This window comes from Python bivittatus, unplaced genomic scaffold (assembly GCF_059951505.1).
Source record: "Python bivittatus isolate LINGU-HERP-01145 unplaced genomic scaffold, Pbiv_v1 ctg000220_np1212, whole genome shotgun sequence".
NCBI lineage: Eukaryota > Metazoa > Chordata > Lepidosauria > Squamata > Pythonidae > Python > Python bivittatus.
In genome coordinates, this window is record NW_028277048.1 from 26,882,389 (window position 1) to 27,026,567 (window position 144,179).

General features: G+C 39.3%; 1 pseudogene; it reads right to left on the bottom strand.

Annotated features, from left to right (window-relative positions):
- Window positions 1-133,759: 133,759 nt before the first annotated feature.
- On the bottom strand, window positions 133,760-136,260 carry LOC148216312 (uncharacterized; annotated as a pseudogene).
- Window positions 136,261-144,179: the final 7,919 nt, after the last annotated feature.

A 144,179-nucleotide genomic window follows, 5' to 3' on the forward strand; every position in this document is an offset into this window, starting at 1 on the left:
CCTTCCGCCTTCATGAAGTCCTCAGATTCTTTCTTGTAGGCTTCTGCAGCTGCCTTGTCAGAACTGGAAGCCTCACCATGTCTTGCCACACTGTGGATGCCACTTCTCTTTCGGAATTTCTCAAGCCAGCTTCTGCTGGCTTTAAATTCCTCACTTGCTGCGCTGGTAGAGGGGTTTGTCTGCAGCAAATCACTATGCAATTTCCTGGCTTTCTCGCAGATCATAGCCTCACTCACGCTATCACCTGCCAGCTATTTCTCATTCAGCCACACCAACAAGAGCTTTTCCACCCCTTCCAGCACTGATGTCCTCTGCCTCGTTAAGATCGACACTCCTTTTGCCACATCAGCTCCTCTGATGGCATCTTTATTCTTGAGAATAGTCGAGATGGTTGACTTCGCCATCTTGTACTCCGAGGCCAGATCAGTCACACGAATGCCACGATTGTGCTTTTCTATAATTTCCTTCTTCAGCTCGATCGTTACTTTTCTCTTCAGAGCCTTACTCCCGCCAAGCCTGCTCTGCATTTTCTTTGGAGTCATGCTAACACGCACATCAAAAACCTTTGCAAAACACCGCAAAACACACCACAAGCCTCACCGAACGTCTCCTTGCTACCGCGACCTTGCCCACAGGAAGCCGCGACCGCGTGGCAGCAGGGAAAATGGCCGCGTATCTGGTTCGTAACCTGAGGTAAATTTTTCCTGCTGAAGCTGGTCATAACCCAAAATGTTCATTAGTAGAGGCGTTTGTATCCCGAGGTACCACTGTACTCAAATGGGGTCATTTTATGTCATTTGAGTAATGACATCATAATCCAAATAACATAAATAGGTGCATAATTTGCATGCTGATATCACCGCTCAAATGATGTATATCATCACAATGATGAACGTTCATGTGTGTAAATAATGCATTCCTCTTCCCCCAATTATTACTCTGAAGTGAGCTCTTACTGTAGAGTAAAACTTCAGTACTGTTTTTATTAAAACTGGGGCATAGTGAGCTAGACTTGTACAAATCATGTGAAAAGTTATTAGAATAACTTTTGGCCTCTGGGTTAAACTGCATCTCTCTGGTTACCATTTATATTCACCTGTACATGACTCAGGACAGACCTTTTTGGACTTGGCTGATTTTCTCCATCGGGGAGGGGGAGGAGGAGGAGGAAAAGGAGAAGAAGAAGAAGAAGAACAACCACCACCACCACCACCACCACCACCAAGCCCACTATTAGTTGTCCCTGAAATTCTAGCTAACAGAAAAAGAAGAAATTTGGAGATGAACTATTTGACAAACATCAGAGGAAGCCACAAGAGTTAACAATTGTGTCAAGGGTGGGATGGGAGATATCTTGGCAAGCCTCAGGGATTTTGAAATTACTTCTAGCATCATATAACTGTGATGCCTGAGAGAGATTTTGAAAGTCTTCAGCAAATACTTTGGTTTCTTGCTCAGTCCATTTACTCTATTACTAAACAGGGGCTTCCTGCATTTGGACTGATCTGCAGCTTTGCTTCCTGAATCCAGATAACATTTTATGTGAACCTGGTTAATAAGATTAATGAAGGGGGGGGGGGGGGGCAGGGAAAGAGAAAAGACAAGTCTTTTCTTAATGATAATTTTATAGTTAACAGTCATTCAGTCCCCCTGAAAAAGAATATTCTGTGGAGAGTATGCATAATGATAATAAATGTAATAAAATATATTATTTAAAATTGTTTAATATTATTTTTAATAATTTTAAAATTTTAATAATTTTAAACAAATACATAAAATTATTTAATTATTTAATATTATTTAAAATATTAAAAAATAATAATAGCAATCTGAAAAAATTATGAAATACCGTGACTTGAAGATCAAGTTGAATGCTTGTGGAAAAAGAAATCTGCTGTTATACCGATCGTGATTGGAGCCATTGGAGCAATACCTAAAGGATTCCCTCAACACTTGGAAATTTTGAATTTCTAGGACCTGAACACCCTAATTTTACAAAAAATACCCTGCTTGGAACTGCCTGTGTATATCCTCAGATATTACCTTAATCATTCTTAGGTCCTTGGTTAGAACTTGAATTATTAAATTTTCACCAGTCTTTGACTGTGAATCTAATTGTAGGTTACTACTGCTACTACTAACAACAACCATAATAATAATAAAAATGACAATACCTTTAACACCATCAAACAACATCTGCCTATCCCAGGTCCTTGGGAAGGACTCAATAGGTGGATAAAAATGCCAAATCCAGTCTAAACATTTGGCTGACTGTGTGGCCAACAATAATTTTCAAAAGAAAAAAAAAGGCTATATTTTCACTTATTTTTAAAAAATGACAGTGAGATGGATGCATTAAGCCTAGTGGAAGGTTAACGTCCCTATTTTACTTCTTACTTTGCAGGAAAAAACAAAAAGCAGAACAGCTGATTACCGTGGTTTTCCATAGGTTGGTGGTGTAATCTTGAAGGGCCGTGGCATGTTCGAGCAGGTCCAAAGTCTAGTACAAACTCTTGTACTAGAAAGAAGGAAAACGAGAAACAAAGAATCCCAGGATATGAAAAGAAATGGCAGGGAATCATAATTTTAAAATGTGCTGTTTATTTTTAAAAAGCCCTGTTTTATTACTCACACTGGGTAATCCTCAAGGTCATTCTGATAATATTCCAGGAAGGCAGACATATGTAAGCCTATGTGCCATTCTTCTCCTATGTGTCATTCCTCGGTTGCAGCAAAAGAGATTGAGGCAGGCAAGTTGTTTAAATGAAAGAACTGTGTCTGGAATCCCCACCACTGGCTCTCTTTCTACCCACTCTGGCATTTTCCTAACTTTCTGGAGCAATCCCTCTTCAGACCTACTGTCTGCTCATTGTTATCAGTTTCTGGGGTAAATGCAGAACACCTATATCAGCTTGTTATCAAAGCGAGAGTAACTAAAACTTCTGCTCCTTTCAATTGCTGTGAATCCCACCTTCTGATCTGTTTCCTATCAAACTCTCTATCTCTGAGGCTCTAAGCCACATTCTCTCTTCACTTTCTAATTTGTCCAGTATGAGCTTTCCTTTCTCCTGCAAGTTCTCCTTGTGTGTCTGCATAGCAGTGATCAGTTCTTGTTGATGCTTCTTTGGGCTGCTTCATAATGATCCACCACAATACAATTTAAGAGGCAACTGAAATTCATGACTGGCCCAGCTGTGCATGACTGTTTCTAAGGGAATTGGCACCGAGGCTTAATCTTTCTGTCCTTATGCCTCTGAATGAAAACGCACGACCAGTAGGTTGACCATAGTATTTACACTGATAGTCTTAGTTTTATGACTCTGACTAAAGCTCACATCTCATTAAAACAAGTTTTCCTGTAAGGCAGGGAGGGAGATGGGCAATCTGTGACCCTTTGCTGTTGCTGAACTATAATTCTCATAACTGAGCACACTAGTTGGGGTTGCTATAAATTGTAGTTCAGCAACAGCCAAAGAGTCACAGGTTGCCCATTTCTGAATATGGTTGATGTAGACAAGAGATGCTGTTCAGAATCCAAGACTGATGAAGGTTGGCTTAAGCAGTCAAGTCTGCTGGATTGATCATGCTTATGCTAGATGGTGCCCAGTGTCTTCACGCATAATAAACCTGGCTTTGATGAGACTCCTTCCTGTCAACTTTTTGCCATCTCCCAAGCCTTTCCAAGGCCTAGGATGACTTTGCCCTGTCTATCCAGAATACCTCTATACAGTATTCATTCAATAGATCCTTTGGAAAACCCGATTTCTTTTTCAGAGCTGCATACATTGTAATATCAGATAAAGTTATTAGTACAGAGAATAGCCCTTTAGAAGGGCTTCACAGAAATTAACCATGAATATGAATATGAAAAAAAAACTTACAGTATTAAGCTGAAGTGTATCTCCTTAAGATTTCTGCCTGAATTTTCTAAATGTTTGCTGCATATATTTTCAGTTTCCTGAATGAGTCTTGATTTATTTCTCAAGAATTCTGTGAAAGACAGCCATACTCCAGGAAAGGCTAAAGATGGAAGAACAGGAGCATGTAGAGCAGAGCTCTGAAATTCCAACCTTAAATACAGTGTATGAACAGAAATATGCCATTCAACTATGTTTATGTGCATTATGCTTTAGTTATCTCAACCGTTGTGGAAAACCAAGGAGATTATTTTAACATGTGAACTGCTACCAGGCAACGACTTGAATTAATATCATGATACATTTCCACAATGAAGTCATTCAACGACCAGGGTGAGTAGCAGTGAGGATTGTGCTCTGTTTTGGTAGTGGATAGGTGAAATAGTATGAGCATTATAATTTTATCATAGCTGTCGTTTTGCTCTGGCATTTCTCATCAGGCATCAGAATTAACTAGCATCTTGAAAACTCAACTTTTTCTTCTTCCTTTGTCAGTGGGGAGTAATGGTTTGAGCATCAGACAAGACAAAGCAGCCAAAGCTTGACATTTCCATTCATCCACGAAACTCACTGAGTGTCTTTAGAGTACTTACTTGCTGAATTCATCCAATGCACTAAGCCGTGTTTTTCAAACCATGGTTTGTTCAACAAGTCATCTTGTCTAAGTTTGTGCAAATTTCTGGACTGTAGCCATCCAACATATTACTCTTTTAAGGGTGCCTGTAGGAATCATGTGGGGATTTAAAGAACCATGGGTGTCCACAGGAGTGGCAAAGGAGGAGTGGTGTCATCATATGCCTCGTTACATTATTAGGCAGATTATGCATATGATGAACTGATGGACTGTACGTCATTTGCTCCATGCATAGCTGATGCAAACAGCAAATGTTCTTGTCGTTTGTGCAACTACATCATGACGTGTGATGTGATCATGGCTTCTGTTAGATGCCTATGTGAGGAATTCTTGCAACAGTGATGTTGCAAGAGGCTGCAGCATGCTAGGTTCCATTTAATTGTTTTTAGTTAAATAAAAAGGAACATCTGGTGAACTGGGAAGGGAAATACCCCACGAGCAGGAGTACAGACCCCTGTCTTCTCAGCCACATAACACAGAGGGAATGGGAGGGGAATGTGTTGTGCTCATACGCTGCTTCTTTTTAATTATTATTCATCTTGATATTTTGCACAATCATATTTTGCATATTCATGTCATGCGTGCACTCAATTATCACAAATGTAATCACATTTCTGTTAAATAGTTCTGGCCAGCTGAACTGCTTCAATGATTTATTAATAGGATAAAATGTCACACAGCTTCAGTGCAGAGGCTTGCTTCTCTTTTTCACATTTACCTCAAAAAAGAGGCTGCCTTTCTCACTGCTATGTCAGGAGACAAGGGTATTGTGCGGGATTTTATCTCATGAACAGTGAAGAGAGAAGTTCACCCAGAACTTTTCCCTTAAAGTCTCCTGCACCCCAGGCTGGCTTTTGTAAAATAAACCAAAAAGGGTAGCAAATGCAGGGAAGATGCTTTTCAAGAGGTTCGGATCCGACAACAGAATTCAAGGAAAGTTCACTGATCTGTCCATCAGGGCAGAAAAAAAGAGAAGTCTGAGAAAGCAAATGCTGAAGAGCTAATCAGGAAGGAGGGTTTCCCCTCTCAAGTGGGCTTTTATGAGAAGAGGGGGCAGTCTCCATTTTTGTCGTTGTCTTCTGCCATTTGTATTCCACCCCCCACCCCCCAAAGCTGAATGAAAGCCAGGTGGGGCAAAGCTACAGCTGACAGCAACTGTGCTGGAATCTAACTGAGCTGGAATCGGCAAAACTAGTTGCTGCGTATATTCTGTTTTCTTTTATGGCCAGAGATCCAGGCCATGTGAATTTGGTCTGATAAATCTGTATGTGTATATATTTATGAAAGACCTGGGGCTGAGGGAACACCTAGCTCCGGGGGTTAATAGGGGCTAAGATCAGCCTCTTCAGAAATCACCTCTTCATTCCTTCTTCATTTTCTTTTCAATTTTCTTCTAGGTCTCTGAACTAACTGTATATAATAAAGATTATGACTGTTTAATGACTCAGTGATGTTCTTTCTGAGAAAGGGGTCTACCCTTTAGCATATGCTTCTAGTCAGGCCTGGCTACTGAAGGAAGAGGGTGGCCATTTCCTTGCTCCCTGGCAAACCAGGGCAGAGACAATTTCTCAGAAGTCAAATGGCATATCTGGTCTGCTCTCCTTCCTGGGTTTGTGGAGAGAGGCTGCCAGGCTGTGGAAGGAGAGTCTGGAGGCTCCTTCTGGAAATCAAGGGAAACCATGGTACCACTATCACCCCATGCATGCATAGGTGCAAACCTTACTGTAAAAGTCTGCATATTGGAATTAACTTGTCATTCCAAAATATTCTTCAAACAACATTGGCAGAAGTCCCTCTCTCATACGTGCTTAATATGACAGCTTATTTACTGTTCTGTTGATTAATGTTCAGGGAATAGGAGCTCTTGTGAAGCTTTCAGAATGCTTTATCATTTCTTTAGTCTTACATTTTCCCCTTAGTATGTGTGTCTATGTGTATCCATCCATCCATCCATCCAGGTTTTCTTGTCTTGTGAACCTGGCTAGCAGACATACAGACCAGTTACAAGTACCTTGGTATCCCACAGTCATTTGGAAATCACAGTAGGAGGCAAGGAAGACAGCAACATCCAAGTATCACTAAAGGATAAGACAGGTCCTGAAGACCCAGCTCAATGGGAAGAACAAGATCCATGCCATCAACATGTATGCCCTGCCAGTCATCAGATACCCTGCTGGTATAGTGAGCTGGCCAAAGAAGGACATGGAGGCTGCTGATGTGAAGACCTGGAAGCTCCTCACAATGTACAGAGTTTCCACCCCAAGTCCAACACCCGGAGACTGAACACCAGCCAGAAAGAGGGTGAGTGGGATCTGGTGAGTGTCAAAGCCACTGTCCTGTACGAAACCCAGAACATCCAGGAGTACATCAGTAAGATGGCACCCAAAGATGAGCTGCTGAGAGAATGCCTGAGGCAGCAGCAGACATGGGAGAAAGTTCAAGCACAGGAATTGTCATGGCAAGACAAGACCCTGCATGGGATGTAACCATCGACAGCTCAGGTGGCCAACACTGGGAAATGCTACCAGTGGCTGGAAAGGGCTGGACTAAAAGACAGCACCGAGGCACTGATCATAGCAGCACAAGAACAGGCACTAAGCACCAGATTCATAGAAGCAGGGGTCTGCCACACTAGACAGGACCCAAAGTGCAGACTGTGCGGAGATGCCTCAGAGACAGTCCAACACATAGTGGCAGGGTGTAAGATGCAGGCAGGAACAGGATACACTGAACGGCACAACCAAGTAGCTGGTATTGTGTACAGGAACATCTGCCCAGTGTAGGGCTAGACCCTCCCAGGTCCAGATGGGAGATTCCACAGAAGGTCATGGAGGATAACAGGGCTAAGATCCTGTGGGACTTCCAGATCTAGATACAGGCAGACACTGGCCAATCAACCAGATATCGTAGTAGTAGATAAGGACCAGAAGACAGTGGTGGTGATAGATGTAGCAGTGCCAAGTGACAGCAACATCAGGAAGAAGGAGTATGAGAAGATGGAGAAGTACTCCAGGGCCTGAAGGAAGAACCTGAGAGGATGTGGAAAGTCATGGCCAAAGTGGTCCTTGTGGTGGTAGGAGTACTCGGGGCTGTGACTCCTAAGCTGGGAGAGTGGATCCAACAGATCCTAGGAACAACATCAGAGCTCTCTGACCAGAAGAGTGCAGTGCTAGCAACAGCTAAGATACTGCGCAGAACCCTCAAACTCCCAGGCCTCTGGTAGAAGACCCGAGATTGAGGAAGACACAGACCACCCATAGGGGTGAAAGGGGATTTTTATATATAACTGGCATTTTAACTTTAGTTTCTGAAGTAAATAAAATGCTTCCAGGGTTAAGAACATTAAAACTGAGTTGGGTTTTTAAAAATGAACAACCAATGAATTACTCTACATGATTTCACAAGTGAAAACAAAGCAGAGAAGGTAAGTATGTCAGATCTGAATTGAGTGTGAAACAGACTGCAGAGTTGCCATCAAAACTGTCCAGCTCACAAGAAGCTCCTTCTCGCCTCCCCAAAGGATAGAGGGAAAGAAATCCATTTAGTTTGCACATTCAGAAGCCACTTGTAAATAAAAACTCAGTTTTCTTTCCACATTCATACTTTTAGATTGTATTATGCAGTTTTTCAAAGAGAAATTGCATATGACAATCTATATTTTAGGGGATAAGAACTATATCGCACTTGAGAAAATCGATTGTCAAATGCCACATATTTGGAATACTAGCTGCAGAATATATGTATTAAGAGAAAAGTAAAAGTTGCATAGAAATGGTATGTAAACTCTTATAGAAATTCTCAAATGGATCAGTAATGAGACAGAACAAATGTAAGAAATAGGGCAAAATCTTGACTAATTTGTCTATCTCTAATCACCCATAGTGGGTAAGGAAACATATGAACCCAAGCTTATCCCCTGGTGGAGCGACATATTAACGTTATTAAAATCTGTCTCTTCTTACCCTCTGCCAGGAGTAGCCAGCAGTGTGAGTTTTATTTTCTGTATTTGTTTAAAACATGTACGTATTGCTTTTCCTTCCTCCAGTAGATTCCATGGTCAGAAACAGCAAGTACGCATAACACATCCTTCCCTCATAAAATGTTAAAAGAAATGAATAAAACAAAAATAAAACAATGGAAATTATCAGTACAATGAGAGAGCATCTAAAACCATGAAGCAGCTTTATGATTGATGCTTTAAATGGCACCATTACACTAAAATGTCATTTGTTTTTGGCTCAATTTTCACACACTGGGGTTGTGGTACATACCAAGTAGATGCTTCTCTTTTTGAAGAAAGATTGGCATTTTGCAGCTCTGCAGTTCCCTCTACAAAGGAATCTGTCTATTTCTTCAGTGGGGCTTGTGTAGGCTGTTGTGTAAGTGTAAGCACTCCCAGCTTAGGAGTCACAGCCCCGGGTACTCCTGCCACCACAGGGACCACTTTGGCCATGACTTTCCACATCCTCTCTAGTTCCTCCTTCAGGCCCTGGTACTTCTCCATCTTCTCATTCTCCTTCTTCCTGATGTTGCTGTCACTTGGCACTGCTACATCTATCACCACCATTGTCTTCTGGTCCTTGTCTACTACTATGATATCTGGTTGATTGGCCAATACCTGCCTGTCTATCTGGATCTGGAAGTCCCACAGCATCTTAACCCTGTTATTCTCCACGACCTGTTGTGTAGGCTACCAATCACTGACTGAGGATCCACTGTAGTGCATCTATAGTATATATGCTTTCCTCACTTGTGGTTTTTCATGTGCCTGTCAGGCCCCCTTTTCTGTTTCTTACTTTAATGATATTTATATTGTTACCTTCCCCCCACCCCCTCAACTTAGGCAAATAGGAAAAGTGGTTTGGAAAATACTGCCAATAAGTAAACTTGAGTGGATATATTAAGTGAGTGACTTTTTCTAATTCTGAAGGACAGTGACAGGAAGTGATTTTCCATTTGAACAACATTTTTCACTTCTCCCTTTATTACAGCAGTTATATCTGGGGTGCAGATATCCAGATGGCCACTAGACAGAAGCAGTGAGCTATAGAAAACTCTCTTTGTTGCTCTATAGGGCTAGCCCAGATGTTTGCAACAAGGATCCAAGAGCCCTGCCCTTTATAATACCTCACAGCTGATAGCTGAGAATGATAGAAACGTTTCTCAAGGTGACATGACATTTTGTTTTTTAAAAAGTTTTCTTCTTTCTTCTAATAAACTTCCAGCAATTTAGGTTTCAAATCAATCCACAAAATGCTTCTCAAGAGCAATCAATGTTTTTGCCATCAAGAAAGAATTAGGGTGATTTACGCTTCCTGGAGCCAACAGTATCCCTGGTCCCTAAACAAAGAGTACCATTAAAACATCAGTTTAGTGGGGTCCCCCCCCCTTCATTCTTCAATAAAATAGCTTTCTAGGGAAGTATGTTGCTCCTCCAAAAAGCACAGGGAGATTGTTTTTTAAAAATTGGCCCAAAGATTTGTGTTCATATATTTATTGTTTTTTTCTCCCTTTGACTTCAAACGTTTGAGGGAATGCTACTGAATGCCAGATCAGGAACATAGCTCGGCTTCCACAAACCTTTTAAATCCTACTCTTGGTAGGGATACACACTCGTCAAGATCTGAATAGAAACAAGCTGTTATCTTTCTTCTTTCTTTATAGACTTTTTCATACTGTTCTTGCTTTTTTTCTTATTTCCCCCTCACCTACTTTCTCATTCCATTTTCTGCTTAATTCCTCTTTACCCTCTTCCTTTCTATTTGGGGCCATTAGGAATAAAGTTCTTTAAAATAAATTGGAACAGGACTCCAGCTATAAAGATAGGGCTCCACCAGCTATTTCTCTTTCCCAGCTACAAACAGCAAGAAAAGGCCATGCTCTTTTACCAGCATCTCTTACTTTTCCAGTGTCAGAGCAAAAATGGAAAAATGTGAGAGCTAGTTTGGTGTAGTGGTTAATGTGGTAGCCTAGAAATTGGGAAACCATGAGTACATTCTCCCTTGGGCACAAAAGCCAGCCAAGTGACTTTGGGACAGTCCCTCTTTTTCAGCCACTTTACAGCAACGTTTCTCAACCTTGGCCATTTTAAGACATATGGACTTCAGCTCCCAGAATTCCCCAGCTAGCATGCTGGAGTTGACAAAAATAAAAGCAGGATAAGAATCTAATGATAAATAAAAGTGTGAATATTTGTCAGAGCTGGAGATAAGTCTTTTCTTTAAGTAGAAAAGTGAAAATGTCAGAATCCTCACAACCTTTTATGAAGAAATAGTATTCATGCTTTAACCTGCTTGCTTTTTATGTGCTTAGTATTTGCTGCGGTTCTGCCATGGGGGAAGGGAAATGGGTGGAAGGAGGCTAGAGGCAGACAGGCTCTTATCACAAGGACTGGAATGCTCAAGGTTGTACCAGTGGGAGAATATGAGGAGGCTAAGTAGGCAGGGGGGTGAAGGAGGGAAAAAGGGTAAAAACAACTTTTGGCGCACACAGGCTCAGTCTTATCAATGCTTTGGAAGTGTACACTTATTCCCAATAAATGAACTTTCTTTTGAATCATTACTGGTTGCAAGTAAAGTTACTGGAGTTGGGAGTAGTAAGTGGCAGATCGTTACAGAAAATGAGTTTGACTATTTCTGATTTTTTTCATTTACTGAATTTCCACCTCTCCTCACAAATCAGCAAAGTTGGTGTGTGTGTGTTGACTCCTGCCAACTGCCTGGACTAGTCCCTGCAGTTTTCTTGGCAAGATTTCAGAAATGGTTTGTCCTTGCTGTCTTCCTAGGGTTGAGAGGGTGTTATTGGCCCAAGGTCACCCAGCTGGCTTTGTGCCTAGGCGGGCCTAGAACTCACAGTCTCTCAGTTTCTAGTCTGGTGCCTTAACCACTACATTGAACTGGCTCACAAGCTACTTATTATCTCCCTGTATTTCTGTACTAATGAATAGAGCTGTGCAGTGCTTCCAAAATACTTCAGAAAAGGTGCTTCAGAAATACAGTACTACAATTGCCAAGAGACACTGCAGCAGAAAAGGAATTTAGCAGAAGAGTGGACAAAATAATAAACTCCAAGTGCTATGTCTAAATTGCCATGTAATAAACATGCCGTGTATGTTATGTTAACAGTTTACTCTGGGGTCTGTGTCGAGAGCCCTCTAAGAAAGAGTTCAGCACAGAAAATACAGGCATGTGAAGCCAGCATCTGTCTGCAACTCATTAAAGTAGCTGTGTCTTAAATGGATTCTCTATATAACACTATAAGGATTTTTATTTTTAAAAAAAAAAAATTTAATGGATAGCCTATCATATCTAATAAGGTGTGCACAGCTTTCATATGACAAATGTTGTAAAACCAACAATGTGGTGGTGGGGGACTTTGTAGAATAAAGTACAAATTTATTTTGGAGATTTCAAAACATATTTGTGGAAGACAAAAATGGATAAATAGAAACCATAGCTTTAAATATTAAAGACGAGCTGAATGACCCGCAGCTACCCAAGTGCAGCACATCTAGCAGAGCAAAGGGACATGGCAGAGAAGCAAGATGTTGAACTGTGAGAACTGGGCTTTGGGGTGATGCTGATCTTGAATAGTGTATCTAAACCTTGAATGTCAAGGACTTCTTGGTTATACAACATCCCTGAAGAAAGTGATCTTTTTTTCTTCAGTTAACAGAAAATGGCTCCTTAATCCAAGATTTTGGACCAATGGAAAAGATCTGTGGAAGTTGTAGTCCAAATCATTTGGTGGGCACTACGTTGTCTACTCATATCTTTACTGCTCTCTTGAGATACTCACTATGAAATATTCTCAACCAAACAACTCCCCTGCTTTATTTCTCAGGCATATATCTTTTCAACATTTATTGGAGAATTCATGTAAAAAATGTTCAAATTCAAAAGATATAACAGAGAATTCAAAACTGGTATAAAGATTTTTTCATTCAGATTCTTAAACTAAGGAGCAGACTACATAAATAAATAGCAGGTAGCTGATCTGTTTTGTTTTCTTTAGAGTAAGTACATGGTTGCTTGATCCAGCATGGTTGGCCTAATCCAGATTGACTTATTTGTGTGCTTATTTCAAAACATAAATAACAAGGAATGGCAGCTGCACCTACAGATTGAATGCATTTTGTAGTTTTCCTTGAAAATAAAGAAGCATTGTAATAGCGCAGTAAATGATTAGCAGAAAAGAAACTTGCTAATTCCTGTTTAGAAATCCTTATCTTTCAACAGGATTTACACAGCATCAACAAATTCTGGCATTATTGGGAACTCACCCACCTATCTATCTGGGTGTGTTGTGTTGTGTTGTGTTGTGTTGGGAGGGTACTTCTATTTTGCATTAAGTACAACAGTAACATTGTGATGTTGAAATAGTGTGTGTGTGTGTGTGTATGTGTGTATACATATACACATCCTCTGCTGATCTATAATACACGTATGTTTTAATATCATATCTATGATGAGAATTCCAGCACAAACTACTGGCAGAGATCCAGAAGGCTACTGCAAAAAAATTTGACAAATTTACAGCATCTGAAAGCAGTCATTGTGCTATTGTGCCTTTCATTCATTCTTAACATTGCATCTTGGTTCCAAGGTTTACGTTTCTATTATAGCTGCAAACATTACAGAAAATGATCTTCCTTTAAAGCTAAAATTATGATCTATAGGAATTTGATTTCAATAGGTTGATGTTCCACTGGACATTTTGCCAGCTCTGAGTAATTGTGGTTTACTGGTTAAGGTGAACAGAAGCAAAAAGACACAGATTCTACTCCACCCTCATCTATGGAAGCTTCCTGAGTGACTTTGGGTTAGTCACTCTCTCATAACCTATCTATCTCACAGGGCTGTTGTAGGGAAAAAGTGGAGGAGAGAATGCTGTGTAGATTGTCTTGAGCTCCTCAATAAAAGCTGGGATAGAAATCTAACAAACATGCTGCTGCATTTGGGTGGCCAATACAATGTAGAGAGACTGCTAGCATATTGCCTGCTTTGCTAATTGTTTCTCTTCTTTTTCTAGCCAGAGTGGTCTAGGGCACATTGCTGGAATACCCCAGACCTCTTGTACTGGGGGATTTCAGTGAGATAGCCCAATCAGAAGAGGATCAGAATTTAAATTTTAGAATCTGGTTTTAGATTGATGTGCAGGGGGTAGAAAACTAATTCAAATCACCTGAATCAAATGCCTGGTAGAACTAGATGCTGTCCTGAATACATTTGGGGAATTACTCACCTCATCTGTCAGTAATATTGTTGAAGCCCTGGCTGATCTGTGGGACCTAGAGATGGGCTGGATGGTTGATACTCTCACTCCCAATGCCCTTCTTTCCTTTTACAGAGCTAAATCACCTCCTTAGCTTAGTTAGGAACTGATAGCAATGAAGTAGATGGGGCAGCTATAACTTGTGAGATGGCTCAAGTGGAGCACTGAATGAGGATCATCTCAAGTCCCATTTGAAATCCTGCTTCATGCCATGGAGATAACAATGCTTGTTTCTCTCTCCCATTGTGTCAGATAGAACTGGCAAATCTTGCTTTTCTGTATTGTGAGGTAACTACTTCAACAAGTTGTTAACTCACTGGGGGTAATCTGCATTATTCTTTGTGGATAAAGTTGATCAGATCTGAAATGATCTGGAGTCTGGTGTTCAGGCCCCAGCTTGTTCCATGATTTTAGATAATTTTCAGCTATTGATCTTGAGGGTGTGGATAGGGTGTATGGCAGGATGTGGGCTGTCATCTGCTTATTCAAACTTATCTCTCCTAACCTGTTAAATAAATGGGAGATCTATACAATTATAGGCCAGTTTTAAATATTTAAATTTAAATATTGAAAATAGCCTTCCTGGGCTAGTTAGATTTGATGACACTTATTCATACCTTGGCCAATGGAAACCTCTAGAATTTTGAGAATCAGTTATGAGGGCTCTTACAAAATGGTTGCCATGTGGTTTAAAGGTAAAGTTCATGTGGCAACCAATTTGAATTGAGCTTGACTCTTGGTGACTACAAGAACATAGGCATGCAGTTTTCCTAGTAATAATACAGAAATGGTTTGCCACTGCTGCCTTATGCGTTCTTTTTTCCCCCAATTTCCTAGTCTGGCCTACAGCCCTGGAAATCTCTGGAGATCTCCCATCCAAGTACTAATGAGGTCCAACCTTGCTTAGCTTTTTGAAAATGGAAACAAAGCATTGCCCTGTTAGAGTCAGCCAGTATTTTATTTTCCAAGAATGTCTCTGGATACTTTGTAGGACTCAGAAGCTTTGTTAGACATGCTAGTTATGCCTGAGGCTGATGCTCTGATTTGCAGTATGCTAGCTTCCCATTCTTTCCTTTGTTAATTAAAAGAATCTAGAAAAGTAAAATTAAGTAGGGCAGGGAGGTTTACAGGTGGCAAAGATGTCGAGAACCACATGTGTTATCCATGCACACTACATTGGGGACTCAGAACTACAGCTGAATTTTGCTCTTCACTTGACCCAAAGCTGTTATATTAAATTGGTGGCCACATAGACCTGGAAATAACAATTTTGCATACAAGGGAAGCACCATAAATGATTCATCGTGCCCCTGTTACTCATATTTATTTCCTGAGTGTAGAGTGTAGAGGAGCAGGGACTAGAAATAAAATGCAAGGCTTGCTATCTGTGAGGGGCTAGCCTGGAGTAGAATTTAGTAGTTCAAATTCTCACATTAACTGATGGGTGCCAAATCCAGAAGCTAGAATTGGAGTGTGTAGGAGAGAAGGGAGAAGAGCAAACAGAAGCTGCAGTTACTAAGAGCTCCCTAGAACTGGCCTTACTAGGCACATTTCCAATAAAGAAAATCACTCTAAAAGAGATAAATGGCCAAGGGAAGGGAACACACACATCAAAGAAGCATTCTGCAAATAAAAGCCATTTCTGGCAGGCCAAAACAAAACTGGGCTAAAAAATCAGGCCTCAGCAGAAGAATGAATCCAGGGGCCCTATCCACAACTCTGATGTGGGTCTGTCTTACAAACTTAACCATCAGTTATTCAATTAACCCAAGTTACAGGACACTGTGAACCATAAACTAACCACATGGGCCAAGTTCTCACAACAGACTAGACTAAAATGTGGCTGACTAATTTGTAGTGTCACAGCATGACTAGGTTCTTTTAGAACTGGAGATGTATTTGGTTTAAAAGGACAGCAACTGTGACACATAGAAACCAAGACAGTGGAGGTTTTTATGCTTCTTTACTATATACAGCAAAACTATTTACAATTGGTATTTGCAACAAGATCTGGCTTCTATCCGGTGTCGGGTTTTTTCTTAAGTCTCTTTCCCAGAGACTATTTCTTTCTAATTCTCCTCCCAAATGCTTAACTTCCTCCCCTTTCACTCCATCTCCCTCCCCCGTTTCTGGGATTATCAAGAGAGAGTAAAAGGAAGGAATGTTTTGGATCTACGACTGAGGGTGCTTAGCACTCCTCATCTCCTTTCCTTGGATCCACTCAGCCATCTCCTCCATTGGGGGAAGAACCTCTCTTGCGGTCCTCTGCCCAGTCCTTCCCCAGAAACCAGGGCTTCCCCAAAGATAGCCGTCTCCCTCCTTCCCATCATGGGTCTTGGGTGAAGATGTCGTCTCTCTGGGACTTCACTTCTCTTCCCCCAGGGAAGCCAGCTGTAGGCTTTTCTTCTCCCTCTCTGCCGGAGAACCAACAGCTGCTCTGCACACTCAAGCAACTTTACTCTCCACCTTTTCTCTCCAGCCACTCCCCTCTACAACAGTCTTTGTCATACTCGTTTTCTCTCCTCTCCTTCTGACTCTCTCCAATTTTGGGACAGATCAACAGCATGTCCCCCAGCAACTGAGGAGGTGGGCATCCCCCCAAGGCTCTAGTCACCAACACCTATATACCAGACTAGACCAATAGGACTCTGTCTCTACCTCCCCCACCAACAGCCCTGGCTAGCAGCCAGGTCAGCTCATCAGCCCTCCTGACGGCACAGCTGCCCTTCAAGGCCAGAACTGAGCTGCTTCTCCCCTTTTCTTTCTCTCTCCTTTTGCTGACTCATACCAGCACACCTGCAGCCATACCAGGCCACTAAAAACCATATGCCACATGTAGTTCAGAATATTATATAAGCTAAAACTCGCAACTCCTTCTGTCCAGGAAAATATAGGAACGTACACTCTGTGAGAGATTAGAGATTTCTGAGAGGAAGTTCTCAGCAACTTCTTTATTGCAGAGTCCCTAGAATCCAGTTTTTAGTAGGGAATGTCCTTAGGCCTTCTGATACTCAAAACGGTTGTAGAGAAAAATGCCTTTGTCATTCTGGGCTTCTAACGCTGTCTCCCTCTTTAAACACAGCAAGATGGAGTTTTCATAGAATGGAAGCAACTGTTCTCTGATTCTCTCCTACAGAAGGATTCTTATTTCTCACCTGCCTACAGAAATCAACACTTCCCTTATGTCTGGGGAAGTCATTCTGGCTGCAATTCAATTGCACCATGCATATGGATATGAAAGAACCTCCCCTTGGATTTGTTTGATAGCAAAAGCCCAGGATCCATCCAAGTGCTTCTTGGCCACGGCACAGATGTTAGCAGTGAATGGAGTCCCCTGCCATCCAGCACTCAGCTAGAAAGGTGGTAAAAATCTGGGGGCTAAAAAGGGATGTGTGAACAAATCAGTGCCTTGTTTAAAAAGCTGTGTTAAAACAATGTATGGTTGAGGTAGTTTTGTTTAGAAAAAGTGACTGCAGGTTGTCCTTAGCAGCAGAATATAAGTTGTATATGAAAAAAGAACTTAATGTGAAAAGTTTTTTTTAAAAAAAGCCTGAAACTATTTGCAGACACCCCCTTTAAAAAAAATACATATTTGCTGAAAAAATTGACAGAATAGTATGGGGTGTGGCTATAGGCTGTGCTGACACAGTCTGAATTTTCTCTGACCACACATCCCTAATCAGGGTTCGTTTTCTCCTACATGTGAATTGCCTCTGTAAAACAAACAAACAAACAAACCCACTGTCTATCAAGGGGGCATTTTCTATGGAAAGACTTCTGTGTCCTCTTCACACTTTTGTGTATTCCACATTTATTCCAGAGGAACGTGGGGAAAGGCAAGCAATAGAGAGTCATATTGTGTAAGCAGAAGTCCACTTTCTCAACAATTAATATTATCCACTGATATATAATAAATCAGAGAGAACAATCGTAATAATTAAATATATATATACAACTGTCCCTGGAAATAAAATTTATAGAATTGCCAGTGTAGACATTCTGAAGCAAGGAATGAAAACAGCCCTAAGACAAATAAACAGACCCTTGCTGACCAAAATGTTAATTGTGATCCCAAATAAGATCTGAAGAATCCCAAGATTCTAGGTTTGTATACCTAAACACAATTTGTGTACCTGAATGCAGACTAAGTAGCCTTCCCACAACCAAAAATTGATGAGAACTCAAAGGACAGCCAGCATGGGGAAGTGGTTAAGGTTTTGGACTAGGAGTGGGGAGACTCATGATCCAGCTCGCCCTCAGCAATGGAAAATCACTGGGTGACTTTGGCCCAGTCATTCTCTCTTGGCCCAACCTACCTCCCGGGAGTGTTGCCAAAGGGAAAAATGAGAGGAGGGGGGTGCTTCATATGCCACCTTGATCTCCTGATAAATAAGCTTCATGTAACATGCCAGAATTATTCTTCATCTCTTCCCAAAGAGGAAGTCAAGCTGGCATGCACAGATGCTACATGTGTACTAATTTCTCCCCAGGTTAGACTTCTTACCTGCACGTGGCTTGGGAAAGATTCCAAAGCAGCTTCACTTAAGCTTTTCTCCATCTCTCAAGGGCACCCAGTTCAACAGGGACTAACTAAACTAAACATTATAGAGTACATCTATCTCAGCTGCATATGTGGGTGAAAATTGTCACTTTACAACACAGTACGTGAACTTGCTTTGGAACCTTTATTTGTAGAAGCAAAGAGGCATAATATCTCTCTGGATTAAAACCCCAAGAGCTGCCAGAATTTGACTGAAGACATACACTCTGTGACAAGTTAAGTCACTAAACGAATGAGAGGAGAGCTATGTGTATTGGCAGTATAAGCACACTCCCTTTGACTGGAAGAATCACTCGCTCATTTAGCCCCCAAAGTTAAATGTATTCATGCTTCCCAAAGTGGAAATTTATAACACATCCATGGTTATAGCTGGTCATGCTTAATTTTTCAGGACCAAGCTTTTCAAAACAGAACACAGTAGAAGATTATTTAAAATCAGGCTTAATGGCCTTGTTAGAAGAGCCAGCAAATTCCTTTAGGGAATGTGACAATTAATTAAAACAACAATAACTATTCCCAGAGGACCAGTAATCTGAGCTTCTGGTTCTAACAATCTCAGAGCACACTAACATGATTGTTTTGGCAGCTTCTTAGCGTAAAATGTTATTCACCGATTCTTAGTTATAAGCTCTTAATCAGTATCCTGGGTACAGCTTCTTAGCTAACTCTGTGGCACCTCAGATGTAAAGCCAAGTTAGAATAAGCTCAGTGTGGCACATAGATCAATCTCTGCAGTCAAATACATGGTGATCGGAATCTTGTCTTGCACTGTATTGGAGGCATGTTGATCCTGACCAAAATGCTGCTTTGTCTTCTAGTCCAGACAACCCTTTTGCTGTAAATTCAAAACACTTTCTACAACTGCCCTCTCTCTGAATAAATTTAAATTCATAAAATTAAACACACACACACACACGTATACACATGACGAATAATACAAGGAATCGGAACATTTTAAAATCTCATTTGACCAGCATTCTGCTCTGCAGGATGGAGAGTACAAACTGACATTTCCCTAATCAAAATTTCATGCATTGAAAAAGTAATTACATGCCTCTATAAAGTAGTGCCTGATGATAAACCACACTCACATAATTGCTTGGTTGACTTAATGGCCACTAAAGCTAGCCTCTAGTGACAATATCTCAAAAAATGCCGGACCACCTGCTATGTTCCTTAATACATCCTCCCTTAAGTAAACTTGTTGGAATATGTTTATGAATCCAGGGCTTTCAATCAGTGTCACCAATAGTTTGGAGCACTTTCATGCTGTCTGCCCCACTGTCGGGATCTGATATTGGTCCAATTGTTTCCCTGGCAGAAAAGTAGAAAAAAATGGCTCCTCCCTTGTCTGATTGCTGCTATCTATGGAAATTGTTCAGCAGTGGCCAAATGTAAAACACGTAGGCATCCCACAATGTCTGGTAGATGCCCTCAATTAACTAGTAGGGTCATTTTTGGAGGGTTGGGGACGTTATAGGGACTTGGGTAAGGGAAAGAAGAACAGAAAGGTTTGTTGTGTGAGGTATCTTTCACTCACACGAGGTTGAATTTTACTCTCTGTGAAAAGATACTATGTATTATTTGTGTTGATGCTTTGCTGTTCTCACCTATAAAGCACGATGACACTTTCAAACCAAACTTTTAATGCCAAGGAAAACTTTTTTTAACAATGCAGATTAAAGTCAGATACGGCAGATATGAACAATTGCAAAAAAATTGACTAGTCGAGTGTGGCAGTGAAAGAGTTAAGGGCATGATCGCTGGGGGGAAAATCTCTGTGGTGCCCCTTTCGCTTGCTGCCCTAAGCATTGTTTATTTTGCTTAATGGTTAATCCAGGGCGGGAGAGATGGTCAGCAGAGGGATGCTGCCTTTTTAATCTCCTTTCCTGAACTAAAAAGATTCACTTTACATGTTTCTATGTAACATGCCTCATGTAGAATATAGAGCTGGCCTCACAGATGGAATTCAGTAACTGTTATGTGAACATCAACTTAGCCCAAGTAGACTGGAAGGGGTGAGGAAGAAACTCAAGATTGCCATGCCTTGATTTTCTTTAGCATAAGAGCGGAGAGAGAGAATTTCTGTCAGGCTTTCAAGATTCTGTTATTATATCCTATCACAACAAAGCAGAGTTAGGGTACTTCATCTGGTGTCTGTTTCCAGACCTGGTCTACTTCAAAAGGTTGACACCTCCTGTTGCTTAAACTGGAATTTTCAGGGCTTTCATTACTTCCTGCTGCTCTCAATTCACTTTCTTTTTCTCTTCCGATTCTGAGCTGTGCTGTTCAGGTTCTTAGCTAATTTGCGCTCTCTCCATAAGAACACAATGCAGGCTCTGAACTGAAAATAGTCTTAAGTAACTCAGGCTTTCCCATCACTGTGTTATTTTCATCTAAAGCTTATCTTCTTTTGTCTCTCTCACAAGCACCAGCCACAACAATACTTTATTTACAATCCTAATTTAGCGTTTCTCTTTCCAAGCACTCTTTCTGTTGTATAAAGCCACCTGCTATCTGACAATTTCAACAGATATCTGTTCTTATTTTGCAGGTGATTATATCTCCTTCTCTTTGTGTTGAGCAGTTTCTGTATACTTCCAGATAAGAGCTTAATTGTGCTTCCTTATTTTTACCCCAATTTTATTGCTCTATTTTAAGTATCTTCTTTTAAACAAACCTGTATCCTACATTTCTCTAAACTGCAAAACTTGGGTTATATCAGGAGCTTTTTCAAGGACACCCAGTCATTCAAGATGATACATTTTGGAATACTGTATTATTTTGCACAGTGATGCAAAACCTACAGCTTGTCACTATATAACCCCCCTCCCTTTTTCTCTCTCTCAGTCTTCATTCGATCTGATTAAAGAGAAATTGCTTTGAAGGGGCTACCCTTGAGGACCACTCAGAAACTGCAGGGGGTCCAGAATGCGACAGCGCACATAGTTATTGGCACATCTCAGTACACTCATGTTACACTAGTAGACTTCTAGATAGAATTTAAGGTACTGGTTACCTTCAAGGTATAGGTTACCCCCTATAAAGCCATTTGTGGCATGGGGCCATCTTATTTGCAGGACCACCTTTCACCCGTTGTTTCTGCCCAGTCCATTAGATCTGGCAGGTTAGGCATGCCCCAGGTCCTGTCTGTTAAGTAGTGTTATTGGGCAGGACCCAGAAGGTGGGCTTCTCTGTTGCAGCGCCTACCCTTTGAAACATCACACCCTCTGTGATTCATTTGGCCCCGCTCCTGCTGGTGTTTCATAAATCCTTGAAGACTTGGATTTTCTCCTGGGCATGGGGTCTGCGGGTTGACTGAGCTTATCATTGTGGTTCTCTTTGGACTGTGGTTATGTGGTTTGAGTCTGATTGCCTTTGGATGCCACAGTGCAAGTATTATGTTGCTATTGTTTATTGTTATGTATTATTTTTGTTCTGTCGGTTTTAGTTTACTACCCGGTCACAATTGCAAGATGGCTGTATAAATCAGATAAATATATAAATAAATGCATTTTCTTTTGAATAAGAGAATTTTCCATGGATGAAGTGTGATGTCCTTGAATTTCTTTAGTTACAAATAGGGCAGGCATTAAAATACCCTAAGAAAGGAAATTATTCTGAAAAGAAAAGAGTGACGAGGACTAATTTTTTACAACTAAATGCATCTCCAACTAAAACAAATAAGGGTGTGCATGAAACATAAAATTATTGTTGGTTGCAGTCAGCCAGATGTTTAGACTGGATTTGACACTTTTATCCAACTATCAAGCCCTTACCAAGGACCTGGGATATGCAGATGTTGTTGTTTGATGGTGTTAAAGATGTCGTCGTCATCATCATCATCATCATCATCATCAAAATGTTTATGCTCCTCAACTCCTGGTGACTCTGGGCAGTTTACAAATTGTTAAAAAAAAAGTTTAAAAACAAACAAACAAAAAAGGAAAAAAATGGCAGAGATAGCAAACTCAGATGGGAACAAAGGAAAAGAAGAAAAGGGGGTTTCAGTTATACTCACCAAAGGCCTGGGCGAAGAGCCAGGTCTACAGGGCCCTTTGAACAGGGTGAGGGCCATTTGAATTTGGGGGGGAACCTCATTCCAGAGGGCGGGAGCTGCTACAGAGAAGGAGTGCTCCCAGGATTCCGATAGATGGCACTGTTTAATCGATGGAACCCGGAGCACACCAACCAGATCAAACCATATGGGTACTATGGAAACAGGCAGTCCCTCGAGTAACCAGGCCCTATGCCATGTAGAGCTTCATAGGTAGCAACCAGCACCTTGAATCAGACCCAGAAGCAAACTGGCAACCAGTGCAGCTCACAAAACAAAGGTGTTACATGGGCATACTCAGGCGTGCCCATCACTGCCCTGTTGCTGCATTCTGGACCAGTTGAAGCTTCCAGGTGGTCTTCAAAGGCAGTCTCATGCAGAGACCATCGCAGTAGTTAAGCCATGACATGACCAGGGCATTAGTAACTGTCTGAAGGGTCCCCTGATTTAGGAAAGGGCACCACTGGTGCACCTTCCTGGCCACAGCTGCCACCTGCTTATCAAGCAGAATCTGTAAGTCCAGAAAAACTCCCAAATTGTACACCAACCTTGAATGGGAAGTGTGACTGCACCCAAGGTCAAATAAATATGATTTTTTACAGATCAGGAACAAAACATCACATCCTAGAACTTTTATCAAAAAAGTTTCAGTTTAACCATTGGTTGGCAGAAACAAAACCTAGAAGGTCATGGTGCCTCGGTTTCAGGCAAAAGGAAATCTGGAGTGATCCCAGACTGATTATATGGGGTTAGTAGGGTAAAACTAATACCTGTCCCTTCCTTCTCTCAGCAGCTGCCGGGTGACATATCTCATCAATCCACCAGCCCCTGGCCTTTCTATCATCTTCCATTCCCTCCTTTCTTTCTCCCACTCTGTTGGCATCACTCTTGTCCCAGTGCAGCATATCCCATTAGCCATCTTCCCACCAATGTTCCTAGTGCCTTCCCTTCCCTCTCTCCCCTGGCCACCCACCATACTACTGCTGATATGCCAATGCAGCATATCTCATCAGCCTGCCCCCCTCCTATCCTCCCAGTCCCTTTCTTTGCCTCCCTTCCTTTCCTTAGCGGTCACTTCTGCTGCTATTTGGGTGCGTGCACCTGTTCCTTAGTGCAACACTCTCAGTAGCAAAGAATGGCTCCCAGAATGGGATATTCCACCGGCCCTTGCATCACCAATCTTCCTGATCCCTTCTCTTCCTGCCTCCCTTCAGCTTCTGCTGGTGTCCTTGCCTTTGTCTCATTTTTACCCCCAATTCACATACACATCTTCCTGGAATATTGCATTTTGATTCCTATCCAAGGGAAAAAAAACCTGTTTCATTACATGCATAGACCAAAACACCTGAAATACATGTTTCTGGTTCAGACATGGACAACTAGACACCTGTTCTGTTTATGGAATAGTGCATGCCCAGAACGTTTTGCACATTCCTAAACAACAACAACAACACCATCTTAACACATTAAAGAGTAATATTAAGGGTGTTCTTACCCAATCTATACAGACTGGCCTTGATATTTATACTCTTTCCTACCAGTTTTTTGTTGTGTAGCAAAATTTTGAAGAGGGCCCTTTCTGTTTGCTTCTAATGACCAATTCACATTGATACACAACACAGAAGGCTTGATGGTCATTCTTTTCTGCTCTTTGTTATAAATGAGTATTCTTTTGACCATTTTAGGTAAGACGAAATCTTTCATTTTTGCCATTTCTGTCAAAAATTGTCCTTGTTCTAACAAAAATTGTAGCAAAATACTACAATGCCCCTCTCTTATTACATTCAGTCTAAGTAAGCCATACACTTTTCTCTGACACACAAAGCATTCACTGTTTCTTTTCTCCCCACCACCATGTCCCCCACTCATGCTTTTCTCTGCACACATAAACAACTTTCTCAGATTGCTTTCCCCTTCCTTCCCCCTCATAAACATACATGTGAGATTGGGGCTTTTTAAAAAAAAGAACAGATCTCGACTGCAACAATCCTGATGTCCCTGAGATGCCAGCAAAGAGTTAGGTGTTTCTTATCTCTTTGCTAGCATCTAGTAGTCATTTTGATTTTTGCACTCTGGTAGCCATCAACCAGTTGTCATTTTTCCATCATCATGGCTTGTTGCAGATGCCATTGTGTATCACAGCAATTAAGGAGAAACCTAATTTCGTCTCTTTCAGTGTCTGGCTTTTCAATGAAAAACTCACATCCTTTACATGAAAATGTTAGTAAATGGTAGAAAAGTTCAAGATGGTTTTTCACCATGTAGGGAGTGAAATTCAACATGAGTGTATAAGGTTGGGAACTTCCCCTGTCTTTAATCAATGTTCCCTGATCTGGAGTCCTGCAGATGTGTTGGGAATTCCAGCCGGTAGGGTTAATTTGGACCATTCTCATCCTAACGCATCTGTAGGAAAAGCTTGGATACTTTATTGCTTGATTCCTTGTAACTTCCAGCATGCATTTCAAAGTTCCATGAAATTAATCCCTGTGATATAATTGCACTTAACTCAATCCAATTTATGCCACATGCCACAATATTCCACATACTTACTCAGATATATATGTGTGTGGGTGTGTTTGTATTTGTGCTGGCAGAATTGCTGCCACATGCTGATTTGAAAAGAAGGTTTCCATTCAGATGGTTCCCTCTGGGTTTGTACTACCTATAGACTGAGTAGCTTCCATCTTTCTTCCAAAGCTTTTTGTTGCTTTTGCTCCACTACAAGCAATAGCAGCAGCAAAAGCAGAACTCCTGCGTCGACATTGCAGGTGCTCTTTTGTATCCACCCCACAACATTTTTCTGGTCTTTTTTTTTCTTCTTCTTCTTCTCCTCAAATAGGAACAAGCCATTTTTGATGTATCATCTATCTGTATTGAAAATTACTGTTCTCAAATGTGAATAAATCATCACTAATTTGTCAGCATAGTCTCCTTAAGTAATCTAAACCATTGACTGTCTTCCACAGTTGCATTGGCTTTTAAAATGAAAATTTACTCGTACATGCAGTAAGAAATCCATTTATGATTTTCACATACACGAACCTGTCCATTTGTAGCATATTCTTTCTTACACAGAAGTGCATTCTGTTCTAGAAATTCTGTGATACAGTCATTTTTATCAGCATATGCTGAGGTATATTATCTTTGCAACTGAATGTTACGCACGTTGTGATAGGCAAAGGGAGTGAGTTGATTCTGTTTTGACTTGAAAAGACATTAGACATTCCTTCTATTTTTAAATAATAATAATTTATTTATTTTTGTGCTTTTGGGTCAGTGTTGATTCCTGGCAACTGCCTGGAGTAGTCCCTGCAGTTTTCTTGGCAAGGTTTTTTGGAAGTTGTTTGCCCTTGCCTGCTTCCTAGGGCTGAGAGAGAGGGACTGGCCCAAGGTCACCCAGCTGGCTTTGTGCCTAGGGCAGGGCTAGAACTCAGGGTCTCTCAGTTACTAGCCTGATGTCTTAACCACTACACCAAATTGGCTCTCATTCCTTCTGTAAGGAATGTCCCTTTCTTTCCCTTTTCTATACTTCCTATCCTCTCATTTCCTCAGTCTCTTCCAAGTTTCTTTCTGTCATCCATCAAGCTATCAAGTTCCTCTTTCTCATAGCCAAAGTCAGCTTGATAGATTGTTCAGGTTTTTTTCCTCAACATTTTTTTTTAATGAACAAGAGCCTTGAAAGGCCTTTGATTAGCTGTAAAAAAGCAGCTGGGAGCAGTGGTGTGTATGTGTGTGCCTGTGAGGTTGCCTGAAGAGCTGTTCCATGCTCTCTAGTAAATTGGCTAGTTTGGAAGAATTCCACTGAACACTAAAACGGCTTAACAGATACAGCCTTCAAGAGCCTTGGCGCTAGTCTGGAGGAGCTGTGCTTCCCCTACCAAGCTACTCTGAGGCTCTGGTCATAAGCTGCTTCTGTGGATGAATTATCCCTGGACAAATTGCTTTTTCGCTTTAGCTTGTTTACAGTTGCACAAAAAGGCACGTCCCTGATGTGACAGTTGAATGCATGCAGGGTTGTTGTTGTTGTTTTTTAGGTGTGGAAGCATTTCAAAATATAACCAGCCCTGCCTTCTGCTCCAAAGACCTCGCCTGCCATTTGACGTGTTAAAGTCCACAATCACTTCTCTTATTCTGGCAGCCTGCCATGTTTTGTTTTGTTTTTTTAATTTAGAGAATAGTTCTTATAAGTGACTGTGGGAAGAAAGAAAAAGAACTAGTGCGTCAACATGAAGCGCATTTTGTCCACTTCCTGCTGAGCCAAAGTACAAAGTTCAAGGCCAAAAAGAAGAGGAGGGGAAGGGGGAAGATGTCTACCTCACAACTCCCAGGTAAAAGTAGGAGAACAGAAAACAAAGTGTTTCCATTCAGATGCCTTTCCCATCCGCCCCTCCATATTCAACCAAACCAGCTGGTCAAAGGGGGAATATTCATTAGCCACCGAAAGAGCATCTGAAGCAATTTGTGATTTTCCAGCAAAGAACAGGCCGTTAAACCATGTGCCTATTCTGTCAGGGGATTTATACAAACTGTTGGTTATTTTCTGAAAATTCTGACATGACCTAAAGCTTGGGATTTTTGAAGTTCTTTTCTTTTTTCTTTTCTTTTACATTTTTAAAGCTGATTTTTATAGCTCAATAAACCCGGCTCTCTAAGGAAATGAAGGGCAGTTCATTGTTCACTGAAAAATGAATGGAGCGTCCTCAGTGTAGCGTGTCAGATTCCACTTGCTGTGTTTTACATGTGGTTTTATTTTTCCCCATGTGGAGGACAGGATAGTCTCCGTAAACAAAAACGGAGGTGCAAGAGCTAAAGGGCTCTCTCTGTGGCACAGAACACAGAAAATGTGAGAGTTCTCTTCCGTCTGCATGATCTAAGGTTGTTTGTGGAAAGAAAAGAATCAATAAGTATCATGAACATTCTCAGAGGGAAAGTCTGCATATTCCTATCTTGGAAACCCTGAAAACAGCAATGTGGATTATGAGTATATTGTCTGCAATAACTGTATATTTGCAACCATAGACCTATACAGTTATTGCAGGCAATGTACTAAGCTTAATGGTACCTCAGATTTTTCATCAGGATATATTTACCCTGGCATACCAGCTCTTTTCATTAAATGGTAGGAAAAGAAAATACTTGGCCACATTAACTGCAAAGATCATCCCTCTCTTAGCAATATGAAGGTTGTTTTAAAGGGGGGGGGGCGGGGTCAGTTGCCTAATCCCGGGTTGCATATAAAGGGAGGGATGGATGGATGATTTCTCAAAGAAATGTCTTGAAGATCAGAACAGCAGAGGCCTGAAGACCAGTTCCTGGTCAGAGAGAATTTCTTGCTCTTTCACTAGGTGGCTGCTTTTATTGGTCTTCTTGTGAAGATGAAAACAAACTCATCCCTTGCTTGAAATGTTAGTAGGGGAAGTATCAATCGGACAAAATTGCAATATGGGTTTCAGAACAAAGCAGTTGAAAAATTCACTCTAGCTGACAGGCACCATTTTTTCCTAGATTACCCTATTATGGCAGAGTGAAATTTCTCCTAGGAAGTAAAAAAGATGTTGAGCACAAAAATGGGCATTTTTTTAATAGGTTATTCTTTCTTTCCCTTCACCAATTTTTCTCAGAGTGAGATCCTCAGAAATCAGCAGCTATTACCTGGAAAGAGGGCTAAAGAAACTTCTCTTCCTTGGAAAGGGTAAAAATTGCCAACATTCTCCTTGTTTCATGGAGAAGAGGGCACAGAATTGGGACAGGGGTTCATCTAGTCCTGTGATCATGCTTTCAAGTTCCTTGCAGGAATGGGGGTAACTTTCACATAAGAACAAATGAAGCTTTCTTATATCATCTTGTGTTAAAGTGAATGTAGTGGCAATGTGTTAAGATCCATAAGAATCATTGCCTGCTTGCCTGAAGCATCTTGTTGTTATTCCTTAGGAAGAGGGGTGTAAGATTTAGATGTGTTTTATGCTACAGTTAGCATTTTAGCTATTTTTAAAGGAGCCATGCCTACTTTCACTACAAGCCACTCTGGATTCTCTACTATCACATAGATCAAACTGAATCTAATCCAGAATAGCCATCAGTGGGAAGAAGAGGGTCTTCCTCACCACATTCTTTCAGATCTTCCTGAGTGGTTATTTTATATTATATATCAATGTGTATTGATCCCAGTTGCTTCTTCATATTAAAACACATGTTCTCCCACTGCATGAAGATCCAACATGTATTTATAAGTGATAGGCTGACTAGAAACTGTGATCATTTCCTGTCCCTATGGTAAATTGATGCTGAGAATAATTGAATAAGAAACCTTTATCACCTTTGGTTTGATGTTCTAAGGTGACTCCTTTGGCTTCTGGGAAAAAAAATCCAATATAAATTGATGTGAAGAATGCCTGTTAGCTTATGGTTTCATTTCCCTCTCCTTATGGTCAGTACCCATGTCCCATTCAAAGTCAAGGAATAGTTTCTGATGTCACAAGATCTTTTTGAAGTGAGAAATTATGCATGCTAAACCCTGCTTATGAATTCCAACAGTATGGGTTTATTTTTAACATGCCTATATTCTCCATTAGGCACAAAAAGCAGAGTGTCTAGGGCCTATGAAAATATTTTAAGTTTAAAAAAACCCCTGAAAATATGATAAATAGCAATAACATCAACATTTGTATAGCTGAAAATCAAATACAGTATATGTAACATATTATTACTATTTTATTATGCATATACTTATTTTGACTTATTCCCTGCAATATATTGAATAATATAGGTCTAGGGAATACCAGTATAACCCTAAAGCATCAGGGTTATTACCACAAGGGCCTACAAAGATAAATGTGCCTAGGGCCTACAAGGCCTGATTTTACCACATTTTTTAAGGTTAATAAGGATAGCATCATAGCTATTGCCCATCTAATTAAATTAAATTTTCATTGCAACTCCATTAGTATATGGAGAGTAATTTAAAATTTGTGAGCTTATTTATATTGTCAAATGTTAAGTAAGTTGATAAGTATGTGCAAGTTCATTTCTAACAGATTAACTTAAAACGCACAGACAATTTTGCTGTTGTATTTTCATGGAGAGATTTCGTCTTTGCTACGATCACTGGAAATATTAGAATAATTTGCAGGAAAAACTTAGCTGACTAACATGATGGAATGTGTCACTGTTATGGTGCTTTAAGTACTGAACCAACATGTGATGTTACTAAATTGCCAAATTTCAAAGATGGAGAAAGGGTGGCATATACAATTATATTGGGACAATAAAAATGCCGATTTACAAATAGTGATGCAAGAATCTCCAAGTTTTATTATCAAAAAAGGTTTTATCAGACCTGCTGTATTCTAAAAAAACACTTTCCAAATGAATGTATATTACTTTTTCCTTCAAAATTTGATAACGCTAGAATACTTTTCACATGATCGTGTGAGAGAAGGGAGGGAGGGAGGGAGAAGACTCCTCTTTTGGAGGGGATTGTCTTCACTAGACTTTCTAGTGAAATAATGCATATATACACACAACTGTTTCCACTCCTTTTTAATTAGTTCAAATGGCAGAACACCAATTATCATATTCTTGCACTGTGTCCAAGCCCAGATTCAGAGAAATACTTCCCTTCTCGTTTTTGCCTTGCCTCTTGTTGTGAATCTTTATAGCATTTCTAGTATAAATGCAGTCAAGTGATGATCATCATGACTTTGCCAGACATCTTTTTTCTTGCCCCCAACATCAAAGTTGTATCTCTGCACACATTCTTCTTTTAAACGATTCTTTCAAGATCATGAGGAATGAAACATTTTCACATTTTGAGAATTGCAAACTTCAGGCTTCTTTAGCCAACCTCAGTAGTAATCATTTATCGTATTTTATTGGAATTTTAAAATTACAAAGTTAAAAGTTAGAAATGAAAAAGAAAATTGAAAATACAAATTATAAAGAAAAGGAAAAGAAAAAGTGAGATAAAGTAAAAGAAAAAGAAAAAAGATATGAAAAATAGATAACTTCCAATCTATCTCTGGTCTTAGGAATTATAAAAATATCATAAGTGCTAGTTTTTAATGCATTAAGTAGGAATAATTCTTTGTCAAAACATATCCCATTACATTTATAATCTAATCTTCAAATCCCCATGTAAGCTTCGCCCTGCCTGCATTTTGCAAATAGTCCATCAATGGTTTCCATTCTTTAAGGTAATAATTATTTGAGTTTTCTTTTAATAAGCAAGTCAGTTTATCATTTTCTGCCATTTCCATCAGTTTTAACAACCATTCTTGTATTGTTGGTAGTGTCTGCGTTTTCCTCGATGTCTTCTGTAGTCTTTTCTTTTTCTTTATCTTCTATTTCTTTATGGGTATTCCTAAAGTCTGCCTTATATTTTTCCAAAAAGGCTTCTGCCTTTAAAATAGAATTTATTCTAAATCTTTGCTCTTTATACATAAAAGATACTCCTTCTAATCTCTCCCATCTGAAAGAAATACCATGTTGCTTTAATTTATCTGTGAAGAAGGAGTAATCCTTTCTTTTTCTCAAGATTCTTAAAGGTATTTCTTTTAAGATAATCACCTTTTTACCTGCAATACTCAATGCATCATTATAATGTTTTTTCAAAATTTGTTCTCTTGTGACCTTCTGTACAAAATGAATTAGTATGTCTCTTGGGAACTTTTTTTCTCTAGCATAACGTGAATTGACTCTATAAACTTTGTCTATTTCGGAGTCTAAATCTTGTTCTTCCATCTCTATAAATTGTGCTAATGCGGTAATAATAGATTTTCTTACATCTTCCCCCGGATTTTCTGTTACTGATCTCAATCTCAATAGAAATTCTTTCTCCCTCATTTCTGCTAATGCAATACCATCGAAATTTCGATCAATATCTTTAGTGACTGCTTCTGACTTAATTTCTAACAACTGTACCTGTCCTTGAGTATCCTTGAGATCAGTTAACAAATGATCCACCACATCCTTCACTTTCTGAACCTCATTTCTAAATTCTTGAGTCAATTCCTTCTTTAAATTGTCTATTTTTTCATTCATTTTTGTGTCTCTTTGGTCCATCTGGTGGCTTAAGGCAGCGATTGCATCTAGTACTTTTTTCATATCTCCACCCCCTCAGCCGGTTCTGTAAAAGTTCTTGTTGATTCTCTTTCCTTTTCCTTATCCTTCTTCCCTCTTGAAGCCATTGTAAGCAGAACAAAGTTCAATATCTTCAAAGAACAACAATTATAATCCAATAGCAACAGCTTTCTTCCAAGTTCTGTAATGACACAGCAGTTATAATCCCAGCTATAGAAAGCTGTCTCTTATTGTTCCCAAATATAGATAATAAAATAAATAAACAATTCGCAGTTCTCAAACTTTTAAGTTCAACATGGAGGAAAGGGAAAACTCAGCTATAAAAATCCAACAGCAGATTCATAGTCCAATATACGTTTATGAGCCAAAAAAGAAAAAAAGAAAAATTTTTAATCCCATAAAAAAGGCAAACCATTAACAATTTATAAAATCCTCTATTTAAAATCCATGAAACATTTCCATACTGTAGCAAAGTCCATTTGTCAGTTTCCACCCATTACATTCCATGACAGAGAATAAAAAAGTAACTCACCAGCATCTGAAAGTGTAGTCCAGAGATAGATCGTAGATATTAATAAAACAAAAAAAGAAAAAATATATAATCCAAAGAGGAGGAGAGTAAAGGAAAAAAAAAACCCTTCCTCTTCTAAAGTGATCTAAGACACTGGACTGCAGCACTAATGTGTCTCATTCATGGGGGGGTATTTTGGTGGTCTTCTCTCCTCTAGACCCACCGCTGATCAAATACAGCTCAGGCGCCCTCGGAGCTCCAAGAAACACGTCAGCGCGCTGTCCTGTCCAGGTGGAAGCTCCTCATTTATCATTTTTCTACCTCATTAAGTTAAAAAAACAAACCAATCATATTTTTCCTTAGTCTCTCAAATATTGTTTTCAATGCTTTTCCATTTTGCTATATGAAACATTTCATTGATGTTCTCCAGTCCCCTAAATGATTAACATGGATCCATGATCCTAATGCAAAATGGAGAATTTCTTATGCATTTTTTCCTACCACTTGTTATTCAGTTTGATGAAAGAGAATTTCCTTCAAAAAAAGATTTCAGAGGAATTCTTTGGGTTGGAGTATGGTATTCTTGCACTTATTTAAGGATGGAGTGGCCAAGGTATATGTATGCATATGTGTGTACCTTATATTTCATCGTACAATCTTCTTTCCAGCCATCAGCAGCCTCCTTTGTGAGGAAACACCTCAATGGTGCTTTTTCAGTAGAGGTGCTAGAGAGAAATCCTAACCTTCAGAAATTGCTTGGAGAATTTCTCCCTCCCCTGGAGAAATTCAGAGAAATCCACCAGAGAGAGAGAGAGAGAGAGAGAGAGATTCCATTTACAAGCACCCTCTGTTGCCAGGCAATATGCAATAATGATATACAACAACAAAATAAGACCAAAAATTTTTAAAAAAACCATGTTCTAGACATAACACAACAATTGCACATCTAACGTGTAACAGTCGACCCCAGTCAAGTCAATATCCAACGCAGAGTCTTCAATTGTCATGGCATTTGGGAATGACTTTGGGAGATAGGAGGAAGAGCTGCAGACTAGACAACAGTCAGGTAAGAGGCAGCTGAGCCTGCAGAAAGAATGGGGGCATGGCAAATGTCTCAGAAGGACCCTCCCTATTTTCTTAAGCTGTAAAGGCGAGGGGGTAGAGATGTACTTTCAGACTTGCAAGATTCTGTTAATATAACCTTATAATAAAGTTAGAGCTAGTACTTCTGGATGTGCTTCTTGTCTAGACTACCGCACAAGGCTGACAACAATCACCCTGCTGAAAGGCTTGTGAAGACCATGTGGACTTTGAGGGTATGATATTCCATAGGGCAGAAAAAGCCACAGAGAAGACCCACCTTTGAAGCCCTATACGATGGCATTGCTTTAATGAGGAACATGGAGCAAGCTAACCCCACCAGATCTTACCAGACAGAGACAACTGAAGAGAGATGGTCCTGTAAGTATCCATATCCTGAACCTTTCTCTTCTCATCAGTCTAGTGCAGAATTTCAAAAGGCCTTCTGAGTCCAGCTCTTCATGATACAGTCATCCAATATCCCATCCTAAGTCTGGATGCAGAGACCAGTGATACAGGCAACCAACTTGGGTGCTTGGCTTAGAGGGGCCACCTGGGACAGGGTCTCTTCCAGCTTTTCTACTTAACAGTCCCCTCGAATGTTAAGCATGTAAAACCCACCAGTGTTGCATTATTATTTGTTTTCAATTCAGATGAAAACTGTTATCAACAGATCTCCAGTGTATCAGATACATATGACTTTTTGTCCAATTATACAGAGGGCAGGTTTTTAAGGAATACTCTGTTTCAAATCTTATTTAAAGATAAACTTAAATCTCATCTAAAATCCTTGAAGTTATCCATTCATGTGAAGCACCTGTGCAACAGACTGAGCACACAGACCACCTAATAGTCTTCTTTTTCTGACTATGATTAAATACTTCCTAAATTATCTTGTAAACCTTTCTAATTCCATATCTGTGGACTTCTGTTAACACTTGAAAACATGATGTAAATCTGTACTCTTTTATCCACTTTTTGGCTTCTGCATAAGTGGCCAGCCCATACTGGACATTCTAAAGTTCTCCTTGAAAGTTTTCAAGGAACAGTGTTCATATTTTTTTTTCTTTTCCAAACCCCCCCATACACACACACACGCACACACTCAATCAGGATTCCTCAGCCTTCTAGTCCATCTGTGCAGGATGACCAAGAGATTAGCTGAACTCCTCTAACTTCAGAGCTTCCAAGTAAATACACAGGGAAGAATTAGGGTGCTCTAGTGTTAGTAAATAGCTCCTTTTTTCTTCCTTTTAATTAGATGCTAGGTAGGAGAAGCTTTCCATTGCGACTCACATGTCTTTGAACTCCTTACAGCAATAGGACATTCCAGTTCAATACCTGTAGGGTTGCCAATTAAACCAGTCATCCATCTTTGCAGATTACTAATTGTAATCCCAGACTGAGATGCTGACAAAATGCAGGATGAGACAGTTTGGATTTGTAATGCCAGCTGTTTCAAACAATTCAAACATTTTGCAACAACAATAAACAGATTCACCAAAAGGCTGTTCCTCAACTGCTGCAAAGAGCACGTGCATCCTTTGGGAATATTGACATGAAGCTTCTGTGGCCTCATATAGGTTGTGCTTCATATAGAAGAGACCTTTGCTTCATTTCACTGGAGGTGGCAGTGTTCCTTTGGTGGCATCTGATAAAAACTCTGGGAGGTGGGGATGGGGAAGAGAATCATAGAGTTGGAAGTCACCTTAGAGCTCACTTAATCTAATCCCCTGCTCAGTACAGGATCCACTTGACCATTTTTGACAGATGATCATCCAGCCTCTGAAATGCTGCTTGATTCACAACAGAAACAGTCTTGCAAGTTGGAATTTTAATATTCTGAACAGGAAATTCTGTAATGTTCATAATTATGAATTATGAGCAAACACACAAAATTCCATTATGTATGTGTGTGTGTTTGTGTGTTTGTTCTGATATATATTTAAAGGGCAGTCTTCCAGTCCTTCTATATAAGATGCAGCAAGGCTTCCTAGAGAGATAATCCCAAATTAAAGGAGGCATCTAAAACAGAAATGAGAATTTTATCACACATCTGATGAAATAGCTTTTGCTTGCAGTTGCCAGCTTGCTATTAATGTTAGAAGTTCCTAGACTAATTCACCTGCATATTGTGGCCCACTGATCATAAGATAAAAATGCTAATTCTGTTATACTAAATCTAAGGACTGCCTTAAAAACCTGTTGCCATTTTTTTTTTTTTTTTGCCCACCACTGGAATAAAAAAATATTAGTTGTCAGAAAACAATCCAATTGTCTACAGTTAATCAGTGCTATCAACAGCTATAGAAACCAGGTGTGATAAGTGGTTTTCAGGGTTTTGTTTTTCTTGTCTGAAAAAAATATGAGTGTTTTCACATACAAATATATGTACTTTCTAATCTTTTAATCTTTAACTTTTAAAAAATAAAATGTATTTCATTGCCTAGTGAGATCTGAATATCTCACTGACATTCTGATACCACCGCATGTCTCCCTCTAATATTTAAAATTAGGATATGGCTGTGCAAGTTTCAAAACATAAACATTGCAATTTGTAGTTATTCTATTCAAAATTAATTTCACACTGGATAAGGAAGTATCAGAAAGGCAGCATTATACAATTTTCTAAAAAAGAAAAACAAGTCAATTCAGGAATGTCAAAATAGCAAAATGTCTCATATTCAAAGCTCTAGGCTCTCTTTCTATAAAATTGGAAATGGAAACAGGCATCATAATGGATCACAGGCAGGATATTATGGGATTCCACATGCTATTTGACTTCAGAGCTTATCCACATAGACTTCATTGACAACTCATTTCTACTGTTCTAAATAATATATGTCAATACTAAGCTACAGTATTTTATAGCAATAGCAATATACAGTATTTTATAGATTCCCTCTGTAATGTACTGTTTCGGCCCCAAACGGCCTGTTTCCTCATTAGATTTCCACCAACATGGCCCAAACTTTACTAACTGAGAAAATCTGTCTCCTTTATTTGTCTCACTTACATACAATAATTATCTGAATTCTAGCATATTTCCATATACAAATTGGACTATTTGGGTCTTATCTGTTGAACTGAATTCCAAATCAAAGTTTACTGTATCAGTTCTTGAATCATAATGGTTAATCTGGTCAGAATAAGAAGCTATTTTCTGTGATTCCAACCAACCGCACACACTCTAGAACTTCTCTCTCAACAGCTTGGTAGAACTGTGACACAGATCAGGAATGAACACAAACACACAATTATGCTGGGTTACTGGGTTCTCTCAGCCCAGATCCTTACTATTTGAAATCTTTCAGATGAGAAATCAACTCAGGCATCAGTATGCAGATATTTGTTAAATTATATTTTCTGTACATTAGTACTGGCAATCAGTATAAGAGAATTAAAATATTATCTCCTGTAGCAACTTCACAGATTGCTGCTGAAACATAGATTAGAATGTACTCAGTAACACAGATCAGTAGAGAATCTAGTTCTAACAACTAGAAAACTTGCATGACCTACAAGGTCTTTCCAAGTTAGCACTGCAATAGAATACAATAGCTCATTTGATCTCAGTGATAAAGAAAATATATCTTGGGTAGAATCTCTCATAGCCTTTCCTTTGGCACAATTCTGAAAGGTTGAGATCATCTCTGAATTGTCCTCTGCATCAAAGTTATTAAACAACTCAGGCACAATATGGTCACTTTAATTAAAGATCAAAAGTAATCTAAGCTCACCTTTATAGATGCCCATTTCAATCTTAATACAATGTATAGTCTTTTTCACAGCTAACACAAATGAAGAAAATATATTCATTTTTAAAATAATTTTTATTGAAAGTTTTTAAAAACAATAATAAAAGACAGTACAAACTAAACCCAGAAAGGAAAAGCATTTTCTCTTTCTTTAAAGAGAAAAAAGGAAAGAAGAAAAAATAAAAAGAAATATTTCAAGAAGTGATTTCTGATCTTCATCACAAGTACAAACATAGTAATTCTTCACCTCCCGTAAGGTTACATGCAAGTATCTCTTCCTATACATTCATTTAAAGGGGCTGTAAGGCTGTACCACAGGCTCTTCCTTCATTTGCACAGCTGTCCTTAGACTTGCCCCTGATATTGCTACCAATTTCAGTACAGATGCAGATTTGATTGATGTCAGTATGCAAAACCCAGATCTACCCATGAAAAGTGGTTTGAGTGATTTTCTGAAAGCAGCACTGATATTTGCCCACATAAAGCTCAGATAAAGATGCATAGAACATTTCAGTAATCACTGGCGCTGATGTTATGTTACCTAGTCGGGTAATGAAATGTCTGCAAGCAAACAACCATGCTCAGAGAGCACCAAGGACTCCACAGAACATTTCTATTTCCATATTACAGTAGGCCATTTTATAGCTAATGTCAGTTTGTGGATTAGCACTGGATTAGCACCAGATTAGCGCCCATATAATAGCTATGGGATGACATTGCCTAATCCTATGGTCTCTTTATTTATTTGGGTGTGATTTTTTTTTTTTTTTTTTTACAATCTGATGCCTCTCTCATCCACATTTGTTCTGTCACTGTAAATTGCTGAGTTAGTAAAAATGTCACGTCATCAATCTTAATGAACATTAGAAGATTTAAAAATCCATTGCTCTGTGTTGGACACACATGCTAGAATAAATTATATATAGCTGGAAAAATAATTCAACTCTCCTTAAACCTCACAAAGGTACTATGTACCTCTTGAGGAGAAAAAAGCATTTGCAAATCAATACACAACTTTCTTTGATATGTTGGTTCATATATTACTTACTAAGGAGAGTAAATGGTCTATAGTTTATAATTGAAAAAAAAAAGTCCACATAATTAGCTTTACCTGACCCCTATTTTAGTTTTCAATTTGAGAGTGATAAATAGGGACATGATTAATCTTTAAATGAGTCCATTAGTAAGAAAGAACAACAATTCATTTGTGCACAAAAATCCCTCTTCCCATTTTTGCTCCTACTGAAATTGGCAGCAAAAGAGTTTGTCTGCATTCTCAAAATGGTAATGCATAAACAGGGAAGCACAAGGCTGCCCAGTATGAAACGGGTCAGTTTCTTCAACACGTTGCTCTCCAGATGAGTAGAGACTGTAATAGGTTAAGGAATCTTGAAGGAGGATATTTGGCCATTCTACTTTTCCCTTTCCTGCTTGGCATTCTTTATATGTTTGTTCCTTTATTATTTCTTTTATTACATTCATATCTTGTCTTTCCTGTCAATGCTTAAGGTATCACACATGGGGCCCTGCTGTAATTTTATTCTTACAAGAAACCTGTGAGATAAGTTGGGTTGAGAAGGAGTAACCCAGTGCAGTTGTGCTAAAGTGGGAATTTGAGCCTGTATCTTCCCTTTATTTACTGCACCACTTAGGCTTCCAGGCACCAAAAGATTGCAATTTGAGCCTGGTCCTTTGGGGCATGCAGCTTCTTCACTACAATTGCTAATTAAATTGTTGAGTCATTGGCACTGGAAATGCAGCCATGGCGTCTCCTTTCCTGCCCATTAATATAAACTGCCTCTATCTATACTTTTGCCCTGACTTTTCCTCTTCGTTATTTGACCCATATTTTCAACTTTAGATTTCAATGGGGCAACAGTGTTCTAAATCTGACAATAACTTCAATATGAAATTTCAATTAAAAAGTTCACCTTCTCTTACAAAGAGCCCAAACACTACCTGGGCTTGCTGTTTTTAGTCAATATTCTCCTCGAAAATCCACAGTAGAGGAATGAAAATCAGAGGACATGTCTTGTTATTCAGACTGGGTTTTTAGAGCCTTTTGCTATTTGGTTAAAAAAAATAATGTATATGTTGTGGTCATGTTCAGACAATCAGTATTCATCTTATGCACTTTAATACATAAACCTTCTATTAAGATTAATGCTGGATCAGAGAAAGTTTGAAGAATATATATACAGAAAAGGGTACAGAGGTTTTACCCATTTCCCTGTATAAATCTCTTGTCACTAGAAATCCAAAACCATGTCTGCAAAATGCCTATAGAACTCTGGCAGAATTCAAATTATTAAGGTGTCTCAAGAACATAATCCATAGTAAATAAATAAGGTTACAGTTAAGGGTGGACAAATCTTATACTCTGTTTCTCTTTTTTCCAAGCTTAAGTTCATACTACTAAATTTCCAGATCACTTTGCAATTTTAAAAAACTGCATGAAAAATGGGTGTTTTCTTCTAGAATACCCACTTTTATATACAGCCTTACCTCATTTGTTCATTTTGCAAGGGTGTTTTTACTGATGGTAAATCCATCTGCGATAACAGCTTGTATACAAGACCTTATGTTAGATGAGCAAGCAACTGTTGTTCAGTCATTAAGTCGTGTCCGACTCTTCATGACCCCATGAACCATATCGCGCCAGGCCTTCCTGTCCTTCACTGCCTCCCTGAGTTTGCTCAGTTTCATGCTCATTGCTTCAGTGATGGTATCTAACCATCTCACCCTCTGCCGTCCCCTTCTCCTTTTGCCTTCAATCTTTCCCAGCATCAGGGTCTTTTCCAAAGAGTCCTCTCTTCACATTAGGTGACCAAAGTATCTGAGCTTGAGCTTCATTATCAATCCTTCCAATGAGCAGTCAGGGTTGATTTCCCTTAAGATTGACTGGTTTGACCTCCTAGCAGTCCAGGGGACTCTTAAGAGTCTTCTCCAGCACCGCAGTTCAAAGGCATCAATTCTTTGGCGCTCAGCCTTCTTTATGGTCCAGCTCTCACAGCCATATATTACTACTGGAAAAACCATAGCTTTGATTATGAGGACCTTTGTTGGCAAGGTGATGTCTCTGCTTTTTAATATGCTATCTAGGTTTGCCATAGCTTTCCTCCCAAGGAGCAAGTGTCTTTTAATTTCATGGCTGCATTCTCCATCTGCGGTGAACTTGGAGCCCTTGGCAAGGATACTGGAGTGAGTTGCCATTTCCTTCTCCAGTGGACCACATTTTGTCAGAACTCTCTGTCATGACCTGTCCATCTTGGGTGGCCCTGCACGGTATAGCTCATGGCTTCACTGAGTTATGCAAGCCCCTTTGCCATGACAAGGCAGTGATCCATGAAGGATGAGCAAGCAGACCTGGAGTAAATTAGTGAGACCTGGTGGGACAAGAGCAGTGATTTCAACTTTTCTGACATGTGCCCTCTTGAGTTTTAAGTCTTTTAGCAATCTGGATGCCTAAACCAAGGAGGACCTGTGACCAGGAAGTCTGCTTCTCGGTGATGATAATTATGTATCATCAAATTTGTATCAACTCTTAGGGATCACACATAGATAAATTTTCTTCAGGGCGTTATGTCTCCAACTTGGTCCTGCACTCATCACTGCTGTAACTGAATCCATCCATCTTGCTGCTGGTTATCTTCTTTTTCTCTTCCCTTCCACCTTTCCCAGCATTATAGGTTTCTCAAAAGAGCTAGGTCTTCACATAAAGTGTCTAAAATACAATAATTTGAAAATGGTTATTTGTGCAGTAAGAATGCTTTGATTGATTTGTTCTATGACCCATTTGTTTGTTTTCTTGGCTATCCATGGTATTCGTAGGAGTCTTTCCCAACACCAAAGTTTAAAAGCATCAATATCTTTCTGTCCAACTTTTGTTTTCATAGAGTATCACAGGGAAAACCATTGCCTGTGGAATCTTTGTAACTGTAGACATTTCACAGCATCTGAGTATCTTTTCTAAGGCTTTTATTGCTACTTTATCAAGTGCTAGTCTGCAGTGCATTTCTTTACTGCTGGTTCCTTTGCTGTTGATAGCCAATCCTAAAAGGTAGACGTTATCACCACCAATACCTTCACTGTGAATTCCAAGGCTGGTTGTTGTATCTGTTGTCATTAGTTTGGTCTACTTTATATTGAATCTTAATCTCATTTTTTCATTGGGCTCCTTGACTTTCATTACTAGAGCTTCCAGATCATTTGCATTTTCAGTCATCAGGATAGTGGAAATTATTTATGTTTCTTCCTCCAATTTTAAACCATGCTCATTGTTTTCAATCCAGCTTCCTTCACTATATATTCAGCATACAGGATGAATAAATAAATAGAGAGTATATAGCCTTGTCTCACTCCTTTATCAACCTAAAGCAATTTTCTTTCACCACGATCAATCCAGACTGTGTGGTTTTCTTACTTGTGTATAGGTTTTGCATGAAGACAATGAGATGTTGTGGAATTCCCATTTTCCTAAGCACATTCATAGCTTGATATGATTGACACAATCAAATGCCCTTCTATAATCAAGGAAGCACATATTGACTTTTTGGGGGGAAGGTTTTCTTTGGCTTTCTAAATTAACCAGCATACATGATCAAGAATGTTTCTTGTTCCTTGACCTTTTCTAAAACCTACTTGAACAATTGACATCTCTGTTAGGGTTCTAATCTGCATTGGATCATTCTAAGCGTTATTTTGCTAGCATGTGAAATTAAGGATATTGTATCATAGTTTGCATACTATGTTAAGTCTCCTTTGCTTGATATTGCTGTGTAGTCTGACTTCTTCCAATCTGTTGGCCACTACATCATTCTCCAAATTCACTGGCGTAGTTTGGTTAGAACCTTTACAGATTCTTCTTTTGGTGCTTGCCATATTTCTATAGATATTCCATCAATTCCTGTAGTCTTCCAACTTAGTAATGACTGCAATACTAACTTCTAGTAGTAGAGGTTCCTGCAAGTAGGGAGGATCTTCCAAGATATCTTGGATGTTGACATCTCTACTGTACCAAATTCCAGTATACTCCATCCATCCGTCCTTCTTTGAATCTTCATCTGCCCATAAAGAATCTTTTAGCGTACTAATTTGTGGTTGGAACCTCCTTCTGAGTTTGGAAATCTTTCAGAAGGCTTTTCTTGTTTTTCCATGTCTTTTTCCATCTTCAGTGTCTTTACAGATGTTGTATAATACTGCTTCTTGTCTCTTCTAGCAGCTCTCTGAAATTCTTTGTTAAGTTCCTTCCTGAGATTTTTGTCTTTCTTTACTTTGATTTCTCTTCTCTTCTTGGCAATTTTCACTGTTCTGACATCCAGTTTGCTTTCTTTTGTTTTTGGTTTTGGCAGTGTCTTTTCACATTCATCCTTACTAACTTCTTTGATTTCCTTCCATGGTTCCCCTGGTTCCCTATGAATGAAGTTCAGACTTACCTATCAATGAGGTTCAGGATTCCTGAGATTCTCCTTGAAAATGGTGGTTATATGGTTGAGTTCACATCATGGAATCTGGCTGACTTTCTTCTGCTTTAAGTTGAATTGAAACTTGCACATAAGCAGTTTGTGATTTGTTCCCATCAGTCCCTGCCAATGTCTTTGTTGTTATAATCAAGATCTTCCATCTCCTTTTATCAGTGATATAGGCAATTTTATTTCTGTGTTCTCCATCTAGTAATATCCATATATAGAGACATAATTTTGGTTGCTGGAAATCTGTGCTAGCAATGAAGAATCATTGGATTTGCAGAAATTGATGTCATTCTCCTGCTTCCTTTTGGCTTCCTAAACCATACTGTCCAACTAAATTTTCCTCCTTAATATTTCCAACTTTGACATTTAGTCTCCAACCACAAGCAGCACATCTTGCTTTCATGTTCTGTTGGTTTCGGAATGAAATTGACCTTAAAACGCATCAAGTCTTTTTCTGTATCAGTGGTTGGAGGATAAACTTGGATAATTATCATATTAAAGGGTTGTCTGCAAAGTCTCATTAATATTATTCCATCATTGATTGCATCGTACTCAAGTATTGTCCTTGCTATATCTTTTCATACATTCCTTCTGTGTTTTTCATGTCCTGAATAGTAAACAGATTGATCTTCTGATGGAAACTGGGGGGAGAATTTATTCCTCAGTCTAGTTACGTTAATATGTGGATGATATCTAGCTTTATATTATTACCCTAAGCCATGCTGCAGTTGATGTTGGTGTCCCATCCTGATGCCTCGAGGCTGTTAGGGTCTGGATGGAATAGAATAGGCTAAAGCTGAACTTAAGCAAGACAGAATTGCCACTTTTGAATCAAACCTCCCTAGTGGTATCTCTTGACAAGGAAGCACTGTTCTTGAAGGAGGACCTCCATAACTTGGGGATCTTCTTGGACTCACAGCTACTGTTGGTTGAGCAGACAGGCTGGGGGGCAGGGGACCAGCCCATGTGTTAATCAGCACTTGTCACCAAAGGCACATTACATATGTATTACAGATTCCACAATGGTGGCTTCCTATGGGTATGATTCAAAGTGCTAGTTTTGATCTAGAAAGCCTTATATGGCATGGCACCTATTTACATATGGCCCTGCATTCTTGAGCTAGAATCCTCCTGGCCAACTCAGTTGTCCTGGAAGAGGCTGTTAGTAGCGCCCCTCATTCATGAGGTACAAGGGTATTGCTTTACAGTAACAATGCCTGCTTGTCAGGTTAAGCCCAAGAAACTCCACAAGACAGTACTGGAACAGCTCAGTTACTTTATTAGCTCACACCTGCTAGACAGAATCTCTCCAGACTAACTCTAAACTCCCCAAGCCAGCAACTAAACACTACGAATTCCTTAGGGTGGTGCCAGTCTCATCCTCTTCGCTTTCCCATGCTCACGCTGTGGGCTGAGGAGGTGCTTCTGTCCTTGAACCTTCTTATCCCAATCCATCACACTGCTCTTTGGAAAAACCTGCCTGTTGGAATCAGATTTGCCCCTACCCTGGTTTCATTTTAGAAGATGGTGAAATCTGAGCTTTTCTGTGGAGCATTTGTTGATTAACTGGAGCATCTGGAGTTTTAAATGTATTTGGGGGTGATCTTTGGATAGTTTACTTAATGTTTTGTGCCTTCCACATTAGTATCGAAATGGATTGTAATTTTTGGGAGGCTCTGCATAAGCCTTCTCAATGGATTTTTGAAGCTTTGTTTATGTTTGCCAGGTTGACAACTTCTATAGGATGATGATGATGATGATGATGATGATGATGATGATGATGATGATGATTTTGCATCTTAGTTGGTTCTTGGATATGGAGCAGCCATTTGTGCATTTCTGGCACATTTTCTTAAATATTTCCATTTTTAACTTAAAAGCAATGAGTCTGAGAGGAACAGTGTGTCTCTTTATCAGAAGTTACGACTAATGAAAGCAAATGAGAAAACTCATTCTCTACTTGGCTGATAATGATAGTTTTATAGGTGAACTATTTGCTTCCTTAAGTGAGAGTGACTAGAAAGGTCTGCCTAGCTTGCCTATGGTGGAGGAGCTGGGTAGAAAGGGAGGTTATAGTTTTAATTGGAGTAGATTAGCTGGTTTTCTTTCTGCATTTAATCCCAGCTACAGAGGAGTACAGAATGTGACTCCAGGGAGAATCCAGGCAAAAGGAGGGAGGAACAGCATAATGAGATAAATTAAAACACAGTTAAGCTAGCCAATGACTACAGCAAGCAGAATGAGCACACGCTTCAGTGATCCTATGAAATCAAACAGCTCATGGGAATGAATCTCTTCCCCACCCCTTCCCCAAAATTAATTTCATGAAAAAAAAATCTTTTCACTTCCTTCAGCTACTTCTGATGTTTTTTTCTGATGTTGTCATAATTCACAAGGAAAGTGTCTGTAACATAATTTTTCATAAGCTAATTTCATATCTTTGCAGGTTCCTAGTTACTTTTCAGCAGATCATAGCAACATATATCACGTTTATATGGTGCTCCCACTCACAAGCTCATTAATTTTGTCCTGTTTCCACATTCTTCTCTAGCTTTAAGAAAAACAGTCTGCAAGAAAATTCCCAGTTAATTGCCTATATTTGGATACATTTTTGTGGAGTCCTTGGGGTTCTCTGAGCTTGGTTGTTTTCTTGCAAACATTTCGTTACCCGGCTAGGTAACATCTTCAGTGCTAGAATGGGCTGGGGTTTGCTCTCTGTTTATATACTGTGGCATGCCCTGCCAGTGTTGGTGGGGGTGGGGGTTTTGTTTTGTTTTATTTTTTCCCTCTGGTAGTTGCTTTTTCTTCTTGTTATAATAAAAAAGGAACAACTAGAGAAGACATATGAAACCATCAACAACATCTTCAAAGGAATAAAATTCATCAGAGAGGAAGAAAACAACAACACGCTACCCTTCCTGGATATCCTCATCAGCAGAGGAAGCAACAGCAAATTAGAAACCCAAGGCTATCAGAAGACAACCCACACTAATCAAGTACTCCATTACCAAAGTAACAACCCAACCTCCCACAAGAGGAGCTGTGTAAGTACATTATTCAAACAAGCACAAACGCATTGCAGCAACCCAGAACAGCAGAAAAAGGAAAGAGACCACCTCTACAACATCTTCCAACAAAATGGATATCCACGCAACTTTATCAAAAAGTGCCTGGCCACTCAACCTGCTACAACACAACCAACACAAGCTATGAAAAAGATCGCACTGCCATACATCAGAAATGCCTCAGAAACTACCAACAGACTGTTACAACCACATGGCATCTCCATAGCACACAAAGCAACTAAAGGCCTCCAAAACATCTTAAGCAAACCAAAAGAACCAGTAGCCCAAGAAGAAAAAACAGGAGTCATCACCAACATACAGTGTAAGGACTGTAACAACCACTATGTAGGACAGACAGGCCGAAGGTTAGCAGAGCGCATCCATGAACACCAACTAGCAGTCAGAAGACACGATGAAAACTCCTTAATCTCACAACACATGGACAGACTTAACCATAGTTTCAACTGGGAAACTGTCAGCATCTTAGACCAAGCTAAATCCAAAAATGCGAGGGAATTCTTGGAAGCTTGGTATTCAGACAAGAAGCTACCAGAGGGAAAAAATAAAACCCACACCCTCACCAACACTAGCATGGCATGCCACAGATAATAAACAGAGAGCAAACCCCATTCCATTCTAGCACTGAAGATGTTACCTAGCCGGGTAATGAAATGTTTGCAAGAAAACAACCAAGCTCAGAGAACCCCAAGGACTCCGCAGTTCAACCCTGAGCTACACATATTTGCTTGTATTGGAATACATTTTTAAAGGAATTTTCTCACAAAATGCACATTTTTCGTCCTCTCAGAACATACATTCTAACACGTTTTAAACATATGATAATGTTTAAAAGCCAAAAATGTCATCGTAACATTTGGAAATCTGAAGGGGAGCAGTACTCTGATCTGCAGATGCTTTCAAGATGTGTATCAGGTTTCACAATATTCCTTTTTCTGAAAATAAAAAGAAAAAAAAAACCCTTCTGAATAAAATTCGCAAGAACACATAAGATTGGGGTCCATTTCTGAAATTTTCTAACCATGACCTGGTGTGTGGTTTGTTTTGCAGTTAGCCTTCTTCAGAAGACTGACTGCTTAATTATCTACTATACTATCTATTGTATTAATGACAATCCTTGGCAAAATTCAATGGCAAATCTGTTTTCTGCAATACTAGTTGTATACTTTTGATCCACCACAGTTTATTCCTATTGTATCTATCTAAAACACTCTTGTATTGCAAAAGACTTGGAAATCAGTGGAATTCCCAATAGTGACCAACTCCAGAAACAAAGACCAGAAGTTGAATAAATCAGGTAAAAAAGGTAGCAATGTCCTTGAGTCAAGCACAGCTTTTAGTGACTACTAATGCAGTTTCTTGGCAACAACACAGAAGTGGCTTGCTGTTGTTTCCTTTTGGGAGATAGATAGGATTACTTCATAATTAACATCTGCAGTGGTGAATGTTGTATACTGTGCAGGCCATTACAGAGTTATTCAACAAAGGTAATCTTCTTCCATCATTCAGCCTAATATCTAATGATAGTCCCCAGCCTTTTCAAGTATTGAACAGAGTCTCCTGAGTCATAATTCCTCAAGTCATATGCTGTCATGGGCGATGTAGTGAGGCTAGACAGTGTGGCAACTCTTTGAAAGTGCTTCCTTATGCTTGACAGTAACTCAGTCTCTATTTACCCTAGCTGTAATGCACACCAATCTTGTGATGAAATCCTGGATATTTAATAGCTTCATTCCTAGAAGTTTGGTATAGAGTAACTTGGGAGCAAACATTCAGCCAGTGTGGAAGTTCATTGTAAAAAAATAGTTATTTCATCACATTGACCATACCGATGATACAACATGCAGACAAGGCTTGGGATATCTTAAACAATCAACAATCACTGCATGCATCTGGCCCCAACATCATATATAAGATGTTCCATCTGTTCACTCATCAGCTTCTTTCTGAGATTGTCTGAGAAGCAGGAAGCCCCCCACAGACCACTGCACAATGGGGGATAGATATTCAGTTTCTTTTGAAGGGAAGTCCTATTTATTCATTGTGGGTAGAACAGAACTCTCCATATGAGTGACTGAAGAAGCAGCTGTAACCTCACTGCTATTGCCAATAAGCTGTCTCTGGTCTAGATGTGCAAAGAAGAGAAATGAACATATTAGCCTCATCCCTTCTGTCATTGTTCACATCATCTTGTATTAACTATCATTTGTCTGTCTAACCTAGTACTATCCCTACCCAAAGACTCCAAGATTTCAGGCATGGGCTTTTCAAGTAGTACTTGGAAATGCTGGGGATTGAAACTGGGAGTGTATACATACAATGTACCCTCAAAAGGTAACTTTCTCAGTTACATGGAGAATCTCCAGAGATAAAGAAGGCTTTTCTCAGCAAGCAGTCACCTATTAATTTTGAAAGTGAATGAAGGCCTCCAACCCTCATCAACCCCCTTCCTCATGTGCACAGGCATCATGCCGTGCTAATTCATGAAAAGGCTGATCTGAAAAGTCACAAATGCCTTGCCAATTTGGCAGGTGGTCATACCTAGCCAAACTTGAGCTACATGGACATGTCCACAACATCACCAGGAGTTGAGCCCAACTTTGATTTAATTATAGGATGTTTCAGTTGTTTTTAATTTAATTTATTTAATGCTGTTCCATGCAACAGATTAAAATAAAGCTAGGCCTGTTATTTATGATGGTTGTCATAAACTTTTTAATGTCTGCTATACTTTTGAATTGAGGACATTTGATATGACCTTGAAGCTTGCAAAGGGAAACTTTTGGGAGGATAAACATCTTTATTTTCAACATTTTAATCACATCACTGTCTGAGAAATATTGTCATCCATTGATTAATATGTATTTGAACAGTAGATGTATGATGCCATCTGGATTTTTAGGGTTGCATGAAAAATTGTACCTTAAGGTAATGATGTTAAACCATTCAGAGATTAAAAACAATGGGAAAAGCTCTGTCCACCTCCTCAAAACCCATTGTAAGAACTTCTATTCTATATGCAACTATCGTTTCCAGATACTGTTTTGGAAAGATATATAACTGAGAAGTATTTCACACTTTAATCAGTTTAATCATTGAAAAAAGGTTAATAATGCAAACAAACTAAATATGTTATAGAAAGAAAACGAAATTGTTTATAATATCATATATTACTTCCAGGGCAATTCCAAAATTCCCAGTCCTCATAAATTTAGCAGGGAAAACCTGTCAAATTCATATAGGCCCCTTTTTTTCTGCTGAACCATAGCTAATTACCTGGATGGAGATTTGCTCAATGATTCTTTGCATTATTTGCAAAGTGGGAGTGTATGAAAATAAACATTCCATGCATTTCTTAGCAACTAGAATAGGATATGCTAAATTGTTATAGTGTTCTTTCACAATACCTTATTATACATGGCATAATGTATAATACACAATGAATCTTCTGCTGCGTAAGTGGCTTAATCCCTTGGCCTTTTAACGATATTAGTAGTCTATTTCTGTTTTATGACTATGGATATTTCCCATTTGCTGGGTATTTTGTATTTATACTACTAAAATGTTAAGATACTTAGTATAGTCAAGGACAGACCTATACCACTCAGTAATTGAGTGGGTGATGTAGGAAAGAGGCTTAAGAAAACTTCACTAGGTCTCCAGGTTCTGTTTGTGGTATTTTTGAGGAAAGAATGGAGTTAAGAACTTCTGATAGTTTACCATTGGTGGTGGAGATGGCCAAATTGACCTGTTTGATTAGAGAAAAGGTAGTATGTACATTTATTGCTGACTGGAAACCCCTTATGGATTTTTGTATAAAACAGAAAAAAAATGAACTTATGATCTATGGTTTTGATGATTAGATAGGATAGATTATAGAAATAAGAGAGTCATGATGTAACTTTAGAGAAAGAGGTAAATTTACAATTGTACTTACAACTGTTGTAAAGAAGATCGGAACCCTTTATCTTTTTTCTTTCTTTTCTATTTTTCTTTTACCTTTTCTTTTTTCTTTTTGCACTTTAGTTTTCTCTTTTATTTCTTCCTTTTTCTTTTTTTCTTTCTTCTTCTATTTTAGTTTGTATTAATTTTACCCTTGTTTTTAAAACTTTCAATACAATTATATTAAGAAAAGGTTGCCACTGGTGGTTAGTAGCCTGTGGTTGGATTGCATATCAGAAAGAACTGTTTTACACTTTTGATAAAAGAAAAAAAAGGAAGGGGCAGAGTAATTCTGTAGGTATGTGAATTTCCCCAAAGCCTATATTTTATAGTGACAACAAACACCAAATTGTCCATCAAGCAATCTAAGACACCATCTAAAACTCAGGAAAGGAAGGAAGGAAGGAAGGAAGGAAGGAAGGAAGGAAGGAAGGAAGGAAGGAAGGAAGGAAGGAAGGAAGGAAGGAAGGAAGGAAGGAAGAGGCAGGCAGGAAGATGATAGATAGATCATATTTGGTTGCTACAGTAATATTCAGATTTAATAATTAGATAAGGAAATGTTTCTAGAAAGCTGTATATATCAATGACTAGAAACTGAGCTTGAAGGATTGTATCAAGTGTCCTTGGCTCCCCATTTACTAGATAAACTAGTTAGACAGTAGCAAAATGCCTTATATGTTTGCACCTATTATCTAAATTGGCATAAGAAAATGTTAATGCAAATCTTACCTTCATTTTTGATTATGTATTTTCTCTTTCTGTTGGTAAGGGTAAAAAGCCATTCTAAGGGGAATGCACTAAGTTCTTGATTTAGAATGGAACTGAGCTAGAATGAATTATGCTCAAGGTCAAACAAGTGGCAGCTTTTTTTAATTGGCCTCTTTCTGAATCAGAGTACAGGTAGTCCTCATTTAGCAGCCACAGTTGGGACCAACAATTTGGTCATTAAGCAAAGCAGTCACTAAGTGAAACTACAACTGTGCTTATGATCTTGCTTCAGCTTTCCTTTGCTTTACAGACCTGCAAAGGACATAAATGCGAAGATTGGTTATAAAATTACTTTTTCATCACTGTTGTAACTGCAAATGGTCGCTAAAAGAGGCAGATGCTAAAAGAGGACTATCTGTTTGGCAAATCCACCATTAAATGCTGCCTCTCACCATGAAAGTTCTCTGCACCCAGGATAACATCTTTAGGATGACAAGAAACAGTGTTCTGGTTCTAACATTAGATGAGCTGGATCAGTGGATACGAAGAAATCACTGCTGTATACTGAGATTCGTTTTTAACTAAGAAGTGGCTTCTTTCTCTACCATATATGTACATTGTATTTGTTGATTATTCCAGTAAGGCCTTAGGACAGCTGGTATTACTTCTCAATACCCGTCATAAGGTAATGACTGATGCAGGATCAATAGCACTTCTACCTCACTTCAGCTGATTTATCCTGCACTCCTCCCAGAGAAATCATTTAGCAGTTTTGACTCAGCATATGTCAAATGGAAATCTCTTACAGTAGGAGGAGGAGGTTGATTTGAACTAACTTGTACACTCAGCACAGTTCTGAGGGAGGGAGCTTAAGAGGTCCTTCGAATAAAGTATGTATCATTGGAAGAACCACAAGGTGCCCAGTTCCAAAATAAAATTGTCCTTAATCTTTCATTTGAGATTAAATAACATTTATTTTTGTTAGTAGCATGTTTTTGATATCTAGAGATGCTGCTTCAGTCAGGACACTTTCCAGTCAGGATGATATTTCAGACATGGCTGACAGTTTATTCTTTATACAACATGAAGAAGAAGGAGGATATGACATCAAATAATAGAGACTTAATAGAGACATTCTCAATTTAAAGGAACTCAGAGAAGTGAAAAAGATTGCTGGATCACTCTTATGAAGAAAGAATAATTGTGTGCCTTAATTCCCTATTCCTCTGTCCTTCTCAAATGCCACCAGTCATTCATATGATTCTTGAATAAAAAAGACTTTTACATTTACAATCTGTTTGTGTGAAACCCATGCCTATTTAGCATGATCAGTTTCCCAAATAAACTCCAGGAATTAATGACAGAATTTGAGCCAATATATCCATAGACCCCAAAGGACACTACCTTCTCACCTGAATTATTGATGGCACCTTTACACTGAGTAGGAAGGTGTACCCTCAGCCCTGTTCTTCAGTGTATATAAAGTGGAGGTGATCATAGAAGATATCACATAATTGCCTCACATTCTTATAGAATTACAGAGATGAAAGGGACTACTTTGGTCATTAAGTTCAAGAATCCAAATTAAAGCATCTCAGAGAGGTCCGTCTCCATTAGAAGGCATCCAGTGATGGGGGATCAAGCACTTTTCCAGGTGATTGGTTCCACTGCTGAGTTGCTGTTACTGTTCGGAAGTTTTTTCTAACATTCAACTGGAATTTAACTGTCTGTAATTTAAATCTGTTACCCCCTGTCCCATATCCTGAAATGAGAAAGTATAGTTCTTGACTTTCTATGTGACATTCTTGCATGTATTTGAAGAGTGCAATCATATGTCCCCTCAATTTTCTCTTCTAAAAAATAAATATACCGAGCTTTTTCACCTGGACTTGATTTCTAATTGATTGGTCATCCTGGTTCCCCTTTTCAGAGCAAGTTTCTCTGAAATGTTACTGGATTATACTCAGATATGGACTCAAAGTAGAGTGATTATTTTCTGTGATTTGGACACTAAGTTTCCGTTGAAGCCTAAAGATTCATTTGCCCTTTTTTTGCAGCCACATCGCACTGCTGACTCACGTTCAGCTGGTAATCACTACTATTCCAAATTTTTTTTCACAAATGCTGTTATCAAGCAAGGTATTTTCCACCACTGCACCTATTGGTTTCTTAAGTGAAGAACTTTGCATTTGGGGCTCTTAAATTTCATTCAGTTACTTTCAGCCTATTTCTCTAACTTCTCAGAACCTTGAACGTTATTTCTGTCTTCTAGGGCATTGTGTCATCTGCAGATCTGATAAGCAATTCCTTCCACCTCTTCATCAAATTATTAATAAAAAGTATTGAAGAGTAGAGGTCACAAAGCTGAACTTTATGACACCCTACTCAATACCTCTCTCCAGTTTGATGAGGAATAGTTGATGGCACTGTGTGAGTACAATGTTCAAGCCAGCAATGCATCCACTTAACTGGTATGCTATTCAGCACTTCCTCATGGCTGTTTCCCCACCACCTCTTGCTCAGGGCTTTTCTCCTGGCCTTGAGAAGGACAGGAAGAAAATGGGAAGCAACTGCCACAACAGTGAACCTTTCCATGCCTTTAAAATGAGGCAAGAGGTAGTCTCTATACCTTCTGTTGTTGGACAGCTTTGTGAAGCCCACCAAGATTTCCCATTGCTGCAACCTAATTATGTTTAGGTGGCATTCTAAGGTAGTACTTATTCTTTAACAGGAATGTATAATCAAACTGAGCTCTACCATGTTGCTTTATGGAAGCCAAATATATTTCTATTTAAGAAATATGTTACTATCCTGATAAGAGATGCTCGCTACAGTTGTTAGATTCACAGTGGTTTGTAGGGGTAAAACCAACACTGCTTTGCTAGGTGAATATATGAAACTGCATTAGCTTGGTCCCTTGTATTATAGTGATTGCTTCTGTTCAAACTGTCATGTGTGAATAAGCAATTTAATATCTCTGACCCAGCAAATCATTTTTCCATGTGTGTTTATGAGTTTCTTCAAGTACAGCTATAGCTGTGAAGCATCTACTTTTCATATAATTCCTGTAAATTATGGTAGAACATCAAGGGAATCTGAATTTCTGCTGATATGGATTTGAAAATATTCACAGTTGTGATTATTTGAAATGCTGTTTTTTTGTCCTGTTATATGATAGAAATGTCTCGATGAAACTAACTCAAGTGCATCAGGCCTTTTTTTCAGACTTGCTTGTAGTACTGAAGTTCAGCACTGTAAAATGTGAAGTTGGTTTACAATTACCTCTCTTGTTAAATCAAATCTTCTAGTCCTTTTTTTCTTGTGGCTGTGTGTAATCAACCTTTCTGTCTCTGCAGCAGTCAGATCCCCCTGATAGTTACTACATACCTCGGTTCACGAACGCTTCTGTTCACGAACAATTCGGTTCACGAACAGCACCGTTCTCAAAATTTTGCTTCCGTTCATGAACTCCGCATCGGGTGACGAACACGACCCGCGGCCATCTTCCCTGCTCTGACACGTAGTCGTGGCTTCCTGTAGGGAGGGGGACTCTCCCTCCAAACAATAACCGCCTCTCCACCCGCCTTCCTGTCCTCCACGCCAGAAGTCGCCTCAAGCAAGGTTAGTGTTCTCTCTCTTCATACTATACTGTACTGTACTTTGTTTCATATTTTTGTGGTTTAAAAAAAAAATACATATGGTTCAGAACGGATTAACCTTATTTACATTGAACCTTATAGGGAAATTTGATTCGGTTCGCGAACAATTCAATTCACGACCAGAATCGTGGAATGAATTAAGTTCATGAACCGAGGTACCACTGTATATCAATATTTACTTCTAGGCCATGCTCCATTCCTTGCTGAATCTCAGAGTTTTCACTAAGTTTTTTGTGGTTTCCATCCTCAAGATGTCATCAACATTTGGCAATGTATGTATGTTATTTCAGAACAATTATGATAAGACGGGGAATGAAATTAAGAAGGACATGTTAAGATGGGAGAAACTACAATTATCTTTACTGGGGAGAATTTCTATGATATTAATGAATGTCTTGTCTAGAATGATGTTTTTGTTTCCAACAATACCTATTCTGACAACTGATGTACCATTTAAATAATGGCAGAAAGATTTATTTATTTATTTATCAAATTTGTCACCGCTCATCTCATTAAAAAGGGACTCTGAAAAGTTTACAGAAGAAATAAAATAAATTAAAATAAAATAAAATATAAAAACAATCTTAAATAAATAATAAATAAATTACAAGGAATAATAAAATTGGTGAACAGCTTGGGGAGTGCCATCAGGGCACTAGCCACCCCCAGGATTGATTATAACTCTTATTGCCCCATGCAAGCTGACAGAGCCAGGTCTTAAATCCTTTCCAGAAAACCAGAGGGTAGGGTCCCGCTGCAACTCTGGGGGGAGAATATTCCAAAGGGTGGGGGCAATGGCAGAGAAGCATCTCCTCCAGGGTCCCACCAGCTGACATTCTCGCTGACGGGGTCTGCAACATGCCCTCTCTGCCTGACCGTGTGGGACAGGTTGATGTGATGGGGGTGAGACAGTCCCTCAGGTAACCTGGACCCATGCCATGTAGGGCTTTAAAGATGATAACCAACACCTTGAATTGGACCCAGAGGCAAACTGGCACCCAATGTAGCTCCCACAGCAAAGATGTTATATGTGCCATCCTTGGGGCACCCAAGATTGTCCACATGGCTGCATTTTGAACCAGCTATAGCTTCTGGATACTCTTCAAGGGTAGCCCCATGTAGAGTGATAAACCTATATCTAGGTTTGTACGCCAAGAGAAAAAGCCAAAGGTTAAATATAAAATTCTTCAAGATGCAAAGGAATGAGGAGGATTGGAATTGCCTGATTTAAGACTGTATTTTGTAGCTAACTGTTTTGTTTGGATGAAAGAGTGGGTGCTGCTGAGAAATAAAAGAATTTTAGAATTAGAAGAGCACAATCTGAGGTTCAGATGGCATTGTTTTGTATGGTACAAATAAAGTTAAGGTTAATGTAGATTTAAAAAATTACTATGCCAGAAGTGCCATATTGAGAATACGGAATAGATATAAATCCAGACTGTGCCTGAAAATGCCTTTATGCGTCTCAGCACAAGAAGCATTTTATAGGAAAGAAACAGTGAGTAAAGAGAAATGGTTAACCTATCGATTGTTGTTAGAACAAGAACATGGAGAATATAAGATGAAATCAAAAGAACAATTGTCTGCAGAGGGATTTAGTTTTCAGTGGTTTTCATATGCACAGCTAAGGGAAAGATTCAAGGTTAGACAACAGGACATTTGGAATTGAGCAACAAAAGATGGAATTTGAAGTTGAAATATGTACAAATGATGAACATGTAATTGCCAAAATGTATAAACTTTTGCTGAAATTTGAAATGGAGGACATACAAGTGAAAAAGTGTACAATAAAATGGGCTAAGAATTTTGGACATAACTTTTTTTTTTAGATTTTTTATCCTGCCTTTATTATTTTTATAAATAACTCAAGGTGGCGAACGTACCTAATACTCCTTCCTCCTCCTATTTTCCTTACAACAACAATCCTGTGAGTTGGGGCTGAGAGAGAGGGACTGGCCCAAAGTCACCCAGCTGACTTTCATGGCTAAGGGAGGACTAGAACTCTTGGTCTCCCAGATTCTAGCCTCGTGCCTTAACCACTTAATTGGAACAATAGGAGAACATGTGGTTGAAAGGATTGAAAATTACATTATGTTATAACTTAAAAGAGAATTTCTACAAAATGAGGTACCATTGGTATATGACTCCAGAAAAATTAGCCAGAATGTATAAGAGTACTTCAAATTTATGTTGGAAATGTGGGCAACATGAAGGGTAATTTTATCATACCTGGTGGACTTGTAAAAAAGCCAGAAAATTTTGGTTTTAAATATGTGCACTGATACAAAGAATTTTAAAGACTAAGATTCAACTGAAACCAGAACTTTTCTTGTTGGGATTAATGGACAGACAACTAGAAAAGAGCCACGGAAGGCTATTTTATATATGATCACTGTTGTGAGACTACTATATGCACAAAAATGGAAAGACTCTGATATATCCACAATGGAAGAATGGTTGGTGGAGATGATGGAACTAGAAGAGATGGCAAAATTAACGTGTTGCTTACAGAAAGATCAACTATTATATTTATTAGTGGCTGGAAACCCCTTATGGACTTTTTGCTGAAAAAAGAAAAGCATGAACTTGTGATTTATGGGTTTGACAATTAGAAAGGGTAGCTTATGGAAAAAGGAAATCATGATCTGACCATAGAGAGATAGGGTAAAATATAAATACATTTATAACTGCTGTCAAAAAGATTGGAAGCCACTTATTTACAGTATAATCTTTTCTTTTTCTTTTCTTTTTTTCCCTTTTTCTACTTTCGTTCTTACTTCACTATCCTTTATTTTCTTTGTTTCTTATCTAATATTTGTATTGCTTTTATCTCATTAATTTTTTTTTCAATAGCAATTATATGTTAAAAAAAATCTGGTCAGAAGAAGTTTAGGGATCACAGTAGATAAATAAATAAATAGAGAAATTGTAAGGACTTAGGCCCTCAAATTCCCCATCTTAATTTAAGTGACTCTTGAGGGTCATTTCTGTTTAAAATAACTTTGAATTCTGGATTGCCAGAAATCACACTTAAATGTAATAGCTAGATGGACCTCTGCATTCCAGAAAGTCCCAATTAGGAAAATAGCCTCAGAAAAATCATCCTGTAGGTCAACTTTGATTTTCAGCCAAAGCCAACGTATTCTTATCACACTATAAGTTGCCTTACTTAAACACTATAATATAAAGTTAATTAAGCATAATATGCAGTATGTAACAGTAGTATAAAAATTAAAGGGCTAAAACAAATAGTGCAAGAAGTAGGAGATTCATTCATTTTTGACTTAATGGCTCTTACATGATGCCACATATTAATGCATAAAGTCAGTTGATGACTGGAGGATAGTAAGTTTTTATCAGGACTTAATTTGTTAGATGCAGGTTCTGTCACACATTACTCAAATTAGGTTAATTAGGTGTATCAGATTTGTTCGTAAGGCTTTTTTTTCTTTCAAATTGATTAGTGTCATAGTTAAGGTGTAAGGTTTTCTAGCCCAGAATCTATAAGTTCAAATGAGACTCTAGACCGAGGTTTTTCCAAAGAAAGTTCAGCTTTTATTTTGGCCAAGAGAAAAGTAGGGTGGACCACTCTCTGTCCGGCTGGCAGGAAGAAGACAGAGAACAGCCACCCCTTAAAACAGTTTACAACAGCTTTTATACCTTTTCTGTTATCAGAAAGCATAATAAAGATGAGTTTTTACAGCCAATCAAAGAAACTTGAACAGAATACATTATTCTCCACCCTTGTTTGTTTATATTAATTCCAGAATATATCATTCACCTCCCCTGTTTGCTTATATTAATTCAAATGAGTTCCCTCCCATGAAAGCCCCTAACTCTTATTCCTTATAAGTCCCTGTAGACCTCTGTTCTGGGTCATTCTTCCCTTTTTCAGGCTAAGGTCTAGCCGTGGGAGGCACTCCCTTATTTTCGGAGCTAGCATGGTTCTCTCTGGGAGCGGGAAGGAGGAACAGGGAAAATTGCAGACATTTCCCAAGCAAGACATTTGGCGTTTAGCTTAACCATATTTCCCCCCATTTCCTCTTATAACCTATTACCATCAGCCTAACTTTTACATGCTCAGCGTCTTGTAACTTTCCTGGGCTCCCTATTCGCAAAAAGAGCCTTTCTAGTTTCCTTAATAGCATCTAGACTGACCCTTAGCCACACAGTCACTAGGTTAGCAAAAGCTTGAGGTACAGAAGCAAAATAAGCAGTTAGTCTAACCATTCCTTACAAGGCAAATAACATTTTGGAGTACTGTTGGTTTGTAACCTTGGATTCTATGTAACATCAAATTCTCCTGTAGAAATTCTTCTGATCGTGCTTAGTTTGCACAGGGCCTATGACAGAGGGACAATCTCCACCACAAGACCCTGATAGAAAACTTCTCTCATCAAAATGAAGGGAACATTTTGAATGGCCATGCATGTCAGTAGAACTGTAGAGGATAAACTGGATAGGTACTTGGTGAAGTAATGTTAAGCTATGAGGCTGGGTGCATATACGTGAGAGGAAGAATCCTGTAGTTTTTTTAAATTGCCACATGATAATACCAAAAGAGAGAATGATTCATATATTATTTCATGCCTTGGGACAGCAAAGCAGCATAGGCTTTGTAGGAGTAGTAAAGATACTCTCAGATTAGGCTTGATTCCTGGTGATAACATGGACACCATAATACAGTTTTCTTTGTAACAGTGCAAAAGGGGTTTGCCATTGCTTTATTCCAGAGTTTCTTTTTCTTTTCTTCCCAGTCTAATACTTTTAGTAATGCTTAAGAATTAAAAGGCTTCTTGCACACAGGTATCTACAATATTGTGAAAATATGCACTTGTTCATCTAAGTGTAGAAACCAAAATGAAGACTTCCTGATTCTCCCAACAACCCAGATGTGAACATGCAAGCAATTCAATGGAGGTGTAAAATATATTGATAATGTTGCTGAAACACGTGGATGAAATTTTGCCTATGATGAATATTAGCAGCAGAAACTCTACTCTTGCTATGAGCCCCATTTTAGTTTGCTGCCATGGAGGTTGACTCATTACCTACTTCCACACTGCACTCAGCCTGATCCATCCCCCCCGATTCCTGAAGAAGGAAGGGTATAAATGAAGGCATGGATGTCCTGCCTTTCCTTTATTTTTTCACTGATGTGTTGATCTTGGTGATGGAGGTACCACAACTGAGGTTTAGACTGTCAGGCTTTTGGACTAAGTTATTGTTCTATTGTTCTAAAATCTATGGATTTTAGATACTACAGTGTGAACTTGTAGTCTTTCAACTGTCTTGGAGCACAAAGAGGATTTGGATTGGAGTCTTTGAAATTATTTGATATAGTCATGCTTTGGAACAAAGTGCTTTTTGGAAATGCAGGTATATAAATTGATTTATTGCAGTGCTTCCATATAAACTGGATTATTTTAAAATTACAATACAAATATATAAATATTTTTATAAAATATTATATATATTTTTTCCTAATCTCAAGATGGATTTGTTGAAATCTTGCAAAATTTTGTGATCTCATGACAGTTCAACTAGTTTAATTTCCTTTGAATTTAATTGCTTTGATTCCTGTCCCACTGTTCAGCATTACACTGTGGGAACTCGTACCTGGAAAAGTTGCTGACCTCTGATTTGATGAGGTCTGTTCCAGCTCTGATGGCAAACCTTTAGACATTTGCTGATTGATAAAGGAGCTTCTGCCACCATAATAATTTTTAAAAATCATCTAATACAGGTATAAGGATATTACAAATCATAAACCTCTGAAACTCTGGAAATTTTAAATTAAGTTTAAAAGTTGAATGGCACTTTACTGTGGGCCTTATGTTTCTTCCAAAAGATTAATGTAGATTATTTTAATGGAAAAGGTGTTAAGAAGAAACACATATATTTTATATTAAAACATACTCTGTCATAAATACACAGCAATTTTTCTCACCTCACAGTAAAAAAAAAAGGTGGGGGGGTAGTGAAGGATCCTTTACATTTACAGGATTTACTTATCTGATACAGCTTTGAGGTCACCAGTGTGGTAGAATATATTTAACAATCTACTAGTGTGTGTGTGTGTGTGTGTGTGTGTGTGTGTGTGTGTGTTTAATAGAAAATGAAGTACAAATTGTTTAGGTCAGTGATATAGAAAAAAGAAAATGTTATTTTTTTTAAATTGAAAACAGCTGTGGATATTTTTGCCCTATGATGTTTCACTTAACTAATCAGTGGATTAGTAACAATATGAGAATCAACATGTACTTCTCATTCTGCACAATTTGCATATCTCCAGCTAGGAAATAAATAAACATTTTTGGCTGGGATAGTAAGACTATGTAAACATTTGACTAAAACGCTAAACTGAATTGGCATTCCTAATCAAATGAAAAAGTCAGTTCAGTTAATTGAATTGATACCTTTGAATCAATGTGGTGCTTCTATGCATACACAGAAATGGCTTTTCAGAAACTTGAATCAACTTGATTCAACCATTCAATTCAAACATCCAATATTAATTTTCCATATCAGTTTGAATTATTGAATCAGATTCATTTTCTGACAATATTTGAATTCCCACATTGAATAGGATTTATTTTCCAGTTGTTCAATTGTTGATTCAGCAACTTCGGTTGGATTTGGACTCATTTGTACAGGCCTATGAAATGGGGCTTCATTGGAAAAGTATGTTTTAACTTAAGATCCTGGATTTGCTCAATCCGAAGATTAATGAGCAAACGCCTACTATCTCCTAGCCTCCATATTTTCAGCCAAATGATTAACCAGAACTGGAATCCGCAACTTGGCATCCGTTGTCATGATGATATTAATGCAATATTAAAATCTTCAAGAACTGATGAATGCCAAGAATAGCATGCCCTGGCCCTTCTTTTCTTCTTGGAAAGAAATCCCAAAAGCAAAACCTTTTTCATAAAATTGAATGAAAACTGCTAGGGGGGAAAAAAAGACAGATTTTTCTACACAGCTTAGGTTGCACAGAAAGACACATCAGAACACCTGCAGACCTCCTCCAAATACTGGATTATAGATATGAAATTGAGAATGGCACCAATTCCCAACCACCAGCCCCTTGGCTGCCCAAAGTCCGTGTCCAGGCTATATCACCTTGATTGAAAAACAGCAGCAAATTTCTTGTCCAGCAGTCGCCAAACCAGGAAGAGAAAGAGGCTGTATGTAAATGGAAAAAGAGAAGGATCTAAGGAGGAAGAGGGAGATAAAAATAAGGAGGGGGAAAGAGATTTTTTTTTTAAAAAAATAGAACAATTATGAGGAGTTGTGGAAAGAATGGGAAAAGGAGAAGCCATGACAAAAAAGGGGAAGGTGTGTGTGAGGAAGAGACAGACTTGGTCATCAGTTGATTGTGGGAAGGAAAAAAAAGTGGGTGTGTTGTGGGGAGTGTGTTAATTTGGGCTGGCAGAAGCAAATGTGTGGATTTAGAGTTCATTGAAGGAGGATTGACTGGGGAGAGATAGTGGGTGAGTAATGAAATAACTTTAGAAAAAAATATGTAGTGATATAGTATTTCAGGGACCCTAATTGATTTGTCTTCTGCGAAATGTGATTCAGGTGCAGTATAAAACTGGGTCTTATTAAATGTGTATGCCACCCATCTCCCCCAGAGGGTGACTTTTTTTGTACTTTTTGTACTTAGTTCTTAGACAGGTTACTTGGCTTTTAACCTCACCTGTTCTTCTGTTAAATGGCTGCTTGTAATTAGCCCTATTCTCAGAACAATATTTTACTTCAGAAGTTGACTCTATCAACATTGATTCTTGATGGGATTGTGCTCCCCCAGAGACAGCAGGCCAGCAGTCTGGGATAGGGAGGGTTCCCTTGAACCCATGACTACTGCTGGCACTTACAACAGGATGTGCTGAAGATTTCATGCCCTTGCCACTTCTCACTTAGATTACAACAATTCACTCTACGTAGGGCTGCCCTTGAAGGCCACCAGAAACTTCAGTTGGTCCAAAAGGCAGCAGATGACATGCTTACTGGCCAGTCTCAAAACTGCCATATTACACTACTGCTGTGGGAACTCCATTGGTTACCAGTGGTTTTCCAAGTGCACTTCAAGATGCTGGTTGCTACCTTCCCAGGTAAAGTCTACCTACCCAACCCTTAGGGCCTTCCAGAAAGTTGTAATAGCATTGTCTTTCTTTCTTTCTTTCTTTCTTTCTTTCTTTCTTTCTTTCTTTCTTTCTTTCTTTCTTCCTTTCTTTCTTTCTTTCTTTCTTTCTCTTTCTTTCTTTCTTTCTTTCTTTCTTTCTTTCTTTCTTTCTTTCTTTCTTTCTTTCTTTCTTCTTTATTAATTAGTCTTACAACCATATCAACAAGAATAAGAAACATCAGCAAAGGTAAAACAAATAACTAATACACAAAATCCATGATACAATAAAATGTTATAATAATAAAATGGGATAGTACTAAATATAATACTACTATAAAACAGTATAATAATATATCGCTAATATCATAAATCCAGATTCATATAAGACCATCACCCCTACATGATACTCCAATCTGTTCTATATATTGGGCTCTCAACTGAGCTGCCTTGTCCACAAACTTGGCAGTCCTACTCACAATAAAGATATTTGTGCCCGAATGAAAATAGGATAATCTGTGTTTGGAGTCCCAGTGGGCTGTTTTTTCCAACAGAGAGGACAAATAATTAAGCCTGAGCGAGTCATAAAGTTTAGAGTCAAACAAAACACGGGCAATGTCTTCTTTGTCTAGGTCCCCACATACACATAGCCTCTCATCGTAAGGCAGGTGATGGAAACGGCCATATTTGGCCATGGAGTCCAGTAATTCAAACCTAGCTCTAGTGTAGGCCCTTCTTAGGTTTTGGGTTAGACTCATCGACAGGTGTTTTTCAGAATTAAAGGTAATTTTATTCTTAGCTAACCATTTTAATGACCCATTTTTAACCAGTTCCTCCATGTCTGTTTGGGCACTGATATCCAGGACTCGCTGTTTAAAAATATCCTTTGCCTGCGAGGTATTTATGAGTACCTGTTGAGTAGAAAGCCCATATAGTAAGATAACTTTAGTAAGATGTTTTAGCCAGGATATGGAGAGGTCCATACTTATTTGTTCCAACAGGCATAATTTGGGAAGCCTATCATAATCCATTAATGGATTATGGACTCTCTGCCAATAAGAGAAGACCTTAATTACTGACTGGCTCTGTATAGAATGGGTACCTGTTTCCGCTCTGATCACGGGGGCTGACGTGTTCTTATCAACTCCCAATATATTTCTTAAAAACCGGGTCTGGACATGTTCAAGTGCGGCAGATTTTGCAAGGCCCCACACTTCCGCGCCATAGGTCAACACTGGGATAATTTTTGCTCTAAATACTTTCAGTATAAGGGGTCAGCATGCCAGGATATTTATAATTATACGGTTTAAGTAAACTTTTGGCACAGACCTCAGCCCTCCCCTCTGTCCTTCAAAAATGATTTTCCCAGGCTCCAGTATCAGTAAAAACCACTCCCAAATAGGTAAAAGAATTCACCTGTTCTGTTGGCTCCCCCTTTATCTGCCAATTGTATTTCACTCTCTTTTTACTAAAAACCATCACCTTGGATTTAAATTTATTTATAGTTAGAGAGTTAGAAACACAGTAAGTATTTAGCTTTTTCAAGAGTCTTCTCAGACCTATTTGAGATTATGCCATTAGAACCATGTCATCCGCATATAAAAGAACATTTACAAATGTACCATGAATTTTTAACGTGTGTGTCTGGGGTACGCAGGGACCCTGGCATATCATTAATGTAAAGATTAAAAAGCATTGGGGCTAAGATACACCCCTGCCTAACACCTCTATGAGTGGGGATGCTCTTAGTTAAGGAGCCATTTACACCAGTTCGTACTTTTAGGTGGGTATTTGAATAAAGGGCCTTTACCAGAAATAAAAGTCTGGGCATTGTTTTTCTAGAGGGCCTTTGATTACAGAGCCATCAACACAAGACAAAATTTTCTTATATTGTTTTTTTATTTTCTAATACATGTTATGTAAACCACCTAGAGTCCAATCAGATTGAGGCTGTGTCCACATTTAGGGAGCATCTCCACATGGCTCTTGATTGACCTTAGAAATGAAATCTGCAATGTCACCTCCAGACTGGGTGAAGGGGACTGGGCAAGCTCTGTCTCACTGGTCTCTACATCATCATCATTTGCTTGACCTTTCAAGCATAGAATGGATCCCATCTATCTCATTACTCAATAGGGAGGGCAGAATAAAGAGAGGCTGCTATTTTTTTTTTTTCTTTCATCCTGGCTCCTGTAATCTGCACACTTGCCAAGAAAACATAAACAGTCAACAGAAGGAAAAGAAAGAGGGTCTCAGGAGGTCAGTAATGGGGCCCCTGCTTGGCAGAGGCCTATAATACTGAGTTCTGATGCTAGTCCTGCTGGTGTTCTTCAAGTCCTTGCTTAATCTTCCACGCTCTTTAGCTTTCCATTTACCGCTTTGTGTTAGCAATATGTAAATCTATCCTGTTTCCTTTTTAGACTTCCCATGAAATTCTTTGATGCCAAGAAAGGGCCATCTTCTTCCAAATTTTTTGACTTCATATTAGAAGAAAGGTGAGAGAAATTCCTGTAATTTAACTCATCTTCCTGCCCCTTCTGCATATTTTACACCCAGAGGTTCACTTATCCTCCTTTGCTTCCTTTCCTTTTGTGCTCTATTTTACACGTCACCTTTCGCACAACTGCTCAAAAGCTCTTTTTACAAGTGCTTTCAGTTTTCTACATGTTATTTGGGATTTCCCTCAGACCTTGCTGACTCGAACTTCTGAAAAGTCACTCTGGGTGCTTTTTCTCATTTCTCTCCCAGAGTTTTGCTTAAACCCTTTTTTTCTTTCCTGCCTTTTGGTCTCAGAATGGTGTGTTTTTACTTTTAGACTGGATATTCTGAAGTTCTCAAATGCGAACTGTAAAATGCTCTTTCATTCATTCATCCCCATTCATGGGAATGGCCTGGGAGAGTTTCACAACAGTTTAGATAATTAGAAGTTTTGATAACTGGGAGTGCTCTTTCCAAGGATTTACGCTGACAAGAGAGACACCCAGTGGATTTGGATAATGAGCAGCTTCAGATATTAGTATTTTTATAGCATTTTAAATGTGCCAACTATTTCATGGTTCTCAGCCAAATTGACTCGTGTTGTGGCAGGATAGAGCAGAGATAGGGCTGATGCGCTCCCAGTATTTCACAGTCTCAATGCTTATAACCACTGAACCTGCTGCGGCACAATGCGCCACAAAGTGAATAGCCAAATCTGCTCAGCCCAAGAGCCTTACTGCTTGTTATAATGTGGAGCTGCCACATCCAGAACCAAGTTTTTCTTGCACGCTTGTCTATTGTTCCTGATCATTCCTGTCTTCCCCTTTTGCTTTCCGAATGCAAAAAATCAAACCTAAGATAGTTGACCGACGCAGTCTGAAAGAGGGCTGGACAAGGCAAAGCGAGGTTTTGCAAAGTGTGTTCTCATCAGCAGAACACCTCTTCCCAGCACTGGAGAGCAGCTACATCTTCTGGGAGGGTTGTGCAGTTGCTTTGAAGACTGTCCCCAGATGCATGTCACAGCCATGATTAATTGTTAATCTCAATGGAAGCATAGATGGTGCCTGCACATATATGCACAGATATCCACGGAAAACCCTTGAAGCAGCTCGGCCAGAACTTTAGAAGAACATGGCTGATTTAACACTTCCGGAAGGGATGCTTCCCTTGTGCTAACAAGCCCTGTGAAGCACCTCTTTCCATGCTTTGCATAGCCACAGGCGAAAATTGAATTCCCCGGGCAAAGCCAGGAGAGGAATCATGGTGTCATCCCCTTCCATCCACCCTCCTTCTGCTAGCTGCTGTTTATTCTCATCAAAGAGATCTGATGTGTTTGGGTTCACTTTTTTTTCTATATGATGTAATTTGTACACATTTTTCAATCAGAGAACCGCATCAGGAAGCTGACTGCAAAAAGCAAAAGCCATTCACATAAACATTTGAGAAGTATGAATTAAGTTATGTATTAAAATGAGAACTTTGCCATTTTTTTCCACATCCCTATATACTGTGCTACACTAGCTGTTTCACTAGAGATCCTCAGGAATTGTATAAAGTCAGGTTTCAGTCCAGAAGTCACATCAGGTGAAGAAGGTGTTTGAGTCAATCAATAGTCAGGAATCATTAGTCTGTCAAAGAATGGGAAACATCTTAAAACAGCAACATCAGTATACAATGAGTTAGTTAGAAAGTTAGCCTAAGAGCCAAAGCCATGTAAATCACAGGAATTCAGAGAGAGTTAAAAAAAAAAAAAAAGCTTGTAACATGAAGAAGTTTAACAATGAAGTCAGAACCGTTATCTCTAGCAACCCTACAAATAAACATTCAGTTCCACCCGGTTCCAGTTGGCTCTTGACTAGAAGACTTAGGAAAAATACTGCTGTGTTTTCCAGAACTGACAAAGATCTCTGAGTTTCTATCTAAAGAGAACATCTCAGATCATTTCATCTTCTTGGACATGACATTTAGTCAGTGTCTTCCCACACAACAATAAAGTAGCATTCCTGGAATCTGTGGTGTCTGTTTCTTGACCTGGCCTTCCTCAAAGTTCTGACAGCTTCTGACAAAGAGAAGGGGAAAACAAATCAATTTCACCCCTCATGAATCAACCTAGAATTCCTTTAAAAGGATCTGCTAGTGTGGCTGAAGTTCAGGAGCTAAGAGAAAGGGTAAAACAAGTGTTTTCTTTTGTGGGGAAATGGACTGCCTACCACCTTTGTAGAACTTCCCCACTGCAGAAGGTGTATGTGTGTGTATATATATGTCTGTCTATATCTATCATCTATCATCTATCTATCAATATGGATTATGCTAGAGCTGAACTGGAAAGAAAGAATCTCAGTTGCTGAATTCAGCTGATGTTGTAGGATCAGAGTTCAGAGATCCTTTGAAGGATCACTCTCCTCTTAGAAAATTAGAATGTTGACATTTCTGATGCAGATGGATGAAGGATTAATGAGTAGATGTCAACTAGCTACTCCTGCACTGTGCCACACAGTCACACTGGAGATATTGGCTTCTGGTATGAACCAATTCCTAAACCCAAAGTAAAGCAATCTATGAGAAACTGATAGAATAACAAGCTAAATAGCTTCATGCTTCAGTTCCTAACTGAAATTTGGAATAAATATTTCCTTGCTCTTCAGGCCGTGACTGCATCCATGGTACCTTTAGATGTAAAAGGCAATGTAATATCCAATAGAAGAGACCAAGGACTCCGCAATGTAATATTTCCATCCAGTATTGTCATAGCATTAAAACCAGTCATTTGACATCCAAAGGGAGATTAATATAATACAGCTTTCTGAAGCAGTGAGTTCTCAATTATTACCCAGCAGTAAAGGCTTCATATTAATGGGAACACTTGCCATTTGAGTCCATTATGTCTTATTCCTAATTACACTGTTGGTTTTCAAACTTCCAATTAACAAGGGCCTCTTAAAAAAAAAAAAAAAAAAAAACTCTTAATGCCAGCCTTTAAAACACGAATCAAAAGTAAGTCCCCATTACTATCTCAGTTCTGAGCTGGGAAACTAAATTCTTATTTTAACCAGATAATGGGATGGAAAGCACTGTACCAGAGATATTTGCAACTCTGCTGAGAAGGTAAGAAACCATCCTTGCTGAAGCTCATGTAGAACATGGCATTTTACCTTAGGACGTACTTCTAATATTAAGCCAAAAGCCTGAGGCAAATATTCATGTTAGTTTTGTCTTGGGGCAAGATTAGTAAGTCAAAAAACAGGAAACAGGATTTCCAGGAATGCTACTTTATTGTTGTAAGATAGAATAGCAGAATCTTAGAGAGCACATAACATGTTCTGAGCACATGCGTGGAAGAGCAGTAGCATTTACTTCAGTTCCTTTTTTGTAGAGGAGATGTACGATTTTGTTATTATTGTTGCTTCAGAACCAGCAGTAGCTCGAAAGATTTTGAAAATGGATTTGCAATTGAAACCAGAGACCTTACCTTTAGGTAAGACGGATAGACAAATGGAAAGACAATATGGAAACTTATTTCTTTATATGATAACTGCAGGAAGTCTTTTATATGTGCACAAATGGAAAGATCTACAAATACCTCCAGCTGAAGAATGGATATTGAAATTAATGGAATTGGTAGAGATGGAGAAATGAGCTATTTTGCTTAAAGAAAGGACACCATCTAGTTTTGTTTCGAACTGGAAACCACTCTTGAACTTTTTGCTTGTTACTCAGAACCAGCAATCGCTTAGACAGTCCATGAATTTTATTTGTATTTCCTGTTCTTATTCGTCATCTGGAGGGCCAGCCCTGCCTAGTTTATTGTTTTTCAGAATATTCTCAGGGCTCCAATTGTGTTGGATAGGAATTCTGGTCATGCTGACTTGTGAGAGTTATACTCCAATGTATCCAGACAGCATTAGATAGTGACCTAGCAAAAAGGGTTTCATAATACTGGGTCACATAAACTTGGGCATTTTAACATTTCGTAACCATCACAAACAGAGTCACACATAGAGCCCTAACAATTCAGTCCCTTCGTCCTCACCCACCCACCTACTTGAATGAATAGATCAGGCTGTCATGCACTAAAAAGTCTTCAGAACCATTCCAAGACATTTTGCCATCAGAGGCAAAAGATAAAATGATATCTTTCCTATTTTACACACAGAAGCTGACCCAACTGGTACTGAATTTTATTTTTACTCTGGTGGGGTAATATCCTTCATTACCCTTGAGGATAGCAGGATAGTTTAGGGAATGCAGGTCAGGTTGCAAAGCACCCATATTTTTGTTCTGCAGCTGCCCAGAATCTGCCACCTGAGGCAGTTGTCCCATTCTGCTTAATTTAGAATCAGTCCTGGAGCTTCATGCCTGATCAGGTGGCCTAGGTTCCATTCAGAACTTTAGATGAAGCCATTCTTATCCCCATGCACAATCAAAATAAGGTTTTTTCAAAACTTTTCAAAGGAAAGAACAAGAGAGCTGCCATACACTCTATACGGTATTGTGTTGGTTGGGGAAGAGGCTGGCGGGGGCATCGTTGTGTTCAGCACAGCTGGAGCAGCTGAACCATTTTCTCCATTGGATTGCTGAATACACATGTGAGACTCAGGAGGATCCTTGTGTCTTGCTTGATTGTGAAAAAGGAGACAGCAAACGCACCTTCCCATAGTAAAGAAAAGAAGTGGCGTTCCTTACATCTTTGTTGTCTTTAAGAGTGAAGTTGGAAAAATATTGTAAAAATCCATTGAAAATTGGCAGAGTTATAAGTATTGTGCATCCTGTGGCTTTGGAGGTAGGGGACCTGTAAAAGAAAGGGCAGGGCGTTGTGAGAGGAATAAAATTATGAAATGAGTTACACAGGGATATCATGGCTTCCTCACTGGCCAGCCTGTTTCCAACCAACAGGACACTTCATCACAAATACATTCTGATAAAGACATTGAAGTTTAAAAGCTAAAATGTCTGTATTTGCTTTATACTATGAAGCAGATGAATTGCAAACTGAACTATGAAAGGATAGCCTTCCTATCTGATTTTATTTCTTATAATTTCCTTTCCTTTCTTTCTCTTTTCTTATTTGCAACCTAGGATGATTTTTGCCCTTTCATATATGTTTGCATGCTTCCTACTCAGTAACAGAAGAGGATGCTGAACTATCATTCAAATTAAAATATATTTGAACCTCAATAGCTGTTTATTTCTGTTTTTGTTTTAATTGTTGTCATTCAGCCATGAACACCAAATGTTCATTATTTCACAGAAATTCTCCATTTGAAAAGAAACTATAAATGGGTCATGATCTGATATTGCAGTTGTATTTATCTGGCAATCTGTTACATTCTGAAGCAAACACGAAGAAATCAAATGTCTTTTCTGATATACTTTCACAAGACATCATTTTGTGAAGGTGATTTAGGATTAACAGCATTCTTTCTACCCAAAAACAAACAAAGAAACCTTCAGTGATTTCTGTTTATAATAGCTATTAGACTGTATGCTCTCTGTAACCATATGGGACCGTAGTCTTACATTTTCCCCTTTTCATTTAAATGTTGTTTCTCTACAATATTATTTATTTTGTTGACTTCATAGAAATGTATTAGTGGTGCTACATATGAGATGCAAACTGCATTCAGTTTGGGCTTTATAATATTAGAAATGTGCCAATTGCTTTGCAGTTTTGAAACCTTTCCAGTTTCAAGGTGGAAAAAAAAATTAATGACACTATATATGTCAGTGGGTGTCAGAGTTATTACTTCTGAATTATACATATGTTTTTAAAACATAGTGAAATAGCCTGCATCTAAAATTGCTTTTAAAATGTTGCTAGAAGTATGCAGAGGTAGTATTCCTATGCAGAACAGTCCTTGTTACTGAAACCTCCAAAATGCAATGTGGCCCCAAATTCTCGTATCGCACTGCCCATGTCCTGGTAGCCTGGCCAGAAGACTAAATCCCAGATATGTTGGGACCGTGCTGTCTGAGGATTTAGGAGCTATGGTCCCAGCATCTGCCAATGCCAGCTGAAGAACGCTACCCACAAATAGCAAAGTAACAGAAGTAGGTACCTGGGCAAACTCCTACATTTTCTGCTTACAGAAATGCATAGCATTACAGGATGCATAGCAGATTTTTTTTTTTTTTTAACCCCATCAAAAACATGCAGCAGCAGCTTTCTGTCTACAGACAAGTCACCTCCACAAAGTTTACAACTGAACTAAATCTAATATGTTGGTGGAGGCTTAGATTACTACCCAGCATCTTGGCTTAGTGGGGAATCTAAAGAACTAGCTGAAGTTGCAGCCATGTGGGAAACTATCTGACCGTAAATGCTGTTGAACCTAACAGAATGCATTTGGGAGTAGACATAGCTAATGCAATCCCAAGAAACCTGCCCATGTTCTGGGATCATGATGTCAAGTCAGCTCTAAATGTCTCCCCTCCGCAATTTCAGCAGATAGTTTTCAGTGGCAGGACTTCTCAGTAGTGGCTCTCCCTTAAGGAACTCCATCCACAGAGAAATGTGCTTGGTACATTAACTCCCCTTATCATTTAGCCATTAGTCAAACAATTCTGCTCTCCTGGATGGACAATGATAAACAATATTGTTGACCCCCTTTATTTTTAAGGTATGCTGCTTTGTTATGCTATGATAATAGAATTTAGTTTGGGTATTACAGTATTTTAAGGTACTTTCAAAACGATGTGGCTAATTCCTTGAAAGACCTGGAGAGGAGCAATGGAAACAGAGGTTTCTGGAAGGGGGCAGGTGTAAAAAAAATTAAAAAAGGACAATTGCAACTTAAGATCAAAGGTATGTCCTTTTTGTAAGTGTGTCTATATCTCTTGCAGAAACAAAAGGAGGGGCTTCAATTGGACAGCTTTGGCCACCATCTTCACTTTTTTGACCCACCCTTTGTGGACACTCCTTGATGGAAGGATTCTAAAGTCTTCTTGCTTCAAGATAGATAGATAGATAGATAGATAGATAGATAGATAGATAGATAGATAGATAGATAGATAGATAGATAGATAGATAGATCAATCGATCAAGAGAGGGAGAGAGAGATAGAGAGACTGGCCCCTTAAAAAAGGAACGATGTATGTGTTTACATTAAAATGTCCAGATGGTCAAGGCCTTAAACTACATCCTTTTGTCCTCACTCACTTTTATACCCATATACTCACAAAATAAATCAAATTCTCTTGGGGGATTACAAGATGGCAACAAAAAGGACTTAGGATTTCAAAGTCAGTAACATTTCTACCACCTGTTTCTCCGCATCTTATGTAAGCATCATGAAATCTTAATGTTATTAGATATTAAATAATTTATGCTGCTGGGAAGGATTGGGAGAAATCGCTTGAAATGACCAGGTTCTGTGAGGCCCAATTTTTAAGATGTAGCTTATGGGGATGTGTGAAAGAAAAAGACGCACAACCTGGAAGGATAAAATAACATTGTAAATCAAGGCAACAGTTAGGAGAACAAATAGTTATTGGGACAGAAGCATTCAGTTATTTTCTCAAGTGATTTTTTTTTTTCCCCTAGGAGATTGCAGATTCATCAGTCATTACGAATTACGCAATGTTGTATATGCTCTTTTTTAAAAAAGTGGGGTGGAAAGCATTGGATGCCAACTAAAATATATGGGGAGATAGTCTTTATGGCTGTTCTGCCACTAACTTGTTAGAAAGATTTACACGAGTCATGATATGCGTTTTTCAGGTAGAAAAGTTAGTGATTTTGCTTCAAGGTTGCCGTCATCAACAAGGCAGGCATGGAGACAGTGAGGCAAATGTGGTTTATAGATTTTTCAGCTGCGCTCAGGAATGTAGAAAGTCATACAAAATTGCCAGAGAATAGCTGCCTAAGCAGATAGCTGAAATCCTATAAATTGTGCAGTGGAGGAGCAAATGGAATGAGGAGATAAGCCACTGTTGAAAGAAGCAAATCAGCAAGTAAAATACCATGCTCTGTCGGTCCTTTTTGTTTTTCAAATGCCTTATTTCAGAATAACATTATCAACCAGAAGGAATATTTTACTAACTCATATGCAACTTGAGGTCTGCATGAAGCATTTCTTCCTGAAAGTTAGATGGTATTGTGATTTTATATTTTCTTGAGCTTATATAGGTAACAGGAAGCTTATTCTTTGTGTCTGGAAACAGAACTGAAAACAGAATGTGAAAATTGTAATCATCAGTGTCTTTTTAATGCTTAGATATGCATCAGGATGCTAATAAGAATAATGTCGCCCTATTCCAAGACAAATATATGGATTCGGATAGCTCGGCCTTCTCCTCATGTATTGGGGCTTGAACGTTCAGACAGCATGGTTGGTCGCTGAGAACATTAGTAATTTTGATCTCAGTATATTTGGAAAACACCAGATTGGAGAAGGCTGATGTATACATGGACACTATTTTTCCTTATTAAAGTTGGGGATCTTATTCTTCGATTGATTATGTGCCATCAAGTCATTTTCAACTCCTAGCAGTCTTGTCTTGTCTTGTCTTACCTTATCTTATTCTTTGTAATTGTATAAATCTCCATATATAAATGTCCATGTACAAGAACCTTGTGAATCAAAGAAATAGTAACCAGAGCTTAAATTCTCACAAAATGATCCATAATTATTCTTATCTTCACAGCTTTTAAAATTATAAAAATAAATCCAAGTTTGACATATTTTTGCAAGGAGGAATTTTTTTATTTCACTTTGCATAGTTTTTTTTAAGCCGCCTCCAATTAACTATAAGCTTAAAAATTTAAAGAATTTGAAACAAACAGCAAAAGGTTAAACAAGACTTTAATTCAAGAAAGTTTAAATTAATTAAGGGACCAGAGGAATTTGGAATATTAGGACTTTCACTATAAGATTTTTTCCTTTCTGAGTTTAGTTTGTATTGTCTTTTATTGTTGTTTAAAAAAAGATCAATAAAATTATTTTAAAAAAAGAAGTGATAGAAACCTGCAAATTATCTAAATACCTTTACCTTCCCCAGCTTGGGAAAAAATAGGCTAGGCGCAATGTTGACCTACTGTACTTCACTTCTGCAAGGCAGATATTCTAAACATCCATCAGTTCAGCCCCCTTGCCCATGTGACTTTGGAAAAATGGAAACAATGAAGCTTGTTCTGTTATACGGTAGAATTTCTCTATAAATGTTATGTTTGCCCCGCTTGCCCCATTTGCCCCTTCTGTGCCAGCATTTATGTTAAATTTCTTCTTCCCAACCCAAAACATACTATAACTTCTAGGTTAGACAAATTCTGTATAGTAGGCACAGTGAAAACGGGGCAATAGATGATGCAAGCTAGACAGATTATCATTCTACAGACGTATTTTTGTAAATTTGCTGACCATTGTTTATATGATTCTTCTTCCACCTCTTTCTTCTCCTCTTCCACTTCTTCTTTCTCCACCACCACCTCCACCACCACCACCTCCTCCTCCTTCTCTCCGTACATATGTATATATATTTGCCTATTCCAAGGTTTAATATCTAAAGATGGACTGGGTCTCCTATGCTTACTTTTAGTAAGAAAAGGCCACTACATGCTACAACTTTAAAAGTGAGTATCTATTGTTCTGAAATAGCATCATCAACACAGGGGATTCAATGCTTCTTCATCCCCTCTCCTTTATTCCTGGGACTAAAAACAAGAGAACCCAGGGCAGCCAAAGAGGAAACAGGACTTTGAGCAGGTATAGACCTCTGGGACTAAGCTGTAAAGGAGTGTTTCTCAACCTTGGCAACTTTAAGATGAGTGGACTTCAACTCCCAGAATTCCCTGGCCATGCTGGCTGGGGAATTCTGGGAGTTGAAGTCCACCCATCTTAAAGCTGCCAAGGTTGAGAAACACTGCTCTAGAGGGAGAAGCCCCAACTGGACAGAATGGGAATCTGTTCTGATTAAATGTGCCTTCAGAGTGCTTAACAAAAGAAACAGACTTTGTTCATATATTAAACCTTTTCCTGCTTGCCTTTGCTTGTTTCTTCACTCTGATCACTGTGTCCTTGAAAAAGAAAGTAGATGGACATTGCATAGATTTCTGGCAATGTCAATGGCGCAAGGAGACTTTGCTCTTGGAAAACGGGTGGTGGAAAGAATGCATATGGATTGTTGGGACTATTTTTTTTCAAAAGGTCTCTTGATTTCTGGTGCTGAAAGTGCTGAAAATCACACACATGCAAGAACCCAGAAATAAATAGAAAGCACTTTGATTCATGCCATTCAGTTGAAAACCAAAGTCAATTAATCTTGCCAACCACAAGTCGTATTTATTCACATTAAAGCTTTATATAAGCAGTAAGCTAAACAGCAGAAGGTGAGGGATGGGCCCTGTCAATGTGTAACTCATTCTCAAAACCAAATTTAAAGGCAATATGCAGTTCTTCAGGTTTTGGTCCTTCTGAGCTGAGATGGCATTGAACCTCCACCTCACAGAAAATACAGATCCAAAGTCAGGATTAATGTTTTGGCAGAAAAGCTGAGCAATGCCATTTGGAGCCAGTGGTGTTGTTGAACTGACAGAAACAATTATTGGAGTGCAAGAGAGTTTTGTGTGTATCTTGACTTCTAAATCACAATGCCACTGAAATTTCAGCTCAAATAAAACTTGATGCTAAATTGGAGAGCCCTTCTGAGGGATTTCCAGGAAAGCCACTCAGGACCCTTCCAGACAATCAGACATTCCATTGCCCAACTTTCTGATTTCACTGTTAAAATGAAGCAGAATGTGAAGTGAGCTGTTCCGAATAGCCCTGTGTGGATTGCAGTTTCCGTGCTTTAGTGAGACACTGTTCCTTCTGAGATGCGTCACTGTCTTTGTGACATCATCTAGCAGAGCTATCTTCATAACATCGTTTGCCTATTCATTTAATCCAGGGGTTCTCAAAGTACGGCCCGCGGGCTGGATACGGCCCACCATGGTCATTTATCCGGCCCGCCTGCCTGATTGGCCGCCGCTGCTCTCTGTCAGATGCGGAAGTGTTGGGGCTGTGTCGGGAGCTGCAGGCAATGCACAAGGAGGGAGATCGCAGAGCCGAACTATTCTACATGACAGGTATGCCGGGTCCAGCAGCTCTCCTCCTCTCCTCAAACTATAGTCTGGCCCTCCAACATTCTGAGGGACCGTGAACTGGCCCCCTGTTTAAAAAGTTTGAGGACCCCTGATTTAGCCCTACCACTTCCAGTCTGCAAAGATCCAAACAGCCACTAGATGGCAGGAGAAAGCTTCAGAAAACACTTTGCCACCATCTAGTGGTTGTCTCATTTTTTTTGCAGACTGGAAACTATGATGATCTGACCATTCCTGTCTAAAAATATTGTAGGAGTAATTTGGAAGGGAAGAAGAGAAGAAGATGCTCAACTAAAAACAAGATGCAGAGACTATGAACACCAAGAGGACTAAATACTTCAAAATGTTTTTTATCATAAATACTTTATATGACTCATCTGTAAGATTTCTGGCATAAGATGAGAATGAGCCTTTAACCATTTTGCCAACTGTACAGAATTAAAATCTCTATGTCACTTTTTTTGCAGAAGCAAAAATGATTGTGGATTCACGAATATATTCTTTAAATGTGCCCTATGGTGTGAATTTATTGCTAGAACGCTTGCCATTTCAAGGGGAAAAAAAGCCACTCAAAACCAAGTTTCCTTCAGAATATATCCCACAAAAAGGGAAATCTCTTATTAATGAAATATTCAGGTACCATCTGGAGTAATTTTTAGATTTCAATGTAAGAATCAAAGAAGCATGGTCTGAAACTGTAACTTGGTCAACTGAAGAGTCAACAACTTTAACCACCAAAGCAGAAGATTTTTTTTAAAAAACCTACTCTAAAACAAATTACTTTGAATTGTGACATATTGACTGATGTATAAAATTTTGTTGTCCTTATTACTGTGAGCAATAATTTGTCTTGTCGGTCATCTTTGTGTAAAGATATGGATAAGTAGATAACCCTACTCACAAGGCTAACTCAATGATCATTCTTCAGTGTCATGGCAAGTGGAAAATAAAAACTTCCTTTCCAAATAGTTTTTTTTAATGTATCATTTTTAAACCAAGAAACATTTTCTGCACTGGCTTATCATAACTTCTCCATTTGGAGACTGCTCTGCTTTCCTTATCCTAACTATCTGTGTTTTAACAGTGATGCAAGGGGAGTATTTCAAAAGGTTATTTCAGTGAAACCTTTGAAGATATCCAACTAGGAAATTTTAACATCCTCTAAACTGTCTACTATCCCTGTTATTTCCATTCCATTCTGTCAAAAACATGAAGCAGCTACAGGCATAGGCATCCATAACTGGCTACAATGATACCACAATAACAAAATGTGTATCATAATGTCACGAAGCAAGCGCTGGCTTTTTGCCCTTGTGCCCTTGGGTCATATTTGTGATGAAAAGGTCACGAAATGCCAACATCTGGAGAGGATCCAACCATTGTTTATTTGATGCCATCATTCAATATACAGCAGATTATAGAGAGTCAGTAGTCAAGAGCAACACCACATTGTTGCAAAGTTCTTATACAGGATGTCAAAGAAACTGTTTTACAGCTGAAAAAGAGAAGAGATAATAGGAAAATATGGAAAATAAATAGTCCCCTCCTTTGAAATGCAGGCATGTTATTTTGACATAGGACGCCCAACTCGTAATGGTTATTCTAACAAACTGACCCTGTATGGACAAGGGAGATGGTAAGCCATTTGTTAATCAACATCCTTGAGAAAGTTACAGTTCATCAAGGAGTGTAACTTCTATAGGTATCCAAGTAGAATTGGTTTTCCCTCAGTTTGCAAACTCAAATTGAATCAAGCCTTTTCAAATCTCAAATCATTGATTTGCATTAAATAAGGACTTATTTGTACAGGCCTAAAATCAAACCATCAGCCACATGGTTCTTCTCTAATGTTTGGCAGGATAGAATATCTCCTTGATGGGTTATGTTCTGAGCAAAGACCAGACTGTACCAGCTAATAATCTGATGCTAATAAGCCGATTTGTTTCTGTGTAGAATAGTTCTTCAAACTGAGTGCTGCTATCGTATTAGAACTAACCCAGCTTGGGGATTATTCATCCATTGCTGTAAAATTATATCCTTTACTTTAACTGAACACAGGGCCTTGTCATTTCAATGTAAGGCCATCTTAACTGTGGACTAATTGTCTGAAAAAAGTACACAATCAATCAAGTATCAAAGTTCTACACTTGGTTACATATCAGTGTCATTCTGGTAGGAAATGGCGCTTGCATTTAATTGACATTTAACAAAATGATTATGAATGCTTCATGATAATTGGAGTGTGTACTGTATCAGCAAAGTGCTTAAAATACTTGTTGACCTTTTGTAAGTGTGTTAATCAATAGCAAACATAAAATTGCTATTATGTCAATTAGAATGTTGATGCGTTGCTTCCAGATACATAACAGAGGAAGATAAATGATTGTCAGATGAGAACTGTTGGATGAGACACTGCTCACTTGGATCTCAAATACCGATAAAGATAAAGCCCAAAGGACAATACATGGGTGGCTACATTCTCCAGGTAAAAGAATAAGCAAAGGTTTTAACAATGCATATCAAAAACCTTCCAGCTGACAAGTGTAAGTTTAGAAAGCTTTCATACCCATCAAGGTCAGCTGTCCCATTTTGCATATTTTAAGATGACACTTAGAAGGAATTTTGCTATCTTATTCTTTTATCTTTTTTTGGCTTCTCTTAAAATTTTTCAGAATGTTTCACTTGAGCAGAAAATTCCCAAATCCATCAAAAATCAAGTTTGAAGAAATTAGGAACATCACCAATAATTCTTGATCATGAACCTCACTGTTGGTTTATCCCCATTTATCCATAAGGTATATAAATTGATGTCATGTTAGAAGTTCCTTCAGTTCTTATTGTTAGGTGCTAGGTTTGTTATTCTAAAAACTATGATTTTTTAAAAGCACTTTCATTGGATCATTTACAATTAAGGACCACATTACTGAAATCTGACCACAATTGCTTAAAAGGTTTAACCATGTTTTTCCAGCTAGGTTACCTTTATATTCTTTATATAGGACAAGTATGAAAGGAGTTTGCAAGTCATATCTCCTTGGATGGCAATGCTCTCCCTTGATCTCACTCACCTCCTCTCCCCACCCGCATATCTGCACCTTTGAGGAAGAAGGATATCAACCTTTGTCCCCTGAAATTTCCCAAGGACAACAGCCCTGCACTTGGGTGCTTATCTTCACAACAGTCCTCTGATGGGAATCAAGATTATCCACTGGAAGAGGGGCTGTATCTGCTGGCTTGAATGTATTAATAAGATGCAGGCTGCCTTTGCCTGTCTTTCTCTAGAAAGAAAGGCAGCTGATATAATGATTGCTACTCTGTGTAATAAGTACAAAGGCTTTTCTCATCCATAAGCATTATTTTCTTCCAGCAGAGTCCCATCTGGGCCCACCTGATACACACCTAGATATGTTCACTTTGTACACAAGTTGTTCTGATGTTTGCAGACAAAGCGTCTTGGAATACAGCCATTCTGGAGCATTTTGAGGGAGACACAGTTGTGCTTCTAGCTGAGTACAAGTAGTCATCAGTTTAAGAATGAGTTCCATCCCCAAGGTCTGTATAATACTGTATAAGTAGTATTGTGTAATGAACTCAAACCATTGGGTATTTAACTTAAATCATTGTGTATTTAACTTGAATTTTGCTACAATAGGCTCCGTTCTTAACTATAAATCATCTGTAACCCAGGCATTCTTAACCCAGCAAAGGTAAAATGGGAAGTGAGGGGTGAAACAAGCCCTCCCGTCTTGCAGTCTTCCCTCTGAAATCAATGCAAAAGGCGAGAAACTACAATTAGAATGGGCCCAATACGTAGAATAAAATGCAGCAAGAGACACCAATTTAACAGGTGAACGTTCCTTCCTGGCTGAAGCTAACCAGCAGTCTCTTTGATCAAATAAGAAAAGAGCTTTTCCCCAAAGAGATTACTGCTTCAAACCACAATGCTAAACAAGTGGAAACTGCAACTCAGCAGGGTGCCTGACTGCAGAGCGCTCCATCCCGGAAAGCCGGCTGTGTGCTTTCTTGGGGTTCTGAAGGGGCATGCATTAATGTGCTTTTGAGGAACGAAAGGCAAGGTTTCCCTTCATAAAGGGCCTTCCAAGGAAGACTCACTGCCTTTATATACTGGATTCACATAGACCAGTGTTGTCCAAACTTGGCCATTTTAAGATGAGTGGACTTCAACTCCCAGAATTGAGGTGGTAAAAGGCATCTGGGGGCTGAGGTAGCTATGGTGGCAGGCAGAAACCCCATCGGTGTGCCTTTGGTAAATAGAAGCCATTTTGTGAACAACCCCACAGTACGACCTCAAAATCCCAAATGTGCTGAATGGCTGGGGCCTCTAACCCACAGTATATTCATTCATGTCCTGCATTGACTAGATTTATGTATGGCCTTTATTTTGCAAACTCATATTCATGTCCATAACACTCCCTGCTCTACCACAACCCTGTGAGATGGGTGGGGCCAAGCGAGAGGGATTGGCCCAAAGTCACCCAGTTGGCCAGGGTTTTAGTCCTGATTCTGCACAGGCCTGTCTCTGCTCTCGGGGCATTTACAGTGATCAAATTCTTTGCACACCCTTAGGAACAGTGGAAAAAGTTTCCTTTTCTCCACTCCAGCAATTAACTTCCATGAAACATAATACAGGAGGGAGCTTTTCTACTCTTTTACTCCTGAACTTTGGTTTGCTTTTCTCCATTGAGAACTTCTGGTCAGTCATAAAACTGGTTCATTACATCAACCAAATGCATTAAAACAGGGGAGAGAACTTGGTGCTGTTTCCCTTTCAAAATTCACACAATCTAATTTGGTGGGTTTAAAAAATACCAGCTCCAACATGGTTTTTACACTTAGCTTCTCTTGCCTTTCCTGCTGTCATAAAGGAGTGGAATTTCTCCTTCTTCTGCACTTAAATTGCTTTAAGCTCAAGTTATACTTCTGGAGCGATTTCTTTCTCCCCTCCCCACTTTCACTCTGTTCTGTGATTACTTGCTGGTGTGAAACATCAGTCACAGAGGAAACAGAATTGTTAAAGCAGCCGGTACTGTTCTCTTGACCTAGCATCCCCTTGCAGTCACTGAGTGGCATGTGTGTGTGAATTTACCCACCTCAGCTTTTGCAGGAAAACAGGATTATTATTATTGTTGGTGGTAGTGGTCGCACTGTCAGCCAGATGTTTAGACAACCATATCAAGGTAGTGCCTCACTGGGCGATGATGATGATGATGATGATGATGATGATGATGATGATGATGATTTAAAGATTTAGATTTAATATGGTCACCCAGTCCAATAGACCCTAGGATAGTATCTATTCCCTTATGTTTTGTAGTTGGGCAGCTAATAAACTCAAATAAGCAAAATAAAATAAATATAATAATATTTAATCTCCCCTTTAAATAAGCAACCACTTTTTTTTTTTAATCCGCACTCAGTTGTGACTGATTCTGCGGCAACTGCCTGGACAAGTCCCTGCAGTTTTCATGGCAAGGTGTTTCAGAAGTGGTTTGCCATTGCCTCCTTCCTAGAGCGGAGCCCAGCTGGCAAGCGCGGGAGGCGGGATTTCTGTTGCTTCACGCCTTTTTCAGGCGTATGCAGCTTCCACGTTACTGGCAACCGTTTCCTGTGCAAGGCGCTGCCAGTGTTCTTCCTCCCACCGGGTTGAGAGTACCCATTTATCTACTTGCAGATGCTTTCGAGCTGCTGGGTTGGCAGAAGCTAGGGATGAGACAGGAGCTCACTCTGCCACATGGAGCTGGGCTCGAACCGCTGAACTGTTGACCATTTCTGACTGGCAACTTTCAGCGTCATTAAGCCGCTGCGCCACTGCATCCCCCCTAAGCAACCACTGCTTTCACTCAATTTATTCATAAAGGCCCAATTTCTCTTGTTCTCTTTATTTCTACTCCTCCTTTTCTGTGGGAGAAAAAGGCAGCATACGAGGGAGTACAACTGTGGGAGAGGCTAATTTTACCCCCCACAAAACAACCATTTCAGATCAGCTGAAAGAGACAGTTGCTGGCCCAAAGTTGCTCAGTGAGCTGAATGCACAAGTACAACTTGAACCTCCTGGTCACAGTCCAACATCTTCACAACTGCACGGCACTGATTCAATTCTGAGTGAGGGAAAGCTGCCTCTAGTTCATCTAAGAGCTGCACTGAACATGTATCTTTCCTTAGGGAGGGAAGCAAATGCAAACTGGGATGTTTGATATCTTAGTTGGGTCTATGTTAATGAAGATTCTCAGTCATCCAGGTGGAATTATCTGGAGGTTGAGTCATGGCAACTGGACTTCTTTTCTTTTGGTTTGATAGGTTTTGCTGCTTGGACAAGCAGTGAAATGTATCAGACCAAAAGAAAAGAAATCCAGTTGCCATGACTCAACCTCCAGATACTTAGTTGGGTATCCTTTGGTATGTACAGCCAATTTCAGCTTTACCTGCCCAAACAAATATTTACAAATAGGTATGTATGTATGTATGTATGTATGTATATATGTATGTATGTGTGTATTTATTTATGAATGACATGTATTGGCCACCTCAATCTGTTATGATTCTGGATGGCTTACAAAATACAACAATAAAGATATAATAAAAAGACAAAAGATAATTGAACGTCTGGAAAAAACTAACATTTTAAAAAGCATAACATTGTACAAGGGGTCCATTGTCCACTCTAAATCAGGACCTCAAGATAGAGCCAGTTTATAAGGCCTCAGTTAAATAAGGTCAAATATACATCAAGGTGATTCACAGATGATTCACCACATTGTAGAAAATGCCAGAGGAAAACCAAAAGAACAATCTCCAGGTAGTAACTGTCCCTTCCATCTACTTCTGTCCACCATTTTTTTTATATGAAATCGTAACTGCGCCATCATTGTGACAAACCTGAGAATCACCCTTCCAATCTCTCCTCAGGCTCATATCAATGCAGAATAATCAGAGCTGAAGACCAGAACACTCTCTTTGACCTCCACTAGAATGCCCTAGAGAAGTTGGACTTAATCAGTCCATGGTTTCTTTACATGCAAACCAATATGTGGAAATATGTGCATCTCCAGAAATGTCCCTCTTCCCATCTCCTCCACCAGGCTGAGGAAGACAGACAGCGTGCTCTCTCAGGTGCCCAAAGCAGGCTTGGGCAAGGAGCTCCCTTTACTGCCACTTTCCCACATATAATGAGATATTTTCATCATGTATAAGTAACTGATGAGAACAGAAAGTTGTGTACAAGTGTATTAAATTGTTTTGGATCTTAGTCTGCTTTAAAAAAGTTTGGGGAAGGCAACAGAACTGTTTAGAGAGAAATGAGGGGGGACAGACTTCCAGACAGACCATAGGTTGATGTTTTTGGTTCTTAGTTTGGTTGGCTTGGTTTGGTTCTTGATTTGGCTTTTGATTCTCTTAACATCAAAACCACCTTGTTTTGTTTGTGTTATTTTAATTCTCAGAAGAGAGCCTTTCCATGGCAAGAAGGAAACAAACAGCTGGGTGTAACATTTGCTTATAAGCCAAGAATGCATATTATTTCTTACATTCCCAGTAGGATTCATGTGCTACACTGTCCTACCCAACCACCGGCAAAATTAATTTGAGCTTCTGTCCATTAGTGTATAATCTCTTTCATTACAGACCCAGTAATCTAGGATGACCTTTCAGTTCCCAGTCACTGATTTGATATGGTTGAGCTAAGAAGAAAATCATTTATTTTTACTAGATGGAGAAAGTAAGAAGCCATCTTTGTATCCATTATTTACCTTTATTACTAAAGTTCCTTCGAATCCCTCCAGTGGCATTATCCAAGAAAAGGGAAGCCTCCTCAGCTATCAATGTAGCTGGGCAAAGAGATAGCAGTGCTTGTGCTGTGGGGCAGTCAAATGAGGTGGGACCAGGCCACAGGATGCAGAGAGACATAGCACCCACACGTAGGCTGGAAACAGACAGAAACACTATTGCAGTATTGCAGTGCAAGCCCCACCCTTCTTCTCTTTGCATCATGACATTGCATCCCCCTCCACCCAAAGGGGCAGGGCTTGCTCATCATGGCAAAAGCAGCAGCCTCTACGCCACTCTAGGGATGGCATGGGTTACGGCCTGCTCTCCACAGGGCCAGCCTTCAGTGAGCATTTCTGCCCCTCGAGGCAGAGCTTTTCAAGGTGTAACAAAGCATCGTGTAAAAAAAAGTCTTTCTTTTTCTCTGTCCAGAATCACTTCACATTTATTTTTAATGGCTCACTCTAACTTCCAATCTTGTCCATTCATATTTTCCACCCAATGCATGATAGCATAAACCTCTATAATGCCTCCCCTTTGCTCCAGACTAAAAAAGCCCCAGTTTCTGTAGCTTTTCCTCACAGTGAAGCTGCCCTAATTTTTTATTCCTGCTGTTGCCTTTTTTCCCAGCTCCACAACATGATAAAGTCCTGGAGATAATGATATTCACATTTTTAATAAATTCTGAGCAATTTAAAAAAGTCTCTTTTTTTTAACCTACATCCACTGGAACTTTCTTGCTAATTGGCATAATTTTTGACTTGTTCCAATGAATTGTATGCCTACCATTTCTACAAATTTAGGTAGAGATTCTTGGGTTAATGATTGAAAAAATCCAAAATATTATTAACATATAACAGCAATTTATATTCAAATCTAGCTAACTAGATTTCCTGTTAGCTAATAAGAAAAGTATCTTATTAGGCAAGCCAATGGTTCTAACACCACATTGAAACTTAGAGGAGATAAAGGACATCCTTCATAGGTTCTATGTATAAATTTATTTGTTGCTGAAATGATCCCATTAATAAATATTCAAGCAGAGGGATTTGAAGAATAAATTATTATCTGAGAAAAAAACATGTAGGCAATCTAAACTTCTGCAACGTTTCAACCACATCAAAGGCTTTTTCAACATCCAACGAAGGCCCACCACTGATTTATAATTATTAGCGTAAACCAAAAGCCTTATTTTATCTGAAGCTTGACACCCTTACATCAAAGTGGATTGTGCAAGGTGAATTATTGTGGGTAATACGTTCTGTAATCTTCTCACCAGTGCATCAAGATTTATCAGAGATATCAGGCAATAACCTGTGCTGTGGACGGGGTCCTTACCTATCTGGGCTGAAAGGAAGTGATTGGTCCAAAGTCACCCAGTAAGCTGCTGTGGCTGAGGATGAACTTGAACCTGAGTTTTCTGTAGCGATCCAGTACCTTAATTACTATGCCCCACTCCATGAAACAAAATTAATGTTATACTGAGTTAAAGAGCTATTTTCCCGTGCTTGAGCTGGTACAAAAAATGTCAGCATAAAAATTATTGTCCTTACTGCCACTCTCTGTTCTGCCTTTGTTGAGCCTATTCCGAGTCACTAGTGATGCAGCTATCCTGACTAGTGCATATACTGGTTATTATGGACAAGGAGACAGGCTTTATCCGGTCTGACTTTGCTGCCTTCCTCTTTCAGCATTTCACCAGCTAGCAGGGAAAACATTCACCAGTAAGGTCACTGTAGCAAGAATGCACCAGAGTTCAGAACTCTACTTGGATTTCTTCAGGCCAACCAGATGTTGCTTTATTTCTTTTTTTAGACAGAAATAGTCTCAGAGAGGAAGGAGGCAGATCCTGCCATGATCCTGCAGTTAGCTAGAGCTTGCAGATGGGAGAACTAAAACTGACCAGCTGCCAAGCAACCATCTCTCTTACTTCATTGGAGGGTTGGGGGTGACCACAAGTGCCCAGTATAGGAAAACTGGCAAATAAGCACAAACACATCCTCTCTTCTTCCCCAAATGAAATAGTGGTTGTCTCCTCTCCTCTGAAACCTGAGGAAAGGTTAGTAACAAAAACAGGAAGAAGGGATTGTAATGGGTTTGAAAGGAACTCAGGAAATACAGGTAGTCCTCAACTAACCATTCATTTAGTGACCATTCAAAGTTATAACATTGCTGAATGAGGAGACTTACGACCAGTCCTCAAAGTTGTGGCCATTGCAGGTCCCCATGGTCACATGATCACAATTTGGGTGCTTGGCAACCAGCTCACAATTATGACAGTCACAGTGTCCTGTGGTCATGAGATCACCATTTGCAAACTTCCCTTCCAGCTTCCAACAAGCAGAGCCCATGAGGAAACCGGCAGGAGGTCACAAATAGCAATCATGTGACATTGTGCCTAAAAACCACACAGGATTCACTTAACAATGGCAACTGGAACTGCCAAGTTGGTGCAGCCACCTGATGTTGTGCTTTACAACCATGTTACTTAGTGACAGAGTTCTCAATCCCAATTACCTTCATTAACTTGTAAAGAGTGAATGGAAAGGGCAAAAGATGGAAGAGAAACTGGTAAGATTGTTTGGAGGAGGTTATAAGGGAGGGTCAGGCCCATGCCTCCCAACACTCTCCAATCACACCTCTCCTCATACCCATAATGGGTTACCTAATCTCTGAGGTAATGTTCTGCAAAGCATTACAGATTTTACAGTATATTCTTTGAGGCTGTTCTTGGATTTTGGTGTTGGAATAAGGGAGAAATACTACGTTTTACAGTTTTATTATCTGGGGGAGGTCATGCCATTTTGCCTACTCCAGACCCATTTTGGGTGCTCCACAGGCTGCCTTTGGCGCAGCTGCCCATGACCATTTGCTGCCTAACATTCCCTAACTAACCTAAGTATTAACATTCCTGAGATACATCTTGATTAGGAATGTATGAGAGCCAGAGGAAATGGGCCAGAGTTCTGTCAGTTTCCCTTTCAGCCTGAACTGCAGGTCCCAGGTACAAGCTAAGGTCGAGTGGGAGGGATGTCACTCAATGTTCCTTGCAACCTCTCCAGCACACTGATGACCTGTCACTCAGTCTATTTCTGAACATGGGACTAGCGATTTCATGGAAGACCATTAAACCCACGTCCAAAAATTCACCATCCGACAGGTTAGTGGCGTGGAGGAGCGTGGGCTCTTTTTTGGATACAAGTTTAGCAGTCTTACAGAAGAACACTAGACCCATATTCGGAAATAGCCAACATGACAAGGCATTGGGGACCTGTCACTCAACTTGAAAAGTGGATGAAGCTGTTTCAGCCACAGTTACCCAGCTCTGCCCCACCACATGTTGGTGGTCCTGCCAGCAGCTGATGCTCAGTGGGAGAAGAAATACAACTAGGGGAATCCACCGACTGCTGTCCTTAAGTAGTCTTGCATTAAATCTGTAAGGAGAGCATCGGCTGCCAGCCCTGACACTGAAATAGAACAGAGCTTGACTGTCAGGGTAAGTACGTTATGCTGACATGCTTTTTTGCCAACTCAAGAATGGGATGAATGCACATTCACATGGCCAGGAGGTAACAGCACCCTGAGTTGGTCTATTCATGAGCTGGGGATGAAATAAGGACATAGTGGGCATAAGATGAGAAATGGCTATGGCCAAGGCATGAAGATGCCCTGTGACGTACAAGAGAAAAGAGGTCCATAGTAACGTCCAACATGCTTCTGCCAAACCATGGTAGAAACAGAGTTCTTTGGATTTACTGAACTAATTCTTTCAGGTAATATTCTTTTACTTTGTTATTCTGTTATGTGCTTTAAAATATTTTGACTGCATATTTCATTGATTTTTTCAGCATCTGAGGGAATAAGCAAAAAAAGGATGCTGGTGCACTCTTCTATCGGTTCTTTTCTATCTTGTTTGAATACTCCATTGATTTTCTACAAGTTCATCATATTGTTTAGCCATCCTTTTCTTCCTGCTGTACATGATGTTGCACACGTTGCCTTATTGATTTTTCAACATGGTATATTACTTTCAAACTCGATGTGAAAGGCAGGATACTCAGAGAAATACTAAAACTGAAACCGGACCATGTCAATGCTCAAAATGGGATTCAGCTGTACTGGTAGCAGCAGAAATAGTAGTAGTAGTAGTAGTCATAGTAATATTAGCAACAATAATAGTAATGATAATAATGTATTCATAAACACCAATATAACACATGAGTATTCCAGGCATATTAACTCACTAAACAATCCATATCCATTAGGTTTGTAATACTAAGAATGTTTAGTGAGCTTTTGGCAAGGGTGGGATATGGATGGAAACTTCATGATACAAACACAGGTCTATGAATGCCATGGAAAAATAAATCTCCTTATTACATGTTTTAGAAATATAAATCAATGTTCAGTCGTTAAGTCGTGTCTGACTCTTTGTGACCCCATGAACCGTATCACGTCAGGCCTTCCTGTCTTTCATTGCCTCCCTGAATTTGCTCATTTTCATGCTTTTGATTCAGTGGATCAAAGACCTATAGAGTCTGTAAATGTGGTTCGTGCTTGGATGGAATCTGGGTGGCTCTACACAGTCAATCATGGGTCTTGTCGGCTCACACAGCCAAGAAGAGTGGCTCAGTATCCCAAATAACGCAATACTTCTTGAGTAATATTGCCTTCACAACCTTGGTCTTCAGGTCAATTTTAATTTAGCCAGTCTCTCTCTCTCTGTATGTATATCTATATATGAAAAAGTAAGAGAAAAAGAGAGAAAAAGAATACATGTGTCTGCATATAAGAATGCTTGTATTTGTCCTGAGCTCTGGTAGTTAGAAGGGTTTCCTTGATTCATTTGTCCAACTCTACAAAGACTAGGAATGTTTGATTTCCTTTTTTTTCAGCCAGTAAACCTGTTGCCTTTTTTGCTGGCTAAAAAAGAATGTCTTTAAAAATATGGAATTTCAAGGGGAAAAGACAAGGGCATCTGCAAGAGCAGTCAGTGACAAAACAGCAGGTGCGACCAGGCAATTGAATCCTTTTAAAACTGCATCACACAGGTATCAAAAGGGGCAGGGCCTTGATTGCCCAGCCATGCCCACTCTTTTCATGTTCTTGACTGCCCCCGAGGACACTTCTGACTGCTGAATCTGCAAAGTCCATTGTCTTGTAGGAAGATTGGAGTGAAGGACAGTTTTAGTTGTATTTAGGAAAGACTAAAATTGCAGCTATAATCTGAAAGTCATGTTGAACTTTTCTACCAATTAAATGTCAGTGTCTGGATCCATACATTGTGCTAAGAGATCATGTGGTTTCCTTGACTCGGCTTAGAATGATGATATTGTGCTTTATAAACAGCACTTATGGCTTAACAGGAGTGAGCTAGGTGAACATGGTTTATTCAACAAACTATGGTTAATGCAGATCACAACTTGTGAGAACCCAGCCACTGATCTCCATGGGGCTTTCTTTGTGTAAATTATTTTGGTAAAAGAAAAGACCAACCAGTTCTTCCTTTCTTTGCTGATAATCCTAATTTTAATTGGAATTTTCCAACCTCATGGTCTCACTGGGCTTTCCTGATAAGGAACAGAGATATTTCTACCAAAAGATATACATTACCTGGAATGATATTCTGCCAGTATTGAATATTTCATAGAGGTTTTAAACTGATGGTTGTGCTGTTGTTTTTCTTCTGTTTCCTCTCTCAGTGTTTAAAAATAATCATCATTGTGTTCAATAACATAAATGTGGGGGGGGGGGGTTGTTCACATCTGTCCCACATTGCCTGCCTCTAATCCATAAGATTCAGAAATGTTTGCAAAGCAAAGTTCAGGTTTAAAGATGCAAACATTCAGAAAAATGGAAGAATGGCTTCCAAGCTGAAATGGTATCTTAGGTCTTTGCTTGCAAAACTGAGGAAAAAGTGACTTGCTGAGCCATCTATTTCCAAAAAGCTTACTGTATCAAACCAAAACATGGATGGTTCAAGCTTCATCCCAAGGAAATTACATGATGATAAGTATCTACAGCATGGTGCATATCTAACAGCACAGTTTATTCTTATGTAACCCAGATCTAGTAAGGGATACGTAACTGGATCCACAGTGGAATACCGCTACTTCTCCTCACCTTATGGTCCTTTTTCTTTTTTAATGGTTAGCCAACTGTCCAACAGTTGCTTGGCAAAGAAGAAGGAATGTTCCTTTGTTCCACGCAGTGGCAAGTGTGTGTGTTTGTGCTTGTGTGTAGAGAACAATTGCCTTGCCTTCTAGTCGTTTTTCCATCAGCTGCAACTTTGTTCATGACAGAGAAGCCTAGGAAATAATGCCAAGGATGTTCTCCCTCTTTTCTTCTTGTAGACCTTGATTCATCTGGTTTCTCCCTCACCATGAATCCAGCACTGTACTGTACTGTTTTAGTTCATTATTGTTTTCATTGAATAAAACAATCCTAAGTGTATTTATTAGTTATTCTGAAGAGTTGTGTTTATTTTCTCTTCCATTACCCTTGAAAACGTTGCAGTAAAGTTATAGAAAGTATTTCGGCTATTTTCATCATTTCTTTTTTAACAGAGGTGAGGAGCAGTGCCCTTCACCTTGCAGCAAAGGTTTCATTATTGAAATAATGTGTGTGTGTGTGTGTGTGTGTGTGTAGTGATGGAATATTTCTTTTTATGGTTCATTATTTAACTGCATATTCTACCTTTTTATGCAGTGGGGCTGACTTCAGTGTATAGGCTTGGATGTTTGGAGCAGGGGTGAGCTACCCATGGCTCTAGGCCTGCATGGCCTCTCTGTGATTGTTGAAAACTGACAGCACATTTTTCAGCCATTTTGAGATGGGAAATGTAAAAATTGTAGTGTAAGCCCTAACATGGGTAAATCACAGTTAAGAGATTTCCTCCAAAATTGAAAAACATGTAAGAGGGGAGTAGAGAATTCCGCACAGCTCTCCCCTTCTTGAATTCTCTTGTCAGTTTTCTGTTTTAAGTAAAACTCTTTCAACTTGATCCTTTTGCTTACACCGCCCAGGATGGAAGCAGCAGGAATTAATGTCTGGCTAATTCCAAACATAAAAACCATTGTTTCATCATCATATAGATTTCTTAAGATTATAAAGAATCTGCCTTGAGCCTGATTGTATGAATCAATAACTAAGTGCATTAGCTGCATCTGAGAAAGGTATTAACACAGTTGGGTAAAGCTACAAGAAAATGCTACAGATGTAAATAGAGCTAATTTTAATAATGACATGTGGCCAGGGAGTTTGGTGTCGTGGCGAAGGCACCAGGCTAGAAAGCAGAAGACCCTGAGTTCTAGTCCCACCTTGGCGTGAAGCCAGCTGGGGGACCTTGGGCCAGTCCCTCACACTCAGCCCTGGGAAGCAGGCAAGGGCAAACCACTTCCGAAAAACTTTGCCACGAAAACTGCAGGGACTAGTCCAGGCAGTCACCAGGAGTCAAAATGCTTGCTTGAAGGCACACACACACACACACACACACAACCCGTTCACTGAACCTAACCACTTGGTCATTACCCCCCCCCCCCCCAATTGCATTCCCTCCATGCCACTCCTGCAGACAGCAGTAGCTTGATCTTTCTAGAGCCCAAAGTCTGAGGCCCTAGGGTAATTTTTGAACCCCAGAAGTTTTGACTATAGCCCTCAGAGACCTTGCCAAGACATTTTAAGTTTAATATGACAGAAAGGGAAAATTATTAGTGCAATTAATATGATTCCAAGTGTATAATAATGTGGAGAGTATTATTTAATTATACAATGTACAGTAACATTAAATCATGTTTATTTTGTCCTGGCCCCAGCCTGTTTTGGGGGGATGCAGCACCTGACCCATCACCCAAAGGCCAAGACAAGTTGTCCGTGGGATAACCGTTGCACTCCTGTTCTACAGCACGGCGTTTGGGAGGACAAGCAGTTGATTAATGCCACGCAGATAAGGTAAAAGAATGATGGCCTATTAAAAAGTAATATTTGCCATCAAGCTTCCACAAATGTCTTTGAAATAAGAGTCGGTTCTCAGTGTCCAGGAGACCACCATTTTTCAATGTATTGCTGTTGTTCTGTTGTGGCTGTTTCCTCTTGGTAGATGCTGGTTGATTCTGAACTGGGTGGCTGAGATTGCCCGGTGATTGATTGATTGATTGATTGATTGATTGATTGATTGATTGATTGATTCAGCTCGCCTAATAAACTTGATATATTAGCCATTTGTCCTTAACACTGGGCAAGATGCCACAGCGCAGAGTTGAAGGCTGTTTGCATAGCCCTGGTTACCGGTCCCTAAATAACGTGGGCTTTAAAAACGGCCCCGGCTCCATCATTCCAAATAGCCTCTAATCAGTTCTGGACGTGAGAAATGGAAGTTCTGGAGTTGTACACATGCAAAACGAGATCCCTCAAGGGGGTGGGGGCAGGGGGTGGGGGGTAGAGAGTAGATAGCCAAGTTTCAGTGAAGATAAATTGATGAATAACAAAGCAGTAAAGGGGGCCTGGTTTACAGGCAGCCTGTAGCGAGAGAGCCCTTGCAAGCAGTCAGTCAGAAATATGATCCATGTTGAGCAAGATCATTCCTTTTTTTCATAGGAAGGCATCCTTTGCTCTTGAATTCATGGGAAGAAATAAAAGCCCAGAAGGAAGCCAGTCTACTGAGGCTTGTTAGCTACCTAGTTGCTGGGGGAATGCACAATTATTATTTCCTCCTCCTCCTCCTTTTCCTTCCTTCCTCCTCCTCCTCCTCCTCCTCCTTCTCTTTTCTTTCTTAAGAAAATGGAAGGTATTTTCCAGAGGTATAATTGAGAGGCAGAAGGTTGCATATGCAGAGCCTATGGCTCTATAACATTGCTTCCCCCTCCAAGTACTTTTCAGCAAACCTCAAAATGGCACCCATGCATTTCTTCCCATTCTTACTGCTGTCTCAACTGTAACACCTGGCCAGCCTTCCTACCAGTGCTAAACACAAACCACTTTTCAAAATCCTTCACCAAAGTCACAAGAAGAGAAACTAGGTGGAGGATTTCTCTAAAGTTCTCCAAGGAAAGGAGAAATTCTCGTGCAGGACTTTTCCTTATAGGAGATAGTAGCACTGCTCTAGGAAAGAGTCCATGGGAGGAATGTCCTCCTGATGCTTTCCTTTGGGAAGTAATGCAAACGAGGGAGGGTACAAACATTCATCTTTGCCCTTTAGCAAACTTGTAACTAAATAGGACATGAACACCACATTCCCCTAACCCATTCTTTTTTCACTAACATTCTCTTCTTTGCAATAATTTCTAAGGCAAATTCTTCATCAGATTGAATGAGGATTAGAAGAAAAAAATGTCCACTATGACTTCATATCCCTAAGAGCTGGAAGAGAAACTCTTGGGCAGGGCCTTTGAACATTCATATTTCATTCTTCTGACTGCATGCCATGAAGTCAACAGATAGGAAGCACTGTATGAAGAATTTTTTTTTAAAAAAAACCCTCTTGGGTTAATATTTCAGCTGATTTCATTTCCAGCCATGAATGAAAACTTTTGATCCATTTGGTCATTTCAAAGAGTGAACCATACTTTGGATGGTCCCCCATCCATGCAGGTGAACTGAGGCAATTCATTCTCCCCAGACTCCTTTCCAATTTTGAAGTCACTGACACAGGAATAGCAAGGGCAAGAAATTGGACATTTCCCACCCACCCCAAACCAAGCTCTCCCTCTTGATTCTATAAACCAGACTTTACCTCCAGGCCCTGAATAAGAACTAACGAAGTTGCTCCTTAAATACAAGGCTCCTTGTGGACATGTGCAAGGGGATCCATAAGATGTCTTCAGAAGGCAGAAAGACAATATGTCCTGCTATGCAGTTCTCTTTGATAACAACTCAACCATTCACTGGTGCGAGATGTTATGGTCTACTCAGACTTCTGAAGTCAGTGCTTGAGGGGCCTGATCCACTGAGCTGCCAACCTCAGGAGCCAGCAGACAATGAACAACCTGAGGCTGACCAGGCAATTAGCCCACATAAGCAGGTGAGGGCAGACTCAGATGAGGGGCCAGCTCCAAGCTCCCAGATGTGTCAGCAACTTTGGAGAGAGGGCAAAAGAGATCTGCTTGATTCCCCAAGAAACAAAGATTCACCTTCAGCCAGGACTATTTAAGAGCAGCTGCCAGAGACTGGTTCTCCACTGGAAACAACTCTCCAATGTTCCATTGTATGTTGCATGCTCCAATGTATTCCTGCAGCCATGCTTCTTGTTCAGTTCCTTGACTCTCAGCTTTACATCCAGACCGACTGGAGGAACTTTCTAGTGTTTGACTCCTGGACTGCCCCAGACCAGTCTTGCCTCTCTGCTACTATCTTGCCCCATTTCTTCAAATCTGTGCTACGCTGGCTGCCTGACTGTTCTCCTCACAGTTTGTCTCCTATAACTACAACTCTGGACTGGACTTCGTGCTACCTGCATTCTGCCCAGCTATCAGAAGAGACGTCACTGCCCAGTGTGTGTGTATGTCTGCTCATTCTGCTCTCTACTGGCCTTTGTATTTGCCTGAAATGCAACTCATCATTAAACCAATTGCAACTTGCTGTGGTGTGTGTGAGCAGTCTAAAACAGGACATGAAGTAGACAGAATTTACAGCATAGTATTACTTCCCAAAACAGTAACTATATTGATTTTTTCTATGTACAAAAATACATCTTTGAGCTGTCATTGCCTTCTTCCTCCCCCAAAGGTAAAAGGCACAGCAATGTCTATGCTAATCAACTCCCATCCTAGGGCTACAGATTTCTTAGGCCTTTACTAAATATATAGTGATGTTGCAGGAACCCTCTTCCTTGGCACAGAAATAGGAATCTCAGGAGGATTCCTACTAGCTTCATTTATACTCAGTAATTGGACTTACAATGCCATAATTAGGCTTTGGAGAAGAATTCAGTTCCTTTCCTCATATTCCAATCCCTACTCCATTTTGTAAGGATCTGACCAAAAAATGTTAGATCTACTTCCTTGATTTGAGGTAGAAACTGAGGTGAACAATCAGCGTTTCACTTCAACGGCGCCCACACAAATGCTACCATTATATACTTCAGTCAGAATGTCTTACACAAGGACGTACAATGTGGCATTTGCTTGAAGACATTATCATGTACAGTATGTGTGGTCATTTGACTCCCTCTTCATCCCTCTTCCCTCCACACCCCAAGATCACCATGCTTCTCTTGTGTTTTCTTCCTTCCCTTATAACTGTATATTCTTTTGAGTGAAAACCTTACTTCCTGAATCTCCCAACCAGCTCTGTTTGTTTATGAAGGTGACCCATAATAACCATTTTCTAGAGTTTACCTAACTATTTATTAAGGTTCCAGGTGTTCTAATCCAGTAAAGGGTAAGTGAGCAGTCAAACAGTTTTGTTGCATTTCCTGTCTGTAGCTAACAAATCTAAATATTGTGTATGTGTGTGCGCGTGTGCATGCCTTTGAGTCAGTGTTGATTCCTAGAGACTGCCTGGACAAGTCCCTGCAGTTTTCTTGGCAAGATTTTAGGAAGCAGCTTTCCCTTGTCTTCTTCCTAGGGCTGACAGCGACTGACAGGTCCAAAATCGGCCAACTGGTTTCATGCCTAAGACTAGAATAGAACTCGCAGTGTTTCAGGTTCTAGCCTGGTGCCTTAACCACTACACCAAACTGGCTCCCATATCATCTTTACCAGGAAAGAATTTGAGGATTGTTCTCCAAGTTTTAAATTTGATTTCCAAGTAAAATATTTGGATCTGCTGTAAACTTATCTAAACACCTTCAATACTGTTAGAAGTTTTGCTGCCTAGAAAAAAATTATCTGCCCTAGTTATAAAGTAGATACACCTCTGATATATCTTTTCTGAGACTTAAATTGCATCTTGCCTTTTAGGCCTGCTCTCATCTATCACTGGCCCAAGTCTTTGTTCTGTCTCAAGCAAAGCCTGAATAGTCTCCTCCTCCCTTTAGGACAATTTAACAATTTAAAGAGTCTTGCAGCAACATACAGGGACTGATCCTTGTCCTCATCTATCACCTTCTTATGATGCCACCTGAAATTGGTTGCATCATCATTCACATGTCAATATTTCAGTAATAGGCAAGCTCTTTAGCAATGAATTCTGAATAGTCTCTTTCCCAGTGATGGTCATAGCCCCAAACCTAGTTTTCTATCATATATATATATATATATATATATATATATATATATATATATATATATATATGAGGAGCATGTGCTTGCAGATATGAAATTCTGATGCCTATCTGTAAAATGACATCTGACATCCCAAGGATATAAATAAATTTTCTGAAAATTAAAATGTTTAACATTTTGGATATTTCTGTCCAGAGCAGAAGAATTTCTGAACTGACTCAGATTAAGGAAGGGAAATAATGTATATGTGTGGGGTGTACACATACCTTCTGCAAATCATGGCATTCATCTAGAACAGCCTTCTCCAATCATGACACTCTCCAGATATGTGGGCTTCAACTTCCAGAATTCTCAGCAATGGGCATTGCAGCCTGAGTGTCTGAGAATTGTCATCTATATTACTGGAGAATACCCAGTTTGGGAAAGTCAACCTAGGTCTTTTGTGAGCCAACCATCCTTCAATTCTTGAGGCACAGCCTGACTTAAAATGAAGGCCACAAAGAAGGACTAGTATTTCTACTTATACAGCTATTATTCTATGAACACAGCTCTTGGACTGTGCGTCTAGGCATCTAGAATGGCCTTTCCTAACTGAGTTCTGCTCTAAAGTCTTCATTGAGTGAAATTTGAGTTTTAGAAATGTCAGGGACACCTCATACAGTTTTCTTGGGAACAATACGGAAATAACTGGCCATTACCTTCTTCTGGCAATCCTTTTGCCTCATTTCCAATTTCTGGCACTCTCCATAGAATGTAAGTGCACTAGCTAAAATGAAATACTAGCTTGAGGTTTCCCCTAAGCAATAAAATGGTGTGAAAATACATAGATAATAGCTCTCCCGAATTTTGTGCTGGCTGGGGGATTGTGAAGGTTGAATTCCCAAATATTTGGAAAGCACCTAGTTGTGGGGAAAGTCAGACAGGTACTCTCCTGAGCCGCTTAGGAAACAAGATAAGAATATAATATAGGAGTAATATAGAATAGAATCCAGAGCTTTTATTCTACCAGCAGGATATTCCCTAAGTAGAATTCTACTCAGAACAGTCCTGCTGGTGGAAAGAGTGGGAAAGGAAGTTATCTTAGCTGTTTTGTCTTCTCTCTGCACTTCTACTACAGTCTTGCAGTTTGCCACTATGCTATGCCACAGAGGCACATTTTCAGGGGACGTTGTTGTTGTTGTTCAGTCGTTAAGTCGTGTCCGACTCTTCGTGACCCCATGAACCATATTGCACCAGGCCTTCCTGTCCTTCACGGCCTCCCTGAGTTTGCTCAGTTTCTTGCTCATTGCTTCAGTGATGCTATCTAACCATCTCATCCTCTGCCGTCCTCTTCTCCTTTTGCCTTCAATCTTTCCCAGCATCAGGGTCTTCTCCAAAGAGATCTCTCTTCGCATTAGGTGACCAAAGTATCTGAGCTTGAGCTTCATTATCGATCCTTCCAATGAGCAATCAGGGTTGATTTCCTTTAAGATTGACTGGTTTGACCTCCTAGCAGTCCAGGGGACTCTCAAGAGTCTTCTCCAGCACCACAGTTCAAAGGCATCAGTTCTTCGGTGCTCAGCCTTCTTTATGGTCCAGCTCTCACAGCCATACATTACTACTGGAAAAACCATAGCTTTGACTATGCGGATCTTTGTCGGCAAGGTGACGTCTCTGCTTTTTAATATGCTATCTAGGTTTGCCATAGCTTTCCTCCCAAGGAGCAAGCGTCTTTTAATTTCATGGCTGCAGTCTCCATCTGCGGTGATCTTGGAGCCCAAATAAATGAAGTCTGTTACTGCTTCCATTTCTACCCCTTCTATTTGCCAGGAATTGATGGGTCCAGATGCCATGATCTTAGTTTTTTTAATGTTGAGTTTCAAGCCAGCTTTCGCACTCTCCTCTTTCACCCTCATCAAGAGGCTCTTTGGTTCTTCTTCACTTTCTGCCATTAGGGTGGTATTCAGGGGACGTAGGTGAGGGCAAAACTTCCTTCCCCAAACCGCTAACACAAAAACTTGGCTGGATCATAAACTTCTCAGTGAGAGACAGAACTGCTCTGCTTACAGAAAGCTTTTACCAAATCTAGTCCATTGTAAGCACTCTTATCGCTGGAAAGTTCAACCTGAAGAATAAAGCTATAATTAAATATTATTTGGTTGAGCCACCGGAATTATTAGATGGGTTTTTAAATGTTTTGTTGCAGAGGCTTTTAGTTAATAGAGCTATTCATCAAGACATACCTTTTGCTTGATTAACAGCCTCAGTATTGTTAGGAATTTAGCATTAGCCCATAATATCCACTTTCACTGTTTACACCAAGTTGTAAAAAATAACAAAAAGGTCTGTGTTACTTTATAGACAAATAAATGTACTATGTCTACAGCATATATTTTAGTGGATTAGAATCAAATTCATCAGAAACATAAAGCTTCTGTTGGCGGGCAGATAGACACACACACACACACCCCTCCACATTCCTACCCATCTAGGAGGAGGGAGAAGAAAAACACTGAAGGCAGAATTGCCAACTGAAGAGAAGGCGGCACACGCCTGATGAAGTGAAGTCTGTTCCACCAGTGGTTCAGCCATATAAATCTGATCGTCTTATGGTGCCACAAAAGCTTTGTTGCTTCTTTCTAATAGTTTGCTGACACTGGCTCATTTTCTCCTTGCAGTCTGATGAGCTCCCCCTCCCCATCTACTCATACTCAGCCTCTTCCCATAACTCTTCATTCTCATTCACTTTTGAGTGTCTCAGGATGCCTGTCAACGGCCTCCAGGAAAAGCAGAGCAGAACAAGATTCAGGTGGAGATTCGGGGTGTGTCTCCGTGTGCCTATGCAATTGGCTTTGGTGCTTCTGACATTGGTACACAGAAAGTTTCTGGGGCAGGCTTTGGAGCAAGTCAGATATCCTCACCCCTCACCCTCTTCTCTTCTTTAATCAAAGATTCCTTTAATTCAGTTTTAAAATAAATAAATGGTGAGAAGGGATGCTGGAAAGTAAAACACCAGCAGTCTGGCCTCAGCTTTATTTCCCCCATATAGGACTCACAGACATTCGTAGCAAATTGCAGTAGGGAAGAGAGAATAGGCCCACATTTCATTTAGAAATGAGCCCCAAGCAAGGAAGAAGTCAAACATAAACAGTAGCAATAGAAAGCCATATGTTTGTGTAGGTTAAACAGCCACTTTGTGAATGGGCAAACTTCCTCATAGCAACCATTTTGTGAGAGCACATGCTTGCAAACTTCCCATTTGGTTTTATCCCACTCTTACCCTGCTGGGTTTCAATCTTATTAATCATAATCTTAAAGGGCAACTTTATTTTGGTTGTTACTTAGGTAGAGTTCACTAGATTGTTTCCATGATTATTTGTACTATTAATTAGTCGAAAACAACTTCTTCTCCATTTCTACCCATTTTGTTCAATTTCTGAAGGAGGATTCATTTTTAATGGAGAAAAATTGCTACTGTACTTATTAATCTGTTCAAAATAGTGCTTGGAAAAATGCACTGTGAATGCCAGGGAGGAGACACACGTGAGTCTCTACATTAACCCCAAAAGGCAAGTGAGAGCTGTGTGAAGACCCGTGATCATACGCCACTTCTGTTTTGTCTGCTCTGACTGAGGCATGTTTGTTTAAGAATAGTGTTGCACACAGACTCTATGTGGAGATGCGACACATGAAAAATGGTTTGAAAATACAAACCACTCTTACTTCAAGGTGTTGCTTTGGGTCAGAGCAAGTAGCGGGTGATTAATACCTACAGTACATCATCTGTACTAGCCCTCTTTGCCAGAAATGTTAGTGTCACACCGCTTGCTTGCTTGCTTGGTTGTTTATTTATTTATATGATGCTTCAATCCTACCACAATCAAATGGCTCTCAGAGGCTTACAGGCTACGTAAACAAAAAATTAAAACATCAAAGGTGAGGTTAAACCCGATCAAACTAATCATAACAAGAAAAACAATGACCAGATTAGCCCCCATATAAAAATATAAGGACACAAATGACATCATATATGGACTCGAGGAAAAGTCCTCTAAAACAGCTCCGTTTTTAAAAGATTCCAGCCTGATCCCCGTTGGGAGGCTGTTCAAAAGTCACACTGCCAAAAAGCAGCACCCTCTAGCTTCAGCCCTCAGAACTTCTTGGCAATTGTGGGATTACAAGATCTTTCTCCTTAGCTGTTGGGTCAATACTGGCTGGAGCAGGGGGTCCTGAAGGTATCTGGGTGCCAAGCCATAAAGGGCTTTATAGGTCAATTCCAACATCTTAAATTGTACCTGGAAACTAACTGGTAACTAGTGCAGGGCCTGCAAAATCAGTGTTATGTGGTCCTAGCAGTGAGTGCTGCTAAGCTTGTGGGCCACTGCGTTCTAGACCAGTTTCAGTTTCCAAGTAGTCTTTAAGTGCACCCCCATGTAAAATACACTGCAGTAGTCCAGATGGATGATGATGAGGGCATGAATTACTACAGCCAGATCCTCTTGCCCTAGGTATGATTGCAACTGGTGCATCAGCTGCAGCTGGGCATAGGCCCCTCTAGCACTCCGCTGCTGAATCAGGAGCTGTGAGTCCAGAAAGACCCTTAAATCACAGACTTGCTCCTTCACAGGTAGAGCCTGCCTGTCGAGGATCCACCCCCAGCAACTGTGGATGAATAGCAACTCCGTCTCGTTAGGGTTCAACTTCAGACTGTTCTCTCCCATAGACTGGATGACATGACCATGACATGGCATGACATGAACCACATCTCTCTTACAGCCTGGAGCAGTGGTGTACTGAATCCTTTTCTATTCTGCGGGATAGAAAAAGCTGCTCATCTGAGAGTTAATTTAAGACTCATTTCCTTAACAGTCAAATTGGCATGTAAAGACCAGATATTATTTATTTGATCTACTGTATTTTACTTTGTTCACCATGGAAAAATTTGGCCATTAGGCTAGACAGATATCAGGTAAATAGGTGAATATACAGTATATTGATTGTAATAGCAGAATCTTGAGGAACAGTAACAAAAGCTAGTAAAATCAGAGGCAATGAAATGGAGATAATTTGCCACCCAGGACAATGGGATCTAGAGGATGATGTTTCTTAGGAGTTTTTTGTCTTTGTAGCCCAATATTTTGTAGCCCAAAACTATAGATGTTCTTAGAGTGTTTTCTCATCATCCTGATCCAGCATGGATAATAGTCAGGGATTATGGGAACTGTAGTGCAACATCTGGAGACCACAGTTTGGAAACCATTGATTTGTGTTATACAACTTTGGAATGGTAGTAAGACAGAAAGATCCTATCAATAAGCAGATGGGAAAGAAATAGGATGCTGTTAGATCAGATTAAGTCAGACTTATCCTAGTTAAAAGATGGATTATAGAATCCCATGTGATTGTCAGATTTATTGCAGGTATTTATTACGTTAAATTGTAAACCATTCTGTGGCACTTATTAGGGTTAACTTATTGACAGACTGGTATCTGTTTCATCTCTTTATTTTGGGTGTGGGTATAACTAGACTTCTTTTTAATGATCTCATAATAGTCATTTGGCAAACAGCCCATGATCTAACTTAATCCTTTTAAGATTTATGTCAAGCTCTTTAATTACTCAATTAATTAATTAATTTCAGAAACACAGGATACATCCTTCACTGTAACCTTCAAAGTTAGAGCATAAAATCGATTCTCATACCATCACTTTTAGTGAAAAAAAGAAAAAGACAAAACAGTGACTCCTTCCCCCCCCCCCCGCCTCTTTTTTTTCCCATTGCATTACAGGAGGTATCAGTGCACTCTCTACAAGATAATTGTTTCCGTTCCTTTTTCGGTATCTAATCCACAGCTCCCTGAAATTTAGAGCAGCTAAGCCCACTTTGCACAGCTGCCTTTTCATGCCCCTTCACCAAAGCTTGTCATTCTATCTTACGACTCTATGTTTTGACAGGAGAGAGGAAAAAAGCTGGGATATTAAAACTGCATTGCTGGCAAAGAGGCAATAATATTTCATCCTTCTTTTAACATTTGAGATGAACACAATCATCCATATTTATGGCTTTCACTATGTCAGCAGAGTAGCTTCTGAGTAAATTACATCAAGGATGTCATAAAGAAGGGAACTGTATGAACTGTCTTAACTCATCCTTTTGCTCATATATTCCAGCTTCTGGAAGAATCATTGAGACATGAATCAAATTAAACGTTTAAGGATGTGTAGTGGTTCTGGTTAATTCAAAAGCAACCTCATTTGGAGGCCTTTTGTCTTCTTGACTTTGGGCCCAGGACTTCCAAAAATCAGATTGACCTTGATTTTGTGCTACAACCTTAGCCCTGATTTGAGATTATTCTTCCCTGTGTGGAAGAATCAGAGTTGGTTGTTTGGAAATACAGAGCCATCCTACTTTAATAATTTCCAAGCAAGGATCCTTTCTTATACCCAGAAAATTTGAAAATTTGACACTGCCTAGCATTCACCTTCAGATCTGAAAGTATGATGCTCAGCCCAAAGTTCACTGTCAAGTTACAATCTTTCATTTGGATCCTCAGGGCATCACCCTAGTTCAGAGTTCCTCCTCAGTGCACATCCCTTCATTTTTGCTTATTAAGAAATAAGAAATAATTAAGAAATAAGATGGTCTTTAATAATTTTTGAAAAGTAGTATTTAGGTTTTCTTAATATATAAATATCTGCATTTAACCAGACAAAACCCAGAATTTGAACTAAGGAGAAATTATTTGCTCAGTTTGAGATTTCACATATCAGAATTGTACTCTATCAACATCCTGTATGTGTGTGTGTGTGTCTGTGTGTGTGTCGTGTGTGTTTATAAAATATATATGTACATATTTACTTACCTACTTTTTAAAGTATATATGCTTCTGGATTAGAGTTGAATTTCAGTTGAAAGCATAAGGTCTAAATTTAGTTGTGCATAAATTAGGTTATGACTCTATGCATATCTGTCTTGGAATGTGTTACAGTATTACGATCTGTAGAGAGTGGCTGAATTCACTCATCATGATAAGCCAAACTTTTTGTCTGACCATACTTTGCTGAATAAGCCACATGCGTCCATATATAAACTAAGCCATATTCCCAACCCAGATGCTCTCTGGATGTGAGGACCAACTCCTAGAATTTTTATCAGCTGCCATGGTAGCTAGAAGAACCAAGTTTAAAAAGACACCACCACCACCTAATTAGACATTTGGAGAAGCAACCCTCAAAATACCTGAGGTTTATTGGGAGATTCCATGCATTTTGGACCCTTGATAATTTATCAAGAGTCCTGAAAACATCCCCACTTATATCTGTACACAAGTTATCTTGTACTGGGAATTTTGGGAGTTGAAGTCATCAGAGCTCAGCTTGGGAAATTCAAAACTGGAAGGAAGGAAGGAAGGAAGGAAGGAAGGAAGGAAGGAAGGAAGGAAGGAAGGAAGGAAGGAAGGAAGGAAGGAAGGGAGGGAGGGAGGGAGGGAGGGAGGGAGGGAGGGAGGGAGGGCATTTGACTGAAGGAGTTTAAAATAGAGGAAGCTGCAGGAAAAGCAAACTGCACGTGAAGCAGTGTTTATGTACTTTGAAAGTCCAGACTGAAAATAACAGAGGGATAGGCAGTTTGATGGCCTCCAGATGGGAATATGGCCCAAAGCAAGGGACTATGGCAGTTATAGTCCAAAACAACTGGAGGGCATCAGATTACCAATCCTTGAACTAAAGGATAAATGGTAGTTAAAATATTCTACACAAAAACAGAACCAATAATTGAGAAAGTTCAGTAAAATTTAGAGGGAGAGAATTTTAGAAGCAACACGTTGGTGGAAAAGGATGCTTTTGATAGTGTATAGTTCATAGTAACTACAGTGTGGTGCATTGCTCTGATTAGCATAAATCCATATATTTGATAAATATCAATTTTTAACAAACATTGATCTTTTGTTATAAATATATTAAATATATTAAATGAATTACATAGCAGTTTAAGAAGAGGCATCATTAGAAATGTCTTGGCAATATATGTAAGTTTTAAATGTTATAAACAGAATTATTACTCTCAACCTCTTGTAAAAATATTAATATGCATGGTTTTGTGCAGAAGACATTACAGCAACACTGATTATATTTATCTTTGCATGCATTAGTTAGAATATTATCTATTTTACTGCTATTATATCTTCTGTTCTTGAATGAGATTCAGCTGTTTTCTGTGAAGGAGAGAAAATGAAACATATAAAATAAGCTCTGGATTAGCATTAATTTGTTCAGTTTTAGCACTATACAAGAAACATCAATGACATCCTATTATTAAAATCATTATTCTTGAATGAGATTAACATTCCTTTTCGCATAGAGCAACTGAGTTCACATGTATTTCTGCTACGGTATAATACAATTGATTTTCTTTTGGTTTAGCACAGATGGGTGTAACACACACTCGGGGGGTTGCATACAGTCCCCCAACACAACCTGAAGCAGCTCTAGGTCATGCTCTCAAAATTAAGTGGCAAAATTGCCAGTATTTGTCAATTAGGGGGTTGGGGACAGTTTTAAGAAGGTTAATGGGACTGCAAGGTTTCCATTCTTGCTCTGAATCCCACCTCCCCAAATCAAGTGAGAAATAGGCAGAAAATATTCATCCTTGCTTTTTCCCAAAGTTGTTCTGCAGCTGACCAGTCAGGAGGCTGAATGGCAGTCTCTAAAACATAAGAAAATGCCACTCTGGTTTAGCACATGGTTTAAATCCAGCCATTGTAGTTAACTGACCATGGTTTAAGGATTAGCATTATATATAAACTCTACCATTGTGGCTTCTTCATCAAACCATTTGTATTGTAGACGCAAGAAAAGAAAAGAGAGAGAGAAAAAATCACCGAACTATATACCACTCAAAAACGGAACAAAACTAGTCTTTAATATATGTTCAAGTCTTATTATACAGTTGAATGATTAATCTTGAAGTCAGTGTGTTTACCACAAGAAACAAATGGAGAATTAAAAATATAAGCTAGCAGATCCAGTCCAAACTTCCAAATGGTCCTCCAGTCAGTAAATGCTTGCTCAAATATAGAAAAAGAAATTAATTTCTCAGCTCTTTGAATACTTGATGAAGGATGGGTGACCTTTCAGTATTCTTTTATTTTAACAATGATAAAAGTTTGTAATATTCATTCACAATTAATCTGTAAAACAGCTCCTGTCCACAAAAGGAACCAGACCATAAGGAGAATGCTACACAAGCAGTAACACCTCTTTACCCATTAGCTGAAACAAACCCTGGCTTAGTTTGATGTAGGGACCCAGCCATGGTTGTATGGCATAACTGATTTCCCTCATGCTCTGTGCACACTTATCTAGAAATAAAAGCCGCTACACCTAAAGTTAGTCTAAAATTAAGCACAGCTACTTTTTATCCACTTGCTGCCTCCTTGCAGGTCTTATTCATACAACATGAACCTGGGCTTAGCACAAGTAGACCCAATGGTGCAATCCCCATGCCAAGGCATTCCTTAGCAGCATCTATTGCTAGATGTAAGGCATCTGAGTTGTTGTTCTTGGCGGTTCTTCTGAGCAACGTTGGCTTCAGATCCTGAACACTCACGTGACAAAGGGGGGAGCAGGCTTAGAACATGTTGATGAAATTCAGCCTTTTCATCTGTTCCTCTTTAAATGTTGAGCAGTCATGAATGGGAGTACTTGGTTACCCAGGGGAAAAACCTGTTATTCCGTTAGATGTACCTATGCTGGTGATGGGTGCCATATAACAGACTTATTAATGTTCCTGAGTCCGAGATTGATAGGATGCATCATTAAAGCTCAGACACAGTCATTATATGTTGTCATTGTGCGTTGTATTATTAATGTTGTCAGTGCCATAAGGAAGCAGAGGAACACCAAACCTCTACATGTTCTTGAACAACCCGTGATGGATTGCGTAAAATAGAGATGCTGCCTAGAAACAATCTACTAAAACAAAACTGGCCTTTTTAAAGTGCCTTTTTCCACATTAGGGACCCATTAGTCTGCTCCTATGCATGGGAGTGTTGTTAAAGGCAGTCAGATTTTTGTGGGGGGTTGACACAATGGATTACCAATTTTTCAAAAGAAAAAAAAATGGCTCAGTTAAGAGTCTTGGTCAGAAAAGTTGAGCACAAATATTAAGAGTTCTAAAGACCTGGTTTCCAAGACCTGCTAAGGAGTATTATTTCTCTTTACTTTCTCATGTGGGAACAGAGAATAACCTTACTAACCCCTGAGAAACAGGTCGTTCTACAAGGGCAATTCTTGCTGCTGAAACATAGCAGCTAAGGAGCTGAGTAATGAACTGAGGGAACCCAACTTCAAATTTTAACTTTGCAATAAGAGTCAACATATGTGCTTCTTTTTAGCTTCAGCACCCCAATTGCTGAGAACGGAGTGGGCAATGCTGAACTACTTTAGGGGGTTAATATCTAGGAAGAATTTTGAATATTTCAGAATATTATGCAAATTTTACATTTTATTATCATCTGTTTTGAGTATACGTGTGTGCACAGCCACATTTAAGGACACAATAGAAACTAATCACAGCATTTATGTCTGTTTAATTAATTCTCTAAGAGACTAAAAGGAGAGAGATTAAAGGTACTAGATAGATCCTCTATTGTTATTTATTTTATTGCAGATTTATAGCCAATTATATTCTGTGGCAATCAGTGCTTTTGTAGAATACTTGCTGTTTATATGGGTGTAATTCTATTTCTGGAGGGCAGGAATGGACATTGCCATCTTCTACTCATCCCCAGCTCGCCCCACAAATGCAACCTCTACCTTTGTTTTTATGCTCTGAGTTTAAAGTAGTGTTTTTTGATTTGCACCAGCTCAAGTGTTAGTGTCTGGTTTGCCTGTTGCACTTTACTTTCTTCTAGACAGTCCCCTTCAATTTGGTTGGCAACTGTGAAGATGTAGAAATGCTGTCTCACCTGGGTTGGTGGTTGCCACCTTGTAGCTCTCTAATCTCTGCTACAGCTACTGTGAGCAATGCTGCTTCAATAGCTTAATGGTTATAACCCTTGCTTGACATACAGAACTTGGGAAGTAACTTTAATTACTCTTTTTCTTTCTCTGAGCTATGTACTTTTCTGCTGAGCTTTTTTTTTTTTAATAAAAAAGATTCCCCTTTTCATCGTTCTTCCTGTCCCTTGGAAAAGTAGGTATGACAGGGACAGAAAAAGAGTAATTAAAAAAAAAAATCTGCCAGATTTCAAATAACTGAAGTTCTCCATGTCAGGTAAATATTATAAACACTATGCTGTTGAAGCATCACTAGTAACAGAAGCTGTAGCTGCAGACCTTATTGAGCTAAAGCAGAGGAAATGCAAGAAAGGTACTCTTATTTTAAAGCTGGTTGTTATGCTAGCATATATGTGTATTTTCATGCTTTAATTATATACACACACCCCCACATATTTTAATTTCATTTTGTATACATATATTTGTGTGTCTATGTGTACACACACACACACACACACAATTATACCTACATACATACCAAAATATATATGTTCAGTGACACCTGTCCACAAGAAGGAAAGTGCTTGGCAATTGTTCTCCTAGCACAGGGTATGGCAAGTTGCAGGGGCACAGCAGAAGGAGAGTTGGCTGGGCAGTGGGGACGCTGCAGTAGTCTGAACTGAAGACCTGCCAAGTGACTGCTGAAGCATCTCAATCCCAGCAAAATTTTCTGAAACCATCTTAGAGTCCAGCTGGCATCAGCATGAGATAAGAACAATGTAAGGGTACAGTGTGGATATGCAATATGTTTGAATAATATAACAGCACAGTTGTATACTCCACTATACAAAACATTACCTTCAATGGATATATAATGTGAAGCTGATGTTGCATATTAACTAAACATGCAACATGCTGGTCATTGTGCAGCAATTAACCCATGTATTGATGTGCAGTGTATTTAGTTTATAGGCATCCATTTGTAAGACCTAGTAATTTAGTTATTACCTACTTGCTAGCATCAATGAAATTAAGGAAAGCTTATACCTAATGAACCTATATATAATTCTCTAGTTCTTCTCTTTTTCTGCATAGGTTTAGAAGAAAAGATGAAATAATGAAAAAGCAGGCCTTCTCAGTTTTCCAGTTAACCAGACGTAGCCAAATTATTATTTTTTTTAATCTTATGCTAAATCAGTCCTGCATGGAAACTGATGAACCAACAAGAACGTTTGCTCTCAGAAGCCTGATAAAACTCTTTTTGCCACCTGTTTGGAACTCAGAAAACAAGACTGCATGGCAACAAGGCCTGGTAAGCTACATTTTTGGGGAGCTTATGTTCTTATTATTTAAAGCGGCCCCACCTTGACTGTGTTTAAAAAATCTCTGAAAATTTTTCCCCAAGCTAGGTTAAGGTGAGTGGCATGCCTCTTATAGGGTTTTTTGATTAGTTTGAATATCTCCTCTTCTGGACATATATTGGTCTTTTCTCCTTTTTTTGGTTCTTACTGTATTTAATGTCATATGCCAACAAGAAGCTTTATGAAGTTGGATGGCCTTCTATGAATAAATAAACAATATTTTATCAATAAATAAACAATATTTTATCAATAAATAAACAAACTGATAAATATTGAGGGTGGCACTTTCATATAGGTATAAAAGTAGCAATTTCATATAAGTATAAAATTAGGTTCTGAGTAAGCTGATGATTAGTTTCCAGTCCAGGAGTTCATATAATTGGGACGGATTCAGGCAACCCAAGCCTTCCTACCACCCCCTTCCCCATCAGCAATTATATTTGTGATTTACGCAGTTTAACATGTGCCATATATCTGCCTACCATTGCTTTCTAATAAGCAATGGTAAGTCAATTATCATCTTTATTTACTTTATTTATAGGCTGCCCGAATCCCATATGACCCTGGGCAGCTTACAACTAGAAACATATACATATACATATACATACACATGCACACACACACACACACACACTAGAGATGCAACAAACTAGAAGAGCAAAGTAATCAAAAGAAGCAAAAGGACAAAAAAGGGCTTTGTCCCCAAGACCTGGGAGAACAACCAGGTCTTCAAGAGTTTCCTGGATGACCTAAGGTTGACAGCTACATGTAGAGTGCATTAGAGCAATCCAATCGTGAGGTAACTAGGGCATGAGTGACTGTCTGAAGGGCCTCCTGATGTAGGAAGGGGCACAACTAGTACACTATATGTACCTGTGCAAATGCCTTCTTGGCCATAGCTTCCACCTACTCTTTAAGCAGAAGCTGAGAGTCCAAGAGGACCCCCAGATTGTACATAAATCTCGAATGGGGAAGTGCAATTCCACTGAGAGTCAATAATGGAATATCTCCAGATTTTTGGGGGGTGGGGAGAGGGCAAATAGACACAGCCACTCAGTCTTATCAGGACTGAGCCTGAGTCTATATCTCCCTAACCACTCCTGCACAGCCTGCACGCACTAGGTCAGTACTTCGACCACATCACTTGGCCAGCTAGGGTACTATCCACAAATTGATGATACCTGACCCCAAACCAGAGGATGACCTCACCCAGCAATTTCATTTGGATGTTAAACAGAAGCAGAGAGAGCATCAAGCCCTGCGGCACCCCACAAGTAAGGGGCCATGGGCAAGATCTCTCTCCACCTGTCATCACTGTTAGAAGTCATGCTTTTATAGCACAGTTATACAGAAAAGAAACTTGGATTTGTGAGGTATATTTCTATGCAAACATATGGGGAATTGTACAGAGCGGTTCTCAACGTACTCATACAGGAGTCCATCCACTGCGAATGGCTGATCCTTTTTCCTTGTATTATTTGACAAGCCATCATTTTAACCTCCTGTCAAGCCCCTCAAGAACCCAATGGGATTACTCTCAGCTAAGCAAGCATAAGATCCCAACCTTTATGACCTGCAGCATCACTAGGAATCATTAAAAGAGAAAAAGCGAACAGTAGTGCCAGGATAACAAGGAGTCTTCTGTTTCATTTGCCTCTCCCCAACTCCCGCCTGGAAGCAACCCATAGTCAAATAATTGCTTTGGTTAGCTTTCATCAATGCACCACTAATGGAAAGATAATGAGCCTGCCAGAGGAACGGCTTGCACGGTTATCAGCTTGTATTGACTAAGATGATAACTATAGAACTGTGTTGTCTACCATGACTCCAAAGACTCAGCAGGTAGTAAACATTCCACTTTAGCATAATGTATTGAACAAAATTTGTATGTGTCTCTGTTAGCAGACTGTGTAAATTCTTTGCTAAATTATGCACCTCAATTAGTAAAGAATAATGGAGCAGTAGGTAAAGTGTGTGCAATTTTATCAACTCTTTGCCACTCAGTGAAGCCTGTGGTTGTATTTGGTAGGCAATATTGAGACGTGTTCAGGATAGCTGTTGTTTTATTTACTTTTTGCCTCTCTCTCAATAAGTAGTGGTGTGCAAGCAAGTTGGAAAATGAGTGAAACACCGAGCACAACATACCGCTCAATCAAAGCATACTTAATCAACAAAATGTGTCATTTGGTTAATTAAGCGGATCAAAACATGGCACCTGAAGTGTGCTGTTAGACAACTCAAAGATGCATCTTGATCTCTGCTGCACAGGAAGGATAAGACAACTTCAGTCTTGCACAAACTGCTTTGTTTGACACGACAGGTCCCTGATACATTTTAACTTGCATAGCCACTTCCCATACAATCAGAGGCCAGTCATGCATTCATTAAAAGTTCCTGCACTTAGACAAGACCCCTTAATACTTATATTTAGAATGTAACCATTTATATCAAGTAAGCTGAAGAAGGGAGTTTTGCTTAAGAATTATATTGCTGGTCCAAGTCCAACTCTATTCCCAGCATTCCCTATAACAGGGGTCTCCAAACTCTTCAGCTCATCGACCCCTTCATGAAGTTTCAGATTGTTCATTGACTCCCAAACCATTATTATATGGAATAGTCTAATAAATACTATTTTAACTAATAATACTACAGATAATAACAACAACAACAATAACAGCAACAATAATAGTCCCATAAATACTATTTTAACTAATAATACTACAGATAATAATAATAACAACAACAATAACAGCAACAATAATAGATAGTCCCATCAACCCTTGCGGGTTGATATTGACCACTTTGAGGAGCCCTGCTCTAGAAGAACAAGCAACAACAGGCAGAGGTGCTGTAACTGACTCAACTGACTCAGCAGTGGATCAGTATCTAGGTCTTAATGTTGAATTTAACATGGGACTCAAGTTGCCCCAGATCATTAGACATTTCTGATTTTCTGTTGATCACTTGATAAATGAGATATATGGCTTCTGTAGAGAGTCCTTGTTCTTCCAAAGCTCTTTGAATGGGTTGGAGAGGTGTGTAGTAACTGAAAGCTTTGGTAGGCCAAATCAGTGGGACGTATCTTCTTTTCAAGGAGACCTGAAAGTCAAAAAACATGTGTCAGAAGAAGGCAATAGCAAACCCGTTCCTTAACATTATCAAGAAAGCTACATGGATGATCCATGTGATCACCAGGAGTTGATCTTGACTGGAATTTTTATTTCTCTGTACCACAAGGATGGGGGATCTCTTTTTTCCTCTCACTACTAAAGATGACATTCCTTCTGGGACAAAGTATGAAGAGCAAGATTCCAATGACAGGAATGTAGAGAAAGTGTCACAGATTTCTTTGAAAAGATTTGCAGAATGATGACTTCCACCCGGACAGGATAGTCCGCTGACGCGTTTCTCGGAGCTCGGAGGGTGCCTGAGCTGTATTTGATCAGCGGTGGGTCTAGAGGCGAGAAGACCACCAAATATTCCCCTGGATGGAGGGGGGGGGTCAGAAGATTAACCACGAGAGCCCCGGACACTGTTCCTCCTGCATTTCCTGGTCTCCGCCCCAGGAAAGCCGGTGAGTAGAACAGCGAAGGTGGTTGGGAATTCCATTGTGCTTTACAAATGCAGAGAGCCTCATGAATGAGAGACATTAGCGCTGCAGTCCAGTGTCTTAGATCACTTTAGAAGAGGAAGGGGGGGGTTTCTTCTTTACTCTCCTCCTCTTTGGATTATTTTTTTTCTTTTTTTGTTTTATTAATATCTAAGATCTATCTCTGGACTACACTTTCAGATGCTGGTGAGTTACTTTTTTATTCTCTGTCATGGAATGTAATGGGTGGAAACTGACAAATGGACTTTGTTACAGTATGGAAATGTTTCATGGATTTTAAATAGAGGATTTTATAAATTGTTAATGGTTTGCCTTTTTTATGGGATTAAAAAAAATTCTTTTTTTCTTTTTTCTTTTTTCTTTTTTGGCTCATAAACGTATATTGGACTATGAATCTGCTGTTGGATTTTTATAGCTGAGTTTTCCCTTTTCTCCATGTTGAACTTAAAAGTTTGAGAACTGAGAATTGTTTATTTATTTTATTATCTATATTTGGGAACAATAAGAGACAGCTTTCTATAGCTGGGATTATAACTGCTGTGTCATTACAGAACTTGGAAGAAAGCTGTTGCTATTGGATTATAATTGTTGTTCTTTGAAGATATTGAACTTTGTTCTGCTTACAATGGCTTCAAGAGGGAAGAAGGATAAGGAAAAGGAAAGAGAATCAACAAGAACTTTTACAGAACCGGCTGAGGAGGTGGAGATATGAAAAAAGTACTAGATGCAATCGCTGCCTTAAGCCACCAGATGGACCAAAGAGACACAAAAATGAATGAAAAAATAGACAATTTAAAGAAGGAATTGACTCAAGAATTTAGAAATGAGGTTCAGAAAGTGAAGGATGTGGTGGATCATTTGTTAACTGATCTCAAGAATACTCAAGGACAGGTACAGTTGTTAGAAATTAAGTCAGAAGCAGTCACTAAAGATATTGATCGAAATTTCGATGGTATTGCATTAGCAGAAATGAGGGAGAAAGAATTTCTATTGAGATTGAGATCAGTAACAGAAAATCCAGGGGAAGATGTAAGAAAATCTATTATTACCGCATTAGCACAATTTATAGAGATGGAGGAACAAGATTTAGACTCTGAAATAGACAAAGTTTATAGAGTCAATTCGCGTTATGCTAGAGAAAAAAAGTTCCCAAGAGACATACTAATTCATTTTGTACAGAAGGTCACAAGAGAACAAATTTTGAAAAAACATTATAATGATGCATTGAGTATCGCAGGTAAAAAGGTGATTATCTTAAAAGAAATACCTTTAAGAATCTTGAGAAAAAGAAAAGATTACTCCTTCTTTACAGATAAATTAAAGCAACATGGTATTCTTTTCAGATGGGAGAGATTAGAAGGAGTATCTTTTATGTATAAAGAGCAAAGATTTAGAATAAATTCTATATTAAAGGCAGAAGCCTTTTTGGAAAAATATAAGGCAGACTTTAGCAATACCCATAAAGAAATAGAAGATAAAGAAAAAGAAAAGACTACAGAAGACATCGAGGAAAACCCAGACACTACCAACAATACAAGAATGGTTGTTAAAATTGATGGAAATGGCAGAAAATGATAAACTGACTTGCTTATTAAAAGAAAACTCAAATAATTATTACCTTAAAGAATGGAAACCATTGATGGACTATTTGCAAAATGCAGGCAGGGCGAAGCTTACATGGGGATTTGAAGATTAGATTATAAATGTAATGGGATATGTTTTGACAAAGAATTATTCCTACTTAATACATTAAAAACTAGCACTTATGATACTCTTATTATTCCTAAGACCAGAGATAGATTGGAAGTTATCTATTTTTCATATCTTTTTTCTTTTTCTTTTACTTTATCTCACTTTTTCTTTTCCTTTTCTTTATAATTTGTATTTTCAATTTTCTTTTTCATTTCTAACTTTTAACTTTGTAATTTTAAAATTCCAATAAAATACTATTAAAAAAAAAAAAGATTTGCAGAATGATGTGGAACAATGATGGAACAACCTATGGAAAACAGACTGAGCAGCGCATCCCAAGCCAGCCCTGTTGCACTGGGGCTGAGCTGGTGGAGTAAAATCTCCCTATGCAGAAATTCTCTGGTTTACACATGCTGGCTTCCCCTCCTGACTTGGTATACCAGCTGGGTAGTGTTCACTGCCACCACCTCTACATGGCATTCTCCTCCAAACCTTGGCACGGAAAGAGATAGGACCGCCCCAGCCCCCATGTTGTGCATCTTTCTGGCAAACAAAAGGGAAAAAAATATGACAAAAAGGAAATAACAAAATTCATTATAGAGAATCATCACCTCCTGCTTCCAGCAAATTGAGGTGTGCTATAAGGGAAATCAGCCCCTCCCTCTTCCTTCAATCTTAGAAAGTATAGATTAAATTTTTATTAAAAAGAGGATGGCTGAAGGAAAAAGTATGTAAAAAATCCTTTTTAGCATAAGTAGTCCCATGTAAAATGTTCAATGGTAAGGTTGTGTTGCGGCCAAAACCTGGCTCACCTAAAGCAACCAAACCACTCTGAAAATACAACATAAATTTATTAAGCATGCAAACAACAGCCGTGTACACCAAGCTCCAAGGGAAGCATTGGCAGCTTGCTGAGCAGCCCTGAGCAAATGCAGACCCACAGCTTATATTCCTTTGGCCTAGTACAGTTCAAAGACAAGAAAAAGGAAAAGGCAGACACGCTGTAAATTACAGCATGACGCTGGAATGTTTTTGACAAACCATCTCATAATGATGGCCGTCTCATTATTTCTCCCTCCTAGGTCAGCAAGGTAGCTATACTATTTTGAGATATGGCCAGTGAATATGAACAATGTGGTTTACTAGGCCACTGGTCCCTGTCTGCTTCCTCCACCTGTTGCCACTCAGGGTCACTTCAGCTTGCTATGAATGTTTTCTTATAAGGGCACTTTAAGCCATTAGTATGTATGGGGGGGCATCTCAGAGGAGTGGTCGAGAATGCAACTCACAAGTGCATGGAAGGGTACCTTTCACCACCACAGTTGCTAAAAGCAGAGAGGTCAAACCACAGATCACAACTTAAAAAGACCTTCTGTAGGAAACCTATGAGGACAACAGAAGGCTCTGGGCAAATGCAAGATGGTTTTGGTCTGCCCATAAATCAAAGGAATTCTGCTGTACAGAGGTTGCAAGTTGTGTAAAAATATATAATTTACTGAGCAGGCACAGAGAACATAAATAGCACAGGCCATAAAGCATTAGTTCGCAGACACAGGAAATACATTAAATGTAGTACAGTTCTTACTTAAGTTTTCCCTCGTCCTCTAGAGAATAGACTAGCCTTGAGACAAATGTTACCTCTCTGCCAGCTTGTTACCTGGGGAACCCTGTTTCCTGTAAAGTCCAATTCATTTGAAGCTGAGGGGGACAATGAGCCCCTGTAGCTTCCAGCCTCTTGCCATCACCTTCTGCCTGGTTTTAAAAGAAGAAACCCTTTTCCTCTATGGAAAAGGAAGTTGCTGGGTGATCTGCACATTGTGTCCATGCCAAAATGCATGAGCTTCTGTTTCAGACTGAGAGAAACTGTTGATTTGAACAGCTAGGCTAGGAGCTTGTCATCTGGAGTACAATAGAAAAGGCCAAAGCCATCTGTGTGCTTGACGGTGGTACACCTCTTCTCTCTTTGCATCACCCAATTTTCTCCCTGATTCTCCTTCGTACTCTCCTGCCCAACAGGCAGCTGAGAGAGAATAAATACCTGATTACTTTGGACTAGGCCAAGGGCTGCATCTCAGTAACAGACCCTCTGAAAGGAGAGATCATCCATATTTATAACAAGTCAGGCAGCAGAGCGTCACTCTTCATGTGCAGTTATGACTTGGCTGATTCTCTCTCTTTTTTGAGAGGCAAGATCCAAACCTGTGTGATTGATCCAAGATTCTACAGGGTACTTTGGCTGTAGGGAGCCCATTTGAATGTCAACAGGACAAGGTGAGCTGCCTTTCCACGTACTATGGAACTCTGCTTCACTGATCATATTAAGCGTGTGAGTTGTTAAAATTTGTTTGGGTATACAAAATGAGGGGATCACTAGGATTTGTCTATGTAATCACTCCTGCAACAGATGTCTTATAATAATTAAATTACACAGTGCACCAGCTTGAAGCCAAGAGATTTGCAGGGATATGACAGTATTAAAAAGAGTGTTTTAAAAACCAAAACCATGAATGCTTTGAAGACATTTCTTGAAGGCTTGAAGACAAAAACAGTTCAGATGCAAAGCAATGGGCATTAAACTTGACACTTTAAAGTCATCCTCTCTCTCAAGACCTACAAAGTATCGTCCAATTGAATTTTAACCTCTAATCTACATATTTTGACCTCTAATCTAGTCTGCAAAAAGTAATGCTATGCCACATATAATCCAAATCGCATAGACCCTCATCAAAGCTAGAAATGGCAGAAGTATCCCCTTGCCGAGATGATGGAAGCAGCTATCATCTTCCAAGGAGCTGATATCTCTCAGTGTACGCACTTAGTTCCACAACACAGGCAACAGATAATATCATAATACCCTCTATGGCATTGTCCTCTCCAGGACCTGGTCAGCAAACTTTTCAGTCCTAAGAACTCCCTGCAATGTTACCCTGGGGTTGGGTGGCATGCACATTCACATCCCTGACACCCTGCTTGCATGGGTGTGCATAGACACACAGACATCCAACTGCTCACATAGACTTTCCAAATCCAGCAAGATGTATCATTCCATCCTCTCTTATGCCTCCCCTAATATAACTTATCCCTTCCTATCCCCTTCCTACCTTGAGCCCTATTTGTATACATCTCTACAGAGAATCCCTGTAAGCTGAGAGTCCTTTGGTCATGAGTCCTAGAAGCCTCCCAAGGAGATCCATTATGAGAGCCAAGATGGTCCTATCCAATAGGAATCTGTACCAGATTTTCCCAGGAATCTGCCATTGCTGTGTATTCACACACAGCCTTTCTGTATTTTTACTTACAGATTCTGCTTGTTAATAAAGTTATGGCTCCTGACTCCAAAGATTGTTTAGAGTCTCTTTAGGGGAATGCTTACATCATCTTATTGTAAAAGACTTGTATAGCATCCATATTGTAACAACAACCTTGGGTGATGCTCAAAATGATAAAACAACAGACACCCCCATACCATAAAATACAAATAAATATCAATAATGAGAGTAATCTTTAAAGCATAATTCTTTTGCTAGGGAATTCTGTCTTCAGTGGGAAAAGCATATCCCCCCCCCCTTTATTTTTCAGAACAAAACACAGGCAATGTCTGCATTTCATCCATATTCTCTCTGGGCTATGTTACCTTTTCTATTGATCTGATGTCTCAACAAGATAATGATAGGTGGAGACATCAATACAGTATCTTGCCAAATAATCCTCAGTAGTGCAGGATATCATTAAAAGATTTGCACCTAAAATTCAATACATGCTATAAACTCATCTGACAAAAATAGTGGTATTTCTTCTTTTTAGATCATAGTTCTGGCTCACAAATACAACGATGTCTATTGCATAAAGGTGAGGATGTGGAACAACTTGACATAATACAGATATAGACCCTTGGGAAGATTATTTTTTAATCTATACTTTCTTATTAAGTTTTGAGACAACATTCAGCTTAAAAGTGAGACTAATTCAACCCTATTCTTTGCTAATTGGATAAGCATAAACCTAAATTCTATTTTTGTTCTGAGCTAGGGTAATAAAGAATAGACATTTGTGTGTCAGCTCTTAAAACTGATTATGGAGATTGTTCCGTTTGCTGCTGTGAATCTAATTAATGATACAGGGTAGAATCGGGGGTGTGAAATAAAAGTTACATGACTCAAACAATGGGCAACTAACCGTTTAAGAAAAGAGCTATGTTCCTTTTCTTTACTAAATGTCACCCAGATGTACTATTCCACTGCAACCCTTCCTGGAACCCTTTGATTCCTATCTTAATTTGCTATTATTTCAATAATGGTTTCATTGTAGAATATTCACTGCCCCTTCATATGGTTCACTGAATTCTTATTTACTTTCCACTTGCTGTCATCACTGACTAAAACTCTTAATGAGAGAATAGGGTGTCTGCAGGTAGAATAATAATAATAATAATAAAAAGATCAAGTTGGCAGGCACATCTGGTTGAAGCATTGCCCTTTTTACATGTGTGTAACACAGGGAACACACGTTAAAAAGGAGACAGGGCTTCAAACGTGTGGTTGCAGCTGCTACCTTGATTTTTTTACTCCCCCGCCCCCCAGTGATGCTTCTAGCCTATGCTCTTTAATCTGGAGGACAGTAATGACCATAGTCTATATTACCAATTCGTGTAGTATTCATTTTGTTAATGGTGCAGAAGTATTGCAATATTCATTCATCTGAAAATATAAGCAAAACCAAAATGACCCTTCTGTTGCGATTGTAGAACTGAAGGACTCACACCCTGGCTGCACAAATAGATATAACCACTAGCGGGCAGCAAAGGGTTTAAGCTTTCTGTAGTCTCTTTGTTTCCATCTAATGGTCATCTAGAGTTTTCAACCCAGTGCTGGTCATCCTAACTATGACATCAAATTAAAAGGATCTGGAAAAAGGCAATCCATGTTCCCAGTTGATGCACGCCTGAAATGTGAATCCACCTATTTCCTGACTTGTAACTCGCCTCACAGGTTCTTTATCAGCTGCAGGTAGACAGAAGCATGTACTTTTAAATTAAACTGCTTAAGTTGCTTCTTACATTTAGTTGGTAGCAATTAAGTTCATAATTACGAATAAAACAGTCCTTCTGTTGAACAGATTCAGGCTCTGGTTATGCTGTGAGGAAATTCTCATCAGAAAGTACTGGCATTAATGACCATGTTTTTAAGCAAGGATCTTTTCACTTAAAAAAGAGAAAGGGATGAAGAAAAAGAAAGGAGGTTGGTGTTTACAAGGGCATCCAGCCTCTTTCCTCCATTTCTTGATAGTGAAACTCTCTGATATTGACTTTATGTGATCAAAACCAGTGTACTCTCCCAGGATCTAAATAGGGCTGCATTTCATTGAGCCCTTGAGCCTGTCACACCTCGTAGACTCAGCTTATCTAGTGTGATTCAGAAGACCAACAGATGATACTCATTAGAAGAAAGAACTAATTGCAAATTTCTCAAAAACCCTTATTTGCCTTATTCTTCTTTTGGAAATTTGTCACATAGTCAAAAAGATGGACTCTATGTGGAGGAGGAAAGAGGAAAAGGAGAATGACAGACACAGCAAAACCTGGAATATGCTGAAATATTTTCTTCAGTTTCTATGCCTTTGGCAAAACCCTTCCTTGACAGTCATTGGATTGGAAATATATATTATTTGCTTACAGATTTATATGATCTGATTTTTAGAACCTGGTATAGGATTAATGCTTATTCAGAACTTATTCCAAGTGCTTTGGATCTAGAAATTGAGCTGTAAATCTCAAAGGAAATATTGAGTACTTCCTCAAACTGAAATGGATCATAAATACTGCACAAAGGAGCCAATTTTTCAGGAATTTTGCTTAAGGCTAATATGGTCCGAAATGGTATGGAAATCAGCTTCATGGAGCACTCTTCCATAGCCATGGCATTTAATTGGTGATCTGATAATACATGCATACACACTGACTGAGATAAGGAGTACATTCTCTGGGTGGAGTTCATGAATACATTTAGAGTGTCAAACTATTTCATTTTCCTGAGTCGTGCTACCTCCCTGTAGTATGCTTTGCTTGAGATCAGAGGAAGCGTTTCAGAAGCAATGCTTGCAGAGTTTTGAAACTGCCCTTATTGTATACAATATAGATATATCTTATATCTCCCAGACCATGCTCTGAAAAATGATTCTATAAGTTTTCAACATGATGCAGTAAAATATTAGGAAAGTTGGCTGTGACAGTATGCTCAGAATTAGTGTCAGTCAAGTTTTATGTGATAAGTTTTTCAAATTTGGTCAAATCTCTAAGTGTTTCGCCTTATTCGGTAATTCCAGTTTAGGACTACACTGCCTATTTGTAAATAATTGAAACTAGAGAGGTGGTTCTGGCCATTCTGAAAAGAAAATCTCAAAGAACTTCATCTTTCTTTTGTTAATAAGTAAGTCTTACAAGAGGGACGTGGTGGCGCAGCGGCTTAATGATGCTGGAAATTGCCGGCCAGAAATGGTCAACACTTCAGCGGTTCGAGCCCAAGCTCTGTGAGGCAGAGTGAGCTCCTGTCTTGCACCCTTAGCTCCTGCCCACCTAGCAGCTCGAAAGCATAAGCAAGTAGATAGTTAGGTACTCTCACCCCAGTGGGAGGAAAAACGCTGGTGGCACCTTGCACGGGAAAACAGGAATTGGTTGCCGGTTGCTGGACGCAACACAACAGAAGAGACTCAATTTCCTGTGACTGCCAGCTAGGCTCCGCCCTAAGAAGGAGGCAATGGCAAACCACTTCCAAAACAACCTGACCAGGAAAACTGCAGGGACTCGTCCAGGCATTCTCCATAGAATCGGTCACGGTTGAAAGTGGGGGAAAAAAAAAAAAGTCTTGCAATCTGTATAAATTATCCCTCTACTGGTCAAATTTCTTCATAAGTTCTTCTTCATAACGATAGATATTTAGTATTAAAAGAATAGGTGATAAATCTGGATGAATTCTTTTTCTGTATTGATCCTTCACTTTTAGAATACTGTTTAGTATTGAATGGGTTATTGGTTGTATATTTGTATTTATAGCAAACCGAAGATATCTGTGCAGCCCACCTAAGACTTCTGTTCCTTCAGTAGAAGCAAACCATAAAGTGCTTTAATCCTATCTGTTATCCAAGTTAAGCAGCTAAGCAATTTAAAATCTGGTATTGCCAGTCCACCTCAATCTTTCAAATTTTGTAGGACCTTAAAGTTAACCCTAAATCTTTTATTAGACCGTATAAAATTAGTTGAGTTTTTTTTCTGCCAGTCATTTAATATTATGTATTCATTTTTTATTGGGATCATTAAAAAAAAAACATTACATCTTGGTAAAATATTCATTTGTACTGTTGTGATTCTACCTCACCAGGACATTTTCAACTTTCTTCAGATGTCTACCATTATGCTTTTCCAAGTCTAGCAATAATTGTACTTGAACAAATCTTTATTATTTCTGTTAAATAAATTTCCAAACACCAAATCTTTTTGACAGCAATGTTGAAACCCATTATTGGCTGTAAATACTGTTTTTCATCTTCAGATAAGTTCCATATCATCATTTGACTCTTGCTTTTATTAAACTGATATCCAGATAATGATCTATACCACTCTATCATCTATCTATCCATCCATCCATTCATCCATCCATCCATCCATCCATCCATCCACTCCAATATATTCCATTATCAGTTCTAAAGAGTTCTTGATTAGTGAATATATTCTGGAATAAATGCAGGTTTAAAGAGGCTGGCTGATGATTGCGTACATAACATTGTTCACCTTTCCTGACTTGGTCACAATCTGCAGGTGAGAAAGAGGGTGAATTGTCTGACAGTAAGAATTTAGTTCCTTCTATACAAATGCCACATTCAGCCAAAGACATCTAGCAAGCATTGGAGGTGTCCATGATCAATCCTAAGCATTGAATTGAACACATTCTCCTTTGCTGCATTCTGATTTGATCACTAGGTGATGGGAATAGAAAAACCAGAGGAAAATGTCTGATTAAAGTGGCCTTGAAAAATAGCTTAATTCTTTTGGCCAAAAGTGGCACCCCTAGATGTAGTGTTTGGGCAATAAGATCAGTACCATATGAGATCTTGTAGTGATGGATGGTTAGCCTGGTCTGATCTCAGAAAGCATACATGTTAGCTTGGGTCAATCAATATTACTCATGTTCTCCGGTGCCATGGAGGAGGCAGAGCCAGACCCATTGAATGTTGTTTCACTCTAAACCCTAATGCACATGAAGCTACTAGACTGGTGTTAGAGTCTACCAGTCTATCTAGTAAAGCATTATCTTGCTGGCTTCCTTGTGCTGCTTGTTGAGTCTCTGTAGTCTGGTGCACATATTCTTACTGGAAACTAGATGACTTGAAACTTCAAGCTCATAATTTGCATGTGTCAATGAACCATCAGAGATCAAACATCTGAATATGTGATCACTGAATTCATGTCAGTGTACATATAGCTTCTCCATTCAGTTATGCAGCCTTACCAAAACTGGTGCTAAATAAATCAGATATGAAGGTTCAACCATTCATGTCTTTATTCATTGCTTTCATTCGCTTTGTGGAATAAGATACACAGGGTGATTATTCATAATGCATAATAATTAAAACTATGAGAATTAAAAATAACTCCACAATTTCAGTGATCCAAAAGGAAATTCCACTGTGTTTTCCTTTTGAAACCACTTTTGAAATAGGAGAGAATTTGTATATGGGCAGCATAGCCTTAGCATCTTCCTCCTTCCTTCCTTCCTTCCTTCCTTCCTTCCTTCCTTCCTTCCTTCCTTCCTTCCTTCCTTCCTTCCTTCCTTCCTTCCTTCCTTCCTTCCTCCCTCCCTCCCTCCCTCCCTCCCTCCCTCCCTCCCTTCTATAAACATTCAAGCATCTCCCTCAATTCAGTGCTCTCCATGCAACCAATTTTAAGACACACACGATCAACAAGAGCCTAGCACTGGAATAGCCGGCAAAGACAACAACATGGTTTGTGACTCAACGTAAATGTTAAGTGTTAACTGTGCACATGACCAAATTATTTTGTTGACATACGCTATCTACCTGAATATACATTATCACTTAACAGAACACAATACTGCATGCTTAATATTTTGTTCCTTTTGCACAGATGTTTCTGACAAATTAGTGTGTGAAAATGTGTTTGCATTCTTCACGTGTTTTCCTGATGTTTAAAAATAATTCCTAACCCCATCATAATCTGAAATAATACAAAGTGCAGTATCAGCTCCAAATTGTAACAACAAAGTATATATTTGCTGCTACCATTGTTGTTATTTCTTTTTATAAGAACTTACCTAAATGAAGATAAGAATTGCCAAGCGAGTGAACAATACATCTGCTAAAGTACTCAACCAAGGGGAAAATGCATCTCCCTAATCAAGAGTCAGTTAACAGGATCCCGTCTAAGAGAGTCAAACATTATTTCCTTCCCCCCCCCCCCACAATTATTCTCCAGAGTAATGGAAAATAAATTGTTTTTGAATTATAACTAGTGGCCATTTTGCACATTTTTTTTAAAAAAAGTAAATGCAATGTCTGTGTGCCCATATTTTATCTAATGAACATTTCTTCAGGGTTTTAGTAAAAATGCTGGACCTGAAAACTACTCTGCCAAATAAAATGGATTTTTGAGGATGGTTACACTTCTAATCAAAACTGAGACCAAGATCTTAGAATTTGGCTGGTATTCATAAAAATTCCTGCTGAGTGCCAGGATTTTGAATCCAAATTTGCTTTGAATTCATTCCTTGCGCATGCAGTCCACATAAATGGAATTTAAATATTACTATTTTGGCAGTTTAAAAGTTCAAAATGCCGATATATGAAATCTAGAATTTCCACATGACTGAAATATTGAAATTACGATTTTCCCCCCTTGGTAATGTTCCAAGTGTTTTAAATTATTTTTATTTTGAAGTAAAGTTGGAGAAGAATCCCAGTCATAAACTTCAGGATTCAATTTGACCTCAAATTTGATTACTGATCAGAACTATAATTACTTGCATGCTATTTCTAGCATTCCTGTGCTATTCATGTGAACTCTGAAAACCATGTTTTCAATAAAATATTATTATAAAAAAAAGAAACAGGCTTCTTTATTTATATGATTTGGTGTTCCCACCCTAACTACATCTGACATGTGCACAACCTGGCTCATGTATACATGCATAGTTTGTCTGTTAGTTTGTTTAATTTATAAAGCCACCCATAGTGACTCTGGTGGCATACTATAAAATCATTACTAAAATACAGATAAAAAACCCCAAATGTAAGGAAAAAGAAAACACCATTCTAAAACAATACAATGTGCAAGACCACCACTCAGTCTAGCCTGGGGAAAGAGCCAAGTTTTTAGGACCCTCTTAACATGGTCAGGGTGAAGACCAGACAAATCTCAGAGGAGATATGTACCTGGGGGAAGGGCTGTGACAGAGGTGGCACATTCCTTAGGTCCTATCACATGACATGGCTTAATGGAGGGGACCTGGAGTATGTTCACTCTGTCCAATCATACAGGCTGGGCAGAGATTATGGAAGACAGACAGTCCTTTAGATAACCAGGCCCTGTGCCATGAAAGGCTTTCTAGGTGATAAACAGCACCTTGAATTGCACCTGGAAGCTGAACAGAAACCAGTGCAGCTCACAGAGCAAAGATGTTACGTGATCATGATGTGGCATTATACCAGCTCTCCAAAGTAGGCCAAGTCAGGAAACAGATGCTACATATCTGACTGGAACTATACTTTCTTGATATAGGCTATAACAACAGAGTCTTGAAAACCTGACTGAATTTTCTCAACCCTCCTTCTTATACTCTGGTGAACTAGGGAGGAGTCAGTCTGAGTTTCTTTCTCAGACTTTCTGTTTCCTGGGCTTAACGCATATTTTTCCAACCATGCCTCAGTCTAGTTTCTCCAAGGTCATTTTTGTGAGTCTCTACCCATGCCCCAATTTTCTGGGCCAACTGCAGCTCCTCAGTGGTTTTCAAGGGTAGCCTCCTGTAAAGGACATACCTGCAAGGTACCCAAAGCATAAGTGACTATCTGAAAGCTTCCCGGTCTAGGAAGGAGCACAACTGGCACACCGGATAGATTTGTGTGAAGGCCTTCTTTGCCACAGCTGCTTACCTGCTCCTCAAGCCAGAGGTATGAATCCAAGAAGACTGCCAAATTCCACATGAATCCCTGATGGATGAAACCCTATTCAGGACTAAAGATGAAACATCCCTGTCTGGAGGGGTGCAAAGACCAAAAACCACATGGTTTTGGATTGAATGGGTTGATCATGAGCTAGTTCCTCACCATTCAGATCCCCACAGTCTCCAGACACTTGGACAAGATCTTGACAGTATCAGCTGGTTGGTCTAGAGTTGAGATATACTATTTGGGTATCATCTGCTTATGTATTGATTTATTTGATTTATATGGCTGTCCACCTCACAACAGTGACTCTGAGTGGCATATAATGTTAAAACAACAATATTGGTGATACTTAATCCCAAACCAGCAGATAATCTCATGAAATTGCCTCATGTAGATGTTAAATGGGAGGGTGACAGTATTGAGTCCCAAGGTACCCCACACACTAGAGGCTTCAGTTTTCATCTCTCACCTCCTGAACACCAGTTGGATCCAACCACAGAGAAATAAGGAGAATTAATGAACACCATGTCCCCCACTCCTCAACCCCACAGGCAGGCCAGAAGAATACTATGGTCAATGATATCAAAAGCTGCTGAGAGATCAAGGAGAACCAAAATGGTTTCACTACCCCCATCTAAGTTTTGCCAGAGATTATGAACAACTATGATCGATGTTCTCTCAATATTATATCCAGACCTGAAACCTGTCTAAAGAGGATCTATTCCTCCAGGGCCCTCTATGACTACAACCCAAATACTTTCTTGATAACCTGCCCTAAGAAATGGAGGTTGGAGACTGAACAAAAATTGTACAGTGTAGTTAAATCCAGCAAAGGATTCTTGAGGAAGGGATCCACTACCACTTCCTTTAAGACAGCGGGATGTACCCTGTCCTCAACGAATCAGGTACTACAGCATGAATTCAACTGTATGTCATTTCCCAGGTGGCCCACCAACCAGGAGGGACATGGATTTAATAAACAGGTGGTCACGTTAGCAGACCCAAGGATCCTGTCCACTACTTTCAGGAACTGCAGGTTCAAACTCATCCCAGCTAACCACATAAGACCTTGTTTCCATCACCTCAGTAACACTTGGCCAGAGTCCAATTCCAAGCAAATCAGAGCAACTCTATGTGTCAGAAGCCTAGAATGTTCCTCAAAGTGATCCTGCGGATGGTTCTGTGTCTCATCCGTCCCCAGAAGTTTTCATAGCTTATTTCCTCAAAATCCAATCTTAGTTAGGTTTGGGGTATTCTTGTGATTACTGTTTACACATACTCAAATCACCTTCCACCCAGCTAGAGTCCATTGAAAGATGTGCTGGCCATCTAGCAAGATCTACAAGTTGCGCTTCTTGGAACAAGCATTCTGCCTGCACATTCCCTGTTTACTTGGAACAGTGTCCGGTGTCTTATATTTCTGGAAACAAGGGCATTGCTTAAGGCAGCTGCTTGACCAGTAGTGCCTATTTTTTCATAGCTTTTAGTGTCTCATAAACAAAGGCACTAAATTAGCACAAAAGTCAGAGTGTAGCATAGCATAATATTCTATAAAAGATTTTCTCCCCCTCAACAATATCAAAAACTAGTTCTCTTTGAATCACTTTGAATATGACATCCCCTTTGGAGAGTAGTGTTTTTTATTCTCTCTGAGTTTGGATGTGATGTTTTCAGTCTCTGGAGTGCCATTTCCCATGGAAGATGGGGTGCATATAGCAAAATTATGTTCATTCAATATCCCTTGCTTCAAAGATTTATTATGCTCAGAGGAGGACAAGAGCTAGTAGACAACAACTTTATGAGTCTTGGGTAAATAAATTCTACCAAATGCAGAACAAGTAGCTAAACATCTTATATGAATGAGCTAATTCAGGTTTAACAAAGCACCGGATCACTCCAGTGTGTTGCCAGCAACTGATGAGTTGCTCCTGACCTCTTCTTCTAGCACAGACCTAACCGACTCCCATATTTTACGTTATATATTAGATTCTCTCAGGTAATTTCACACTATGTAATTCATTTTCATCTTGAAATAGAGTTTCCACTCTAGAATTGTGACATAGTTAGGGTTAGGGTTATGTATTGCAAACAAATTATCTTGCAGATAATTATCTTCAATCTGTCAGCTTGAAACATGTTAACTAAACGTACAAGAGTTACCAAAAATAAGTAATCAATGCTTCGGCATCTTTGGCAAGGCATAGAACACCAGAGAAGAAGGACGTAAGTTGTCAATTTTTCAATTCAACCATCTAGAATTGCACATTTTGCTGAGCTTCAGAGTGGTACTACACTTTAAACTGGTTAACTTAATTCCAACTACAACAATGAACTAGCCTTGTTTTTTTAAAAAAACAAAACTTAGTCCTTGTAACCAAGCCAATACCTTTTCCAAAGCAACCCATGGAATATAGCAGTGTTTCTCAACCTTGGCAATTTAAAGATGTGTGGACTTCAGCTCCCAGAAGCATGCTAGCTGGGGACTTCTGGGAGTTGAAGTCCACATATCTTAAAGTTGACAAGGTTGAAAAACGCAGGAATAGAGCAAAGAAGTATTGGCATCTTATAATCAACTTCCTCAAATGTTTTGAACTTGCCAGTCTTTAACATGGGTGTCAGTTTCAACCTCTCTCCCTTTCTCCCTTTTGCAAATCTGCCTACCCAGTTTGGTTCATTCAATTTCAACGTTTTCAAAAAGTTTCCATGAACTTGCAAATGGATTTTGGTGCACTTTTCTACAAAACATACACATTATTGTTTGCAGGTATTTATAGTTTTTTGAAACAATTTACCCAATATAATGCATTTCTGTAGATTAGTATAATGAATGTTTGCATTTTTAATTGCTCCTAATATACTTCTTTTTAAAAAATGAGCCAACTGCATTACATTTCTTTTCAACTGTGATTTTCAAATGATACCTAACTTTTGGGTTGTGTACTAGTTTAGAAATACAGAACTAGAAAAGTATGTATTCAAATGTGAATTGCATTAATTTCTCTTCATCACTAGTCACTCCCTTTTTAAATGCAGTTTAAAATAAAAATCAAACATTATAATAATCAACAGTTGAAGGCTTGGTAACAGAGATGGGTTTTCACCATCTTCCTAAATACTAGAACAATGGAAACAGGGTATATCCTGCATATCCAATAACTGAGCTTCTAGGAGTGGGAACATCTTCAGAAGATCTTCTGGCTGATCTAAATAACTGAGTAGATTCTTAACAAAATAAGTGATTTCATGGATAACCAGGCTCTAAGCTGTTTAGGGCCTAAAGGTCAATACCAGCACTTTAAAATTATGTCCAGTAGGCAATGGGTAATCTGTGCAGATCTTTCAGTACAGATCTCCTATGTTCCCTGTATCTTTCACTGGTCAGCACCAGTTATAATTTCATGATACTTTTCAAGAGTAGTCATATATCAGTCATATTGCAATATTCAAGATGGTTTGCAATCAAGATGCTGATAACTATCATTAAATCTGATTGACTCAAAAAGGATTGCATTTAATGTATTGTTTGTAATTGTGCAAATGTACTTCTCATCACAGATGCCCCCTTGCAAATCCAGTGACTGCTGGAGGTCAGAGAGCATTTCTAAACTGTGAATCTCAGAGGTGTTGCAACCCCATCCAGAACAGTCCCTGAGTACAGCTTTCTATTTACTATATTTATTAATGTCAACTTTTCTTTCATCCAATTCATTATTCTAAAAGGGGATTCTCACACTGATAATGTGGCCAGTAACCATTACATAAATAACACCAGGGTACAGACTGGTCCTGCCTTCACAGAGCAGCCTGGCATGGTCCTTGTTACACCAAAAATCTGGGAGGGAGAAAACTACAACGTTACTTCTTGGAATTCTGTTATTCTCACTTCACCCTTTTTCCTAATAAATCTCATTTCTCTGAAGTCAGAGAGAATTGCTCATTCTCTCAGCTATTCTTCTATTGATAGCCTACTTCTTTATTTGTTTTTTGTTTGATTGATTTATATAGCCTGTCATCTCACAATTGCAACTCTGAGTGGCGAACATGATTATTGCTAGGAAGAACTGACAATTATGGAGTTTAGGCAATGTTATGGAATACCAGTTGCTTCCTTGGAGTTAGGTAGGAAGATATGGAGTAGTCAAGCTGGGTGATATAAATATACTACGGTCATCTCATTCCAGGGCTCTAAGTGCTGTCACCCAGCGGTTTTGAGTAAATGTTAAATAGCATAGGAAAAGACAGCTATATAGATAACCTTGGAGAAACTATATAGCAACAGTTACAAAAATGTGTCTTAAGCTCAGGAAATGGGAAAAATATAAAAAAAGAAACTCAAATTGGCTTTGTCCTAACCCTAAATTGGGGTGTAAGAGGGAGGGAAGGGAATATGCAGACTTTTAAGATTCTGTTACTCTAGCCTATATCAATAAAGTATAATTCAAATCAAACTTGTGGAGTCGGTTTTCTGACCTGGACTATCTCAAAGGGCTGACAATATAATCCTGTGGAACATGAATGTTCTATAACTTAGGTGTTGAACATTAGTCTCCCATCACAACCTTCTGGACACATCTTGACAGGAATAACCAGAACCCAATCTTGGCACCCTATCCTGGATGAAATATAATCTAGATTCATCTGGAGATGCAAAGCCATTAGTATCTCAGCTGCTTTACCCAAACATTAAGTATTTGAGACTATAATTAGAAAGACATTCCAGGTTAACAGGGTGCCTTTTCAGTAAAATTCTTGTAATCTTTATAAACATTTTACAGGTGTTACAATTGCCCCTTTTAAGCAGACAGAAACACATCCCACCCTCAAGGAGGCATTTATCGACTCCATTAACCATAGGGTCAGTCCCAGCCAGGAAGGACAAGGGTTGAGCAAGAAAATAGTGATTCTCATCTCTCTACACACCCTATCTATACCCTCATAACTGACTGGTTGAAAAGAATCCACATGAACTTGACAAATATATACCAAAGCTACTTCACTATCTCATTAGCTCCCAACATTGTACTGATTGACCAGGGCTTCAACAGTTTTGCCAACAGACAAGGTGAGAAATTCTCCAAGTGTGCTCTGGATCCATCAGGCACCTCTGATGGACCATTGAACCAATCTTCCGCCCTGCAGTGGTTAATGCAGCAGCCATTCTAAAACTAGGGAATGGGTTGTCCATGGCAGTGGAATTACAGAGAGCTCTGCCATGTTCAGATCACTGCCTCAAAATAGCAGAACCAGTGTAATGGCCTGCTGCATGCATGGGGCCAGATATCAGTGGTGCAAATCCAAGGTAGTCATAGCAGACATGAAATCCTAAGCCACTCTAACTTCAGTGTGGACATAAGTTAAGGTACTTCAGTGGCATCACCTGAGCTAGCTCAGAATGAAAGACTGTTATTCATTTCATTCATTCATTCATTCATTCATTCATTCATTCATTCATTCATATTTTGAATTTAGATACCGCCTACCTCATGAGGAAGTGACTCTGGGCAGTTCACAATAAAACAGTAAATAAATATTAATTAAAATACAATAAAAGTAGTATAAAAATCCAGTAAAACCAAATGCATACACAAATAATAATAATATCTTCCAAGATGCTGGTGATCTATAAGATGTTAAGATATGGGAGCATCTTCAAGGTACTAGCCACCCCCAGGGTAGGTCACCCTTTTTCTCGCCCTGTGTTATGTTATGCACAGCGTAGGCATCCCCAGTGAGCCACAATGATGTCAAAATGACAACATGTCCATTATGATGTCAGAATGCAAGTGGCTGCAATGTTGCATGCAAGTACACAAGAGGCAGAGTTTGAATCATGACATAGCACCCATTTAGTCACTTGCCTCTCTGTGTTCCCCTTCGGTGGGCACTCATGTGGAAGAGGGTGGACAGGACACTAAGACTGTCTGTACAATCTCCTGGCCACTTAAATACAACAACAAAACACTCAAAATTGGCAGAATGTTAGGTGAAGCTTCTGGACAGTAATATGGACTTCCTGTAGACCACAGCCACAATACCTCCTAGCCAAACCTAGTAAAAACTATTAAAAATGCAGGTAAAATAAAATGGGGGCAGGGTAGGGAATGCAAAAAGAAAAGATCTTTAGACTCATCCAACCATCATTGTGCTGATATAACAGGAATAATAACAAGCTTTATATGCCCTTCCTTCCTTCCTTCCTTCCTTCCTTCCTTCCTTCCTTCCTTCCTTCCTTCCTTCCTTCCTTCCTTCCTTCCTTCCTTCCTTCCTTCCTTCCTTCCTTCTTCAATATATAGCAGCCAAAAGAAGAAAACATGCGGTCTGAAACAATTATGCATTGATCATATTCTGCCCCCCCTGCCCCCCAGCCCCCGCCCCCTGATACTATGTAGCCTAGTGCCTGGGGAAAGAGGCAGGTCTTAATAGCTTTTTCCTGTCTTGGTGCTGGTTTATTTTGCTTTGCTTCAAATCTCCTTTTATCTTTGGCTGGCTTTTTGCTTTCTTTAAGAAATTGCTGAGTGGAGTTGCCTTTTATCATTTAAGGTATTAATAGCTTTTGTAGCATGGATCCTTGAGGATTTGCGTGATTTTTTATTTAAGGAATCTCTGTACATTTTTATTGCTTTTTAATGTTTTACCAAATTGCTGCATATTCTGCTGCATGCTTGCTATTACACAAGTTTCTTTCTTACCTTCTAGGCAATGTATTGTAAGTACGGTAGAAAAATGTGGTTACAAAATATTGATTTTTCATGGGCTGGAATCACAGAATTATAGAACGGGAAGGTGCATTAGAGGTCATCTAGCCCAGCCCTGCTCAGTGCAGGATCCATTGAAGCATCTCTGACAGAGATCAGAGCATCCAGCTTCTTTCTGAAGACTTCCAGAAAAGGAGAACTCACCACTTTGTGTGGTACCACTGGCTGACAGCTCGTATAGTTACAAGCTTCCTTCTGATGTCTAGCCTAAACCACCTCTCTTATAATTTTAATCCACTGATTCTGGTCCACTGGTTCTAATCCACTGATTCTAGAGAATAAGACCACTCCTTCTTCTGTGTGACAGTCCTTCAGATAGGCTGCTATTATATTACCCCTCCGTTGTCTTATCTGTAAGCGAAACATTCCCAGATCTTTTAGCTGTGATTTTTAGGGCTTGGTTTCCAGACCCTTCACCATCCTGATAACCCTCCTGTGAATTTGCTCCAATTTCTCACTGTCCTTATTGAACTGAGTACACAGGAGTACTCAAACTGTCAGGGTCTGTCCAGGGCAGAGTAGAAGGGAACAATTACTTCCCATGATCTGTGTTCTATGTTCCTGTTAATGCATCTCAAGATGACATTTGCCTTTTTTAGCAACTGCATCATACTGCTGGCCCATGTATAGCTTGTGGTCAAGAAACACACCCAGATCCCTTTCACATGTACTATTACCAAGCTAGATCTCCCGGATTCCTGTGCCTTACATATAATTATTTGTGATAGCTTACCTCTCTCTACAAAATTACAAACAAACAAACAAACAAAAAAAGCCAGACAAAAATGGAATTTCTTTTCTACATGAAGTTGTATCTTTATTCTTAAAACAATAAAGAAAAAGTAGCTATAATTTGATTAATCCTAGATGATTTAAGAATGAGAAGTTAGGGACCATGGGGTCTCATTTTAGAATAAGAAAGAAAAAAAATGTAACCATTTACTCAAATCTTTTCAATCAAAAAGCTGATTTCCTGCAATAATGTGGGTGACAGATGTTTGCCCGTGTGTGTGAGAAAGAGAAAGAAAGAGAGAGAATCCAAGTCTGATGAGATTTTGATACTGTAGTTTTGTGCCCAAGATCTTAGAAGCACACTTATGAGAAAACAAACATCTCTCAGCAATCTTACAAGATTTCAGCCATTTTAATTTTTAAAGAGTAACATTTAATTAAATGTTGGGGAGTTCCATGGACAACACTTAGGGGTGTGTAGGACACTGTAGCACAACAGGCACCCTACTTACTGACCACTGAAGAGCAGTGTAGGTTACCCTAAATTATTTCTGCTGCATCTATTGACACCAATATGCTTCAGAATCATTGGCACATCTAGAAGGTTAATTTTAATTGTTTCTTCCATAGGTGGACAATTCTTCTGCCTCTCATTTAGTGCCCAGTCCCCACCCTCACCCATTCCTGTAGTTTCTTTATAATATTGTAACACAAAAATATTGTTTGGTGATGTTACATATGAAAAATCTTGATGATGATGATGATGATGATGATGATGATGATGATGATGATGATGATTTACTTCTGTCCAGGTGCCTTGTGATTATTCTATAGCTGGCACATTTACCCTTTATCTTCACCCTCCATCGCATCTGTCTCCTAGAATCATCCTTCACAAGGAAGAAAGGTAAAATAGGTTAAGCTCAGCTTTCCAGGCAAATTCAGCTGGCAGCCATTGTCCTCATGGGCATCTCCAGTGAGATATAATTTTTATTAAGGATTTAATGACAATACTAAAATCTAATGCAAACTAAAAGAAAGAAGAATGCAAAGAAAGAGTGAAAGGTACAAAGAGAAAAAACATAGAAAAAAGAAAGAAAAAAAAAGAATATAAAAGTAAGAATATAGTAAAGAGAGAGAAAATAAATATGTGAAGAAGTGACTTCCAACCTTCATCACAAGTATAAACAATTTTTGTAACTCTTCACCCCGTTAGTTTACAACCAATTATCTCTTCATTCCATATTCCATCTCTTATCTATAGGCTAATCCATAAAACATCATCTTTTCAGTCCAGGTGTCAGTAGAAGTCCATTAAGGGTTACTAGAGATAACAACATATCTATTTTAACCTTGATCAAATGAACCAACTTTATATTCCTTCCTTTTATTTCTAACAGTCTTAATCATTAGTCCATTCAACTAATGTCATAGAATGTAATTTATTTTCATTTCTTTTTTGCCCCTTCTCACAAGAGTCTTCAAAGCTTTAACAAGCCTCTTTTGTAAATCTAATAAAAAAGAATTATCCAGGTCACTCTCTTGGTTTATTACTTTTATTTCCCTTTTGATTTTTAAAACATCAACTGGTTTCTTTTGTATGTCCAGTGTCAGGTTCAACCCAAGAACAATAACCAGGCAATCCAGTCCAGTACAGTTCCTTTATTAGCTTGCACCTAATAGAATCTCGCCAGACTAAACCTATGCTAAAGCAACTAGCGGTTATATCCCGTGAGACTCTAGGGAGGGGCTAGCCTCATCCTCTTCCCATGCTCTTGCTGAGGACTGAGAAAGTGCTTGCTCTGGAATGTTCCCTCTCCCTCCTGATAACCTTGATCCTCCATTCCAGTATCTTATCTGGCAGTTGAGTCATGGCAACTGGACTTCTTTTCTTTTGGTTAGATACGTTTCGCTGCTTGTCCAAGTAGCTTCTTCAGTCTAGAAAGTTGGTTAGGGGGGACCCCATAAATGTCTTAAAGGGGGGCTGCATTTCTCATTAACATGATGGGGTTGTTGAAGGGACAATAGGAGATGTGATTAGTAGAGTCTTTGGGATGTGGATGTCTTACTCCTAATTCCTCACTCATCCCCAAGTGGATTGTTAAGTGCTGCCTCCCTGGTGAACTTGTGAAGCGGTCTTAATCTTCCTGGGGACTGATGAAAGAGTAACATGAAAAATGGGAGACAAGTTGTGTCTGAGGCCTTCACCTCTATTGAGGGAAGGATTTTCCACTTTGGCATAATTGGATTCCTTCATTCCTCTCTCAAACCACCTATCTTCTCTGTCCAAAATGTGGACTATTGTCCTCAGATGAACATCCTTTTTCCTTTAGATGAAGGTAAACTGCTGATTCTGGTCCTGTGTTGTTGCTCCTCCTGTGCTGGGCCATCTTCTTGTGTAAAGGGTGTTTGGTTTCTCCAATGTAGAGCTCTGAACACCCCTCACTGCACTGGATTGCATATACTACATTGCTCTTCTTATGTTTCGGTGTTTGATCTTTAGGTGTACAAGCCTCTCTCTCAGTGTGTTAGTGGGTTTGAAAAACACAGGTATATGGTGTTTTCCAAATATCTGTTTTATCTTCTCTGACACACTAGCCATGTATGGAATGACAAGATTCTTCCGTTGACTCTGAGTCTCAGCTCTGTCTGCCATTTTTTTGTTGGATCTAGAAGTGGATTTAATAAAGGCTCACTTTACTACCCACAGGCCTTAAGAGCTGTCCTCAGGTGTCTGTTTTCTTTCTTTTTGGCATCTATGGAGGTGGGGATGGTTTCTGCCCTGAGGTATAATGTCCTGATGACTCCTAGTTTGTGCTGCAGTGGATGGTGGGAGTCAAACTGCAGGTATCGGTCTGTGTGTGGGGGTTTCCTGCAAATCCCTAGCTTGCCACAGGTCCCAATTAGAACCTCACAGTCTAGAAATGCCAGCCTGTTGTTCTTGTTGTCTTCCCTGGTGAACTTGATGTTTGAGTCTATGGTGTTTATATGGTCTGTGAAGGCCTGTACTTCCTGGACTCTGATTTTAACCCAGGTGTCATCCACATACCTGAACCAGTGGGTTGGTGCTATTCCCTGGAAAGAGCTGAGAGCTTTCTTCTCCACTTCTTCCATGTATAGGTTGGCAGCAATGGGTGATATGGAGGGACCCATGGCACAGCCGTGTTCCTCTCTGCAGAAGTCACCTCTGTAAGTGAAGTAAGTGGTGTTGAGGCACAGATCCAGGAGGCAGCAGATCTGGTCTGGGTTGAGGTTGCTTCTCCTGTCGAGGGTGCTGTCATCTTCTAGTCTCTTCCTAACTGCTGTTAGGGCATCAGGGATAGGGATGCTGGTGAAGAGTGAGGTGACATCAAAGGATACCATGGTTTCATCTGTATTCAGTTTCAGGACTCTTACTTTAGAAGCAAATTCTTCAGAGTTGTGAATATGGTGGTCAGCGTGTGGTGTTCAGCGTGTCCAACCAGAGGTGCTAGTATGCTGGCAAGGTGTTTAGCAATATTTTATGTTGCTGAATTAATGCTGCTGATAATGGGGCTGAGGGGCGCTCCTTCCTTGTGGATCTTAGGGATTCCATAGAGGCAGGGGATGGCTTCTCCAGGATGCAGGCGGTGGTAGGTTACCCTATCGATGGTGCCCTCTTGTTCCAATTGTTTCAAGCTGTCTATCACCTTTTTCTTATAATTGCTAGTGGGGTCTCTTTTCAGTTTTTCATATGTGTGGTGGTCATCCAAGAATGAATTAATTTTATTGTGGTAGTCTGCAGAGCTCAGGACACCTGTGCATCTTCCTTTGTCTGCCGGCAGGATGGTAATGGTTTCGTCTTTGCTGAGGGCTGTCAGGGCTCTCCTCTCTTGGGTAGTAAGGGTGGGTGGAGGAGGTTGAGCACCGGTGCTCAAAAGCTGTCAGGGACCACTGTCTTGCAGTGTCCTTGAGAGGAGCAACTGTTCAGAGTGCATGTGGACAATCTCCCGTCCTCTCCCTGTCCAGAGAGGTTTTGCAGAGCCAGCCTACTACGTGGTTCTTTATTCTTCACCGTAGTTGCTGGCTCTGCTTTTCAAGGAGCCATCTTCAGTCTGCCATTTCTTCCTCTGGAAGTCAAGCAGCTTAATTATTTTAAGAAAGAAAAAAAAAGGTTGTCTTACCACAAAAATAAATCCTCTTGCAGAAACAGATTTTTCTTTTGAAGCCGAGCTTCTTCCCAGACCAGACAGTTTGGAGAGAAAACTGGTGTTTATGGCATCAACCCTTTCTCTCACAGAGGTGCTTGATGCTGTAGAGGCAGAGGGAATGGCCTTGAGAAACAGGAGGAAGAGCTGCTACCAAGACAACAATCAGATAAAAGAAGACTGAGTCTGGGGTAGAAATGTACCCTGAGAAAACTTCTCAGACAAAACCTTTCCTAATTCTCACGAAAATAAAGGGTGCGAGGAGGAAAGCACATTCAGACTGGCAAGATTCTGTCACTGTAACCATATAATAAAAATATCATTAGCATTCATAGTATGATCTACCCTAAAGGGGTGACAAGTGCCTCAATAACCCCACTTGCTTGATGGGGTTGAGGTTGGGTTGCGTTGAGGTAAAACTCAGGGTGATCTGCATGTTACACACATCAGTGCCTTGTTTCTGCTTCTTGAGAATGCTGAAGATTCTCCACCAAGTGCCAAAAGGAAAAAAAAATTGAAGGGAAGGAAGGGGCTATCAGCTACCTTTCTCTGTTATCTCTGTTTACAGTGTCTTTCTTCCCTCTCTCCTCCCCCACTTTATGGGTAGTCCTCGGGTTACGACAGCAGTTGGGACTGGAATTTCCTTCACTAAGCAATGCAGTTGTAAAGCATGGTATCATGTGGCCATATCACTTAGTGACAGCAATCCTGGCAGTTCTGGTCGCCATCATAACCTGAGGACTGCATGGGTTGCTAAGCGAGGACCTGACATTACTGCAATGTGGGAAGAGGTGCTAAAAGCAGGCTGGCGGGTGAGAGCTATGGGCAGGCAGGTGGGTGGGTGCTGCGGGTGGGCACTGCAGAGTACAGACAGGTGTGTGGGATAGCACTACAGAATGCAGGCAGGCGGGAGGGTGCTGCGGGCAGGCACTGTGGAGTGTGGGCAGGTGGCCACTATGGAGTATGAGATCCCCATGCCATCCAGGGGCTTCTCAGGAGAAAAATTGGCAGGAGCGGGAGCAACTTACTGGAACGACTTGTGACCTTCTGCTGGCTTCCCCACTGACTTTGCTTGTAGAAAGCTGGCAGAGAAGGTCACAAAAGGCAATCATATGACCACAGGATGCCGCAACTGTCGTAATTACAAACCAGTTGCCAAGCGCTCGCATCACTACCATGTGACCCCGGGGATGCTGTGACAGCCGCAACTATGAGGATTGGTCATAAGTCCCTCTCATTCAGCGCCATTGTAACTTTGAATGGTTGCTGAATGAGTGGTCTTAACCCGAGGATTACCTGTATTGGCTGAGTTTCCAATGCTCACAACATAGGTGAGAAAGAACAAGGTCAGACCATGTGGCTGCTTCCCCTCCTAGTGAGAAGAACCCTTGGGCCAGCCCCACTGGAGTATTCTTGGGCCTACAGATACTCAGATTTGGGCATTGCACAAGGCCAAGCAGTAAACAGAAAATTTCCCACAGGTACTCAAATTCACCTATGGAAAATTTTTATAAGGTGAGGAGTCAGAGCATGTATAAGTTGCCATTTATTAAATGCTGCTGTTAATTTGTTTGTTTATAGTTTTTGTCCCAAAAGTCAGAGGAATCAAATAATATAAAAACATTATTTTCAATGACTGAATTAGGATTTTCCTTATGGTTTTTTTTACTGTAAATGAAATGGAATCAACTGAATGAATAAATTAAGAGTTTTCTCTTTTCAGGGGAACTACATATTCATCAACAAGTCTTAACTGCTTCTATGTTTTGAAGTCTATCTACCGAGTGGTAAGGGGAAGGGGGAGATGATTAATCAAAATCTGCAATTTCTACTGATGCATAAAAGTCAGTCAATACTGAGTCTCATGTCAGATATGTACTGATGTTTATTTCTTGGGTGCACATTTGTTTCCTATATACATCTATATCAACCTGAACAGAAATTTGTTGTCTAAGAAAACGTGCTGCCAGTACACAGCCGAAGTCTTCCCTGTCAATGAAGTTTTAAAACCTTTATTTGTTTATATATTTCTTATATCAATGTATATAGTCACCCATCTCACGTAAGTGTGAAAACCAAACCAAAGACAACACAGTAAGAAAAATAAGAAAAGCCGGGGTGAACCTTATTCATTTTGTACACATTTCTGATGCGCTTCCCCAGACTGGTTCACAGCCTTCCCACATGTTCTGCTCACAGTAGCCCTATGAAGTAGGCTTGGTTGAGAGAAAATGATGACTTGGGCCAGTTTTTCTTTCTCAGCCCAACCTACCATACAAGGTTGTTGTTGTGGGGAAAAATGGGAGTAGAGAGCACCTTGTATGCCACCTTGAATTCCTGTACAAAAACAGCAGGATAGAAATCAAATCAAATCAATCAATCAATCAGTCAATCAATCAATCAATCAGTCAAAATGAATGACTAGCTGATGATCATCCAGTGACCCTAATGCCGATTTGAATTGTGGTCTCTTTAAAAAATGCCTGTCCCAAACCAGGTTTAGTCTTAGAGTGTTATGTGACCTATGACTTAGGGCAACTTGTGTAAACCAGTCAAATATGTCAGACCAGCACATGATGGCTCAGCACAATAGACAAAGGGAATCGAATCTGTGTGTTATGAACACAGATGTTGCTAGAGCATTTACTCCAGATGGCATGGGGCAATCAACATTTAGAGGTTTCTGCCACAGAGCGTTGTCACCAAAGCAAATATCTGAGTGAACTGCCATGGCCTTGTAAAGTGATCCTGTCAAGAAAAGAGAGATCATGCTTGTTGCCCGGAGGAAGATTTTGTTTTATCAGATGTGAAGGCTTTTTACACCTCTTTGGGAATGCATTTAATTCGGTACCACTTTGGGCCCTGATTCAAGCTAGCATACTTCTCCCTCCCCCACACTAATATGATCATAATTAGCAAGAAGTCCCTAATAAAAATGACACATAAATGGCTGCCATTCAGGTTAATGACATCCTCCCTCACCTCTAGCTTTGATGTTAATGCACCCTCATCAATATACAAAAACCAGTGTATTTTCAGATTCAGCACTAATTTGAAAAATGGGGGATGATAGTATAACTAAAGATTCTTCCCACATAACAAGGGTGTTTATCATTATGACTTAAATTGCAGATTTTTATTTTTAAAAAGCTTTCCTTTTAAGTTTCACAATGCAGAATTCAGATAAGGATGATCCAGGCACCGAAGTTTGCCTTTCTTCTGGAGTTTAACACATGGTTGTATATGGTCTCGGTAAGAGCAACCCTGTGAGGTGGGCTGGGCTGATGGGGAATTATTGGCCCAAAGTTACCCAGTCAGCTTCTCTGGCTGAGGGGGGACTTGAACCTTAATGTCCTCAGTTCCAGTCCATGATTTGGACCAATACACCACACTGGGTATATGTCTTACTGAGCATCACCATCTTACTCCTCCCCCCATTCCATCCTATCCCTCCCCTGAACCCCATTCTGAATGTGCTTACTCGGTTTCAGCCTTTTGGCCTTTCAACACTGATGTTTGTTATCATAGAAAAAATATAATTTGTAATTGTTTTAATAGTGGAATATAAGCAACACCAACAGAAAAAATACAGTCACATTTATACAGTGAGAAAAGAATCTATACATATTGGAGGTAATTAAAATAAACTTAACAAAAAATAAAGAGGAAAAACTGGTTAAAAACAAAAAGGAAAAAGATCCATGTAGCATCTGTTTGGTAAACAGAATTAATTCAATTGTTAACCTTATCATTAAATCGATACCATAGGGAAACATATTGCTTCACCATATCATTTTTACAACAAAATTGGAAAGGACCCAAGTTTTAAGAAAAAAAAAACATACTTCTTGAGACTCAAGAATGAAATTAATTTATCAGAAAACTTTATTTCATGCCTATTGGACCCCTCAAAGACTGTTTAGAAAGGATGGACATCAGATTTTTTGTGCTGGTATCATAAGAAATGTGAGGGTTCTTTGACATATAATTTGGTCTTGTCCAGCCATATCTTTGTTTTGGTTGCAAATCATAACATACATTAATATGACTTTGGAAATAAATGTGATTTTAATGTAAATGTGATTTTAAGCTATATTCCTAAAATATGGAATATGTCATTTTATGAAGAGTTTTGATTCTATCAGGCCTGTGGTTCAGCAAAGAGGATGGATGGATGGATGGATGGATGGATGGATGGATGGATGGATGGATGGGTGGATGGATGGATGGATGGGTGGATGGATGGATGGATAGATAGATAGATAGATAGATCAATCAATCTTATCTTTGTGATACCAAGGAAAAGATTCAGGATATGAATCTGTTATCTGTTAGAAAATACTACTTATCACAGAAAAGTAGTGAAATTTTAACTGCGTCATATTATTGGTGTTTCTTCTCTTATATTATTATTTTAGCACTGTTTACATTTTTCTGGTTCATTTCTTTGTCTTCATTTTCTTCTTTGGTTCATCATGTTTTCTGTAATAGTTTAAAATGAAATGTGCAAATTGTATTCTTATTTATTTGTAGCTTTACTGAGCAGCTCCCAGATTGCTTGCTGGTTTTTTGGGGAATTCCTAGCCCCTGGTTGTTTCTCCTTTCTGGTCTCTGTTGCTTGTAAGTGGGATACCTTCAGACATCACCTTCATTCCATGGCAAAACAGCCTAGGTCAGGCTATACTCTTCCAAGGATGGCTCATGTCTTAATGTGGCTTTAATCAACTGGTAGTTTCTCAGTCAGCTGCTGCTGTGCAGGAATTTACAACTGATTCTTCTTCTGGGAGTGCAGAGGCCAGATTACATCCTGGGTGGGGAATTCTGGGAGTTGAAGTCCACTCACCTTAAAGTTGCCAAGGTTGAGAAACACTGTCCTAATGTATGGTTACTGAACACCCAATATTTCTAGGAAATGTCCAGATTTTAGACTCCAAATGCTTAGTCCATCTTGTAATCTAAAAGGAGCTAAGACATCCAGGATTACTCAGTTGTTTTCAGAGAGGCTGAAGAGCAGCTTCTGTGCAGCTTCAACTCCAACTCCATCCCCACTCACCAACCTTCTTACTCTATCCCAGAATCCAATCTTCTCCATCAGGAACCAGCCCTTTGTTGTTATTATGACTGCTCTCCTTCTTCTCCTCCTCCTCTTTCTTCCAGTCCTGCTGCTAGTGCTACTACAGAGGATAACAGCAAATTGAGTGGTGCCAGAAGGAACATAGAGGGGAATATGAATGCATTGGGTGTGATGGATGGTTGCACGTGTGCATGTTCCATGTGTATGTGTGGAATTTTGACCAAGAAGACCCAGTTCAAGTTCTCTGCCTACTCCAGCCCAATCACTTGCTTTGCTGAACCTACCTCACAGCATTATTGTCTGGGGAAAATCTGAGAAGAGAACCCCAAGGGAGATATAAATGCAACACTAAACATTTGGGGCTATGTTATGCAGTAAAATAGCCTTGAAAGCATACTTTTCTTAGAATAATAAAGATGAAATGAAATAAATAATAGCTTAAGAGTGAACGGCAATTTGGAATGTGGTCATACTTCTATCACAAATTCCTCAGTTTTCAAAGTACAATCTTGTAGCAAAAACCTGTCCCCTTAAACAGTCTGGATCCCCCCAAATGAAATCAATAAAAGTTGAATTGTTTCATTCTAATTCTCCCAGACGCCCTTTATTTTTAATTGTTTTTCCCCTCTAGGGGGCTCATTCTGGTCACACTCATTTGAGGAGCATGGTATCAATGGAGGATTTATCTCCTTTCTGTTTCTGAAAGTATTATCGTTTTAAAGCCAATTAAGGGAAAGCCAACCTGATAATGGTAAATTAACAACCCTGGCCAATTGCTTCCCATCTGCAACTTAGGGATTTGCATCCAGGATCTCAATGACTTTCAGCAGAGCAGAGAGCTTTGCAAGTAAGGTTGCCAAATTTTGATAATGTTCTGACCCATTACCATCAGCTGCACTTTATTTTTTTATCTCTGATTGCCTTTTATTTTGTTAATTTGTTTATGTATTTCTGACATGCCCAAATCAATGGTCAGAAGGAAGGGAGATGGAAACGGGGTTTTTTCAGGGGGGGAGGCCTTTGTTCAGATGCTGTGGCAAGGTTGCAAAAGCAATCAGGGCTGTATGGTTTTGCTTATTGGTTGAATTCTGTTTAAGAAGGCTACAAACCTATTCTTACCTTATCTTCTTAAAATTGGGCGATAGTTTCCCTCAACTTTCTATAAGAAGAAAGCATTCCATGGATAGTTTCTGCATTGGTCAGGAAAAAAAAAAAAAAAAGGAAAGGAAAGGAAAGGAAAGGAGTTGGAAGGATGTACAACCATGTCATTAGTATGGTGAGTGTATCACTTAATTCTCAGTAAGGATGCTGCAGTTTTACATGCTTACATCGAAATAAGTATTCTGAATCTAATGAGACTCATTTCCGAATAGGCCTGCAGGACAGGAGTTTTTTTAATCAGTGCCCTTGTTTCTTTCTGAGTGGGCATGCAGGGGAAAGAACATTTTCATAACAGCTACAGCTTATGGGCAGGAAGACTGGAGCTGCCTCTTGCCCAAGACCTGGAGAGCTGTAACATTTAGGAGAAGGGAAAGGCAGCAATTGTGACTGACATTCAGAAAGAATCTATGGAAAGTGCATATCTTCATTTGTCCAACCCAAGATGTCAGCTGTAAGCATCACCATAAACTAACATCAGGGATAAACACCACATGTTATCCATGGACCTTGGTTGCGGTCTTCAGAGCCCTGCCTGATCACAGCTGCTGCAAATTGGTGACATGGTTTCTTTGCATTTTAAGGAACCAGGCATAGAAAAGTGACTTTGGCTGGATGATGGTTTTCAAAAGAAGCAAACTACACTCCTTGCCTTTCCCATGTGGGTGTCTTTGGCCTACCCAACCTGCAAAATCATCCCCTTTTCTTCTGTCCTGTATCTACTCCTTCTCCAATATTAAAGGCATCTCTGGCCAGCAAAAGTTACCCATTCTTGACAAAAATGCTAGGAAGCCCAGGCAGAAATTCTTAGGTTTCCAATAATTCTGTACTAAATTATTGAAATCCTGAGTTCCACCATATCATTATTTCTGTCTTCTGAGTAGAACCAGTCCTTGGGTTGCCTACTCAAAAGATACAGTACACCAAGTCCAGATGCAGATTTTTTTAAATATATAATTTTATTGAAAATTGTAACAAGAATAATAAGATTAAAAATTAATTAAAAAATTAATAAGAGCCAGTTTAGTCTAGTGGTGAAGGTGCTGGCCTAGAAAGCAGGAGACCGGGAGTTTTAGTCCAGCCTTAGGCATGAAAGTCGGCTGGGTGCCTTTGGGCCAGTCCCTCTCTTCCTTTTTTTTTTTTTTTATAATATTTTACTGAAATTTTAAAGTTACAAATTTAAAAGTTAGAAATGAAAAGAAAAGTTGGAAATACAAAATATAAAGAAAAAGGAAAGAAAAAGTGAGATAAGGAAAAAGGAAAAAAAAGATATGAAAAATAGATAACTTCTAATCTATCTCTGGTCTTAGGAATAATAAGGCTATCATAAGTGCTAGTTTTTAATACATTAAATAGGAGTAATTCTTTGTCTAAACATATCCCATTACATTTATAATCTAATCTTCAAATCCCCATGTAAGCTTCACCCCACCTGCATTTTGCAAATAGTCCATCAATGGTTTCCATTCTTTAAGTTAATAGTTATTTGAGTTTTCTTTTAATAAGCAAGTCAGTTTATCATTTTCTGCTATTTCCATCAGTTTTAACAACCATTCTTGTATTGTTGGTAGTGTCTGAGTTTTCCAAAATTGTGCATAAAGAAGTCTTGCTGCAGTAATCATGTATTGAGTAATTCTAATAAGATGTTTTCCTATTTGAAAGTCCATTATCCCCAACAGGAATAGTTCTGGTTTAAATGGGATCTGTATTTGTAGTATGCTCTGCCTCAAGGTTTGTATTTGAATCCAAAATTTCTTTGCAATTTTACATGTCCACCACATATGGTAAAACGACCCCTCTTGTTGGTTACATTTCCACAAATGTTGGAAATTGTCCCATACATTTTTGATAGTCTTTGGGGTGTCATATACTATCGATACATCATTTTATAGAAATTTTCTTTCAAATTATAACATAGAGTAAATTTTAATCCTTTAGACCACATATTTTCCCATTGCTGCATATGTATATTATGTCCAATATTTTTTGCCCATTTAATCATGCATTCTTTAACTTGTTCTTCAACCATTTCTTCTCTCAACAATAATTTATACATTTTTGCTATTAAATGTTTATCTGTTTCACATAACTGAATTTCAAATTCCGATTTATTCTGTTCAAAT